Below are 144,179 nucleotides of genomic sequence, written 5' to 3'. Positions count from 1 at the left end.
GGCTAAGGGAATGTGAGTGTTATGTTTGTTTCGTGTTCAAGGTTGTTTTAATAGCTTTGACGTGTTCGCCTACAGTACATGGTTTGAGGCATCTATTCGCATGACCAAAAATGTTTTGTCACTTTCTAGAGTATTTCTGCTCACAGCAGTCCGTAAAGTACATAAAGTTTTAAATGGAATATATCTTCTGTTTTAAAACGTTTTCCCATATCCTGATTACATTCCAAACGCATTTGCTGCGAATAATGTTGGTCGCTTTTCGATATAGTGAAATTGTTGACTAGCTGCAACAGATTCCATCATGCAATCAGGTAAGATGTCGTCACGATTATGCGAACAAGATAGTGTTAATCACCTCGAACACCATGCAGTTTGTTCATTTACTTCTCTCAACGTGTCAGACTGCACCCAGATTTTCTACTAACTTTCTATTGACAGGAGTAAATACAAAGAAGTAACAGTCTACCAACTTTGTATTGACAAAGGTGCATAGAATGTAAAAATTATTTTCTAGTAACTTTCTATTGACAGCAGTACATACAAAGAAATAACTTCTACCAACATTGTATGAACAATTGTTGATAGAATGTAAAAGTTACTTCAAGGTTACTAGAGTCAATAGAATGTTAATACAAATTCTAAAGAAAGTTCATATCCATTTTTGTAAGGGTAGGCACTGCAGCACGTGCAGCCTTGACATCATCCCAAGTGTAACGAACACTGTCGACTATCAGGGAATCGTATTGCAACCTATAATTATCTGCTTTTTGGCGGATATCAACCGAGTTGTCCCAGAGAGCCTTCCTAATGTGCCGTACACGCGCAGAAAAGTCTTCACTAATGTGCGTATCAGATCCTTTTATTTTTCTGGCCTTTTTAAGGATGGAAAGCTTGGTTCTAAAGTCTAGCAGTTTAAAAATGACAGGTTTCGTCTTTTCAGTTGTTTGCGTGCCAAGCCTGTGACAGCGTTCAGTACCTTCACAATGGATTCCAAGCTTGGCATAGAGTAACTCCGATACAGCAGCTAATAGCCCCTCAGAAGTTTCATTTGATGGTACCTTCAAGCCATAGATGATTAAGTTATTCCTATGGGATCGGTTTTCCAGGTCATAATTTTTGCGGTCAAGTTTAGTAATGACATCTTTAAGGTTCTCAACAATTATCTCAAGATCATGAACACGCTGAAGAGCATCGTTAGCAGTTGAAGCCAACGCCTCTATGTGCGTAATACGCTGTTCAAAGGTAGCCATTCTAGAGTTGGGTGCGGAAAGCTGTGCGCTGATTCGTGCTTGTCCAGCTAGCAGCTCCGTTAGCATTTCCTCTGACTTTGGGCCTGGATTTGTCTTGACATCGCCGGACAGCTGCAACAAAATTCTTAACGAATGCAGTAGGCAAGAAAAAATACACGCAAAGTGCTAGGGTCTGGCAGCAGCAACAAGAAACGATTATCGCTGCTATAACATTTGAAAGCGTATTTGTGGCCTACATGCAAAATGAAGCACACGTGTTTTCCAGAACCGTGCGCCATGCCGCTGCCAGACCCACTGAAGAGGATTGGTCGGTGTGTCGCTTTTATATCCCGTCGGGTCCGTATCCACGACGTTAAGGGGTTGTGCCATGCGTGGTTGAGACAAGCAAGATCGACGGAAGATGAGGCCATGGTTGCATTGCCATCTATAGGTTGACGGCAGGAACTGAATGGAGGGTCCGTGAGCATGCATTTCCCATGAAGGAAGCTTGAAGAGGAAGCATTGCTCAGGAAGTATGGTCCAGCGATGCTTGCGGCTATCTGCAAAATGAAGCACACGTGTTTGCAACAACCGTTCGCCATGCCGCTGCCAGACCCATCATATGCAGGTCGATCCAAGCATGGCGCGTCAGCGGCAAGATACCGAACTTCCTCTTTTGCCCCCGCAACCCCAGAAAAAAGCAATTAAATTCTTACAAATTCTATTTACACAGGTTATTTAGACAGGCAGGTCGACCCGAGCATGGCGCGTCAGCGGCAAGATACTGAACTTCCTCTTTTTCCCCTGCAACCCCAGAAAAAAGCAATTAAATTCTTACGAATTCTATTTACACAGGTTATTTAGATAGGCAGGTCGACCCGATCATGGCGCGTCAGCGGCAAGATACTGAACTTCGTCGTTTTCCCCTGCAACCCCAGAAAAAACAGCTCAATTGTTACAGGTTCTATTTACAAAGGTTATTTACATAGGCAGGTCGACCCGAGCCTGGCGCGTCAGCGGCAAGATACCGAACTTCCTCTTTTTCCCCCGCAACCCCAGAAAAAAAAACAATTGTATTGTTACAGGTTCTATTTACAAAGGTTATTTAAAGAGGCAAGTCGACCCGAGCCTGGCGCGTCAGCGGCAAGATCTAGAACTTCCTCTTTTTCCCCCGAAAACCCAGAAAAAAACAAATGAATTGTTACAGGTTCTAGTTACAAAGGTTATTTACATAGGCAGGTTGACCCGAGCCTGGCGCGTCAGCGGCAAGATACCGAACTTCCTCTTTGTCCCCCGCAACCCCTAAAAAAACAATTAGATTTTTACAGGTTCTATTTACAAAGGTTATTTACACAGGCAGGTCGCCCAGAGCCTGGCGCGTCAGCGGCAAGATACCGAACTTCATCTTTTTCTTCGTTCGTGCGCAGTTCTTCGTTGTTCGGCAGGGCCCATGCGTAGTTCGTGACATTTCCCCGTTCGCAAACGAAGCCCTCTGGGCCAGTCAACCAATCTGGGTCCCGAGAGTGGAAGCCCTTTAGCCGTGCGACATGCACGACTTGGGGTTTCCTTGAGCGGTGTCCAGGCGTAGATTCTGGAGAGAGCACATAGTTCACGTCATTGAGGCAAGCAAGAAAGATGAACGGGCCTCTGTAGTGGGACAGCAGCTTTTGTGATAAACCACGCTAGCGTAGAGGCGTCCACAACCATACAACGTTACCGGGCAGGTAGCAGACATCCCTGCGCCGATGGTCATAACGCTCTTTAGAGCGATCCTGCGATGCCAAGGTGCGTATCCGGGCAATCCTACGGGCTTCTTGAGTGCGACATAGAGTGTTTGCAATAGTAGGCTCGGTGTCGAGAGAGAAAGGTAAGATGCTGTCGAGGCAGCTTCGAGGCGGACGGGCATAAAGAAGGAAGGACGGGCTGTAACCAGTTATTTCATGCCTCGACGTGTTATAGGCATATGTAATGAAGGGAGGCACGTCATACTATTTCTTATGGCGGGAATCGACATACATGGCAAGCATGTTCGTAAGTGTCCGATTGGTATGTTTAACCAGTCCATTCGTCTGGGGGTGGTACGGCGTCGAGTGGCTATAATGACATGAACAAAGACGCAGAAGCTCTTCCACAACGTCTGCCGTAAACTGGCGAGCACGGTCACTGAATGAATGAATGAAAACCTTTATTGTTAGAAGGGTTTTTTCTCTGAGCGTAGGTGGAGCTGAAAACAACTCGAGGAGGTCCATGCCAGAGGATGGCAGCATGAAGAAGAAATAGCGAGACTTCAGCAGCGGTGGCGCAAGTTCGGGCGGTGGTTTCACAGTAACGTGTGAGGTGATCAACGCACAAGAAATACCCAGCGCTTACCGTTGGACGAGCGCGGAAACGGGCCGAGAATATCGAGACCAACTTATTCATATGGTGTGCTTGGATGTCGCACATGATGCAGGCCTCCAGGCGGAGAAGTTGTGGAAAGCTTAACCGCTGACACTGCACGCAGGTGGCCACGTAGCGCTGAACCATGCGATGCATTTTTGTCCAGTAAAAACGTTCCTTGGTGCGGTTAAGGGTCTGGCAAACCCCAAGTGCCCAACAGTGACGTCATCGTGCATTGCGTGTAGAAGAGAGGAATACAGAGTAGCGGGAACGACGAGGAGAAAGCGTGGACCTCCAGGCGAGTAATGAGTTTTATAGAGCAAATCATCGCGAATGCAGAAAGTACTTGCGGATGTCGGGTAACGGGCCTCAGCAAAAAGTGGCACCAAGTGCTGATCCTTGAGTCGTTCGGCCTGGAAAGTGCCAAGATCCGGAAACTCTTGGGAACCGGTAGCGAAATAGTAGTCATAGTTTTCATCATCGGAAGTGTTAGCCGTGAGCTGTAGCCGCGAGAGATAATCTGCGTCGGCGTGTTGGCGGCCACTTTTGTAAGAATCTTTGAAGTTGAACTCTTGCAGGCGTAATGCCCAGCGGGCCAACCGACCCCGGGGGTCGCGTAGATTCACAAGCCAGCGCAGAGAATGATGGTCTGTAGCGACTGTAAAAGCACGTCCATAAAGGTACGAACGAAACCGTTGTACGCCGAAAACAACGGCGAGACACTCTTGCTCTGTTGCAGTGTAATTGCGTTACGACTTGCTTAGGGCGCGACTTGCATAAGCGACAACGTGTTGATTGCCCTCACGGCGTTGGATAAGCACAGCACACACGCCGATGCCGCTAGCGTCAGTGCGGAGTTGAGTGGGTGTTGTCGGGCAGAAATGACGCAATATTGGCCGCGAGATAAGGAGAAACTTGAGCTGGCGAAACTCGGAGTCGCATTCGGGAGTCCAGTGGAAAGGAGTGTCTTTCTGCAGGAAACTTTGGAGCGGGTAGGCTAAATTAGAAAATTTGGGAACGGAACGCCGAAAATATGAGCAAAGCCCTAGGAAACTCCTGAGCTCTTTCACTGATCTGGACTGTTTGACACTGCTTACAGCTTTAACCTTCTGCGGGTCGGGCCTGACGTCATCCTTGTCAACGAGATGACCAAGCACAGTAATTTGGCATTCACCGAAGCGACACTTCTTGGAGTTCAGCACGAGGCCCACTCTCTCTATGTAGTTTAGGGCAACGGCTAAGCGGCTGTCATGTTCGGCGAAGGTCCTTCCAAAAATAACAACATCGTCCAGATAACACATGCAAACTTGCCACTTCAGGCCACGTAAAAGCGTATCCATAAATCGTTCAAAAGTGGCACGAGCGTTACAAAGGCCGAATGACATAACATTAAATTCATACAACCCGTCAGGTGTCAAGAACGCCATCTTCGCTTTGTCTATCGGGTGCATCGGCATTTGCCAGTATCCGCACCGCAGATCCACCAAGGAAAAGTAGGAGACTGAGTGGAGGCAGTCAATGGCATCATCAACGCGTGAGAGCGGGTAAAGATTCTTCTTTGTGACAGCGTTAAGCCGGCGATAGTCGACACAAAATCGCCATGTGCCATCTTTCTTTTTGACGAGGATCACTGGAGCATCCCACAGGCTTGAAGATTCCTGAGTAATGCCGCGGCGTAACATGTCACGGACTTTTTCATAGGTTATCTGACGTTCAGAAGGGGAGACGCGGTATGGCTTCTGTCAAGTCGGTTGTGCAGACCCAGTATTGATCAGTATTCATTATCCAGTATTCATTTTGATTTTGAAGGCATCATAAGTATCATAGATCACATGAAATTATGCTCTTCCTGCGGTCCAGATAATATCAGCAGTAAAATTCTGAAAAAGACTAAAGTATATTCTGCCATAATACGGTCAAAATTATTTCAGCAATCCCTACAAGACGGTGAACTCCCTGATGACTGGAAATTAGGTAATTAGGAAATTAGGTTCCACTCCACAAATCAGGCGACAAACACCTTTCACTCAACTATCGACCAATATCATTAGCCAGCATTCCTTGCAAGATAATGGAGCACGTCATCCTGTCTCACCTAGCTAACTTTCTTGAGTCATCTTCGTTCTTCAACTGTGCACAACATGGTTTTAGAAAATACTCCTCTTGCGAAACACAATTAATAAGTCTTACAAGCAATATTAACTTCATACTTGATCATGACAACGAGGCTGACTGTATTTATTTAGACTTTCCCAAAGCATTTCACACAGTGTCGCACAACTTACATCTTTACAAACTAAGTAAACTTAACATTGACCATAACGTACTAAGATGGATTGAGTGCTTTTTGTCTAACCGATTGCAGTATGTACACGCTTATGGCTTTAACTCGTCATCAATTCCTGTGACCTCCGGCGTCCCACAAGGTTCTGTTGTAGGTCCTTTGCTGTTCCTTGTATATATTAATGACCTGCCTAACAATGTAACATCTTCAGTAGGACTCTTTGCGGACGATTGTGTCGTTTACCACGAAATAAAAAATATGAATGACGTTGAATTACTTCAGGCAGACCTAACCACTATCTCTAACTGGTGTTCACAATGGCAAATTACTCCTAATACAACTAAATGCAAAGTAATGCGCTTTCCCGGTCGCGAAAATTCCAGTCCCGTTGCCTACACTATTTATACTTCCTTGCTAATACCCGTGGAATCTTATAAATATCTCGACGTCATTCTAACATCAGATCTAACTTGGAAAGCACACGTCAGCTCTATCACGGCTTCCGCTAACCGCATGCTTGGATACCTTAAGCGCAATTTTTACTTAGCACCAACCCCTGTCAAGCTTTTTCTGTATAAGTCACTTGTGCGCTCAAAATTAGAATATGCTAAGTCTGTATGGGACCCTTTCACTAACACACTTATCGACGCCCTAGAAACTGTGCAGAATAGAGCAGCGCGTTTTATTGTGCGCAACTATGATCGTGCTTCTAGTGTCACAGAAATAAAAAAAAAAGTAGTTTATCGTTAACCCCTCTTGCTCTGCGCAGAAAAGTATCCCGTCTGTGTCTGTTTTTTTTTAAATTTACAGCATGGTTTGGTTTGGTTTATGGGGTTTAACGTCCCAAAGCGACTAAGGCTATGAGAGACGCCGTAGTGAAGGGCTCCGGAAATTTCGACCACCTGGGGTTCTTTAACGTGCACTGACATCGCACAGTACACAGGCCTCTAGAATTTCTCATCCAAATAAATTCTAGCCGCCGCTGCCGAGATCGAACCCGCGTCGTTTGGGTCAGAAGCCGAGCACCATAACCACTGAGCCACCGCGGCGGCAAATTTACAGCATGAACTCTACTCTTAAAGATGCATTGATCCCAACACCAACATATGTTTCATCCCGCATCGATCACTCACGGAAAGTTGGCGTTCCTCGTTGCCGGACAACATTTGCATAAATTCCTTTATTCCAAAAACATCGTCGGAGTGGAACCACCTACCACCACATATTGTAGCTTCAAAGGACGTTGATGAGTTTAGGACACTGTTGTCATTACAATATGGTTTACCATAGCCTCAATTGGTTCACTTCGTTTTGAAGATTGTGTATTTAGCTCTGTTCCTTTTTTTTCGTATGCACTTTGTTTCATTAATAGCCTTCTGCCAGCGTACCCGTACAATGTTTCTACGAATGGTGATGTTCTTGTTCATATCTTTGTGTTACTTGCAACGTTTTTCGACTGTTTTTGTGAATTTATTTGTTTCGGTGATGGTATTCCTAATTATTGTGTTCTTTCGCTTTTTTGAATCCTGTATTTTCTTGCAGCTAGTTTTCTTTTTTCCATCATGCGTATCATTTTTGTACGCATGTTTATGTATGCGTTACCCCCCTTTTTTGTAAGTTTCAATTTATATCTATGTACCGCTCCCCTCAATAATGCCCTGTGGGCCATGAGGGTATTGGAAATAAATTAATAAAAATAAATAAATAAAAATAAAGAAATGTGTTGGGTACGGGAAGCTGGAATCGGCGGTGGTTGGTCGCGACCGAAGTCAAACACGTACGCATGCTTCATAAAAACGGCCACTAGTACCTGGCGGTCGCTAGTGGGTAGGCATTTCTTGACCATGGCTAGGAATTGAGAGTCGCTGAGATCGCGGCGTCTAGTTGGACGAGACACGTTGTCAGTGATCACGGCAACTGGTACAGAAACACGTTCTTCAAAGCCGGCAAGTTTTAAACCACATGACAACACGGCGAGTTCGTTGGGATGATTAACAGTCAAAACAGTGGCATGGCCCTTGGTCACATGGACGAGGCCGCGGGGTACCAGCACACTTTATTTTGCGCAGTTAAGGGAACCAGGTTCCGCCACAGCATCAAAGGCATCAGAAACAGCGCTAGACGACACAACGGGAACGAATATGGCAGACATCGCTGGAACGACGGTATCTGCGGAGACGGAAAACGCTTTGGCAACCACCGGTGCATTTTCTATGAGAGCTGACCGAAGGCCAGGACTTAATGATATGCCGTCACTGCCGAAGTCGAGGGTAGCGCCTCACTGCTGCAGAAAGTCAATACTTAGGGTGATCTCCGTAGAACGAGGAAGCTCCATGAATTCAGTTAGGAACACGTGGCCAGAACAAATAGCAATCGGAAGCAGTGATTCTCCCCGTACACCACGGAATATGACAGTACTATACCAAGCGAACGTTATTTACGACCCAGGTGGTTTTTGAAAGCTGATGTACTTGACACTGCGAAAAATTCCGTCTCCTTGCGCAGTGATGATACTGCAAAGGAGCTTCAAAATGAGGTTGAAGATATGAAAAAATCTCTTGAGTTCATGAGCACGAAGTTTGAAACCATAAAGAATCGGAACGCCAGTCTTACTGCCGAGAACAAGAAACTACACGAGAGCAATGAGGCCCTAGTGCGCAGGGTTGCCCACCTGAAACAATATTCGCGTCTGAACAATCTAGAAATTAGAGGTGTCCCTGTGATTCAGGGCGAAGATTGCAACAAGATCGTTGAGGTTCTCGGCAGCGAGATTGACTACCCATAAATTCAGGATACAGTGCACAGGGTTTCAACACGAAACAAGAAAGAAAAAAACATAATTGTTCGTTTCCTCTCGCGAAATAAGAAGGCGGAATTCCTGGCAAAAGCTAGGAAAACACATCCTACAACGACATGCCTGGGTTTCCCTCAAACGCAAGAGGCTCCTGTTTATGTCAACGACCACATTTCACCTGACAACAAGGACCTTTTTTCGAAGGCTCACAAGCTTAAGAAAGATAACAAATGGGCCTTGTTGTGGACATCGAACTGTGTTATTCTAGCTAGGAAGGAGCAGAACAGCGCAGTCTTTCGTATAAATAATGTAGACGACCTTGAAATTTTCCGTGAATAGACATACGCGTGCGGACGTTCTACATCTTTCTAACCGCCATCATGGCATCATATTGCCCGGAAGATGCTCGTTCGATCTTATCCGAAGCTAAAGGTCTGTCTGCCATACACTTCAATGCTCGTAGCCTACGGAAGAATTACGATAACATAACCGCTTTGCTTACTTCCCTTCAGCATCAATTTTCCATCATCTCATTTTCTGAAACTTGGCTATCATCCCTTGATAAAGATTTGTATGCTTTTCCTGGCTATTCATGCGAATACGCACACCGTGTTGATAACCCCTATGGTGGTTCGGCTATCTACATTTCATAGCACATTGCTTACAAAAGACGTCTTGATTTGTGTTTGAATGTGAGTAAATGCGAATCGGTTTGGATAAAAATTGATTGCCGATCTACTGGTGGCACAGAGAAGGTTATATGTGGCGCTATATATAGATCTCCTTCAAATGATGCGTCTGAATTTTGCCGGGCTTTTGAACTAGCACTCCATAAACTATCACTCGAAAATAAAAACGTCTTCATTATGGGAGATTTTAATATCAATATGGTAGACATGACTAATTCCATCTGTGTCGACTACACGACCTGTTTATACAGCTATGGTTATGCAAATTTAATTAGCACGCCTACGGGTTGTACTGACCATGGCTCGCATTCATTACTTGATCATATTCTTTCGAATTTTCCCACTGCTCCTCCAGTTGGCGTGATAGAATGGGATGTCACTGATCATTTTCCGGTATTTCTTTGCGCACTATCATCTCGCTGTAGTAACAACATGTCCACAAGGAAGTCAGTTTTTGATAGCGGAAAATATTTTGAAGCCATGTCTAATACTGATCTTTCATATATATTGGGACTCTCGAACCCAGAAGTGGCTGTATTTGAGCTGTCGAAAATAATTGAAATCAGCAATCAATAAATGCGCATTGCTCCAATCATCCACGAGAAAATATGTTACCCCCATTTCCCCATGAATAACTACTGCTCTGTTAAACTCTGTGAAGAAAAAAGAAAACATGTATAAGAAAGCTAAACACCAGCCGGTCAATCTTCGTCTTAAATTGAGATATAAAAGGTATTCCAGTGTACTAACATCGCTTCTAAAGAAAGCTAAACGATGTTATTATGAAAAGAAGTTATCCAGGCATACTAACAATTCTAAACGAAAGTGGCAGCTGCTTGACGAATTTCTGAATATTCGTAAGTCACATAATGTAGTTAAATATATTTTCCACGGTGGTGTTACTTTATCTGATCCCGTGGAAATGGCGAATATATTTAGCAATCATTTTTTCAATTCAGCTAATTATCCTTTCTCTTCGTTATGCACACCTTCTCTTGAGCGTTGCCCTCACTCCTTTTTTCTTACCCCCACGTATCCAGACGAAGTTCTATCTGTAATTGCTAACTTAAAGACGAACGTCCCCGGCGTTGAAATATCCATGGAAAGCATGTGAAAAGTATCCGATCATTGCTTGCACCAGTCCTCAGCCACATCTGCAATCTAGTTTTTAAATCTGCAAGTTATCCCAAGCAGCTCAAGATAGCGAAAATAATACCGGTTTTCAAAAAAGGTGATCCAGCTTTGTCAAATAATTATCGACCGATTGCAATTCTTCCTTTTTTGACAAAATTTTAGAAAAAACTAATTGAAGTAAGGTTGTCTAGTTATATTGAAATATTTAACGTATTGACAGGTAGTCAACACGGCTTTCAGCGCGGACTATCTACAGATACTTCAATAGCGTCTCTCATAGATTACGTTAGGCTAACAATTGATAAAGGAATGTTCTCAGGAGCAGTTTACATAGATTTTAGAAAAGCATTTGATTCCATTGATCACTCCACCTTGTTTCACAAATTGGAATCTTATGGTATCACTGGACCTCCCCTAATGCTCTTGAAGAGCTTTTTCTGTGACCGAGAGCACATAGTCTCTATTAATGACCATACATCTAACATAGCTTTATTTAACAAGGGTGTTCCACAAGGCTCAATTCTTGGCCCTGTATTGTTTTTACTCTACATTAATGATTTACCATCCTGTTTAAAGAATTGCAATATTATACATACTATACGCAGATGACTCTACCATGCTACCCAGTTGAAAAATCCACCAGAATGGTTTGGTGTGTTCTGGTGTTAACACCAGGATTTCCTGGTGTGGCTGGTGTGGGCACCAGGCCAGCCTGGTGGTGTCTGGTGTGCACACCAGACCAGCCTGGTGGTGCTGGTGTGCACACCAGACTGGTGTGGTGGTGTCTGGTGTGCACACTAGACCGGTGTGGTGTTGTCTGATGTGCACACCAGACTGGTTTCATGTCGTCTGGTGTGTACACTAGACTGGTTTCATGTCGTCTGGTGTGCACACTAGACTGGTTTCGAGTCATCTGGCGTGTATGATCCAGCTCAAGCACACCAGACCTGTTGCTGTATTCATGTGCGGGAGCCGAGCGCCACCAAAAAGATCTGTTCGGTTCATTCTAGTTTGCATGCAAGATGTACCAGATACAATCTCAGGCACATGCCAGACATGTGGCCAAGGATTATTTCATGCACTGACCAACATGTAGGTTGGTTTGGTACTTACTGAGATTAATGAAAGATTTCTGTCCTGCTTAATTGCATAGTCCATTGTTGCAACTATGGGTGTTCATGTCTTCACACCACAGTCAAACCGTAAAAAAGTCAAAGGTAAATTGTGAGGTGCATTTGCATATCATACAGCATATAATTTAGTATTTATTACTATTACACTAAGGATGAATGGCAATCTGTTTATTATGTGGACAAAAAAGGCACACTTTTTTTAGCTTCCAGGTATAGTTAAATGCTCATATAAGCCAGGACAATAAAAAATTTGTATCTGGTGTGACTATGAAAACATAAAGGCATGACAGCAGGTTGAAAAGCTTGAAAGAAATTAAAACACGTTTATTCACAAAATTCAGCATAGAACTCCTTCGTTTCAGAGCTGCCGTAGTGCCTTCGCGAAATGGGCATTTGGGAAAGTGCCCCTGAAAGCATCACAAAAGAACACCATCAATTCATTCCCCTGAATTGTAGCAATGTGGGGCCTTTCATACAGCCAGGCAGCTTCCACAGTGCTTACCAGTGCCTTTCACAGTGATCAAGGCAATGAAATTACTGGAATCGGAATGGTGATAAGGAGGTGGGCTTTTGTGCAGACACAATACTTGACGGGCAGGTGGGAAAGTACTGAAGTGTTGCCAGCTGCATTAAGCACAACAGCAAATGCCAGCTGAGTTGATAACAAATTTTGCAAGGGCATTTGAAGACAACTTCACACAGCACTGTGCATTTGCTCATCGACGCAATGCCCGAAACCATAAGGAACAGCAAGACAGAAACAGGCATGGCTGAGTTGGCAACAGTGAAAAGTGCCACACGGCAAAACAGCCGAAAACATCCTAAGCTCCCTCTGTGCTATAGGTTCGGCCTGTAAGAGCTTAATTTTCTGACTGACATGAGAGTTGTACATTGTTAAGAGATGCAGAAGAGAATGTGAACTATCAAGTTTAAATGGCCGAGGATTATTTCGTGCACTGACCAAGCACCACCAATTGCATAGCTGCTAAAAGGAGCATTTTGCTACTATAGTTTACTTGTTTTAACACCGGCTAGGAGAGATGCCCCAGGCCACTTTTTCATCAACAGCCAAACAAGGTCTCAAGGTCAGCACATGTAGGTAAAAAAAAACAAGCAAAACACATTTTACATATCATTATATAAAGGGTCTTGAAAAACAATGCCCTTCCAAAGTTACATGCACTGAAAAAATTCCCCGCTGTACATTACCACTGAAGGCTATGGAAAGGTGCAAAGGAAGTGCAAATACACTGTAGACAACATCTTCAGCATGAGTTGCTGTTTTTCACGACAATGCCTACTTCGAAGCATGAAGGACAAGAAACCAAAACTCGTGCTCAGCAGCAGAGCAACAAATAATGCACAAGACAGAACACCGCAACTTGACATTACTTAATAAGGCACAATATTATATAAAAAGGACTCATATCACAGGATACAATGTCAGTCAGGTTATCAAGCTGAAGTAAGCAAAGAATAAAAATAAATGGGTGCAGTTTTCACTGGATATAAACGAATGCATGAGAACTGCTTCAAAGAACTGTTCATGTACTCGGAGCAGATTGAAAACACAGAGATAACAGTCCCTGATAAGTGTGTTCATTTAACACAAATGAACACTTACAAAAAGCTGGCTCATTCGGGTTGCTAAGTCATATATGTAGGGATATATCTTGCAGAGAAATCATCAGCTAAACTACATATACTGTGGGGCAAAGGATTCTCCGAATACTAAGTTCCGAACCTCATGTGAAACACGGCACTGCAGGAGCTTTGGTTGGTCTGTCCAGCGGGCTCAATTTTTAAGGCTACGTGTTCCCTTGATGGAGACAGTTGGCAAGTACGTATGTGAATTTTTTACTAAGCTGCCATTGAAGCATGTATGTGTTGACGTGTTGGCAAATGCAAAGAAAAACATGCCTATCGAAACATTTTCTTGCTGAACATGCACAAGACAGTGTACTGGATGCCACTGCCATGTGACAGTGAACATGCACAACAAACAAGACAGTGTGTTAATGATAATGCAACACGCTGCAACCTCGAACAACACTAACTAGGTACCTTGCAATGTGCTGTCAAGTTTCACGACAGTAAAACGCGATAGCAAGTTGGCCACATTCATAAATGGAGATCAGTGTAAAAGTGGATGAGTGAAACTGCTATGAGGAAGATGTGCAACAGAGTGGGCAAAGGGTATTTTGTCTTTGTCGAAAAGATCAGCATCATCATTTTTGCATTTTTCACAAAGCTGTATTCGTGTCTCACATGCTGCATACAGATCGTAAAACTGTGCTCAGAATGACATCGCTTTGAAGCAGTTATGACCACTGGTTTTAGTAGAAAAAAAGAGGAACAGAGCTGTAGCAATCACTTCATAAAAAGACCTCAAATATGGTAAATATCCATGCCGCATTCTTTTGGATGTATAAGACGACTTGCATGTACACTGAAACTTGCTTCAAGAAGTATTATGATGCAGTTCACCGATGAAAAAAGCTCGAAAGCTGAAGAAGTTTAAATTTTTGTTTCCCTGCAAAAGTGGGCCGTGTCGAACTGTACACCCGTGCTTGTAAAAACATAACACCAAGGAGGCCTAAAAGTTAAAAATATGCCGAATGATTTGTTTCATAGCTTGGTAGTATCCAGCATGCAAAAGTGTGGTGCACAGGGGCAGCATTTTCCCATTTGACAGCATTTGAAGCAAGTGGATACAAGTGTCTTACTTAAGAATATTTTCATGCTGTTCCCTCATGGTACTGAAAATGACTAATCACTTTCATGAAGATTAGGCATCTTCACTAAGAATGTGCTCTCCTGTTCCACAAGCACACAAGATGAAACAACGCTTTCTTCGCAAAGCATGCCGAGAGCGATGCCAAAGGGAGGGTGCTCGATTCTGAACAAAAAGGGCAGCTCAAACACTTCAGCAATCAATTCTTGACACAACAGCAAGATTTTACTGTCAGCAGCAAACACCTTGAGAATTTTAACAAGTTTGCCGTTATTTGCTTCCAGGTAGCATGAACATGTTCTTTCTGCTTGTTGATAATGGGCGTTGTGTACAGTGAACCCCTTGACACGAGCTCTAAGGTACTCACTTACACATGCCTCGGAACCAATGTTTTGCCTCAACAGTATTTGGATGGGTTCTTCATAGACACAAGGTAGCAATGCTGCACCTAAGACACTAGATCTGCGCTGTTTAGAAATTGTACCTGAAATTAGCTCCTGCTGCTTTTTCAAAAATGGAGGCATAGGTACCAGACGTTTCAAAGAATTTAGAACTCCATTCATAATGAATCTTTCTGGTATTTGCCGAGGAACCCCTTTCGCAGCAGACACAAGCTTCAAGATGTCCCCGTTGCCCCCTTCAAATGGGAAGGTTGACGTGGCCCACAGTAGACCTGTCATCCTAACAGATTTCGCCAGATGTAGAAGTTGATGAACATTGAACGTTTGCGCACCTTCATCATAAAATATTTTCACTTCCTCCACAAACTGTTTCAGCAACCTTTCTGCAATAAAAGTGTCACTGCGTTCAACACTTTCTCTCAGCAGCATAAAAATGCCTTCTGCCAGCAATGAAAAATGCCTAATATATCTATCTGGCAGAATGTTTTGAAGGCATGGCACACTGTAGTATAGAAACCAATACTTCCATTCTGTGGCTTTCCAGAATGCCCTCTCTGAAATTGGTCTTGGCAGTCTCGAGAAGCTTATTGGTGGCCGTGCTTTCAATATACTCTGATTTAGCTCGGCAATTCTGTTTCCTACATACCAAGGCTTCCCAGTTGCAGACAGCCAAAGCTCTGTCATTTGTGCAGTCACACCCTCCAGGACACAATGCATATAATCGGGAGGGAAGCCCCAGACCAAGTCCAATGTTCCTAGCTTCGTAACTGGAGATGGCCCCTTCACTCCATCGACAGAGCACTTTCGTGTAACTGCAAGGGACATGGCTGACAGCACAGTGTCGTGGGATCTTTCAACCATGGCACCGCCTTCAAACGTGTACTTTACTGTGCCTACAACAAAAACACAACGAATCATTAAAATCAAAATTCACTTCATGCCGCACAGATCAAAGCAGTAGTAAAGAACAAATGAAAATAATTAAAAACATGAATATAACACCGGCAAAGTATAAAACATCCAACTAGCCAAGTAGGCTGTTATTCCTTACTTTTACCGCTGGCAACCAATCTGCCATGTAAAACATATGCTGTATATCTGTGTCCTTCATAAGACTGAATGAAAGCAGGAGTCTCACCGTCAACTAAAGTTCCCTTGTTAAGACACCAAGTGCAGCCGTAGTACCCGTTGTACTGCTTTGCACTGAGCAAAGCAGCTCTGGCCGGTGAGTCCACACAGCAGCACACAATTCTGACTGCAGACTCCACACCTTCATCAGCAAAGGTCCACATCAGTCTGCCAACCTCTTGGAACTTGTCCACAAAGGTTTTCATAAAGAGATGTGCAGGTGGATGCTCCTTGCCGAACCAAACTGCTCCAACCAAAATATTCTTCCATCGCAGAGGAACGGGAAGCTCATTGAGGGCAACTTGTATTGCCCACACAGAACCTTTGCTTGACTTAAATACCGGTGCACCATCAGTATTAATCGTCAAAGTTAGGTCGCTCCATTTCATTTCATGGTCGCTGCGAACTTTCTTGTAGAGCAGGCCATCTGTGATATCGGTGAGAGCCTCTGGGCATGATGAAGCAAGCTGACGCAGGTTGCTTCCAACTATTTTGCCCATGCGTTTCAGGAGCTGTTGCAGTTGTCGCTTCAAGTTAAGAGTGATGAAAAAGCTCCCCTTCTTCAAAACCTCTCCTAGGCTTGCAACTTCTGAACAAATTCGGCAACGCCAGTGGCTGGTACATTGCCATCAATTAAGAACTGGCAAGTCGGGCAGAAGGCATGAATGCTCACCATTTTTGACTGCTGAAGCTTCCACAGTTTTCGAAAGCCATATTTGGTTGAAGGAAAAACCTCTTCAGCAAAGAGGGCGTTCAGAAGCTTGAGCAAGCTGTCAACTTGTGTCCATGGTAGCTTAGCTGCCACAGCAAATGATAATATCAGGAGCATGGCTTGCAGTCGGGTTGTGGACTGGCCAGGAAGAGTCGTCTTTGAGTTGGCTGCGATGAAATCAGAAATATCATCATCTGGGTCGTCAGCTTCCTCATACACATCAGGGTCTCCCTGCTCAGCATTCTGGTTAAAAGAGGCAGCACTTCCTGCTTGTTCAGAGAGCTGAGGTAGTGGCAGCAGACATTCTTCACTCAGTTTGTTCGTCTGTAACCTCAGCGTCCCCTCTTGGTATCTCATTTACTGCAGCTGACTGCAAAGAATAAACAAAAGAGGAATGTATTAGCTACATCAGACAGTGACGAAAGCCCGAGTGGCATGCTTTGAGAAATCTGGCCGATTAGTGGGTCAGCATCTTATCATAGCATGACGTGAGCCCAATTAATGCTGAATTGTTGCTCCATCCTCACACCGCTTGTTCTTTACCCAGACTGAGCATTTGGGACTACTCCAGCTGATGAAATGGGAATGGATGTGAGAGGGCAGCAGTTGTAATTGCGTCCACTGCACACAACTCTGCCATTGGCTGTGATAAGATGCTGACCAAGTGACCGGCTCCAGCTCTAACAGTGCTATAAAGTGAGCTTCACACACTGACATGAGAAGATTTGTCTGAACCGGTGTTCTGCTGGACAAAGAGAGAGACCTGAGAGATCCGCTATGTTGAGGGCTCAGTGTTTTTACTTTTTGTCATTCTTACTGGTATGCAGAGGAATTTTCCATAAAAAATATTCCGGGCTTTAAAAAGTATCAGTGCAATCCGTGCTGCTCACAGATGATGTCAGAGCAGAATTGCATGCATACTTCTCAGCATTTGTTGCATACTTAACCAAGTGTTGTCAGTAATCAGAGCTTTATTTCCTCGGATGTCTTTTACACCATCGCCTAGGATGGTGAGAAATGACAGGTGGTGGCTAATGTACGACACGTAAACTCATGTTTGCCACATCTACATATAGTATGCCGATGTAGTCGACACCTCTCACACATTTATAGTGTTCAGTTGGAGTTCGTGTTTGACTGCATTTATGTTGATGAACTCTTCTATACGCAGCATTTTTCATTGGCGCCTGTGCTCAAGTCCCCAAATGATGGCGGCTACATCCAATTTGGCTGCTATTTGGCTGTATTTCAGCCTGGCTATGTTACAAAAGGCCCTCACAACGCAATATTTCGATCCACATTTCACCTCACCAGTCTCCTTCTGCTTCTGTTTCTTGTTCCTCTTAATTCGATGCTGCGGAGTGCTTTTTTTCCTGATCATTGTACACCCGCGCTGCCTTGTTCTCTTCTGCCGCAATCTTTGATGCGACAAACTTGTTTGCCATGGTTTATGCCGCATGAATTCATCATTTCTGCTTCCTAGCCCTGTTTCTCATGCTGCGTTCTGCTATCAGCCGTCTGCATCCATCACAGACAATGTTTTGGACGTTGAAAAGCCATGTAAGCTCCGCTTTTTCAGGAACTCTCTTTAGATGCTTACCGCGCAGGCAAGAGCATGACCACTGCCTGCGGTGGGTGTAAGGACCCTAGGTTCTCGCTATTCCGCAAAAAAAAAAAATCTGACTTTAGCTTTCTCCCCCCACCACCCCTTTCACAAAGGAAAAAAAGTGGTGGGGGGGGGGGGGGGGAGTTGAAATACAGAATAAACGAACAGGTCGGTAATGCAAGCACATCGCACAGCAGCAGCCGCGCCGTCATGATCCGTGCCGCCGGTGCTCGGCGCTTCGAGCTGTCCAGCTCCAGCACCCGTTTGCCCTTCTTTGCTGTCCCTACTTCGCTCAACTTCTGCAATGCCTTTTATTTCGCAGCGACCCGTACCTCCTTTCCGCATCCACACCCACAAATATGCACTTGCTCGCCCCGCGTTTTGCTTCAAAAACTCACTGAAAAGCAGGCTTCTCCTCACGGCTCGCAAGCCTAATGGCAAAGGTCGCTTTTGCAACATTGCACAGCTCGGAAAAAAAAAACACTTGCGCATTCTTTATGAGTTCATGGAATGTAAAACTTTTCGCCGCAGAAAGTGAATGGGCCCTAGCATATGACGTAAACAAGTCGGTGAATTACCTGCGGTGCTTGAGACGTTGCAGCCGGCTCCATGTCGTCTGCTGCGGAATTTTCGGTGATAGCGCATTTGGCTCCAAATAGGCGCGGTAGCGTTTTTTGGGAGGTATGTTGGAGCACCTCCTTTGCACGCTTGTAACAGGCTTGTACAAGTAGATGAGGCGTTGGCTTGTATAAGGTGCAAGAACGACACTGAAGACAGATGGAATGCACAGCCAAGGAGGCGACGACAGACTGCGCGGGAAATTCCGCGCGCCCGCCTCTCCTTTGCTTTTTTTTTTATTTTATAGCGTGCTTCAAAGCGTGCCCGCCTCTCCCAGCAAGGCAAACGCTACAATCTAGCTAAAAAGAAAGTGGCGCTTACAAAGTTAACTACTATACATTTGGAACATATAACACAGATAATAACTCAATCTGTTTAGCAACGCGCTAAAGCTGTGTGCAGTCTCATCAGCATGCAATTTTTTGTTTGACAAGACTGCAGCGCCACACACACCATTACGTTGTCAAAACATCATGTAGAGAGTTTGTTCCAACCGTTCCAACATCCTTTTTGTTCTATACTGCGCGACATTGGTGACTTGCTCCCGAGTGTGCATCAGTACAATGGTGGTTTACGTATATGTAAAGTTTCTGCTTGACAACGTGAAAAAAGTCACTTCATCGGTTCTTGTGAAAGATTTCCACCCAAAGAGCACGGAAGGATTGGCGGCGGGAAATATCTATCAGGTTTATTGGGAGGGGGATGACAAAACAAAGGGCTGATACTACGACGCTGAAATCCTACAGATGACAGGTAAGAACACCTTTATTACTGTCTGAGTACTTTTGTAATTTCTACTTTGCGGCAGCTGTAGCTACCCTTGTATTTACGTAGGGCGTTGATTGATATTTAAACTTCATTCAGCCTCTATGTATGTACCGCCGTGAGCATGCTTAACACGGACGCTCGAGCGATTGTCTTTCACTGACGTTAGTGCCGCTGGGCGTCGGCCGCTGCGTCTGAGACAAAATTAAAGTGGAAGCAGGGCACGAGCTGTCTCCAACGTCCGCGAACATACCGTGCAGTATGGTCTTGGACTCTGCGCCCAGCGCTCAGAGGCTGTAATATCAGTGCAGGACGCGCAAGCGAGCGTTTCTGTTAAGCGTGCTGACGGCGGTACAGCACTCGAATTTGCTTGTCAGGGCTATAGGAATGTGTTCTTGAGCTTTTCTGCCTTTCGTAACGCGCACCGCTGTTGTGCAGTTCTCACGTTCAACTTGCAGGTTTGCGAATTCCGTCCTGTTTGCAGCATGTTGCATGTTGATGGATGTAACGAAATTAATCTGGCAGTGTCCGGTAGATGGTAGTGTCGCCCGGCTGAAATTCCCCCGGCACCTCCATCAACTGGGCCTCGTGAATACGTTTTTTTTTCTCACTGGCGCCCCTCCAGGCATTCTTCAGTTGTAGTAATGAACTGTCTTATGTACAAGTGATGAGTGGCTGGTCTTCCCAGGGTGAACCCGTTGCTTTTTTTTTTTTGGGGGGGGGGGTTGTGTGTATCACTTGGGACTAGTTCGGAAGCATAGAATATATACTTCACTGCTCTCGGTTACAGCTCAGTTGATGACCATGTCCTAGCTGCGTGTATTGAATATTAAACTGTGAAGGCCTCTGTAGCCGAGAAAGCTGCCAAATGTGACAGAGGTTCTCACGCCACACTAGGAAGGAAGTGTCGATTCTGGATTGTTTCTTGAAAACTTGACATGAATGCGAAATTTTAGAGGCCCCGTGTACTGTGCGGTCAGTGCACATTAAAGAACCCTAGGAGGTCGAAATTTCTGAAGCTGTTCACTGCGGTATCCCTCTTAGCCTGAGTTCCTTTGGGACGTTGAACCCCCATAAACAAAAAAACCTAAAACATGGGGCTGCAGTTTCATATAGCAATGTTTGTTACTGCTGCTGAACAGTGGCGAAAATGATTAATTCTAAAAAAAAGGACAGACTACTCAATTGAGCAGCCAGTCTGATGAGTGTTGAGGCAATTCTGGCTGATGGCCAGATAGGCACTGTCAATTAAATAATTTAGAATAGAAGCTGCTGCAAAAGGCTTGGTGCAGGAAACATTACCTTGCATTTTATCATTACAATCAATGTATGGAAAATTGTGCGAACATACCCCTAAAAGAGATTTCTTTTCTTCCCAGAATCCATAGAAGAAATGGACCAACATATTTCTGGTCAATGAGACCGTGGCGCAGTCGCGCGCCCCGCAAAACGCCCAAGAGACCTGGCACAGGATAAAGTATGTATACGCAATTGAAACCCGAACCTTGTAATAAAATGTGATGTTTAATAAGTTTTCAGTAACGTTGTGTCACATGCAAGCATTTCTGCAGTTTGCATCCAAAGAAATTTATTTTTTTTTATAATGTTAAAGACAATATGGGTGAATATGTGTTTTGACACTGTGTTAATTACTGCAGGTTCGAAACATCACAAAGTTGCGGATGATCGCGCAGCAGGCCGCAACGGACGACCTTATGGCCAGTGGCACGCAGACAGCAGCAGAGAAAGAGGTGCACAAGCTGAGAAAAGAAAACGAGGAGCTGCGCCAGCTGAACATCAAGCTGCAGCACCAGCTCTTGCGCTTCCTCTCAGCTGATGGTACACTCCTTATAATGAGTTTTTTTTCTGTATTTCCTGCTGTGCAAGCTTATTGATTTAATGTTTTCAGGTCACATAACCTGGGAAAAATTTTTGGGTGGTTTAAGAAGGAAGTGTGTGTGTGTTGGGGTGGGAGGGGGGGGAATAGCTTACGGCGCATATTGAAATCTGCGGACTGAAGAACAACTTGCTCTCACTTTGAAGGATTTAACCTAGCCATGACTGCCGACAAATCTTTTTGTGTTACTCTTTTACTCTCTTCCCTTGCTTTAAAACACCATACCAATAATTGTTGTACCTGCTTCGGTGGCTTTGTGGTCAGGGCACTTGGCTGCTTAGCCAGGACACCTGGGTTCAATCCTGGCCGTGGTAGCGGCGTTTTGAAGGAGGCAGAACACAAAAAGGGTCCGTGTACTCTGCAACGTCTGCATATTAAAAACCCCATGTGGTCAAAGTTATTCCGAAACCCTCCACTGCGGTGTCCCTCATAGCCTGTGTGTCGCTTCGGGACATGGGTTAATTGTAAATTGTGGTTAAGCCATAAATCACAATTTTTTATTTGTTCACAAAGTCAACACGCTAGTAGTTCACTCAGTCATGTTGGCTTGTTCAATAAGACCAAGCTTTCCATTAATGTCAGATCTTAAAATTCATTAGTTCAGGTGTTAGAAAAAAAATAATAAATACCTGACAAAGCCATATCTAAACATGCAGTTTCTTGTGGGACACGAACTGATAGATTTTTTGGCACAACAGTGAGCCATGCCGCAAAAAATCCCCAGCTATGGGAAGGAATAACGGTGGATAAGGTTGTAGTGGTGCTTATTTTGGAGGCACTTTTCGCACAGGTGCATGGCTGATTATGTTGGAATCAGTGTAACATCTACCACAAAACTGCGTCTAAACTTGAGTCGGGTATGAATCTGCAGTCGAATTGTCAACGAGCACATGCATGAGTGTGTATGAGGGCTGTTTGTGGAGTGCGAGGCGTTTACCATGGGAACAGGCACACAATATTATAAATATACGGGACATGTTCCTCGCGGCCCGCTCCTAACAAAGACTCAAGACTCGTCCTCTGTGGCTTCAAGATTTCTCTTTGAAGCACTGAGGCGACCAACTTGCAATGCATTCTTGCAAAGAGCAGTAAACACAGGAGAGGACGCTGCAGCCAGGCAAGGGTTGTACTGCTCCACTCCGCACCGCTGAGGAGCGTTCTTTCAGTGTTGTAGTTTAGAGGCCTTGCACTGGATTAAGCGGGAGTGCTCCATATTGTACTCTTGAGGGTAGCTTAAGTATTGTCTGTTTTCTGCCTCAATATATAAAAAAATTAAGCTGTGCTCAAATTTCGCATTACAAAAACCATGATCGTTGGTGAAGTTATTTTCATTGGTCTACATCTGTGCCACCCTTTGCAGCGCTGCCTGCTGCGTCTGCACCTTCCGCGGCCGTGGCGGCTGCATCTGCCAGTGCTGCACCTGCCCGTGCTGCTTTTGCCTCTGCTGCACCTGCCAATGCTGCATTTGCCTCTGCTGCATCTGCGCCTGTGGCGTCTGCTTCTGTTCCACCTGCGACATTGGCACCTGCAGCATTGGCACCTGCGGCATCGGCACCTGCGGCATCAGCAGATTCTTCACTGATGGCTGCTACATCGGCAGCTGCTACCTGGGCGCCTGGAACAGATGCCCCTTGGGCTGAAGTGTTATCAGCTCCCTCCTCTCCGCCTGTAGCCACCTCTGAGCCTCCACCGAGCCCCATTCCCGGAGCCCTGGCTCATGTGGTCTTCACAGAGGGCTTGGGTAGCCAGGAGGAAGGCCCCACCAGGGAAGGCACACAAGTGTGCACAGTAGCAGAGGATGGGAGGGTATGTTTAAAGATACAGCTTAATAATATTTAATATTAGTATTAACGTTACTACTTAGTTGTTTCACATAATAGCGAAGGCGAGACAATGAAACTCTTGTGTCTTGGGCCACAGGCACTGGCAAGGTGGCAGAAGCAGAGTACATTCACAAGCAACAAATTTGCCGGGCAATTACTATTTAGGCAGCTTCATTCCTTCAGTCACAGCCACAACATTAAAGGTCCCCTGACCATGTTCAGAGATTACAAACAAACAAGTACTCTGGATAAATTGGGCCGCTAGTGGCAACATCTGTACATCGTGTTTTGGTGTTTTCTAGGTGATAAAAGCTCACATTTTGAATGAGAGTGGTCTTTGAGAATATAACGGGATGCATGCCAACTCAAATTTATATTGTGTGTTCCTCTAAATGATAGTGTAGGAATGCAACAAAAAACACACCTGTACTTCCATATTTTCATGGCTTGCAGTATAAGTGTGCGTGCTTTGGTAATACTGCACTTTTCAGTTGCTGGAACCAAAACAGAAGGCAGCGAAATTTCTTGATTATGATAGCTATATCTCCAATATTAATTGGTCAATACAGAAAATTTTTTGTGGGAGGGCATTCTTTGAAACAGGCCGGAAACCATTGAAGCCAAACAAAAATCCAACCAGATGGTGGTCAGGTGCACTCGGGTGCGACAAGAGCAGTGTGGAATGAAGCACAACTCTTGGTTCGGAATATGCGAACTTAACAATATACTTGCATGGGACCTGGGTATTGATTTAGGCCAGATGTGTGGTATATAGCTGGTTGTCTGCGAGTGTGAAAGCTTCGACAGCTAGTGAGAGGATACATTCTGAAAATATTTGGGGCTGTGAATTCCTCAGGTTTGTTATTGGAAATCCGTGGGAGAGGCATTTGTGTTGCAGTGGACGTAACATGGCCAATTTTGATAACTGTTATTTCTTGGAAGTGCCTACCTTTTTCTTGTTTTGTTGTTTTATTACTTGGCCAGGGGCCGCACTATTGTCATGAGCTGAGGGCAGATACGAAAGTGACGTAACCTTTTTTTTGTGCTGCATTAACTGCTATATTCCAACCTACACTGAATACAGATTGCCTTGAAGCAGCTGTTTTTATGGGCTGTATGGCTGTGTGTGTTTTTTCACATTATGAAGTGGTGTTGAAAGTAGTTTTAGTTTGATTTCATGCTGGTTCACCTGGCCAATGGGGTACATCTGACCAAAGAGTTCTATGACCATTTGCTGACAGTGCCCAAGGACTCACACTTCGTGAAGCGAGCCGCGACTGCCATTTGGTCGACGGAAGTGCTGGCTAAGCGGAGTGTGACGGGCACACAGTCAAACCGGTTCGTCGCCCAAGGCGGAGAGAAGCCGCCTCAACAGCCCCTCACCCCCCACAAAGTTGATGCACTGAAAGGTGAATGCGGTCATCTTGCTCTCTGTTCTGTGATTTAACTGCAGTTTAACTCTCAAATTTATTAGTTCTGTAATTTAACTGCAGTTTAACTCTCAAATTTATTAGTAAGCAGACTAAAGTTTTCACTAATGTGCTCTGTGTCCGCAAAAATTGATTGCTGTTGGTGTTAAACATTCTCTGTGATTGATATTGTGCTTCCGCCTTCAGCCATGAAATTAAATATTTAGGTGTTTTTAAAAGAAAATAATGCCTGAAAGGTTTATTGTTCACAGTGGGAAAGCAATTGAGGAATTTTGATAGCAGATAATTTGACAGCTAGTGGAAGAAAGGACCATATGTTGTGGCATCATCACAACATCCCCACTGGATTGTGAGGAAACTGCCCATCATGGAAGGTAGCAGTGAAATTAATGATTGGTTGTGAGAGGTGGCGGTGAAATAAAGAAAACTGTGAGCCGCAGAGCTTAAATGTCCCCTCAAATTTTTTTTGTTTCTTTACAGCTGCATTCTAATGTACCGCAGCTAAATTAACTAGTGCGGAGATCCAAATGTGCGGCATTCTAACACTCATGGTGCATTTTCTTTTCTACGCAGTGTTTTTCACGCACTACGCATCAAGAAAGGGCTACGGAGAGGAGGACGTCGCCAAGGTCTCGAAGAGCATTCGAATGTGGTTATCACAAAAAGCCTGTGAGCTGCGGCGACAGAGGCCCCCGAAATAAACATCTTGCGTAAGCATAGAAAATTGCATGTTTCTTTATCCGAGAAGTGGCATGGGATTCTTTCCTATGCAACTTTCTCCATATAATGCACCATTACGTCTCACCATACATACCAAATGCAGCAGGGCACATGCCAGGCTCGTGATACGAGCCTGTATGTCTGCATGCATGGAAACGTCGTCTGGTGTCACGGCCTGGTGGATTTTTATGCCCATAAACATCAGCCCTGAAACACCAGCCCGGAGACACCAAACCGTATTTTCTGGTGTTAACACCAGGCACAACCTCGTGGGTTTCTCAGCCCCAAAAACACCAGCCCAGAAACACCAGCCCGGAAACACCAGCTCCGAAACACCAGCCCGGAAACACCAGCCCGGGAACACCAGCCCGGAAACACCAGCCCGAAAACACCAGAACCGTGTCTGAATTTCCACCCTGATGTTAACACCACATACGGCCTGGTGGAATTTTCGATTGGGTATCATCACACCCGGACAATAATCAGCTGATACTTAACCTACAGAATGATCTTAATTCTCTTGAGCGCTGGTGCCACATTAACCGCCTGTCCGTGAACGTCACTAAAACTTGTTTTCAGATTTGCCATCCCCCTCAGAAGCTATTGCCCATCACACCACTTCTATACCTCAATTCTGCTGATATTTCGCCGCAAGATCGAGTTTCTTTTCTGGGTATTATCATTGACCCTCACTTAAAATTCCATCATCATGTAGCTGAAACGTGCAAGAAAATTTCTTATGGGTTACGCGCACTAATTAAAGCCCGAAGCTATTTTCCAGTCCAAACTTTGTTCTCACTTTACTACGAATTCATCCACAGCCACTTAAACTACGGTATCTCATCTTGGGGTAACGCCTATCATATTCATCTCTGGTCTTCAATAAAACTGCAAAAGCAAGCCATGCGCATCATAACCAATACCCCTCGAAAGTCACTCTCCCGCATTTTGTTCATAGATTTAAACGTTCTACCTGTCTCGGCCCTTTATTTCTACAACATTGGTATCCTATTCTTTAAGATTCTTCATCATTATAACCCGCTAAGCATATTTTCTGCCGGCCCGATCATGAGCAACATCGTCACACGTTTTGCGCTGCGTAATAACTTTTTACTACCTAAGGTCAGAACTAACTACGGGAAACAATGCCTTCATTTTTCATCCTTATCATTTTGGAACTCTTTGAACATAGACGTCAAACAAACTAATACGCTTTCTTTATTCAAGGTCAAACTAAAGCTTTTTGTTCTTAATTTCTGATTTTTTTTGTTATTGATTCTATGTATCGCGGCATCTGTGAGTGTTTTATTGTACATTATCGTGCATTATATTGTTTGTATTTAAATATTTTCAGTAACTAATATTACACTATGTGCATATATTTATTCTGTTGCGTCGCTAATTAATGTGTTGTGTATTTTATATTATGTTGCATATTGAAATTTATTTTCATGGGAGGTCCCACCCGCGGTCTTGTACCATGGGACCTCTCGCTGTATACAGTTGCAACTTTTATTGTATTCCTCAATAAACTTTCAACAACTTTCAACTTTCAACTCATCACCGACACTGTGGCACCAGTGTCCACTAGGCCACGACACAAGTACCGTCCACTAAAACTTAAATGCGGTTCCTAACATAACAATTGCCAGAGGAATTGGCAATATCGATGACCGGGCGACCGCACCTGCATCGGCCGCGCACGTTAGTTTTCGGGTGACGATGGGGAACGACGTTGGAGAGAAGGCGAGCGGCGAGAGCGGTGCGGAGGTGGAGTGAGGCTACGGTGAGAGGCCTCGTTCTGTAGTGGCGCGTAGCTGCATGGGCGCTGAGATGACGTAAAGACACGGTCATGAACAGGCGCATTAGAACTGGGATGGGGGTGCGACCGTTGGCGCTGGTAGCGGGAAAACAGGGCCCAGTGACGGCACAATCTGGAGATGTGACCGATCAACCCCATCGGTAACAAACAGGTGGGTCACGGGGACACTCGAAATAACGCTCTTCGTATCCAGTGTCGAAGTGGCCATCGTACTCTGGCTGCCGCAGGTGGCGTTGCGGACGAACTGCCGCTCTGGGGTTGGGGCGAGTGATCCGGGGAGCGTCGCTGTAGTCGATGCAAGTGGCACTGGTAGTAGCTTGACTGGACAAACTCGAAGGGGATGAGCGGTAGGCCGGAGCAGCCTGCAGAGAACAGCTCTCACACGAAAAGTCACTGCGGCGCACAAGATGAAGAATGACGTCAGGAAGGGTCGCATCTTCACAGGCTCGTGGAAATCCACTCTGGCGAGAGTGGCGACGCTAGGCAGGCGGCCGAACTTGGGAGGAATTCGCCGCAGCTTAAGAGCTTCAAAGGTGCGACAGTCCTTGATGACATCCGTGGGGGAGTCTGTTTTCTTTACTAATAAGAAAACTGTAGACGTCCTCTGCGATGCCCTTGAGGAGATCGCTAACGCGATCTTCGTCGGACATACTGGGATTAACGACTTTGCACAGCTGCAATACCTCTTCTATGTACGTCTTCCAGGTCTATCCAGGCACTTGCGCTCTCTGAAGAAAAGACTACTCAACGCATTTTCGCTTCGCAACGGTGTCCCCGAAGCAGCTGTGGAGCTCTTCCACGAAGCGGCCCCAACTCGTTAAAGAGGCTTCGTTGTTTGCCAACCATGTTAAAGCGGTACCATCCAGAAAGAAAACGACATTGGCCAGCTGCAGAGTGGCATCCCAATGGTTGTATTTGCTCGACCGGGTAATTGGTGAGCCAATCCTCTACATCTTCGCCAGCCTTCCAGGGAAACGTCCACGGCTTACGGTAGTACTGCCAAGCGGGCGCTGCTGCTCCGGTCGGACGTGTGGCGCTCAGCCATGGCACCACCACTCCGCCAGCAGTGCCCATGTGAGGAGTGACGGGTAGCCCTTGCTGGTGTGCGCGCAGCCCGCCTCGCCACTGCGCCGACGGTGGAGCAGACGCCGCCCGCCTCGTCAGTTGTTCGCATGCTCGGAGTGACGTCAGTTGTTCACGTGCACGGAGTGACGTCGAAGCACGCAGCTGGAGTGCGCACCGCACGCTTACATTAAGCTAGCATTTCCAGCCTTCATCGTGGCGGCGCCGTGGCTGGTCACGTGTTACGGCGAAGATGCCGGCGGCGCGGTGTCACCCAGACTTCGCGCACTTTTACGTGGGAAGCTCCCACACACCCTTAGAGCGTGTGGGGGTAGCGGTCTCGGACTCGAAGGAGATGCCCTCGACTCAGCGTGGCAAGCTCAGCGGAGACCAGCTACCAAGTGACAAGAGGTTTTTGGGCGTTCGGTGCCCAGCTTTCGCCGGTCGCAAGCCAGAGAATGGGTCGGAGCCAAAGGTTCACAAAACAAAACAAGGTTTATATAGCAAAGAGGCGATACAGAGGATTACACAATCACTAGTACAAACACATACAAAGGGATTAATAAAACAATGCAACGCGTGCAAGTTAAACTCGAGAGAGAATACAATACAGAGGCAATATTGCACCTAAAGTGCACTAACACACGAGAGAGTTAAACAAACAAAACACAATTTGTTCACCGGGCACTGCGGCAGTTCGACGACCCGAGTTCCATGACGATGCCGTCCCGCAGACTGGCGACCGTTGCCTCGTTGGTCCGATGCTGGCCGAGTGGTGTTTTCCCCGGGAGTCGAACGGGCGCGCTTCGATAAAGCTTAAACGGCGGTCCGGACTGACTGATAGCGGTCAATGCCTTCTTTTATAGGCTCGCTTCCACGTCTGTTTGTTCAACGCGCCAGAGTAGGCGCGCACATACACGCAGCGTTTGCAGTGCTGTCTCCCTTCCGTTTTCTCACCGGCCGCGCGTCCCCATTGGTCAGAGGTCGGGGGTCGCAACTCGAAGTTTCGAGCGTGTTCTTGAGTGGCGCCGTCGCCGACGGGCGAGGGGGACGTGTCTTAGTGCACGCAAGGCTACGCCCTTTTCCTCCGGTCGGCAGAAGAACCGACTCGCATGTTCGAGAATCTTCGGCGTGGATGACTCATCCCCTCGGCACACGCCGTGGCGGTGGAGAAAGAGACACGCGCTCGGCGGGGCTTTCCCTCTCTCCCGTTGGGCTCGCGCCGGCGAGACGCCGTGCGCGCGGCGGTTTTTCTTTCTTTGTTTCTAAAATGCGCCGAATTTTGTGACACTGCCCCTTCCTTTAAGAATATTGTGTAACAATATTCACAAAACACAAAATTCGCGCGCACATGCATGCGCTCACAAAGTCAGTGGCGAATGCCAAAATACATACATCACTACCATGATGTTTTCACATACACAACACAGTGCAATGTTCACAATGCACATAAGTACACGCCGCGATTGGGCAGTACATTAACACAAGGCTACAAACATGGAGCACACAAATACAAGGCACACTTTCGCCTAAACTTCCAAGTTTGGCCTGCCCAATGGGTTCGGAGCAGGGTTGTTTCGCTCAAGGTTTCAGTCGCGCTTTTAGTTCTCTTACGCCCGCGACTCTGACCTTTCTTTCTGTCGCGAGCTCTGCTCTTCTTTCGCCTCATGCTGAGGCTTCTCTTCCGAACGCAGGTTTCGCTCCGCTTCCTGCTCGTACTCCTCTCTGGTTCTGCGGCCAGTCTTCGAGCCCTTCTTCTTTTCCTGTGGCCAGCGCGTCTGTTGCGAGCAAATTTAACGCCAGTTCGCTTACGACGGCTGCGCTTCAGGTGTTTGCTCTCTTTTCCGTGTGCGCTCTTCTGTTTCCGTTTGCGCCTCCACACTGAGTCCTTGCTATAGGCTGGGCTCGTTCCTCTGAGCTTCTTTCTGACTTTGCTGCGATGTTCGGGCAGCTCGCTTGCATTCGGCGCGGCTGTCTTCAGCTTGGTTCTGTCCCTTCCCATTTTCTTCCTGAATTTTCTCCAGGGCTTCTGCTTTTCGGTTTCACCTGCTTCTGTGGTGCCCGACTCAATTCTCTTTCTTTTTACTTTCTTCCAAGTTCTTCTTCGGGTCAACCCCGGTTCACTGTCAATTGCGTCATCCGCGGTGTTCTCTCGCGATGAAGCCACTGGTTCAGCTCTCTTTTGTTCTTCGAGGGCTGAACTTTCTTCTTCCAGATCCTTTTTCTTCTTTTGGAGCCTTCCTTGTGAGGGGCATTCTGAGCCTGGCTCATTAGCCGTTGATGACTCATTCTCCTCACTTTCGCTCAGTGTTGCTTCCTTAGCTTTCTCTGATACTTTCCTGAGCTCGTTAGTTTCAGTGCAGTGGTGCTCCATTCCTTGTACTGCGCTGTCTCCTTCCTCCGAGGCACAAATTTCCTCTCCTTCGTCATAGGCACCGATTTCCTCGCCTTCCACATCGTGAAAGCCCCCCTCGCTGCTCGAGGGTTCACTTGGAACGGCTTCCGGGTCTTCACTTAGTGCGCTTTCCTCAGGTATTTCTACGTCTGAGCTTTCACACTCAGTGCCATTTAACCACTCTTTCTCGTGGTCTTCCCTGCCGGACTCAGAGGTGTAGCACTCGGACTCCTCCATAGAGATCTCGACTGCTTCTTCGTCCTCAGGCGGCTGCTCTAGGGTCCCCTCGGACTGCAGCGTCAGGTCGGCCTTTACTTCGGTGCGTACTACCTCGGTAGTAGCTACACAATCAATTTCTAGAGGAAGCGGCACTCCGGTTTGTTCTTCACTCTCTGTGGTTTCAGCTGCAGGAACAGGCTGTTCCACAACCACACTCTCATTAGTGGAGCTAGTTACAACCTCTTCCGTGGTTGTCAACAAATTAGACTCGTTAGTCTTCCACTCGGCCTCTCCGGGGTTAAGCTCCACTGGATCCCCGACGTTCCTCGAACGCCGCATTTCAGCAAGCTTCCTCTGAAGGATTGCCATCTCTCTTTCAAAAGCCCTTTCGGCTTCTTCACGTTTCCTTTGTCTCTCTTTCTCTCTCTCTTATCGAGCTCTCTCTCTTTCCTGGTCCACCCATTTACGCAGTTCGGCTCGGGTCATCCCCATCTGGAGACCGGCCTCTACTAGCTCCTTTAGCTCCTTAAAGCTCATATTTGGAGACCGAACTCTACATTCAAGGCAATGAATACCTCTCCACGGTGAACCTCACTAACCGCTTCAGCGCGGCACCTCACGATATCGCTCTGCTGATAACACTCGTTTATGACATCTTCGTAAAATCCTTCAGACTCTTTCTCCGTTCTCTGTGCTTACAAACACCAAATGTCCTGTCGCGGACGCCAGAATATATTGTCACCCAGACTTCGCGCACTTTTACGTGGGAAGCTCCCACACACCCTTAGAGCGTGTGGGGGTAGCGGTCTCGGACTCGAAGGAGATGCCCTCGACTCAGCGTGGCAAGCTCAGCGGAGACCAGCTACCAAGTGACAAGAGGTTTTTGGGCCTTCGGTGCCCAGCTTTCGCCGGTCGCAAGCCAGAGAATGGGTCGGAGCCAAAGGTTCACAAAACAAAACAAGGTTTATATAGCAAAGAGGCGATACAGAGGATTACACAATCACTAGTACAAACACATACAAAGTGATTAATAAAACAATGCAACGCGTGCAAGTTAGACTCGAGAGAGAATACAATACAGAGGCAATATTGCACCTAAAGTGCACTAACACACGAGAGAGTTAAACAAAACACAATTTGTTCACCGGGCACTGCGGCAGTTCGACGACCCGAGTTCCACGACGATGCCGTCCCGCAGACTGGCGACCGTTGCCTCGTTGGTCCGATGCTGGCCGAGTGGTGTTTTCCCCGGGAGTCGAACGGGCGCGCTTCGATGAAGCTTAAACGGCGGTCCAGACTGACTGATATGTGTTGTTGTTGTGACTGAGAGAAGGATGAAGAGGAAATTGCACGGGCCTGCTACTGGCTCTAGCCAAGCCACCACCGCTGCCACGTGCATATAGAGGAGAGTTAAAAGATCAGAGGAAAGAGAAAAAGGAAAGAAAAGACGCGCGTCGCAGCAACAACTGCGTCCGCCGGAGCGGACGCTGCTCAAAAAGAAGCGGCCGAAGCCGCGCTCGCCGAAGCGAGAACAGATACTCCTCGTGGCCTAGACTGACTGATAGCGGTTAATGCCTTCTTTTATAGGCTCGCTTCCACGTCTGTTTGTTCAACGCGCCAGAGTAGGCGCGCACATACACGCAGCGTTTGCAGTGCTGTCTCCCTTCCCTCTTCTCACCGGCCGCGCGTCCCCATTGGTCAGAGGTCGGGGGTCGCATCTCGAAGTTTCGAGCGTGTTCTTGAGTGGCGCCGTCGCCGACGGGCGAGGGGGACGTGTCTTAGTGCACGCAAGGCTACGCCCTTTTCCTCCGGTCAGCAGAAGAACCGACTCGCATGTTCGAGAATCTTCGGCGTGGATGACTCATCCCCTCGGCACACGCCGTGGCGGTGGAGAGAGAGACACGCGCTCGGCGGGGCTTTCCCTCTCTCCCGTTGGGCTCGGGCCGGCGAGACGCCGTGCGCGCGGCGGTTTTTCTTTCTTTGTTTCTAAAATGCGCCGAATTTTGTGACACGCGGCACTGCGGCGAAATTGAGAGGGGGAGGAGTGGTAAAGGGGAGAGAGAGAGAGAGCGAATCCACGCTCAGGGACGAAGATAAAGAAGGAACGCCCACAGAAACGGAGCGGCGAAAGACTGGCTTTGCAACTCGACTCAGCGAGCTACACTCACCCAGCTGTACATATCGCATCACTCCAGGTTTAACATAAGTTAAGCCACAGGAAATTTTTGATGTAACTATTTCTAAGTTATTCTGAAGTGTTTAAGGCACGAAAACAGTCGAATTGCGAAATACTGCTCCCGATTACTTAATATGGTATTATTTCACGACTACCGAAATCTAACCGAATGGTAATGTTTTCATCGAATCTGCAACGATATGCAGCTGCCGTTTTGAACTGGATATGCAACTGCGCGATAAGTGGGGAAATGTCACTGCCCTTAGTCGCTGTTTTTGAGTTAATTGCAAGCAAATGTGGCAAGGTAGTCTGTGGCTGGTGCACCAGACCGTTAGATGCTTTTTGACGAAACGGCATAACAGTGAACAAATTTTGTCAAGCCTCGCCAATTGATAATGAACGGGTGTTACGCGGCGCGTGCCTAGTACGATCCGCAAAGACTTACGTCCCCCCCCCCCCATATAAATGAAGTGACTAAGAGACCGGGGCTGGAGTGACATCGTGGATAGAAACGCCATTCTTGGCCTCACCACGTGTCGTGTACGTGACCTACAAGTGTATCACACGCGTTCCACTCTCGTCTTCACGCGCTTATCTCGTGCCTTTCCTCTCATAATTACAGAGGCCTCAGGTTGTGCTATGTAACTTACTTCAGTGTCCGAATGTTTCTGCTGCGAACGCGTTCACACTTGCGCTGGGGACGTACGCCGTAAGAAGTCTGCTTTGGCTCTGAGTGCGCGGAAAAAAAAGGGTGCCATTGCAATAGCACTACCTCCGATTAAACAACAGAGAGAAAGTACTGGCGCCCGCCCAGTCCCATTAGTGTGGGTTTTCGTCTGCTTTGGGAGGTTTACAGGTTTAGGACTGGTCTGACTCATGGCCGTTACTTATGGTATGCCAATGGACAATCTTCGAAAACTGAACATTGGTTAGGAGGAAAGGAAATGGAGCAGTAACTGCCTCACGTATCTCGATGGAGACCCGTGCTGCGCTGTAAGGGAAGGGGTAAAGGAGGAAGTTAAAGAAGAAAGGAAAAGAGAGTTACGTATTCGAGGGCTCCGCATTAATTACGACCCCTTGGGCATGATTAATGGACAAATTTTCTTTTCTTCAATTTTGCTTCGTTCGAGACCATATAATTCCTGAATATTTCTTTTTAACTCGTCAGCGTCTTATCCAGGTTGAAAGCAGCCCACTTACGTCTCAGATAACAACGGGACCACCCGTGCTCTTTGTTTCCAAAGTATTGTTTTCATTGTTTCTAAGCTGCCTCGACGATGATTTACAACCCCCTGTTTCTCCCTCCCTTCGTCGCGGGAGGCTGCAAGCGTGAATTTCACCTAGCGACTCCCTTTTTTTGTGGGAGAGGAGATGCAGGACCACCTCGTTCGGGGTTCGTACCGCAACTCTTGGTACTCCCCTTCACGCACAACCGAAGGCTGGCGGCAGCGGTGCGGATTGTCGCGAGACGTACGGGGCCTCCACCTCACCTCCCTGCGACCGCGCCATGCTGGGTGTGCCGGCCGATACGAACAATGCGGCCGGAAGAGACACGGCAGCTGCTTGTGCAAGGTGTGCGCGATGCCACCGAAAGTAGCTATCGGAGAGGAGAGGATAGAGAAAGCTGCTGCCGGTCATAGCAAGAAGGGACTGCATAGTGAGGCAAAACTATCGATAGTACTATCCATACTATCGATTGTTGAGTCACTGTCAAAGTATCGATGGTAAAAAAAGTCTATCGATAGTACTATCGATAGCGCGCTATCGATAGTTATTTTGATAGTATATCGATAGTTCTATTGATAGTACTACCCTATTGTAAGTATTGAGCGTGGATTCTGCGTGCCTATCTTTGCGTGTTTATTGCCACGCAAAATGCGACGATTGAGCGAGGTCGCAGAACGCGAGACATATTTCACATAATTTGCGCAAGCCGAGCAAGCTCGCAAACCTGAGACATCACTCACAGAAAGTGCGCAAGCCGCGTCAGGCTCGTACAGCAGGAGACATCCTCGCCTAATATGCACAAGCCGGGTGAGGCTTCCAGAATGTCCGAGAGCCAAGGGTGAGCCCCAAATGTGCAAAGCCGAGTCTGGCTCACAGAGCACTAGACAGTGTCAAATGGAGTTACCATCATGATACCGATAAAACCTTGCATTGCTGCAAGGCTCCTACATCACTGCTCAACACGTTACGCCAATGCCCTAACTTAAGGCCTCCTCATCTGTCCGTCACTGCCTCATTCAGCACGCATGTTGTGAGCTAACAAGCTTTGCAGAAATGGTGCTTCGTGGGATGGCTCTCATGTGTGTAGCATGCTTGCAAAAAGACAGATAAGGTCACCTTAACTGGCTTTATTAATGCCACATCCCTCATGACGGGTGCCACAAAGTGGCTAAACAATTTCTTCAGTTTCTCCAAGTCCTGTAGGTTGGCGTCTTGATACAGGTTCTCACTATGCAGCACCTGCAAAAACGCAGCAGTATATGCAAAAAAATTCAGTTAATCTGTTTTCTGGAAATTCCAGAAAAGGGCACAAGTAGTTCCTCCATTAATGAACTAATGATGATTTCGAAAACTTTCAGGTTTGAAATACAGACATTGGAAAATCCGACTCAAGCACGCAGGCTGCTCAGCATCAAACCTGCACAAAATCTAATAACCGTGTCACACAGGCATTTTGAAGGCTTTCAAATGACTATGAACTCAGTGGCACTTGAATGCAGCTAAATGGGGATTTCCAATAGCCACAGAGTCCCTAGAACAGTGTGGACATCTATCAAGGTTTTGAAGGCTTTTCAGTGGTAGAAATTTGCACTCCGACATGGAGCACTCGCAACTATACACTAAGGAATAAAATCAAAGTAATTTAATCGCTGAACGAATACTCAACATGAAATGTACAACTTATTTCACTGAAAAAAAAGAAGGCTGGCCACAAAACACTGCAGCAAGCATATTGTTACGTGCTTAGCACGCACGGGGGGTTATTCACATATGGGATCGGTCGGAGCAGGATGGAAGCAGGAAGCCTACCAGCGTCCTTCAGCTCTTTCTCTTCCTTTCTCTCTGCTGGTCCTTCATCTTCTGCTTCTTCCGTCGAGGTTCTATGGAAGCACGTGACATTTCCCTCCTCGCAGACGAAGCCCGTCGGGCGAGTTACATAGACCGTCTGGGATGGAATCGCTTGAGGCGGGCTACATGCACCACCTGAGTCTGGCGTGACCGTCGACCACTAGCAGTTAGTCGTGATATAACGTAATTAACGTCACTAATGCACTCCAACACAACAAACGGTCCAGTGTAGTGGGATAGCAGTTTCTGACACAGACCACGCTTGCGTAGAGGGGTCCACAACCACACAATGTCACCAGGAACATAAGAAACTTCTTGCTGTTGGATGTCGTAGCGTTTCTTGGAACGCTCTTGCGAAGATAAAATTCGAACGCGGGCAAGCTGGCGAGCTTCTTTAGCTCTGCAGAGTGTGGTCGCAAGAGAAGGTTCGTCGTGGATGAAAAATGGTAGAATGATGTCAAGGCCACAGCGAGGCGAGCGAGCATAGAGCAGGTAAAAGGGGCTGTAGCCAGTTGTCTCATGTTGGGCTGTGTTGTATGCATGAGTAATGAACGGGAGGACGCCATCCCAGTCCTTATGATCTGCAGTGACGTACATAGCAAGCATGGTGGTGAGCGTCCGATTAGTGCGTTCTACCACACCGTTCGTTTGGGGATGATATGGCGTGGAGTGGCGAAAACTGCAGCTCCTGAGGCGGAGAAGTTCTTGAACAACGTCCGCTGTAAATTGGCGTCCACGGTCGCTAATGAGAACTGCAGGAGGGCCGTGCCGAAGAATGACAAAACGAAGTAAGAAGTTAGATACTTCAGACGCAGTAGCAGCTGGTATCGCGGCTGTCTCACAATAACGGGTTAAGTGGTCTACGCACCCAAGAATCCATCGATTTCCTTTCGAGGACCGTGGGAAAGGTCCAAGGAGGTCAATGCCAACTTGCTCAAACGGGGCTGTTGGAGGTGTGATTGGCCGCAGTTTGCCAGGTGGACTTGAAGTCGGCAGCTTAAAGCGCTGGCATTGCACACAGCTGGCTACATAGTGCTGGATGGTTGAACGCATGTTAGGCCAGTAAAATCGTTGCTGTGTGCGGTGGAGTGTGCGTGTCACTCCCAAGTGCCCAGACGTGGCGCCGTGGTGCATCATTTCAAGAACTGTGATGCGTAGGTTTTCGGGTACGACAAGAAGCATGCGTGCTCCTCCAGAAGCGAAATTCTTCTTATAAAGCAAACCGTCGCGAATGCAAAAAGTATTCTTTACAGAATCTTGAGCGGCATCAAACATAGAGGTTAATGTTTGGTCTTTGCGTTGCTCAGTTCGGAAAACTTGAAGATCGGGGAAGGCTTGTGAAAGTGACGCCAAGTATTCATCAAAGTTGTCTGCGTCGTCATCAGTCGTTTGAAGCGGCAAACGGGAAAGACAATCGGCATCTGAGTGTTTACGGCCGCTTTTATGCACCACAGTGAAATTAAATTCTTGTAGGCGCCAAGCCCATCGAGCAAGCCGGCCACAGGGGTCGCGAAGACTCACTAGCCAGCAAAGCGAGTGGTGGGAAGCCTGCGAGTCTACGGCTCCTTCGGTAGATGGAATGCTCCGTGGTCGATACCCTGCACCTCTCACCAAACTGTTACGAGCTTAGCACGCACGGGGGGTTATTCACATAGGGGATCGGTCGGAGCAGGATGGAAGCAGGAAGCCTACCAGCGTCCTTCAGCTCTTTCTCTTCCTTTCTCTCTGCTGGTCCTTCATCTTCTGCTTCTTCCGTCGAGGTTCTATGGAAGCACGTGACAATATTATCACTGTTGCCAATAGCACAAAAACAATAAATACCACCTTTTCAAAACTGCGTGAGTGCTACAACAGCTTCCCGGCTAAATTATCAACTGTGACAGTGGCGCCACAACAGCTTAGTGCGAGATGATGAAATACCTCTACGGCGATCAAGTATTCTGTGTAGCAGCGGCATAACTCCAGAGTTGAAGTGTAAATCTCAAAGCTCAATCTCCCACCTTAACTGTTATCTTTAAATACATATTTAAATTCATTGGAGCGTGCTGCAGAAGTAGGTGGTCAGATCATTCGAGAGGATACCTGAAAGCTATCTCAGGAGACGAAAGATCTGATGAAGAAACGCCAACGCATGAGGACGTCTAACTTCAGAGATAGAATAGAACTAGGAGAGCTATCGAAGTAATTTATAAGTGCAAGGTAGCCAACATAAGAAAGTTTAACATGGAGAAAACCCAGCATGCTCTAAAGCATGGAGGTAGCCTAAAATCAGTGAAGAGAAAACTAATCACAGGTAAAAACCAGATCTATGCACTAAAAGACAAAGAGGGCAATGTCATAAGCAATATGGATAAGATAGTTAAAGTAGCCGAAGAGTTCTACACAAATCTCTACAGCAGTGAATGTAATCAGAACGTTACAGAGAGAGGCAGTAGAGCCCAGCAATGGGACATCCCGCCAGTAACGAGGGAGGAAGTAAAGAGAGCCTCAGGAGCAATGCAGAGGGGTAAAGCAGCTGGTGAGGATCAGGTAACAGCAGATTTGTTGAAGGATGGAGGAGATATTATGCTAGAGAAACTAGCCACCCTGTATACGCTTGCCTCGTGATCACGAGCGTATCAGGAGCTTGGAAGAATGCGAACATTATTTTAATTCATGAGAAAGAAGATGTCAAGGACTTGAAGATTTACTAACCGATCAGATTACTATCCATTGTCTCCAAGGTATTTACTAAGGTAATCACTCATAGACTCAGGACAACCTTCGAATTCAATCAACCAAATGATCAAGCAGGCTTTCGTAAAGGATACTCAAGAAGAGACCACATTCATGCAATCAATCAGGTGATAGAGAAATGGGCAGAATATAACGAACCCCAATATATAGCCTTCATTGACTACCAGACAGCAATTGACTCGATGGAACCACAGCTGTCATGCAGGCATTGTGGAATCAGGGTGTAGAAGAGTGTTATGTGAAAATATTGGAAGATATTCATAACGACTGCACAGCTACCATAGTTCTCCATAAGGACAGCAGTAAAATTCCAATAAGGCAAGGTGTCAGGCAGGGAGACACGATTTCACCAATGCTATTCACCGCCTGTTTACACGAGGTGTTCCGGGGCCTGAAATGGGAACAGTTGGGGACAAGAGTTACTGGAGAATACCTAAGTAATTTGCGATTCCCTGATGACATTGACTGGCTAAGCCACTCAGGATATGAACTGCAAAGCATGATGAATGAGTTAGACAGGCAGAGCAGAATTGTAGGGCTAGAAATGAACATGCAGAAAACCAACGTAATACTCAACAGTCTAGCAAGGGAACAACAGTTCACAATTGGTAGCGAGGTGCTAGAAGTAGTAAGAGGATATGTATACTTAGGGCAGGTAGTGACCGCTGATCCGGATCACGAGAGGGAAATAACTAGAAAAATAACAACGGGGTGGAGCGCATATGGCAGGTTCTCTCAGATCGTGAAAGGCAGTTTGCCAATATCCCCCAAGAGAAAAGTCTAACACAGCTGTATCTTACTGGTACTCACCTATGGGGCAGAAATGTGGAGGCTAACATTGAGGGTTCAGCTTAATTCAAGGACAACGCAGCGAGCTATGGAAACAAAAATGATAGGTGTAACGTTAAGAGACCGGAAGCGGGCGGAGTGGATGAGGGAAAAAAATAGGTTAATGACATCCTATTTGAAATCAAGAGGAAGAAATGGGCTCGGGCAGGGAATGTAAGGCGAAGGCAAGATAACCGCTGGTCCTTGGGGGTAACAGAGTGGATTCCATGAGAAGATTAATGTAGCAGGGGGCGGCAGAAAATTAGGTGGGCGGATGAGATTAAGAAGTTTGCGGGGATACGGTGGCCACAATTGGCACAGGACAGGGTTAATTGGAGAGACATGAGAGAGGCCTTTGCTCTGCAGTGGGTGTAGTTAGGCTGATGACGATGAATTTTAACTAATGTATACAGCACTCTATGCATTACAGTTTTATGTGTCTGGCCTGCTACAGCCTAGAAATCTTCCATTACAAAATAGGGAAGTGGATAGACAACTACAGCACTACAGTGGCTATGAAAACAGATACGGCACATCTGCAGATAGTAGTCCTGGAAAGTGCATGTTTCTCAGTCAGAGCCAATAAAACACTAAATTCATAGATGCCATCTCTCGTGTATGTCAACAGGCTATGACAGAAGCTCAGACCAGGAAGACTATCAAGAAGGAATAGCACCCAGAGATGAGGGGCAAAGGAAGTACACAGCATGAGCAATGACTCACAACTGAATTTACTGCCAGAAACCTCATTGTAATCGTAATTACAATTGTAATCATGTAGGAAGGTTGATGCTTGCATTGCGCATGACACTGTTTTTAGCTGAGCGGTCCGGAGCTTGGCAGTCCCCTGCATCTGCTAGACATGGTGCCGAAAAACAAAGGCAGCATTGGAAAAATTCCCCTGTCCAGATGGACAAGTTACAATGACCGACAAGATTGTGGAGATGAGGCAGCTCGGTATGCAAGTTCTACTCCCTTAATATTGGGTTGATGCAACAGCCTGCCTGGACAAAGTACACCTGCCTTCAAACCGTAATGTGCGAAATTTATTGGTGCACTATATAATTTGCACAATCTCTAAATTAGGCTACGAAATCAAAAATTTTCACTAATACTGCCTTCCATTTACTTTCATTTACTTTGATAGCACCTTTATCTTCAATCATGTAGCAAAGAAATGAGAAAAAACACAACCGAGAACAATTTACATTTGTTAAGCTGTGCTTGACATTGTGCTTTTTTCACTTACTAATGCCTGTCTTCCATTAGTCAATGAGTGGGCAAAGGTGCTCAAGCTTATTAGGGGCCAAAAGGCCCTCACAACCTTGCACCTGGCTCCAGCATTCTTCAAAGAATGAGATAACTGGTGTATGTACGGAATGATCGCAATCCTATGTCACTTTTCTTCCAATGGACGCATTTCCTGATAGCTATTTTTGGCAAGGCTTTTGCTACAGAGGTTAAAACAGATGCCAAAACACCAGCACCTTGAAGGCCTGCTACAAGTCACAAAAACCTTTCATTTACAAAATATATGCACGAAGGCAACAGAGCTGCAGAGGCAAGACATGTTATCCTAGCAGTAGCTGCAGTACAAGCACCACTGTCAAAAATCTAAAAAAGTTGTACTGCTGTTTTTGCCCACCTGTCTCACTGTTGCATTCGTGAGTATATTTGGCAGGACAAAATTTCTGGCGGTTATCAGCCAGGCTTCATTTTTTTGTATGTTCTAACATTTTCGAGCACGAGCTTTGTAAAAAAATGTAATGGACAAAGAAATGTGATCACGGTTAAAGAATACAGTGCGAAAAGACAAAAACAAACGAAGAAATGGACACCCGCCAGTCCTGTCAACTTTTTCATTTGTCCTTGTTTTTTCACACTGCATTCTTTAACCATGATCACTGACCAACAAGTCCAAACAGCCACTTTAGTTGAAAAGAAATGTGGCCTTTCAATTGTGGTCCTTCCATACTTACACAAGTTATATTATTCTGTAAGAACTCTACTGCTATACACGAGGTCGAAGTGCCTTTCTGATGCCTACTCAGCTTATTGAGCACTTTTGGCCACTTTTTAACAAATGAAAGATGGGAGCATGTAAGCGAAACGAGTGCAATATCGAGCACGCTGCGACTTGTCTAGATAGTGCTATTGGTGCTCTGTATCTAACTTGTTCTCGAAGGTGTATAACCAGAACAGCTGCTGCATCAGCCAGACATGAAAGGTGTACGAACTTAGTTCGTGGAACACTGGCCTCACGTGTCGCTACTGATTGTAAGACATTCCTCTGTATTCCGAGTTTTCAAACACCACCATCATTTTTTGGCACCGTGACCATATCATACAAGAATATGAGACCTACTGCATACCTAAAGAAAATATGTATGTAAGCCAAGCATCAGCCGTTCTATGCAATAAGAAGTCTAAGTGAAAAAGATTCGATGTAAATTAGATTTAAAGCCTTGCCATTTTTGTACCTCTGCTTCTACGACTGCTTGCTGGATTTTTTTCTTTGGTTGGAAGCATTCTTCCACCCCTTATCTCTATACACTATTCCTCTGCCAAATGACTGAGTAACCCAAATAGCAATTCCTAAGTAGGGAGGGGGCCTTCCACAGTGACCACACAGGCGCCTTCAAGTTCTTGCAGCAATCAAAACATCCCTTTGTAGCATTGGCCCTGAATGCACCACTATACTTTTGTGGCAGGCCAAATACTTATACAATTTATGTTTCAAAACCACACAGAAGTCCACAACTGCCGTTATGAAAACAACCTAGTAATGTAACCATAAGCGTACCTGGCCAGCATGATCAGTATGAAACGGCGCACAGCGTGTGTGCAGCTCCTAAAATGAAAGCAAATTCGCATGATCAATTGCAATTTCCACAAAGACATTCTTGAAAAATCATGTTTTTGCACCACTCAGCCTCAAGCCTGCCTTATTGCTCCTGCAGCAATGAGGCAAATCTGAGCACAGCTTGGGGTGAGCTGGTGGTATCACATTACGCACCTGACACTACGTGCATCAATCCATTTGTATGAATGAATTTCAGAATGGCGACGAAGACACACACACAGGAAAAAATGGTGGGTGGATGAGATTAAGAAGTTTGTGGGGATGCAGTGGCCGCAACTCTCAAAGGACAGGGTTAATTCGAGAGACATGGGAGAGGCTTTGCCCTGCAGTGGGTGTAGTCAGGCTGCTGCTGCTGCTGATGATGATGATGATGACAGCCTGAGCACACCTACAAAGTAAAACTGTGAACTCGACCCAGCAACACTTTACTGCGTTGAAAGAGAACAGGTACAATTGAATTGCTGCATTACCTTGTTATTATCATTAAAAAGTAGAGGGCTCTAAGGACTTTCTAATTTACATGGAAACGAATGGGTTACAGAGAAGCTAAAGGCAGAGAAGCTTTCAGTGTGGGTCATGTGTGCTGTGGCGGGAACAGATGCACAGGATCACCTGCTACCATTCAAGTCCTCTGTGTACACAAATGCAGGTGCAATAGAAAACCCACATCACAAATTTGGCTAGTCTGGTCGGCCAAGCATGGGCCAGCTGATAGCACGAAGCAGCAAGCGCGACACGTACCATCATCATCAGCCTGACTACGCCCACTGCAGGGCAAAGGACTCACCCATGTCTCCACATTAACCCTGTCCTTTGCTAGGTGTGGCCACCATATCCCCGCAAACTTCGTAATCTCATCCGCCCATCTAACTTTCTGCCACCCCCTGCTATGCTTGCATTCTTTTAGAATCCACTCCGTTACCCTTAAGGACCAACGGTTATCTTGTCTTCGCATTACAAGCCCCGCCCAAGCCCGTTTCTTCCTCTTAATTTCAAGTAGCATGTCATTAACCCGCGTTTGTTCCCTCACCCACTCCGCCCCCTTTTTGTCTCCTAATGTTGGACTTATCATTTTTCTTTCCATACCTCACTTTGCTGCCCTTATCGTTTGGCACGTGTTTTTTTCTTTGTAATAAGGCATAAAGTCGGCATACACGGAGTCGACGATGGGGCGCAGCGGAACGCCAGGTTTATGGATTTTTGGCAGTCCGTAAAAGGCCAGTGCTGAGTCGTTCCAGCAGGTCAAGCGTAAGTAGAGATGTTTTGATTCCGGGTGGTGCTTAAAGATGGATGCTAGAAGTTTGTTCATTCTGGTCTGAAGTTGCGAAGTTGGGCCCTTTCTTCGCAACATCACAACCTCACCTCTTAAGGCATTCTCAGCCTACCTCCACCGTGTCCTATCGCCCCTAACAAGCAAAACATCAACGCACGTGCGAAACTCCAGCCACTTCGTCGCGCGTCTGTCCCACGTTCAACTCGAAGCGGACGAGTGCATGATTTCGTTCGACGTGGTCTCGCTCTTCACCAGCGTTCCTATGCCCTTTGCTGTTTCTGCAGTGAAGGAAGCCCTCGAAGCGGACGCTGGCCTAGCCACAAGGACGAGCCTGAGCCCGGAGGAACTTTGCCAGCTTTTGGAGTTTTCCCTAAGGAGCACAGCTTTTTCCTTCAAAGGAGAATTTTACAAGCAGACCAGCGGCACTGCCATGGGCGCCGCGATCTCGGTGACCGCTGCCAGCCTGACGATGGAGGCCATCGAAGAGGAGGCACTCAAGACCTTTCAAGGAAAACCAAAGGTTTTCATTCGTTACATTGACGACTGCTTCTGCATTCTGAAGACGTCGCGGGTCTAAAATTTCCTGGCACACCTGAACTCAGTCGAACCTTCAATTCAGTTTACAATGGAACGAGAAGTGAACGACACATTGCCATTCCTGGACGTCTTCATAAGAAGAGAAGGGGCAGATCCAAAGTTCGGTCTCTATAGGAAGCCAACCCACACCGGCCGCTACCTAAATTTTAATTCCAACCACCCTACTAGCCTCAAGGAATCCGTGGTCTCCTCTCTTCCGAGAAGGTCAAAGGCAATCTGCTCCTCGGAAGCAGAAAAAACTGCAGAAGAGGCCACCGTTCCCGCCGACCTACAAAGGAATGGCTACACACGCGGCTTCATTCAACGAGTTGGTCGCCGTCAGGCTCAGAGGACAGGGGGAACAACAGCCAGAAATGAAACAACGAAACGCGCGCGCATGGTGCTTCCCTACGTGAGGAGAACCAGCGAAGCACTTGCACGCATTCCGGGAAAATATGGAATCTACGTTGCTCACAAACCTGTTTCAACAATAAGCCGCTTCTCGCCACGACCGAAAGACCGCGTCCCCAAAGAAAAACAACCTGGTGTCATTTACAAAATCCCGTGCTCCAGGAGTCCGGCTTCATACGTCGGCGAGACGAAAAAACTGCCCCAAAGAATAAGGCAACACAAGAATGACGTCCGGCTAATGAATTCGGAAGCCAACCCCCTCGCCGAACACTGCGAGCGCGCCGACCATCCAATAGCCTTCGAGGAGGTGAGCGTCTTCGCCGTGGAGCCAAACCTGTTCAAGAGACGACATGTGGAGTCATAGCACATCCGGCTCACAAAGGCGGCGATGAATAGAACTCCAGGAACGCCCCCCTCTGCGTACGTTAGTGGACTCTGCCACGTGCTAACAAAGGGAGAGCGAAGGCAACACCCCGCTGCTGCTGGCACACTTTAGTCACCCCTGAAGAAGGGACCGAGTTGGTCCCGAAACGTTGGGCTAAATTAAAATATTGGTTGGCGTCAGTTTTTTCTCTCAATCACGTTTCTTTCTCCTGCTGTAGTTGTTTCGGTTTCAACAGCTGAATGATGGCTGTGACGTCAAAGCGAGGTTATTGGTCGCGTGAGGCATGAAAAACTGCAATAAAAATGGTACTTCTGGCTCTTAAGGAATGCTGGCGTCAGCGCTGTAGCGAATTAAAATGATGAATCAGTGATTATAAGTGCAGTTTTTCCACGCCTCACGTGACCTATAACCTCTGTTTGATGTCGTAGCCATAGTCAAATTGTTCACCGAAGCAGGACGGCAGAAAAATTTGATTATAAATTATTTAGCGGTTGCACGCGAATACCAGATGGTGATTCATGCATAGTAGTGTCTTCCGCATCATTATAGAGAAGAAAACATGCCACCAAGATTAGGTGTCTATACTCTTTTAAGCTGAACTCTTTTTCATTAGCGCCGCCGCGGTGGCTCAGTGGCTATGGTGCTCGGCTGCTGGCCCGAAAGACGCGGGTTCGATCCCGGCCGCGGCGGCTGAATTTCTTTGGAGGAGAAATTCGAGGCCCGTGTACTGTGCGATGTCAGTGCACGTTAAAGAACCCCAGGTGGCCGAAATTTCTGGAGCCCTCCACTACAGCGTCTCTCATAGCCTTAGTCGCTTTGGGACGTTAAACCCCACAAACCATAAACCATTTTTTCATTAGCCTCCACGTTTCTCTCCCAAAAGTGAGAAACATGCAGGCTAAAGAAAAGAAGATTTCACCTTAAGTACCAAAGTGTCTCTAATCACACGATGAAGCGGAAAAACTCTCGACACTTGAACAGAGAACAAATAGGAATTCCAACCAAATTTTAGATTCTTGTAAGGCTATCAAGCATTTCTGAATATTGTAAACTGCACTTTCACACATGCAGTGCGCATGTATGCCAAGTTCACATTCAGTAGCCCTGTTTTCCGGCTGTAATTATCATGGTCTGAGCTCAGTTACAGATTTAAAACCAGCCAAAAGCTGCAACACAGGAAACGAGAAGAAAACAGGTTGGACTATCAATTAACTTTTTGTGAAGGAAAGTAGGCCCGCATGAAGATGCGCACACAAATGACCCACAAAAGCGAAAGGCAGGTCAACAAATAACTGTCACTGATATACAAGCACGTCATCTAAAAGAGAAAAGTCTTTCCGGTGAAGATTGACTAATGGCTTCGCTACTCATGCAGCTGTTGCCTTGGAGATATGCATCATATACCTTACAGATTTGTTTACCACTTCCATACACCACTGAAGTGTCACAGAAATCAGGCGTGCACACTGATGGGTCATCTTATGATTTACACTCACGACATTGGCGCTGTAGTGCCAGATTAAAAGCTGCCTTCCCCCTAATCAGTTAATGCTCAATCAGGAACACATTAAAGACACCTGCACATATCCCTGAAGTAATTTCTTGCACAAGCTAGCGGAATGTGATAAACCACTTCTTGCAAGTCCTGAACCTAGTTTTATGGGATACCATAATGCTATCCCGGCTTTTAACAGCAGCGCAAAGGCCACCAACACAATGCTTGGCGCAAAAATTACATTTAAAAATTTTCCCCCCACTCGATTTGAACTCATGAAGTCTACACAAAGGACTTCGTGATAAGCGTTCTGAGGTGAATGGCAGTTCAGCCTAGCCTCTGGAATCTGTGCCAAAAAAAAAACGGAGTCAACGCATCGCAATTGACTTCCGAAATCAGCCGGTGCTGATGACAATTGTATTTTTTTGCTTTCTCTGGCTTATAAAGCTCCACTTTCAGAAAAAGTGACGTCTTTGTGGTTAGAATGCGGAACTCCATCATCACAGGTCAACTTCAGTTTGCCATCAGTGTCCCTTTAATGCCTCAAAGTTGAACATTAGCTCCATCCATAGAGGAGGGCTGTGCATAAATTTCGACCACCAAAGATTCATTAACATGCCCTGACATTGCATGACACACGAGCAAATATGCATTTCCCCTTGTCGAAACGAAGCCACCGCAATTCAATCCCGCGTCTTTGGGCTCAGCAGCCGAACACCAATGCAGTAGGCCACAGCAGCAGGTGAAAAACAAGAGAGAGCCCTTAATTGGCAACCTAACTTGCCAAAATCAACATAACGAGGGGTCACATAAGTAGCAGTGGACTAGGGAAATAAAACCTACTTGTGTCGGAAGATGTCTTCAGTGCTTACCTCAAAAGCCTGCTTGCTTGCTGGGCATCCTAGCACCAAGTGAAAGGCTGGCACAGCCATACTGGAGAGCTTGGAAGAGGCATTGCTGGTAAAGCTATGTGGAGCTTGCTGCAAGGTAAAAAAGACAAATTTAACAGCAGCACAGTGCAAAAAATGGACTAGAATCAAGCATGTAAGGCAACATGCAAGGCACAAAAAGGAGCCGGTCGCAGAATGAAACACGACTGTTTAACCACATTTCGAAGTGGGCCTGGCAACAAGAAATTCATAACCACGGCAGTCATTCACAAGCTAGCCTCAGACGAGACATCGCTTGCATATAGATATCCAGCATCGTTTCTACAATACATGCCACCATTAAAAAGAATAGACAACCACAGAACGATATTTTCAGTAGAAGTCTGGTTTGCTTCAATTTCTGCATGCATCCCTCAATTTGAAATCTGCATGATTAGCACTGATTTCCCACTCTTCACAGGTGTGATGAATTAATAGTGCCAATTGCAGAAAAAGCACACTTTTTCCTTTAACATCAAATAAAGTATTGGAGAGGTACCTCAGCATATTTAAGTCAAAGTCAGATTTATTTGCGCCACTGGTTATAATCACGAAATAATCAAGTTTATTCTTCGTACATATTAAAGGCTCAATTATCCTTTAATTTCACTGCAACTTCGGGATTTAGGGAAAATGGAGCTAGGGCACCCGTGTGCATTTTGCAGTTGTTTGTACCATTTCAGCTCCGAGCCAAAGTATGAAAAAGCGAATGCCAAAATAGAGGCGAAAAACTTCAGAGCAATTTGTTTTTATCTCACCTTTCTGCTATTCAAGGCTCGACTACACTGGCTCGGCCATAAGTACGAACGCAGCTGGATCATACAGAGCTTCATACCTTAAATACACAATTTATAAAAGTACAAGTGAAATACAAGTGAAACAGGAGGAAGCTCAATCCTAACGCATACAGCTGAATCGCAGTCTACGTGGTTAAACTGCTCGAGGGCAGTTACTTCAATTACAGCGTAACATGCGGCGAGAATGTAAAGCCCGGGCCGAAGATGTATTCGCGGGCACATATTCCATTCTCGGCGAGAGATGAATGGCAGTACGGCGGCAGTACGGCGCCGATATCGTGCGCCCCGCGATCGGATCAGCTGTGCATATTTGCATGGCATACTGACCATGACCGTGTGACCACTGACACTACACGCGCATTCATGCCCGTGTGCCGCCAGCAAAGAACCTTTCAGCGCTGCGTGCTGCCGCGATAGGCACTGCGTCTTCGCGTCTCTGTACTAGCTGTGTTGACGTGGCCAGTTGTGCGCAAAGCTAGAAGAGTGCGGTGAGGGGCTAGTTGGTATGACATTATGAGAACAAACAATAACTGCGCAAAAGGATGGGACAAGAGAAAGAGAACCACACAGGACAAACGCAGACTGACAACTGATTTATTCCACCAACTCCTCTTTCCTTCAGCAGCAAAGCGCATGCGCACCAACCCCAAAAACAAAAACAAAAGCCACACTCATCTCGTGGAATCAAGGAACTCGAACTCCGTGCGGTACAGGTGTACTGAAGCATCGCTAACACACTTGTCAGGCCCTAATCTCGAGATTTCCAAGGCCTCGATTATTTCCCGTTCTTTCTTAACCCTCGAGCGTCCGATAATCTTAGTCATATCGAAAAGTAGATTACAATTTTTTTCATCATGCTTGCAAGTGTGACAATGGTTAGGCAGATGCTGCCCCCTCGAATCATCTAAGGAATTTGCATGCTCTAATAATCTAATGTTGACGCAGCGGCCAGTTTGCCCTATGTAGAACCTACCACAACTCAGGGGAATCTGATAAATTACATTGCAAGTACACTGTACGAACTTATTCCTGTGGTTAATGCCACACACAACCTTCTTGTGCTTATCTTTTCTCGCCAAATTGCACAAACGCGACAACTTGCAAGGTGCAGAAAAAATGACCTCAACGCCGAATTTTCCGGCGACCCTCTTCCCTGTGAACGTAGGGCACAACTTCATACGTCCGCCTCTCCTGTGCATCCGCCCCCCGAGGTTTTGAGTTTGGGCGGAAGGACTTCAACAGGGACTCAGCGACAGCCTGGAGAAGGGCCAGCGGAAAACCAGCAGACCTAAGGCGATCAACCTGAGCCTCAAAGCTAACCTGAACCTTATGTGGACAGGACTTGGCTAATGAAGCCCTGAGGCAAGTTGATACAATGCCCCTCTTGACCAGCTTCGAATGGCACGAGTTAAACGGCACGAGTGCCTTTTTCGACCTAGGCATGTACGCCCAGCAGAGGAGGTCGGGATCGTTAAAAAATAATTTTAAATCTAAGAATTGCAAACAAGAGTTTTCAGGAAGTTCAATGGTAAAATTAAAACTCGGAAAGGCACACTTAAAAGATTCTAAAACCTCCATCGCCACCAGGGCCAAGTCGTCGTTTTGGTCAATATTTAAAAGGATTAAAAAGTCGTCCACGTATCGGAACACTCGCACGATACGGTCGTCAGATAGTACTCGCGATAGCGTGCGGTCAATTTCAGCTAAAAGAATTTCCGATAAAACTGGCGCTACACATGACCCGATGCAAATGCCGCGTTTCTGCACGTAAAATTTTTCCTGAAAACTCACAATCGTTGAAGTAAGATAAACCTTTAGAATTGCTAAACCTTTAGAACGTTTTTAGAATTGATTTGCAAACTGCACGGCGCAAAACAAGAGTTGCATTGTTGAGTCGAGTTCACCAGATGGCGCCAGCGGTAAAAAACTTTCGTGCCACATTTCGTAGACGGCGCTGTTGCAGTTCAGCGTGTTCATGTTTGTGCAGTTCATGCACAAAAATAGGTGGGCGCGCAGAGTCTCTGACTATGTAAGTCAAAACTGCCTGCGGACTACATGGGTGAAGCGGTTCCAACACCTTCGTCGCAAGTTCGGCTTCTTCAGAAATGAAGTACAAACCCACAACGCGAGGAAATGGGCCAAGGCAGTTGATGCCCAAGGGCGTGCGCAGGATATAGGATAGGAAAACTTTTAATGTCCGACAGAGGGTAGCCAGCGGGCTACCCGCCTAGACGACGGCCGAAAGGTCTTGGCTCTCGGCGGCGGCTTCGGCCAGTCGGACGAGTTGTAACTGAGTCGCCGCGTCGGAGCTCAGTAGTAAGGTCTCCCATTGATCTTTTTTGTTTATACCTCGTCCTTCCCGGGGGGCATGAGGACATTCCCACAGTATGTGGTCCAAGGTGGCCCTAAATTCGCAGTTTGCGCATTTGTCTGAAAATTGCCCTGGGTACTTATATAAGACTCCGAAGGGCCGGGTTAGGAAAGGTGTAAGTTTGTAACCGGCGCCAGTTGATGGCTTGGTATCTGGTCAAGGATCTATCCGCTGGAGGAAGTCTAGCTCGTTGCAGACGATAGTGCTGTGTAATTTCTCTGTAGGTCACCATGCGATCCCTGTCTGTAAAGACCACCTCACTCGGGTCCGCCCGGAAGGAAAAGCCTCGGGCGAACTCGTGGGCTCTCTCATTACCAGGCAGGGATACATGTGCTGGTGTCCAAACTAGTGTAATTTTCCTGTCTATTACCTGACGGCTTAGAATTGTATTCGTAGAGGGGAGACCCGGCCCTTGCTGAAATTTAGAATGGCAACTTTGGAGTCACTGATGATGTACCTCGCTTTTGTGCCTACACAAGCCAGTGCTATGGCAGCTTCCTCTGCAGTCTCTCGGTTACCCGAGAGTATGGAGGCACTTATTTTGAGGAGTTGTTTATTATTGACGACCGCGACGGTCATCGTGTTCTTACCATACTCAGCGGCATCCACGTAGACCACGTCCTCGTCTTTGTAGGAGCGGAAGCGTTTCTCTAGCGCCTCTGCCCGTTTGGCCCGGCGCACTGAGTGATGAATGGGATGCATATTTCTGGGTAATGGGGGTACAACTATATTGTCCCAAATTTCTCCGAGCATGTCAACTTTGGCGGTTGTTCTGTTATCTCGGCTCAGATTGAGTTTTTCTAGAATGGCCCTGCCGGTTGTGGTCCCGGCTAAGCGTTCGATTTGGGACGTTCTCACTGCTTTCGTAATTTCTTCCAGGGTATTATGCATGCCTAGCTCTAGGAGGCGGTGAGTGGATGTACGGATGGGCAGTCCTAGAGCTTGTTTCGTGCACCACCTGATAATTCCATTTATTTTTTCCTTTTATGAAACTGAGATCAAGGAAGGGGGCAGCATACGAGATACGGCTAACTACGAACGCCTGTACCAGCCGTAGGAGATTCTGCTCTTTCATGCCGTGTCTCCTGTTGGCAGTCCGCTGTATGAGTCGCATCATTTGTTGCGCGCAGTTTTCCATCTTAGTTATTGCATCACCGTTATGCCGGTTGCTTTGTATAATCATTCCTAAAATTCTGATTTTTTCAACATGAGGAATCTCCGCCCCTTGAGTTTGTAATTTGATGTTAGGGATGGTTCTAGTTTGTCTTTGATGCAAAGGTCGATAAAAAAGAAGTTCAGACTTCTGCGGCGAGCATTGCAAGCCCCTACGGCTGACATAGTTTTCTACCTCATTTATGGCCTTCTGTAGCCTACTTTCGATGTGCGCGTCGTGTCAACGGGTCATCCACATGGTGATGTCGTCCGCATACATGCAGAAATTCAAGCCATCCAGCCTCTTCGGGTGCCGTATCATGGCCACGTTGAAGAGAAGAGAGGAAAGTACCGAACCCTGGGGGGTGCCTATGCTGCCCAATTGTATGTCTTGAGAATGACTCTCACAAAAGTGGATGCGCGCTATCCTGCCCGAAAGGAAATTGACAATGTAGTTGTATGTTCGCTTCCCGACGTTTAAAAGAGCCAGGTTTTCTAGTATCGCCTCGTGTTTTACATTATCGAAAGCTTTAGTGAGGTCAAGTCCCACTATTACTTTCGCATCGAGCGACTTAGTGTCTAATATGTCATGTTTGAGCTCTATCATGACATCTTGCGTGGACAAATGCGATCTAAAACCTATCATCGAATGAAGGTATAAGTCGTTGTCTTCCATGAAATTGTTTAGTCACGTTTGTATGACATGTTCCATCAGTTTTCCTACGCAAGATGTGAGGGATATAGGCCTTAGATTTTCTAGATTGAGCGGTTTCCCTGGCTTAGGTATGAAAATTACCTTAGCGGTTTTCCACTGGTTGGGAATCTCACCCTTCTCCCAGCATTCTTGCATGAAATTGGTCAGGGCTGTTATGGATTTATCATCTAGTTTTCTAAGCATTTTGTTGGTTACACCATCGGGTCCGGGGGCTGATTTGGTTTTCAGTTTTAGTATTTCTGCTCGAACCTCGAATTCGTGAATAGGGGCGTCTAGTTCGCTGTTGGATTTACCCTCGTAGCGCGGTAAGGAAGTTTCGGTGGCGGAGCCTATATATCGACAACAAATTGCATCGAGGAGTTCCTGCTCGGAACCTTCAAATTTATAACCTAATTTGTGTAAATTTTGTCGCTGTGTTAATTTACTTCCTTCTGGATCGAGGAGGTGCCGAAGGAGGTCCCATGTTTTGGCGAGGCCGATATTGCCCTCAAGCTGATTGCACATTGTTTCCTAGTTCTGATCGCAGAGTCTAAGTGCATATGCCTCAATCGCTTTGTTGTGGCGCGCTAGGCGTCTTCTGAGATTGCGATTCCACTTTTGTCTCTCTAATCGCTTTTCCATATTAGCTTTGGCCCCCCACATATGAAGAAGGCGGCTGTCTAGTACTTCAAGTTCCGCGTTGTCGTCGAGCGTTTTAGTCGCATTCTTAGCATCCCTGCGGAGTTCCTCCGCCCATTGTTCTATGTTTGTGATTTCTGCCTTTCTCCCGTCCTGGGGCGCTATGCCGGAAGGCCCGAGTTTGGCGCTCGCCCGAGTTTCATCCGAGTTTGCGATGACGGCGGTCAGTGAACGAAGATAGCGCGGAACGTGCGCAGGCAGCGGACAATAAAATGTAGAGATAAAGCCACGTAGAGGCGATACAAGCGCACCCTGCGCGCCTGTTTCACACTTCAAACACAATACACTGCGCAATACCAGGCCGCAACGCTACCTGAAGTTATCAGCGCGATGTCAGCAATCGCGAAATCGTGACTTCTCTCCTATCTATCTGCACCCCACCGCTAGCTGTTTGACACGCCTTTTCGGGCTGGTCAAAGGCGTGTCTTCGCTTTCAGGCTCTATCTGTCTCTCCATTTCCGAAGACGAACAGTGCGCACTAGTTGCACTCTTGTATCAACCCTTTCTCTTCTCTCGAATACGTTAAAAGGCAACAGATAATATTACAAACATTTTGTTCATTTCCAAATTTATTTTAAAATCTGAATCCAATGGAGCGTTGTTGAAATGTATAGCTTTAGGAAATTAACAAAGATTTGACACTTTCTGCTGCTAGTGGCGATACTGAGACCATTGCTTGCAGCGTGGCTTGCATACGAACTAGAGCGGCAGCCCACCGTGCCCAAAACGAGAGCTCCTGCGCTGACACGCCGCCGGTAGCGCTGCCATCGACTGGAAAGACTGGACAACTACTACACGCTGAATCTGACTTATTTTTCGGCCATTGCGATAATATATTTTATTGTGTCGTATATCAAAATATAACAGTCATGCATCTTCTGGCTTGCATAATACACACAGCAAAAACTGAACTGCATTGCACCCCCCGCGTCACTGCTGCTCTCTGCAGTGACCTCAGGTGGAGTTCTCCGCTGCTACGGCCGCTGCCGCACCCCCCTATGGCCAACCGTTGCTTTTAGTACGCTCTTGGCGAATCTCAGCGGTAGAAATTGGCCGTGCGAGCGGCTGTGATGCGGTGTGAGAAAAAAATTGATGTTTGGCTGTATTCAATGATTCATTACGTATGCCTGTTGTGTGTGAGGACTCTTTAGTGTTCTGCGGATGCGAAGAGCGTGCTACCCAGCGACACAACTCATCCTATGTCATCAGACGCTGACTAAAAGCTGTGAAGGTGGTGGCGCGCTTATCTGCGTAGTATTTGTTTACATCGTGCACTTCAAGGTTTTGCGGACTGGTTTTGTAACTAACGTCGATCGTCGTTGTATACCGCAGTGACATCGCAATAATATCGTTCGGGCAGATGAGGGATCCTGTTTGTAATAATGGAATCGGACTTATAACAGAGAAAGGTGTTACGGTTGCGAAGTACACAGTGCTTGCGTGCTGGAAATTACAAACTCTTTATTGCACTGGGTCTAGAACAGCGACCGTTTGTCGATCCCGGATGTGTTTGACACATGGATGCTGAGCTTTATCACCGATGAAAGCACGGCCAAGCCAAACACCTGTGGTGCCATGTTGTTGGAGTAGGACGTGCTCCAAGCACCGCTTCGTCATCGTGGTCCGTGTTTGACGCCTTGCAAGCAGGTTTGACGCGCCGTCAGCGTTGTGCTGTGTCTTACGTGGTTGCAACAGGCTGTAGTGTTGTACAATCTTGGTATGCGAGCGAAGAAATCGGCGGCTGTCGCCACGTTGCGTGTCCTTCGCAGAGGTGCTTAGATTAATCTGCGATGACGTCCGTTTTGCCTGTTATATTTCGATGGTCAACATCGTCGATGTCTGTCAGCGATCAGCAAAGCCGCGCAGCATACCTGTAGCCTGCAGGGATGTTGGGAGTGGCCCACCCATAGCGCGTACGCTTATAATTTATGTACGGCACGCCGGGGGCGTGAACAATGGTTTTGATTGACAGGTGAACTCGGAGCTAAACTCGTGAACGGTGAAGTGCCCCGAATTCATCTCGGGACTGTCATGGCGGCAGCAGCAGCAGCCTGGGTCATCGCTTCCTCTGACGGCAAATGTCAGTACGGCCGGCTGGACCCGTTTACTGCCATGGCCGACGACGAGTTCCAGTGACATTTTCGCCTCTCCAAAACGTCGGTACGATGGTTGCGTAAAGAGTTAGGCGGCGACCCACGCCTGCGGAGAGTGCGTACCGGGCCTCATTCGCTTTCGGTCGAAGAGCAAGTCCTCTGCGCCCTCAGGTTGTTCGCGACCGGGAGCTTCCAGGGGAGCGTCGGCGCAAACCGTTTTATTGGACACCACCAAAGCACTGTGAGCCGCTGTGTGAAGGACGTCTCCGACGCGCTTATCGACGCGGCTGTGTAGAAGCGGTGTCTTGCTTTCCCCGCGACTGCGGCCGAGCGTGCGTACGTTAAGGAGCGTTTCCTTCTGCGCGGCGCATTACAGACGTCGTGGGATGCGTCGATGGGACCTACATTGGCGTAAAGACCCCTTCGAAGTCCAGCCCTGACGTGTGAAGGCCTACTATTTCACGAGGAAGGCACATTATGTATTGAACACAATGGTTGTAAGAATGCTCTGTTTTTGCTTTCATGCATGTCACGGTTAATGGAATGTTCTCCTATTTATTAGTGATAGTGGTCCGTGTACTGTGCAGTGTCAGTGGATGTTAAGGAACCCCATATGGTTGAAGTTATTGGCAGCCCTTCACTATGGCATGCCTCATCGCTTGAGTTACTTTGGGGAATTAAACCTCAAAAACCGCTTCCGTTTATCAGTAACTGAGCAGTTTTACACACAGTGTAGATAATTTTTTGTTTTACCTCATGTTTGCGCACGTAATAGGTGCATGGATTTTTCCAGCTATTTCATGCATGCATTTTAATGGGTTTTTAAACGGTAGCATTTGTGCCACTTGGCAGATTGCATTCTTATGCAATATTCATAATCGTAAGTCGTAATAAATGTTTCACTTTGGCTGAAGTGGAAAAGCTCCTGCCGGAAGCACTGGCGTCTGTAAGCCAGGAAAACTGGCAAAACTGTTGTGTTCATGTGGAGCATGTTGAGGCTGATGCATGGAAACGCGATATGCTTGTTGACGCTGAAATTGAACCGGTTGTCTTCAGCATTTCTGACTCGTGCAACTCCTCCTATGATGAGTCGAGCACCGATTCCAGTGATGAAGATTTCAGTGGCATGGAGGAACTTGTCTGCCTTCGAATTGATGTGCAATACATATGCTACCGGGGAAAGAGAGAGGACTCATCGGCTTGCTGTGATCACCTTTGTGCGTGTGTGGGTGGAAATGTGAAATATGTGTGTATGTGGGTGTGTGTGTCGATCAGTCTACCGAGGAAATTGTAACATTTCCATCAAATCATTGCATCATTGCAGTTCACTGCATCAAATTGTATCGGGCAGTAACGTGTAGTGTAGGTGTTGAGGTGGTCGTGTTAATAGTGTCTGTAAAGAAGTAGAATTTGTAAGGGAGTGCAAATAGTACTTTTCCAATGAGAATACGTATACTGGTACACGTCGTCAATATTTGCAGTTTTTGGAAGATTAATTGCAGAAAAATACGGTGAAGCTTAATGAAGCGTTGTGTCAATTATTCGGAAAGTATATGAAAATTTGAGAGGAAATTGGATTCATATAAAATAATTTTGAACACATACTGTTTGATTCGGTCTTCTAACTGAACAGAAATTTATTCAATTATGCTGTCCAAAAAGGTCGAACATTCACAAACCCCTAGCCATTGACCTCATTTTGTGTGTGAGGGTTGGGAATGGTATGTATGGGTGTCTGATCGTCATGTCCTGAAAAGGTATTCCTAGTTTGGTGCTGTCTTGCATTACTGTCAATCTCTGGTCGTTTTGACATGTTATGCAGTGCCAGTGTTGAGGTAGCCAGTACTGTATGTTTTGTCCTTAATTTTTCGGAGGTGTGAATGATTTCAAGCGTGCTCTTGCTGAGTTGAGTGTGAATTTGTTTCGAGTCACGTCTTTGTTAGTACATTGGTCAGGTTTTCGTTTTATCAAATAGTGTTGTTCGATGGCTCCACATTTTTGTTTTCAGTTTTGGAGCACTTGACTGATTGTGGGTTGGTGTACATCCGCTGCATGTGTCCTCTAATTTGTGTGCACTGTGATCCATGCCACTGGCTGTTTCCAGAATAAACCATTTCTCGCAAACACTGCGGGGTCAGCATTCTTTATTGTCCTGTCTCATTTATTGTTTGCTCTTTCGAAATATTTTTTCCTAGCGTTGTACAACTTTTTCTGCATTCTTAATTGACGCTCCCACAGCTTGGAACTCTTTGTACCTGGCTGCATGAAAATCCTGCCTAAGCACCTTCTGCTCTTCTAGGAGAGCAGGGAAATCGTGCCAAGCTGACTCTTGAGGCAGTACTATTTTCTGTCACTGTGGGAATCAATACTATGTTCAAAATTTAACACTGAACACGGGAAAACAGGACATATCGAGGTGGTGTTTGCATGGTGTATGGTGTATGCGGTATGCATCAAATGAACAGATGCATGCTGTTCCTTTAAGAACACGGAATCATATTCAAGCGATTCTGAACAAAACGAGTTTTCTCATTCAAGTCAGGCGAAATTCAACTTGCGATGAAAAAAAAATGTGGGAAAAAGAAGTTTAACTACACCGGATTTGAACCCACGCACTCCCATTGCCTGTCGACCCTTCGGAGCGACGCGTTAGACCACACGGCCACAAAACAGCGCAGAGCGATACACCTCTATTTATTTTCATTTGCGGACAACTTCCGTAGCCTTCACAGCGTTGCGCATGATGTAGCGTTGGTAGCGTTCCCTCGCGGTACAAAGGAAAATTTAATAATGCATGAATCACTCTAACGCGCTTTAAATCCAAATCTTGCACACTATAAAATGCTTATAAAGGTTTACTAAGTGCATTATAAAATTCAACAAGCCTCGTTTGTCGAATTGCACACGCAATGCACTTGGTGGAGCGACAGACAAATGAAAAGCGCACCGGCGGTTGGCTCACGTGACCCGTTCTTTGTAGACCACCCAAGAAGCCCATGAGGCGGAGCCGATGTGATGATAAAGCACGGAATATATCCAGATAACCCAATGAAGCTGGAGGCGTGACGAGGGTGGGATTTTGTCTTGCTACCATTAGTTCACTCATCTGAGGGCGTCGCCAGAACTCGGGAAGATTCCGAGTTTCAGCAAACTCGGGCCTTCCAGCATAGCGCCCCTGGTTACGAACGTTGCGGAAAGCGTCCCATTCGATAATATGTGGGGAGCGCGTTTGGCGCTTGGCAGGGCCAACGTCAGTTTCCGTGACAAGTATGTAATGGTCACTAGAGTATGAGTTGGTCATTGGAGTCGGACCAATTAGCTGTACCCGCATTCTCCACCAGAGTGAGGTCTGGGGACCTGTCAGCGCACAGGCTGTTACCCATTCTTGTGGGGGTGAGAGGATCCGTGAGCACGGTGAAGCCCATTTGCTGTATGTCTAGCCAAAGCTCTCTCCCCTTCGTACAGGGCCGCGGGTAGCCTCACGCAGGGTGGTGCGCATTGAAGTCACCTAGAATAACCAGTACGTGCTTGTCGCCGATACGCATCACTTTTCTGAAGAGGGAGTCGAATTTAACTTTCTTTTGACTAGGAGTGCTATAAATATTCAGAATGAAAGACTGCGTTGGGTCTTTTTGGCCGGAATAAGTTCCACAAGGGCGTGCCCATGTGGCGTATGCCCGTGTCATGCTCAATGGCCGTAATGTTCCTTCTAACGAATGTGGGAACATTAGGTTTGTCGGCCGCGGCGTTAAAAGCTTGATAACCAATTAATTTTGACGCGCCTCTAGTCTCCTGGAGGGCGATAACCTCTGGGTGGACCTTCAGAGAGGCGCAGGAGCGAGAGGCGTGGAGGGCTGCCATGGAGGGGAAGTCGACGCTGGAAGTGTACCGGTCAGCCAAGCAGGACATCTGCGTGGAGAGCTTCTACGACAACAGTGTAGGCAGCCGCCTGTTGTTCGAGGCACGCGTGGGTGCCATGCCAACGATTGTGTATCGCAAGCGCTTCGACACTACAGTCGAATACACCCAGTGCAGAGCCTGCCGAGAGCACGACGAAGCAACGGAACACATCGTCCTACTCTGCGAGAAGCTGCCAACGCCACCGCACGAGAGCGCTACGCTTCCGCAGGCGCTGGGTTTCCGTTCTTCGAACGAGGCCTGCACAACGGATGCAGCAAACCGTGCGGCAGTTGCAGCGACGAAGCGCCGATTGACAGAGTGGTGGACGCTGGTGCGACATTAGACGAGTACTGTTTCGTCAGTGTTTGCGTGTGTGTTTGCCGCTTCGCGTTTGATAGTGCGGTTTTTATGTGTGTGTTTATCCAGCCAGGGCACCTTTGGTTGGCGCCCGCCCGTTACAAAGGGAAGGCTACATCATCATCATCATCGTGTGTGTGTTGTGCTCTGTGTCCGCGCGCCGTCGTCGTTGTGCGGATATTTCCCCGTGCCTTTGAGCGCACGTCTTGGTCAAGGTAAACTTACTTGGCCACCAGTCAGTCTAGCCTCGCTATCGTGAACGCGGGCGTGGTGTGTGTGAACAAGCGCGCCGCTAACCTTCCTGACTAGCAGATGGAGCCCTGCAAGAAACGGAAAAGGCTTACCCTGGACAATAAAGCGGACATAATTCGTGCTCTGACAAGTGGACAGAAGAAATGTGACGTGGGTGCAGCACATGGCATTCCAGCGAGTACTCTCTGTTCAATATTGAAAGAGAAAGATGACATCCTCCGCGCCACTTCGTCGGGGAATCTCTCGCGCAAAAAAACGCTGAAGACTACTCCTGAAAGCAAAATCGAAGAGGCCCTCTTCGCATGGTTTATAGATTTGCGGGCGAAGAATATTCCCGTGAGTAACAAAAAGCTCGCTCTTTCGCGTGCTTGCGGGGCGACAACCAATTCAAGGCAAGTCCCGGCTGGCTGTCGCGCTTCAAAGAACGACACGGCAGCATTGGAAAAGTGCTCAGCGGCGAAGCGAGCAGCGTAAGCATGGCTGTAGTCGGCGACTGGCAGTCTGAACACGTGCCCGACATTCTGGGAAATTATGCCCCCAGCGACGCCTACAACGCCGATGAGAGCGGTCTCTTCTACCAAATGTTGCCTAAAAAAACGTCCTGAAGGGGCAGGCGTACGACGGCGACAAACCCAGCAAACAATAGCTCACTCTTTTGATGTGCGTCAACATGGACGGTACCGACAAACGATACTCGCTTGTCATCGGAAAGAGTGCGAGGCCGCGACGTTTTAAAGCCACCAAAAAGCTTCCTGTGAAGTACGTCTGAACTTCCCCGAGAACAGCTTGATTTTGGATTTCATTCATTGTGGCACCTAACCTTTCAAGATTTTCCATGCTTTTCTCCCTAGCCTAAAGAGGGTCGTTCTCTTGAAGTTTGCGTTTCACCAGTGGCGGGACGGACGCCTCTGTGACCATCTTATCGTCTCCAGGAGGCTGTTGACGTGCCGTTGGGGACATCGTTTGTCTGATGGGTTGTTGTGGAGGAAGGACTCTCTGCTTTTCTAGTTTCTTTAAGTCTTGGATTTCGGACCTTTGCGATTCGACAATCCTCATTAATTTTTCGATCAATTCCTTTAATTTCTCATTTTTCTCGTCCCGTTTATCTCTGTGATTACATTCCTGGGAGACGTTCCCCACATTACTCACACCCTTAAGCCCCACCTTGATGGACACTTCCGAAGCGTACCCGCGAAGCGCCTGCGCGCCCAGCACACGCCGCGATGGGCGTCGAAAAGTGACATGCACCTCCATGCTCCTGCTGCTGGCTCGCTCCCCCTCGCGAGCCGGCTTGTTTGTGTGTCAATTTTTAATGTATCTGTGAATCCTTTTCCCCTAAGAAAGGGAGTATGTTGTATTGTGGTTCATGTGTTTTCTGTACTTGTTTAAGTTTTGTTTCGATTCTGTGGAATGTATTGGATTCTGTGTTGTGACGTCATCTCATGTATATATAGACTGTGTCCGTCCAATAAAGCTGCTCCACTCGCTATGGTGAAAGAACACGTGCATTCTATTTTCCTTCGTCACTGAATGTGTTGTCGTCAAGCGCATTTTCTGTTAGTACAAATTATAAACTAAAAAAACTATTGCGTTCATCTGCTTTCATCTGACCTTTAACTTCGTTTTTTTGGTATAATGTACCGCCTGTTTTGACTCGTCGCTCCTTTCATGGTCATATTCCTGGACTTTCGTCGCCTACATTGCCTGATATACATTTGTTGTTGATGTAGTTTAGTGGATTCAACGTTTTTTCCAGTTAACTGTGAAGTGTGATGTGTTTGAACGTTTTTTAAGGCGAAAGCCTTTAATGTCTCATCGTTGTAAGCAGCAGTTGTCGGCAGAATTGTCACGCTTTTCAGTTGGTCGAAACGGTCGTGATGTCACAGTGCGCCAATTTCAAACGGGGCCAATTGTACTTTGGCTAGTAACCATGCAACCAAATGAAGGGATCATATAGTGATGCTCCAAGTAAGTGGGACTGAGCTTAGTTAATTGCTTAATTACCCAAATAGCCTAATTAACTTTTCTAGTCAGGCCATATAAATAAATAAAACCGAGTAAGAAATTGGTCGAGCTCGGGAATCGAACCCCGGTCTTCGGAGTGCGAGACGAGCATGCTATCCACTCTGCCATGCCAACTTTTTTTTTCTTTATTGCCTGTCTTTGGCTCATGACATTGCACAACAAAAATACACATAACGCTATATACATACGACAGTGTCGTGGTCAGCCAGCACGAGACTGGCTTCGTCAGCTTAAAATTCCCGCAACATACACAACGGCTCTAGTCTTGAGAGCCACTCGGGAGGCTCCGCGGCTGCTTTTTGGATTGCAAGAAACCAGTCCATGCTTTCCCGAAAATAAATTCGGGCCGGTCGTGCGTCTTTGTCACAATAGTAGCCTGCCATTCTGGAGCGCCATATACAGTAGAGGCCCAAGAGCATTATGAGATCAAAAGGTGCCCCATCCTCATTATTAGTGCTTAAATAGCGAATTCCGTGCGTGTCAAGTGGTAGCTCTTTCTTTATGGTCCTTTGTAACACGTCCCAAAAATAAACCCCTTCCCAGCAATGCAAAAAAACATGGTCTATTGTTTCAGGCTGTTTACAAATTAAGCAGTTCGATCCCCACGGTAAAAAGAAATCCTTTCCCTCTAGAAACTTTTTAACTGGTAACGTCCCGGTGTGTAACTTAAAAAAGAAAGTCTTTACTCCTGGTGGCACCTGCATTTTCTTCACCCTTTTTAAAACATCCCCTCCCGGGCCTCCACTGTACAAGGCCCTGTACATGGGCTCTGGGAAAACAATATCACAAAGATCATTGTACAACTTTTTCCTTTTGCTTTTCCACAAATAATCGGTGGAAAAACGTGCCGAAAGAAACCGAACGCTTGCTACAATCTCTTTGTAGTAACCAAAAGTTCCACCAGAGAGCTCTTTTGTGGATACCACAAACTCCGGCAGCAATCGCCGCAGCTTCACTTGGCACACGGTGCGCAAGAACGGGTCTGTGACGTCGCGAAAAAACAAAAAACGGTTCACCAGCTGCCTTAAAAAGAGGTGCCCTAGCCCTAGCCCCCCGTCTTTTACCTGCCGGAACAGGTTCGTTCTGCTACAACGTTCCCATTCGGACGCCCATATGAAAACTGCAAAAATCCTGTGTAGCTTCTGAACGTTCACACGCGAGCAATGCAAAACCTGCATCACATACCAGAGTTTGCTAATAAAAAAAAGATAGCAGACTGTAGCTCTGGCGAAAATTGAAAGGCTGGTGCCTTTCCATTTCCCAGCTCGGTCACGTGCGTCTTTAGTTTGCTCTTTCCAATAGTGCTCGCTATCGCGATAAGCATCGAGCGGAACGCCCAAATACTTGCCCGGGGTCGTCGCCCACGGTACGTTGACGAAATGGTCCGGGTGGGATGGCCACCGTCCATGCCAGAGCCCAAGGCACTTGGACCAGTTAACCCCGCTACCTGTGACTTCGCTGAACGCGCGTACACACCCGACAGCTTCACTTATGCTCCCCTGATCAACCGTAAATACTGCAACGTCATCTGCATAGGCCAGCAGCTTAACTTCAGCTGCTTGTAACCTAAAGCCATCAATACTATTGTTTTCTATGATTTTCATGCACAGCGTTTCGATGTAAATACAAAACAAGAGAGGGCTGAGGGGGCAGCCCTGACGCACCGAACGCTGCACGCTAATGGGGGCCCCCAAAGTCTTGTTAACAATCAGCCTCGTCGTGCAGTTTCGATACGCCAGGGCTACACCCTTACGGATAACTGAACCGACGTTCACATGGTCTAAAACGGTAAACAAAATTTCATGAGAAACACAATCAAATGCCTTTTCAAGATCAATCTGAAGCATCGCTACTCGCCCATTGATGTCGTCACTGCTTTCAAGCACACTGCGCGCTTTGTGAATGTTGGAAAAAATTGAGCGCCCTTTGATTCCACATGTCTGGTGGGGTCCAACAATATCCGATATCACTGTCTGCAGTCTACGCGCCAATACCTTCATAAAAATTTTGTAGTCCACATTAGTGAGTGCTATCGGTCGATACGCTGTAACCAATTGTAATTTCTCTATATAATCCGTTTTAGGTATGAGAACTGTATGGGAGATCCCAAAAGACGGAGGCAATACATTTATTTTATAGGCTTCATTGAAAATTGTACACAGCACTGGGGCAATTTCGTGCTTAAATTCTTTATAAAATGCCGCACTGAATCCATCTGGTCCTGGTGATTTTCCTAGGTTTAACTGATCTATCGCGTGCTCTACCTCGCTGTGAGTTATTGTTAGTTCCATTTTCTTTTTGCTTTCTTCGTCAAGCCGTGGCATTGCACCAAGAAACTGATGCGTAAAGGCTACTGCGTCTACAGGAGTCGATGAAAAAAGCCTCTGGTAGTATTCATTAAAGGCTTCTTTGATGTGGTCAGTGTCTGCCGATAAGATACCCCCCATTCTATTTTATCGATGTGATTTCTTTCAGCGCGCGCTTTTTCTAGACCAAGAGCACGTTTCGATGGCGCTTCGCCAGCAGCTGTGTCTTCCGCCTTTGCCCTCACTAGCGCTCCGCGATAACGCCGTTCTTCCATAAGCTCTATCTTTTGTTTTGTTTTCCTGACATCTTCTATCCATTTCCCAGGCTCTTTGCATTCCTGCTTCATCAGCGTTTGAAGCAGTGCCCTTAGCTCAGCTTCGTCTTGTTTTTCCTTATAACGGATACATGTCGCCCATTCTATTGCTTTGATTTTTAAAGATTCCTTACTTAGCTCCCACTGTTGCCAAATCTTCAGGTTCTTGCGCGGGTTTATTTTACCTATTTCATCCTTTACTGCTCTGCAGTAGATTTCGTCTTGAAGAAGCGTGTTGTTTAGCTTCCACATTTCCCACGAAAATGCCTTGCTTCGGTTCACACTTCCCAGGCAGCACTCAACTAAACAGTGGTCTGAGAAGGAGACTCCCACAACTTCATAATGGTTGCAAACAGGGGCAAGGTCGACTGATGCGTAAATGCGGTCCAGCCGTGCGTGGCTTGAGCCCTGGAAATGAGTGAACTGCACTGTCCGCGCACCCTCAATAAGTTCAGCCACATCCTCAAGGTTTCCGTTCTCGATCATTCGCATCAACACTTCAGTGCTCCTGTCTCGAAATCCCCGGATGCTTGACCTATCTCGCGCGTTAAGAACACAATTGAAGTCGCCTAATACAATGAGCCGCCTCTCCGTACAAAGGCGCTCTTGGAGGCTTTGGAAAAAGCAACCCTTTCCTCAACCACATTTGGCGCGTACACAGTAACAATGCGCCACTCATTGCCGTTCAGACAAAAATCAAGCACAATACACCGGCCATACACACACGAGAAATAAGCCTGCACCTCTAGCCCCGGCATCTTCTTTACAAAAAGCACGCAGCCAGCCGATGTTCCCACTGCTTGACTGACGACAGCATAAAATCTAGTCGTGAAACGTCGCACCATGCTGTCGGTTCCTTCGTTGCCGTCCACTTTCGTCTCCTGCACGGCCAATATATCTATCTCGCGCTCCGTAAGAAGTCGGTACACCTGACCTTGTTTTTTCCTTGCCGCCAGGCCCCTCACATTCAATGTAGCGACTCTAAAGGCGGAGGCGGGAGCCATTTTTACACAAGAGGAAGGAACCAACAGCATGGTGCTTACCTTCCACGTCTAGCGCGCCGCTAGACGCCACTGTTGCCGCCGGTATCATCCGGCGCAAGAACATCAGTCTGCTCGAGTAGTACCTTGCCTGCGGAGGAGTACCGTTTGTCAGCCGCATGGTTTGGGCGTGGCCGCAACGACGAACGCCGGCCTTGAGTCGTCTTTGCAGGGTGCTCCTCGACGCCGGGTGCTACCACTTTATCCCCTTCAGGGCTGGCCTGGTCATGGGAACGCTTCGCCGGGGTGTTAAGGGGGGGTGTGACGCTTGTTGTGCGGGCGCCGGTATTCTCGTGGTGGTCCTCGTTCAGGTCCTTTCCCTCGACGACTACGGGCTCTGATGGGCACGCCGCGTTCTCTGGCGTCTCGTTAGAGACGCCGAGGGAGCCTCCCGTCGGCTGTTGGCTCTCTGGTTCGTCGGCCGCTTTGGTGTCGTCACTGGGAGTCCCTGGCGTCGCAAGTGTGGAAGCCGACTTGCCCTCCTCGTCCGTACCAGTGGCTGCTTCCTCCGCCTCGGCGATGTCCATGAGTTCCGCAGTGTCGTTCGCCTTTCCGAGCCCGGTAGCTGACGCGTAGGTACGGACGCAGTCCGCGTCCATGTGTCCGTAGCGCCTGCACAGGGAACACCTTGGCACCTTGCAGTCGCGGCGAACGTGACCCGTGCCGTGGCAACGCAGGCACTGCATCGGTCGCCCAGGGACAACAACGAGGGCCAGCTCACCGGCTACTCGGACCTGGTGTGGCAAATCATCCACCTTAATTCCCGGCTTCAACTTCAGTAGTGCGGTCCTGCTGGTCGAGCCTTTCTCCTTCAAGCCTTCGACACGCCAACGCTCCCGCGTCACCTCCCTCACGTTGCCGAACGCCGCGAAAGCAGTCCGGATGTCGTCGTCCGCCACACCGTGCAGCATCAAATGCAGGCGCAGCTTTACCTGCTGATCTTCAGGGTCGAATACAATGCACCGGCGCCCTTTCACTTGTAGCTCTTTGCAGGCAGCAAGTGTCTTCGCAGCTTCTGAGGTGCTCATCGTCACCGCCCAAACGTGGTTAATCTGATACGCCCCCAACGCCACGACGTCGGGGAGCGCACCAGCGTTGGCCAGGGCGTCCCGAAAATCTTCCACCCTGTAGGGCCTCGCTCTCACGTCTCCGTGAAGAAACACCGTGTTAAGAACAACACGTCCTGTAGGCAAGGTAGGCAAAACAATTTCGTATTCCTGATCTGCGTCGCCAGCTAACCTGTTTCCGCGGCCAGCAAGTGCCGCTATCGCCGCTCCGCCAGAGCTCATGATCCTGCGTCCGTCACGCTCGGTGGCCGGAAGATCTCACTCTGCCATGCCAACTCGATGGTTTGGAATGAACAAAGGCGCGTCTAGTGAATACGGTGTCTTCGCTCACTGCCATCCTCCTCTCTTCCCTTCCGGTGAGGTTTAGCTGTCCACCGAGATATGAGAGAGAAATACATTTCCTTTCCTCAAAAACCAATTTACCGACGAGCGAGGCGTAGAACCGAATGGGCGATGGCGCTCTATGGACTCCCTGGCAGCGTTGCAAGACGCTCTCGCGTTCCACTCTTGGAGGCGAAGCTTAACATCTTAGCCACACATCAGTGACCGCACTTTAGGTCAAAAAATTGCACCCCCCACCCCCTGAATTTTGACGGGTGTCCACCGAGATATGTGAGACAGTTACTGCGTAATTTTCTTTCCTCAAATACAACTTTCATTTTCTTCACTACGGGCCATCTTTCTTTTTCTTCTTTCACTCCCACTTCCTCCCTTCCTCTACGGTGCGGTTCAGGTGTCCACCGAGATGATAGAGAATTACTGCACCATTTCCTTTCCTCAAAAACCGTTGCGTTCAAACGGCAAGGCATCGTGCCGAACGGGTGGTGGCGTTCCGTGGACTGCCTGGTAGCGCTACAACACGCTGTCGCGTTCCACTCCTAAAGGCGAAGCTTAAGCGTCATTAATTAGCAGTTAATTAGTATTCAGGTATTAATCAGTAATTAACCATTAATTAGTGATTTGTCATCACTTAGTAATTAGTACTCAATTACATGTGACGCCACCAGTGCCACAAAAGCAGTGAAAGTGGTGCGTAAAACGGTTTCACCTCTACGCACTTTAGACAGTCAAAGTGCCCCCTGAATTTTTTTTGCTGTTCCTATTTTTCTGTTGCCTTTTGCTAATCTTATTTTGTAAAGCGTCGCACGCGACTTGCCGCTACCTGCCAGGCGCTGCCATACAAGCCCAATGAGGCTTCGGCAGGCCTGAATCTGTAAAATGCATTTGCAGTGCAGAATAAACTGATTGATTGATTGATTGGTCTAGTTCTTGGTCATGGAGGCGGCGGCACGGACTCGACTCTTCTTACTAAGACGGCACACACCACATTGGCAACGAGGGTTGCGAGAAAATTTTTGGGGAAGCTGAAAGAGCTTCGAGCCACGAAGAAAAGAGTCCCCGAGAGCCCCGCGGTTCTCCCATTGTTGTCAACCGCACCCCGCTTCCGACGTGCGCGCTAGCGCCCATACGCAGGCGCCTACATCTGACATGCACAGATATCTGCGCCCTGCTCGCGCCTGCTCGCGCGTCGCGCCTCGCGCATGCGCAGAGAGGCTCAAGTGTACGCCCGTGCGCGTAGGCGCTTCGCCGGTACGCCTCGGAAGTATCCGGCGAGGTGGGGCTTTACGCTCCTTGCTCCTTCCGCGTCTCCGTGGGTTGGCAGGATCCTTAGAGCTCGAGGGCCCCTTGGAGTGGCACCTGGCACGGGAATCGGAGCGCACTCTTGGCGGCGGCGGTGGTCTGACTTCATTCGTGTCCAAATTAGGGAAAGAGTCCTCCCGGTTCCGAAGTCTTCTCTCACTTTGGGTTGGCGTTGTCGACTCTGATGTAGCTCACCAGTCGTCGCTGCTTGCTCCATCTTTTCCCATTCGCGATTCTTTACTTCGTAGCGAATGCGGAAAAGTTCACGACACTTGGGGTCTTCTAGTGCGTGGCCTTTGCCACACTGCAGGCATTTCAGCTCGCATTTCTGTTCACGTTACGGGTTCCCGAGGCCGCAGCCACGGCACTGGATGTTTTTCGGATCCGGGCACACGTCATCGCAATGCCAGAGTCGGCAACAGGCGACGCACACTTCGTATTTTTTGCGGTGCAGTTGGCACGTGTGCGCCGCACCATTGAGATAAATCCATCTTGGCACTTATTTCTCCTCAAAAAGAGAATGAAGATCGACTTGGAATCTTTGTTCCGCCTGCGGACGCCTCGAATCTCAGGGTTATCCTTGCGGTCTAGGCGGCCAAAATTTCTTCAATAGAGTATTCGGGCGGAACCTCTCGGATGACTTGTGGTGTGTACACTCTCCTTGTCCCTCTTCTTGTGTGACTGTTTTTTTTTCGTTTACACCCTGACCAAGTTTCAAAGAGAAGGGCACTGCCTCTCGAGTTATCATAGAAAAATTCTTTCCTGATCCGCCTTTTCCACTCACAATATAGTTCTACATTATGCTTCTTTTTCACAGAATTATTCCAATTTTTAACTTCCGCGTTTTTAACCTGGCGTTTAATGCTCTTTCTTTCTCCTTCCTCATGACCGGCATACCTACTGGTTATTTTTCTAGTTTTTTCCGGCACTGTGAGTCAACGCTCTATCTGTATAAGTATTTAAATAACTTCGCTCCCCACCTGTTATTGTCCAATTTCCTCACGCGTTCTTCATATAGTCTCTTATTCCTAGCTTCCCGTGCTTCAAAAGATGCCCAGCCCATATCCCCTTGTACTGCCTTGGGCACCTAGTGCTAATCTTCGAACAGCTCTCTTATTTACGTCTAATCTCCACTGAACTTGTGCCCTTAAGCACAGAACCGCATTTCCGAATGTAAGCCCCGGAACCATTATTCCTTTCCCAATACCTCTCAGTACTTCATCTTTTTTGTACCCTCGCAATGCCCTGTGTTTCATGATCCCGGCGTCTCTTGGTCCTTTGGCCTCAGAGACTGTTCATGCTTTTCCATGTATATTTGCCCTTCGTTTAGCCATATCCCGAGGTATGGTCTCGACGTAAATATTAAAAAGACATCAAGCGCCACCTGCTAGAGGCAGTAAGAAGCTAAATACTAGTACGCCTTCTTTCACATGGATGGAGCCACTTTTCAGTAATTGGATGGCGACGGGTTCGTAGGAGCGCACTAATGTAGTGCGCGCCGTCGTGATTGGACGAGAGAGCTCTACCTTTCTTAGTTCTGCAAACATCTTGTGAGACGGAGTATAGGCGCCTTTCTGAATATCCGTCCACTGAGCATGCGTTGAGCCCGCGACGCGCGCGCTCTCTCGCTCGCGTACGTCGAGACCGGCCGTGTCCGAACAAAGGTTAAGCCGACCGCGTGCGGCTATGCCAGGAAGGAAAGGGGAAAATAAAAGAGAGAGGAGGAGTTCAGGCGGTGCGGGCAGTGCACTTTTTTTCTTATTTCTTTTTTTTAAGCCCAAAATAATATCTGGCAGTTTGCCGAACTAAACAGCCATGTCCCGGAAAGCGGGGCTTTCCTTCTTGCGTTGCCTAAAGGCCATTTCATTGATTTAAAGCCACGGACCGTTTCATTCTGCTAAATTCCTCTCGCTGGCGAGTTGGTAAATGGGCATATTCGTTTTTGAGGAGAGGAAATGGCACAGTATCTGCCTCACATATCTCGGTGGACACCTGCACCACGCCGTAAGGGAAAAGAAAAAGGTGGGAGTGAAAGAAGAAAGAGACCAAGGGGGGCCGTAGTGGAGGTCTCCGGGATAATTTCTACAACCTGGGAATGTTTCACGTGCTCTGACATCACGCAAAACACGGGCGCCTTAGCGTTCCGCCTCCATCGAAACGCGTCCGCCGCGGTCCGGTTCGAACCCGGGTACTCCGGTTCAGCAGCCGAGCGCCCTAACCACTGAGCCCCCGTGGCGGGTCTGGCGAGTTCCTTTTTTCGAGTTTGGCGTGTTGCTGTGCAGTTATTGTAGGGAGAGTTTCTTATGTTCATCTAGTGCGACAGCACTATTTCGATGAGTCAATCCGTAGCCAGATCTTAGGATGTTTGTATGCTGACAGTGTATGCGGGCTTTATGCCAAGTGAGAGTAATAAATGAAACTGAAATCGAAACACTTGCCGTCGACTGGGATGCGAACCCGTGCGGCGCGAGCAGATCAGCTTCGCAGGCCGCTCCGTGTGAGCCCTAGACTACAGCCACAGCCGAACATGCTTTGTGTTAAACTGCAACGCACTCTTGAGCTGCGCACTGCAAGTCTTCTTCGACCACAAATACTGCTGTCAAACTAATATTCGCGCTTCGAGCTATACGTCGGTTCTGAAAGTGAGATGTGCGCTGCATGCGTTGTCGTGGACAATGTTCGTGCACAAACACGGCACTGGAGCAACACAGCACTGCCGCAGAAAGGCGGCACTGAAGCACAGGCCACTGGCGTACATGAGGTAAATGGCATTTACAGTGCAAAAATTGAAGGAACGCATAACTGGTTCCCTGGGTCAGTGGAAATCTCAATCGTGCTTTCAGGTACGTGGCGGGGGCGTCCAGCTGCAAAAAAACTGTGCTTTCACATTTTATTTCGTGCTTAGCAATGCTAAACTGCTAGCATTTTTTGAACTTCACTGCGGCATCTCGTGCTACGGTCGACAGGTGCCTAGTTTTGTCTTTCAACTATGTTAAAGGCCAAACCATGAAAAAGAGAAAACGAAATTCAATCAACATCCATGACTGCGAGTCCATCCCGCGGCCGCGCGAAAAGACCTCCTTTAAAGAGATACTGAAGCAAAATCTGAAAATTGAGCAAAAACGCTGAAAATAGATTCTCGAAATGTGATTGCACCGAGATCTAGTCGTTACTGCGCATATTTTTCAGCGGATGGTTTTATTTTCGATGTTTCATGAGCGCGCGCCAAGCCCTCCCGGCCGGCGCGAATGGATTGATGGATGGAAAAAACTTTATTGTTAATAAATTTCAAGTGTTCTTGGCCCTTACGGGTCACTGGGCGCCGTGGTCGATCCTTGGTCCAGGATGCTGCACTTGGGTGAAGAGCGTGACGCCATGGCACTCTCCCGCGGCGACAAATATGGCGGTGCCCTTCAATGCATGAAACCTCGCTTCGGACTGGTTTCGTCGTTTTTACTGACTTCTTCAGCGCGTTCACTGGCCATAAAGGGGCCACCGGTCTTTCGCTTCGTCTGTTGTCACCCATAAATAAGCTTATGAGTAATAATTTGCTTAATATTTTTATTTAGAGTGCCGATTCTGCCCCCTTTAGGATAAGAGGGCTGTCGATTTGTTGACAACAATGTGAAGGAAGACGAAGTGTCCCTGCTACGGTGGCTGCACATCGCTCCAGTGAAAAATCTCGCCATCCGCGTAAATACGTTCCCTATACCAAGAGAACTGACTTCATACCATCTGAAGAAGCTCCCGAAGCTCATGCGCCGTCTGGCTGTGTGGCATTGACAGAATGTCCCACAGTCATCCCTGCAACTGGACTGTGCTCCGAGACTAGGCCTAGGGCCTCCGGTGACGCGCTGGCGGAGGTAACTCCGCCGGTGTCGCTCGTCGCCACGGCTTCAGCAGCACCTCTTCTGACAACTGAGCCTGGGTCCCAGCTACTGGTTCCTGCTCCCGGTCCATCAGCGGCAGCGCACATCCCGCCTTCTCCAAATGTTTCTCAGCCCGTGAGCGACCTGCCCTCTGGGCGGAACACGGCATGGCTACCCAGCCTCCACTTTTGGACGGGGCCTCAACCGCGCTGCGTGAGGAGGAGAGCTCTCCAATGGACATGACTTCAGCACCTGCACCCGTGACTCCGGCTTCTCGCGGTTCTCAAAAGCGTCCATCAGGGGACACTGCACAGGATTCATCTTCGGCCAACAACAGCTCACAAGGCAAGCGTTCCTGCCTAGCAAATGCCAGCCACGTTGTGTCGACGTCTGGATCGGCATCGTATAAAGTGGCCATTAAAGCTCTGGCAAATACAAGCCTCACAGACATCCCGAACAGGATCCTTGAGGCAAACCTGGACGCTTGTCTTGGAACCAAAGGTTTTCGTGGCTTCACGGCTAGAACGAAATCCAATATCATCGCTGTGTGGCTCCCGACTCTGGCTGCCGTCGAGCGTCTGCAAACGCTCAAGTGTATATCGATTACAAGCGAGATTTCGGTGCCTGTCCAGGTGTACCTTGTAGAAGGTTCGGACCTACAACGGTGTGTTGTGTACAACGTCGACGTCGCCGAAGACCAGGCAACCCTACACCGTGAGCTATACTGCCCTTCGCACCGTGTTATCCAAGCGCGGTATATGGGCAAAGGGCGCTCCTGCATCGTCACACTGCAAGGCCCACCAACTCCTCCAGAACGCCTTTACTATTATGGCTGTATTCTGCGACCTCGGCTATACAAACCGAGCGCTGTCTACTGCTACAGTTGCTTCAGATCTGGCCACATGCGAAGATCATGCCCTTTTACAACTCAAGAAAAGGCTACGCCACAAGGCACACCGTCTTACCGTTGCGGACTTTGCAAGACCGACGACCATGAGATCACCTCTCCAACCTGCCCAACAAAACAAAAGGCAACTGACAAGGATCGGCGTAGGATAAATAAACTCGTGCCTCCACCTGAAAATGCAGCCCCGATACAGACATCCAACAGGTTTGCGGCCCTCCAGTGGGATGACGACGACTGGCCAGAGCTTTCCGAGTCCAATCCGCCTGCAGCCCCTGTTCAACTGTCTTAAAGAGATAAAGTGCGCTAGGATCGCCGTCGCCTTCAGGCTACAAACAATACCAGCATGCTGGAGGCACTGCCTGAGGACATGGCAGCAGTTGACGACCAAATCGCAGGCCTTTTAGCCGAGGTGTCTAAGCTACGACAGCGCCGTGAGCTGCTTGCTCGTCGAAGATCAAAAGCGGAATCCAACCCCGCGCCACTGAGTGCTGCCGCACCGTCGATTACGTCTAGCCCTCAAGCGTTGTTTCCTGACTCTACCAGGTCTTCTGCTGCACTGCGGGATAATTCTACGACATCCCTCCTCCGATTTATGGTAACCCAGTTATCTAACCTGACATCCGTTCTTTTACAATGCTTGGACGCTTAATCGAAAATGGCGAGTACACGTTGTTGTTGCGTGCTCCAGTGGAACTGCAGAGGCCTCTCCACAAAGCTGGGAGAGCTCAAATATCGACTTCGCATGAACAAGCTCCAGGTGTGGGCCCTGCTACTGCAGGAGACCAATGCCTTGCCATCCATCTCGGGCTTTAATGGATACATGTCTCCATCAATGACCGACCGTCGTGTGCACACTGCAGCCCCTACAGGAAAGGCGGCGGTATATGTTGATACGCGCTTTCCTCAAGTTCGCCTCTCCCTAGACAAATGGTGCACCTCATATCAGGAGGTAGTTGCAGTGGCCGTGAAGTTTCCCAAGGCAACTGTTGTAGTCGTGTCATGCTATGTAAGGCCCGCCGGTGGAGCTTCCTCCCGCATTAATCTGGGGTGGTTATTAACTCTGCGACGACAACACCCAGGGTGCCCTATTTTAGTCGGTGGTGACTTTAACGCCCCTCACCCAGACTGGGGATACCCCACTTCTAGCCCCCGTGGTAGGCGTGTACGGGACGCCTTCGCGGATGCGTTGCTTGTATTACTCAACCATCCCGATTCCGAAACGCGGGCTGTGTGCCATGCTCGCAGTCCAACGTATGCTCCGGACCTTACGTGGTGGTCCGGTCCCGGCACTCCCTCGTGGCACCTGGAGCCTGACTGCTGGGGTAGTGACCACCACCCTATCATCATCGGTCTTCATCCATTACGAGCCCGCCGATTACGCCGTAGGTGTTCTGTGGTCAACTGGGACACCTTTCGCACCACGCTCGAAGATCTCTCTGTGCAGTCATCTACACTACGTATGGACTGCATACAAATTGCGCTCAACAAGGCTACAACTGTCACCTGGACAGACGTCAATCGTCCGGCGCCGGATGTGCGTCTGCTTAACTTGTGGGCTGCTCGCCGACAAGCGGAGATGGCAGCTTCCCGAGACTCGACTTCTGCACAAGCACGCACAAGGCTGAATTACCTTACTGCCAAGGCTCGCAGATATGAACGTGATCTATCGCGAAGGCAGTGGCATGCGTGGTGTGACCAGTTTTCGACACAGTCATCGAATGCTTCTTTATGGCGAACATTTCGCGCTATGGAACATGGTTCTCGTCGTCCTGACGCAGCGGCCACAGCATGCTTCGCTGCTAACTTAGCTCCGGATGATTTCGCAAGAGAAGCAGCGCGGAAGTTTTTTCCCAAGTATGACGTGTTACCTCCAAGGACCGCAGGAGCCTCCTTGGCTGGCATTCCGGCATATGTCGACAGGCTACCATCTACAGCCGACGCCGAGGGTATCGCAAGGCCATTTTCCATGCCTGAATTGCTTGCAGCAATAGATGAGGCCCGTCGGAAGACTGCACCCGGCCCGGACTCCATTCCGTACGAGGTGTACAAGAACATGAGTTCCGCTCTACTGCCTCAACTCCTCGCCACCATCAACAAGGTATGGATAGAAGGCGTCGTACCAGAAACTTGGAAATCGGCTATTGTGATCCCCATCCCAAAGCCAGGGAAGCCGCCGACAGACCTTGGTAATTTCCGGCCTATATCGCTTACGCCCACTTTGTGCAAGCTTACTGAAAATATGCTTGCCACACGCCTGTCATGGTGGCTTGAGCACCCCGGTTTCTATCATCCCGCCCAAATCGGCTTTCGAACGTCCATAGGTACAGAAGATGGATTGGCTGTCTTGGCGTCATCAGTTCTAGCATCAACACGCAGCCACAATGTGCGTACCGTACTGGCCATGGACGTTGAAAAGGCGTACGACAATATCAGTCATGCTGCTATCCTGAAATCACTTCACATGCTGCATTTCCCCGTTAGAGAGCGCAATTTTGTAAAATCCTTTTTGGAAGGCCGACACTTTGCCATAGGCCTCAGTGGTGAGGCCGTCGGATCCTTTGTGCCTCTTCGCGGGGTGCCCCAGGGATCGGTACTATCCCCCACATTATTTAATATTACTTTTATCCCCCTTGCTTGGCGCTTAGATGAAGTGACTGATATTAAGTTTTTATTGTACGCGGATGACATCACTGTGTGGAGAACCCACCACGACCTGTTGACTGAAGCCTCCGCCCTACAGTCAGCCCTAGATATAACGTCTACTTATGCCTCTTCAATTGGTCTTCAGCTTTCAGTGAGCAAAACTACGTATGTGTCTGTTGCCAACCGCTGGGGACGCCGTAAACTCGCTGCGACACCAATTCGTCTCCGTCTATCCGGAACTCCACTTCAAGAAAGTTCGATAGTCAAAATATTGGGCTTGACGATTCACGAGTGAGGAACAGGGACTGCTTGGCTTTCTCGAGCTAAAAAGCAAGCGATTCAGGCGTTAGGTCTGATTAGACGAATTGCTCCTAAAACAGGCGGCGCCCGCTCTCATGTTGCACGGCAGTTGGTGCGGGCGGTTGTGCAACCGCGCCTCGTGTACCAAGCCCAATTCCAGCATTTGACGAGGGCTCAGTGGGATCGCCTTGAAGCCGTTAATCGAGAGGCAATGAGGGTCATCACTTGCTTTCCCCGCATCACCCCGATCGTGGCGCTCCAAGAACATGCGCAGCTGAATACTCTAGATGAGCTGGTGCAGCAAAGACGTGATGCTTGCCGGCTAAAGTCTAACCTTACACACGCAACGTGTGCACTCAGGGCGTATACTTCCTCGCACTCCATTCGACAGCCGCCTCCGCCAGTTCTCCCTCCCTGGCATTTTGTGCAGCTGAGCGATAACAAACCAACTGATCTACGTCGGCCATCATATACCCTCGCGGCGGCGTCGTTTCGCGAACTAATTACACAAGAAGACGCCCATCTGCTGCATGGCTCCATCGTTCTATACGTTGACGCAGGCATCCAGGCTTGCGAAACCACGACTGCAATTTACTGCCCTTGCAAGCGTGCCCTCAACAAAACGTCCAGGTTTCGCTTTCCAGAACCTCCTTCCTCCTTCTGTGCGGAGATGCTTGCCGTTCAAGAGGCACTATGCTCAGTGGCCGGCGTTCCCCTACTACCTACGGCTCGCATTGTCATCCGCACCGACGCTCTTCAAGTCATACGCCTACTACGACGCGTCAGTCGCACCCCAGGCATTTGCCAGGACATCCATCGTCTCGCGGCACGCATCCCGCAGCCAATCCGAATTCAGTGGGTCCCACGGGACCTCCTGAGTTCGCAAAGCCGTGCAGATTCTGCGACCCACCTTGTGACCCCAACTTCGTCTTGGCCTCGAGTCCTAACACTGGATGACACCACCCTCCTTTTAACAAAAAAGGAACACCTCCGGCGCCGCACACGTGCTCTAATCCCTCCGTGTGCGGTAACCCTCCCTCGTGGTCTTACCCGTGCAGAGGAGGTTGCGCTTCGGAGGATCCGGGTCGGGGTTGCCCTAACTCCGGCCGTTACAGGAAAGTTGCCGCAATTCGAAGGTGTATTTCCCCGCCCCGGGTGTCCAGTCTGCAAGAACAGAAATCTTGAGGCCGACATTCACCACCTGCTGTGGGTTTGCCCGGCGTTGAAGCCGACAAGAATTCGGCAGCTGACGGCAGCGGGTCTTTCGCCCGATAATAGTGCTTCATACACCGCTTGGACACAAGGACCTCATCATCGTTCACTGCTCGATTTCATTAGATCAGCGAACCTTTACTCATTTATTTAGGCATCCTCATTTATCATTACATGCCGTTTTATGCCCTGAGGGAATCAACTTCGCATTAAAAAAAAACAATGTTTCCCCTCCTAAACACCAGATGGCATCACTAGTCTGAGCATCATCGGGCTTCTGTTTTAAAAGTGAGAATGTTAGAAATGGCATAAGGTCCGGAAAAAGTACCTGCATTTAGCGGACGTAAGCGTGCATACGGTTATGGTATGTAGACAGCAGCGATTAATATCCTAACATATCTGTGTACGCCGTGAACAGACGACAGACATGGAAAAGCCGCGAGTAGCGATGGCAATCGTACTTTTGCGGGAACGGTGGGCGCGCGGGTGTTACGACGTCTAGTCGCAGCTTCCACAGGCGGCCGCCAGGTGCAATGATACGGCAATAAATCGCGAAAAAAACGTGTTATCCGCCTTTTTCGCTAAAATGCATGTCGGCTTTGTCAATTTTAGCGTTCAAGCTCTTGATTACATGTAAAAGAGCAGCCCCAAAAGTTTGGTGCAGTATCCCATTAAGGGCCACTCAGCGAGACTGCTGTCTATTGTCGCATTTTTTTTAGCGTAAGCTAAACTACGCGGCTTGGAAAAAGCTTCGCGTGCCCTCTGTGCCGACCGGTGCTGCCAACCTCCAGAGCCGTCTCTCCGCTAGTTTGCAACCAAAAATTTCCTAGATTTCTCTAGATACGAAAAGTAGTGTTCAATTGTGAAAAAAATGTATATTTATGCGTAGTTCAGTGGCAAGTTTTGTCAGGCAGCTACCCTATTATCAGAAGAATTTGAATAGAAGGATCTAAAATGCAGAACTTCTAAATGAAGCTACAGATAAACAGTAGCGCTCTTTGGAAATAAAAAATAAAGGCTCCATATCATGTATGTGTTCGTTTCTTTTTCACTGTACGCAAGATATTAGTAAACATGCATCGGCATGTGAAGTTAACTGAATTTTTTCCCCTCATGTTGTGTCGGTTTGGACTTCAGCCGAAGGATATTACGTACAAAATGTCTGGAGGTCGCTTGAGGAGTGTTCGGAAACTGCGATATAAAAGCTGCTTGTTTATTTGCTGCGATTGCTCTAGAGGATGGCTGACGTAACAGTTTGAGTCAAATAAAACAATGAAGCAGTGATTGTTACAGCATTTGTATGCTTCATGTGACCTCAACTCGCTTTTCTCGTCTTGGTGGAACTGGGAATTATCGGTTATGATTTCGGAGGTCCTAGCGTCCCAAAGCGACCCAGGCTATGAGGGATGAAATAGTGAAGGGTTCCGGAAATATCGACCACCTGGTGTTCTTTAACGTGCCGAGCGCCATAACCACTGAGCCACCGCGGCGGGTTAACTGCGAATTGTGAGTTGTTCCCCTAGTTAGACTAGCTAAGATTTCCAACGCGGGGCTCCTTTATCAAAAAATGGCGCCCTTGTTCATTCCAGCTTATCAAAATCAACATGCAGATATGCTTAATAAATATTAATTGCACGTCGTGTTGCGAGCTCCAAACACAGCATGAGGAAGGGCGCGCGTGTTGAGATAGGGCGGTGGCGCGCCAGATCACAGCAGCGGGTGCCACTGGCCACGTTAGGGATCATACACGTCCGACTACGTCCGTGTAAAGGCCGGTTCACATGCATGCAAGCGACTGAAAATTGAGCAGAGCAGTGCTGCGAAAAATTTTTAACTTGTTGGAACATCGCCGCTCTGAGTACAGGAGCTGCCGGCAAACCTATTGATGAGGAGAACCTTCGCCCCATCTCCCTCACGTCTTGTGTGGGCAAGCTGATGGAGACGATGGTGCGCGACAGACTCTCCGATTTTCTCGAAACACAGCCCACTTTCGCGGACACCATGTTCGGTTTTCGCCCTCACAAGTCTGCACAGGATATACTTCTGCAGCTTCACCACGCCATCTTAGATCCTGTCGAATGTCCCCACAACGACATTCACAAAATGAACAAGGGAGGGGAAAACCTCAGGTTGCTAGAGCCAACGTTTCGACAAGGGGACTTGTTGCCCAGACGAAGACAAGTCCCCTTGTCGAAACGTTGGCTCTAGCAACCTGAGGTTTTCCCCTCCCTTGTTCATTTTGTGATTGCCAAGGACCATCTACCGCACCCTCTCTCTACCACCCACAACGACAAGGTGGTCCTGGCCTTGGATCTTAAAGGCGCATTCGACAACGTCAAACACGAAGTAATCCTGGACCACCTCAGTAACACCAACTGTGGCCACAAAACATTCAACTACATAAAACAATTTCTTACAGACCGTCAAGCCTACATACGCATACAAGATGCGGAACACGGGCCATACACCATCGGCTCGAGGGGAACACCTCAAGGCGCGGTCCTGTCTCCCCTCCTCTTCAATTTGGCAATGCTTCATCTTCCCTCCAAATTGTCCTCTTTGCCCGGGATACGTCACGCTCTTTATGCGGATGACATTAGAATCTGGGCCACGCAAGGTAACCGGGGCCACATGGAATCCTGCCTGCAAGCAGCGGCGACCCTAGTCGACGACTACGCGGCCTACTGCGGACTCCAGTGCGCCCCGTCTAAATCAGAATTTGTGCACATACGTCCCTCCCCTCGGGACACAACTCCGCTTTGCATCAGTCTCCCCTCGGGACCGATCCGGGAGTCCAAGGAGATCCGCGTCCTTGGTCTCTTCATACACCACCAACGCAGAGTCGACACCACCCTAGCCAAACTTCGCATGGTGGGAGACCAGGTGGGCCGCATGGTCCGCCGGGTCTCCAACAAGCGGGGCGGATTACGAAGCAAGGATACACGGCGGCTTGCCCATGCTTTCGTAACGAGTAGAATCCTCTACTCAACCCCCTACTTGCACCTGCGCAAACATGATGATGACCAACTGGAGGTCATCCACCGGAAAGTCATCAAGCGGGCTCTCGACCTCCCGGTCACCACGTCCAACCAGCGACTTCTGGGCTTGGGCGTGGTAAACACATTCCGGGAGCTACGAGAAGCCCACTCAGTCAACCAATACACGCGTCTTGCGCAGACCACGTCCGGTCGCCGCCTCTTGGACCGGCTACACATCAAACATGACTACCATATTGAGGAAAGGGAGAGAGTGCCAGAACCCTGGAGACGCGCCCTCCGGGTCCGACCCCTTCCCCGCAACATGTCCAGAGAAGACCATAGCGGTCGTCGCCAGGCGCGCGCGGAAGCTTTGGCGCGATACTATGGTAACCAACAACATGTGCATTACGTGGACGTTGCCGGCCCACACCACGGGGTGTGGTACACGGCCGCAGTCGTACACAACACAAACACAGTCAACGGGCTCACTTTCAAAGCCTACAGCGCAACACACGCGGAGGAGATTGCCATTGCTCTTGCTCTCACTACTCCCAAGTCGAAACACATCATCACCGACTCGCGAGGGGCCTGTCGGAACTACGAGTTGGGCTGGGCTCCCCCGCTTGCCTGGCGCATACTGGAATATAGTTGTCGATCTGAAGATCCAACTCCACGCAACCTGATTTGGGCCCCCGGTTACCAGGGACTCCAGGGAAACGAACTGGCCGATCAGGCCGCCCGCGCACTCTCTCCCCGGGCTATCTCCCTGTCCTTGTGAGGGTACTCCCAATCAGACAATCTGGCCATTACTTTCAAACAAATCACCGATTACTACAAGGAGGAGTACCGGAGCTACCCGGCCCCTTGTAAGGGTCTGGATCGCGCTGACGAGCGCCTCCTCATCAGAATTCTTACTAACACTGTACTGTGCCCGGCGGTGCTTAAACATTTCAATACATCCTTTGATGGCGCGTGCCAGTTCTGTGGGGAGGTGGCTGACACCTTCCACATGGTTTGGGCGTGTCAGTCAAACCCATCTATCCCCCCCAACCCCAACCCCACCAGAGAGGACTGGAAGGCGGCCCTGCTCGGCTGTCAGGACCTAAATACCCAAAAGGCCTTGGTTCACCGGACGCGGGCGGCGTTGCTTGCCAATGGGGCCCCGGAATAGGGGCTCCACCTAGTATTGTTAGGGGAAAGGGCCAATAGGGCCTACGCCAATCACCTCTCTGTAAATATTTATTGCATTATAAATGTTTTTCACCACCACCACCACCGCGATGGCTTTAAACAGCTTTTGAGCCTCGGCAACAACACGTTTTCAGTTTCATGTGAAAGAGGCTTTACTCGAGCGTGCGGCGGCGTTGTAAGGGCCTTCGTCAGTTGTAGCGAAAAAAGAATAAAAACCTTGTTCTGTCTTCCCACTTTGAGAGAGAGAAAAAAAGAACTCTCTAAGCAAATGAAATTGCCTTAGATTATACAAAAAATCCCGTTTCCCCTAAACGACGCCCAAATTCCGTAGATGTAGGGAAAAAACCGTAGGGTTGGCAGCACTGGCGCCGACCATACTGCGCATGCGCGGCAGCCCCGTTACGTCTCGAGAGGCGCATCTGCATCGCCCTCGCCGCCGCCGGCTTCCTCTCCGACGCTCCACCGGTCGGCGCATTCCAGAGGCGTGACGTCACAGTCTCGGCAGACGCGCCGGAACAGCGTGCGCCCGCCGCTGTGTTTACGACTGCCGCGCACTACTGCGCATGCGCGAAGAGGGCTCACCTTGCGTGTAAAATGTGCGGGACATGCGGTTGATATAGTGCGCTCTACATGGAGGTTAAAGAGAGCCGGGTCGCTGCCTGTCGGCGGAGAAGAGTGGAAAATCTCAATTCCTGACACCCCGAGGTTGTTGCTTGGCAGTTAGCCACTTACGGTACGGATATCCTGGCATAGCAAAGCTAAGCTACTGCCGTTTTTTTTGCTTTATTGCATTTAAATAGTGCCGGAAAGAAAACTCAAAGCATGCTTACGCCACAAAACACCAGGCCACCACACCCACGCATGACCCGACACTCCAAAACATCAAAATTCTGGGAGGTACACACATACATCCAGACAGAGGAGCCAGCTAGGCGGTTGTCAGTCCAGTTCTTCATCCAGTCGTCCTGAGTGCGCCTCGTCTTTTCGCTGTGGTCCGTCATTTGACTGTTTTTGTTCATCAGTATGTACCAACTGACCCATATTTCAACTCTACAGCTAGGAGGCTTATGCACGCAGCATGTGCAGAGGGTAAAATGCTTGCCTAGAACACGTTCTGGGTGTGTTTCTGTCTGAGCACGCAATTTCTAGCAATACCTTTCGGCTAAAAACGGCCTGGCTTTGCGCATGTGCAGCTAAACTCATAGGGTTTCATCTTCATTTCTTGCTTTCCTGGTCGCGGCGGCTGTGGGATTTGCGAAACGCACAGTTTGGTCGTTCTAGACATGCGTTTTTCCCTCAGTACTCCCCGCACCGAAGTGCAGTGTTCATGGAACGAACATTTCATTGACTGTGGTGATTCAGCAGCCAACACGCCTCGTGTTAAAGTGCACCCCACTCTCGCGCCTTCTATTGAAGAGCGCCGTCTTCAACTTTCATACCGTCCGTCCCGCGGCACTGCCTGCTCATCGTTGTCTTCTGCGCAGCGCAAATCCATGCTTTCGCTCCGATTCCAATGTGGTAAACATGCTCTCTAGATTTTTTTTCTTCTATGCGCCTCTCGCGCTCCTAGCTCCCAGCTCGTGCCCCAGCCGCGCGAGTAGAAGATGGCGACGATGGAATACGCACGGCTGTCCCTGCTCGTCCTACTGCTGCCGCTTCTGGGCACCGCCAAGACGAATCCGAAGTGCCGACCGCCGTACAGTAGTATGAAGAACCACACGCTCTGCTCCGAGGAGTACGACAAAAACTGCGGACTCGCTCGTCTCGAAACAAGTAAGTGGACCGAGGAAATCCTCTGGCAGCACAACCGCTACCGCAGCCACCTGGCAGTGGGACATCTGGCGGACTTTCCAGCGGCGGGCAACATGCTCGAAATGCGGTGGGAGGACGAGCTGGCCGAGGTGGCCGAGGCGCTGGTAGAACGCTGCGCCACTAAAGAACATGCCGTGTTTCACGACAAGCCCGAGCACCGCGCCACTGTGAATTTTTCTGAGGTCGGCCAGAACTTGCTCTGCGACTGGGTGAACCCGCAAGTGTGGGCCACGTGGAACTTCGTTATTCGGGACTGGTTTGACGAGAACATCCTGTACCCTTCGGCCAAAGTGGAGAAGTACAGTGCGGTGGAGGCAGCCACAAATTTTACCCAGATCGCCTGGGCACGCTCCTACGCCGTCGGCTGCAGCTACGGAGTTCCCCACATAAATCTGAAACAATTACAAATGTATGTTTGCAACTACGCGCCGGCCGGCAACGTGGCTGGCCAGGAGTTGTACCGGCCCGGGCCGCCCTGCTCTCTCTGCCCGGAAGGAACGGAGTGCGTCGAGACAACGGGCCTCTGCAGGGTCACCGGTAAGAGGCCTGGCAAAGACGCCAGGAAAACGACAACAACGACGATGGCGCCGCCCACGGAACCTGATCGTGACGCGCCAGTGGTGCCACGGAGCGGTTCGGCGCCGGGTGCTGTCGCTGTGAGGCCTGCCCTCGCAGCTGTCCTCACAGCTGTCGGTGCATCGCTGCACGGCCTGGCCTGACTGTTTCTGCCGGTTGACTTCACGCCTTTCGTCTTTTTTTTTTTACTCTACCGGCTCTCCGCAACGTCATGTCGGATGTGCCAAAATGCCCGCGATTGCTAAATGTGGTGGGGACAGTTTTTGGACCGTCCTGACGAACGGCGAAAATAAAGACGAAGGAAGCCTTTAGTTTACGCTTGGCACAATTATCTGCGTGCATCGTAACATTCCTTGCGCTGTTTACGCAAAGTTCTTATTCTGTATCGCTGCCTTCTTAGGTAAACCTTTAAAGTGAAGAAATGTTGCCTTCTGGGTTCTCTGGAAGGCGCGCTAAATGCCCGCTGTGGAAACGGCAGCTTTCTGTAGGCAGCAAATCGCAGCAGCATGACGACAAGAAGTCAAGCCCTCCATACAGCGAAAGTTTGCATTCAGAATAGTCTAGGCAGTGTCTCGAAAAGTATGGACGGTCAACTGCCTCGTCCATTGGACTTTAAGCGGCTCTGCGTCCTTACTGAAACCTTTGGTGCTCACTGTTTATACGCAAAGCGTGGGCTATTCTTACGCCTCATCAATCAGAGATAGCCAAAATCATAATTCTATTCAAGTACAGCTTTTAATGGCTGTTTAGGCTTTATTGCTCGGTTGGCAGTGCAAGACACCGTTCCACAATGTTTCCTCTTGGCACATCACTAAGTTCGCTCCGCATTTCTTCTGCGTATAGTGCTACGGCTCATAGCAGCAGTTCTCGTTCCCACCGGACGCCACCAGCCTGAAAATGTAAAATTCGAGCAAGTATCGGGGGAAAGGCATGAACGCGTCGATGTTACAAGCGTGGCCAACATGCATTTGCTAACCTAGCATGCGGAGCATTGAAGCAGAACGTGCAAGATGTCATCTACCAGTGATTAACAAGCATTCCTCCATTCCCTCTAGAAGCTACAAGTCCGATTTCACGGCCAACAGTGCCTTTTGCTCGACAAATGTCTGGGACCGTGCCGGCTACAACACGGGCTGCCAACAAGTTGCTCACAGTGTGTTAGGAGCAGGGAGAAGAGAAGCTCAGGTGCAATGAATGCCTTTAAAAGCGTAGAAGACACTTTTTGGGCCACAAGCTGCTTTGAAGTGTTAATTCACAAACGCGACTCGTGTTTGCAACTCGTTTCCCGAGACCTAGCCCGAGACGAGACGAGAATTGGCAGGGAGGAGAGACACCTCTCGCGCGCCCTCATCCCGTCAGTTTTCACATGAAGTACGTGTGAGCGAAAGAAGACCATGCTTAAGAGTAATGCGGCTTTAATGCCCAGAAAGCTGTAATGCACCAGCGATAAAGCCCGCGGTGCCTGTGAATGTGCCCATGCTTGCGGTGGCGGTAAGCTGCCAGCCACGCGAGCGTCTGCATGCCACTCGCCGTGAGCGCGACGAGTGGCGCCACCGAAGGTCAGTGTCCTCTTGTCTGCTGTGACGTGAGCGTCTCGCCATATAACGTACCGTATCCACTACCACATGCGAAAAAAGGCTAAGGGCACATATACGCGGCGCCTAACGACGTACGCGCATAGTGAGAGTAGCCTGCATGATCGCGAAAAAGCTGGAAAATTACTCGCACTATTTGTCCTGCTATCACAAAGGCACCATGTATGCATACGCACGCATGTCCTGCTGCCTGCATAAATGATCAAGGTGACTCCCATATCAAGTTTCTATGTTTGAGTTTGATAGCGGCGCATGCTGCTTATCATAAGATCAGAAATATATATATATATATATATATATATATTACGATGAAAAAACTTGCTCGACTGCTGATAACATAAGGAAAGAGTTGAAGTACACTTCTTAGAGAAACATTTATTTACCGACGGTTTCGGACGGTGGACCGTCCTTCATCAGGGTAAGGTTGTTTGTGAACAAAAACGGTCCACTTGCTCACGGCACCGCACACAGATGGAGAGGGAAAGACGCTCTCCTTTGAGGAAACAAAACAAAACACGAAAAGCAAGACAGTGGCGGACAAGGGTGTTCCTGCCGATTAAGGGGAAAATGAGGGCTGCAAAGCGAGCAGACAAAAAAGAAAAGAGCGAATTCAAGAAAGGGGAAAAGAGGGGGTGGGGGGAATGGAAGGAGGCAAAAGGTTGTAGCGGAAGTGGAGAGGGGTGAGCTGTCTGCGAGGAAAAACCGTTGAGAAGAAATATTGTGGGCGGAGGCTTCCTTCGGAGGGAGCGGGACGTTCGAACACGCGGGAAGAAAACATTATCGCGCCCGTTGCATCACAGTGCCAACCGCCCGACAGAAGTGTGGTTACTGACTGTTTGAATGTGAGTTACGGCGGCGGCGCGATCACATAGACGGAGAGTTAACCGGCCAGACGCCGGACGGAAACCTGATCCCATGGCTGTGCCCCGCGGAGACCCAGCGCCAGCCCCCGGCCGCCACTCGTCAGCCGCGCGCCCCCTCGCAAAGACACTGCGCAGCCGACGAGGTGCCCTTTCCAAGGAGCGAAGTGGGGCGCAGAGCAACGAAACGAGAGAAAGAGGGGGCGTACGCAGAGCAGGAAAAATAAAAAGAAGAAAAAAGAAGAAAACAAAAAAAGGAAAAAAGAGGAAAGAAAAGTCAGGCATTAGAACTTGCAAAAAAGTGAAAAAGGGGGGGGGGAGGGGGGAAGGGGGGGGAAAGGTGGCTTGCTAAGTACCTCCCTCATCTACCTCACCTTTTTGAAAAACACGAGGCAGCCCAAATGCACTTACGGCCCCTTGTTAGCGCCCTGCGCCCTCGTAAGGCAGGCAAGTAGATAATTGGGCTATCTAGCTGGATGACCGACGAACGGGATTCACAGTGATCCACAACCATATCAGTGTATAGCAACACTCCTAATCCTCGTTCGCAAACCAATGTAATGTATTGAGTATCATTCTTTTCGTTTTACTTGAAATGGCATTTAAAAAAGGGGGGGGGGGTGGAAGGCCCCCTTATGGTTTACTGCAGAAGTCGTTTCAGCAGCAATGTTTGGGCATAAGAAAGAAAAGAAAGGTTGGGGTAGGAGACAGGCGGCATGTAGACGCAAACACTCAAAATGGTGTGACCTCAGGCGATTCAGTCGAGGAGGCGGTGAATCTCACTGGGCCTCTGATTTCTGAAGTGCGGAGAGAGCTCCGGGGTTCTCATTTATACCGGCCTGCACCGTATTAAATTTGAAAATAAAGTATGACTCCCGTTGTTCCCGCTCACGGGTATTTTTGAAACCGCTTTGTAGCAGAGTGACTTTAATTTTGTCGAAATCATGATTTTCTTGACGGACGTGTTTCGACAGGGGGAGGAGAGGAAGTGATTTGGCATGCGCGCGGTGATTATTGAATCGAATTCGGAAGGGATTCTCGGTCTGGCCAATGTATTGCATTTGACAGTTGCCGCACTCGAGCATGTAGAGTACGTTACTACTGTCACAATTCAAGTTCTCTCGAATGGAGTGTTTGAAATTAGAGTGTGTGCTCTGAGCCAACGTCGTTTTCTGCATGTGCTTGCAAACTTGACACCGATTCTTCCCGCAAGGCACGCAACCTACAGGCTCTTGTTTACTTATAGTAGAGTGAACCACATAATTTTGCAAATTTTTTGGTCGTCGGTAGGTGACCCGTGGAGCCGTTGGGAAAATCTTTGAGAGTCGGTCGCTTTGTTCGATGATGTTAAAATGTTTTCTTAGAATTTTGTTTACATTCGGAAGGTTGTTCGCAAAGGTTAAGACTAGATTAGAGCGGTGTTCATTGGGGGCTGCTGACGCGGGATCCCCAAACAGTTCGTTACGATTTCTCTCTTCCGCTTTTCTAATTGCATCGTCGACAATAGAGAGCGGATAGTGCTGATGATTCAAAACCTCCCGCATACGATTAGAATTATCCTTAAAATCTTCTGAGCGTGAGCACACTCGTTTGAATCTGATGGCCTGAGAGTATGGAATAGAGGTTTTGCAGTGGCGTGGGTGGCAGCTCTTGTAATGGAGGTACTGTTGTCTATCAGTGGGCTTCCTGTAGACACTGGTGATTAAGATGCCCTGTTCTATTCGAATCAAGACGTCCAAAAAGTTAATTTGATTGGTCGAATAGGTGTGCGTAAAAGAGAGGTTTGGATGTATGTTGTTAAATGATGAGATAAACTGCATGAGTTGGTCCTCAGTGCCGGTCCATACCATGAATATATCGTCCAGGAAGCGTCTGTAGAAAGCCGGTTTTGTTGGATATGACCGAAGAAAGCCCGATTCAATGCTGTTCATGAATATGTTGGCATAGTTTGGCGCCATCTTTGTGCCCATAGCGGTGCCACTCGTTTGTAGGTAGAAAGAGTTGTTGAATTCGAAGGAGTTGAGTTTGAGAACCAGATTAGTCAGTTCTGCGAGGGTACTTTTGCTGGGAGAATCCAGGCTTTTGTATTTCTCATACGATGTGATCAGAGCCCGGATGCCGTCATCATGCGGTATATTAGTGTACAGGGATACCACGTCCAGGGTTACCAGAAAAGCTCCTTCTGGAGCAGTAAATTGACTTAATTCTTTTAGAAAATGAGTAGTGTCACGAATGTAAGATGTGTGTTTAGGAGGGATATGTCTGATCAGAGAATCAATGTAGCTAGAGATCGGTTCCGTGAGTGTGCCAATGCCGGAAACGATCGGTCGACCCGGATGATTCTCTTTATGTATTTTTGGGAGCATGTAAAAGCGCCCTGGAGACGCATTTAATGGCGTCAGCGCCTTACTTACTCGTGGCGGTAATTCACCTTCATCGGTGAGTTGTTTCAAGGTTTTTTCTATAATTTTGCGGTGCTCAGTGGTGGGGTCTGATGAAAGCAAGCGATAGAAATTGGAGTTATTGAGTTGGCGGTATCCCTCCTGGATATACTTTTCTTTATCTAAAATTACTATGCCGCCTCCTTTGTCAGCGGGTTTAATAACAATGTCTGTTCGCTTGCTGAGTGATTCCAAGGCGTCACGCTCTTCCCTGGAAAGATTCGGTGGTCCCGGTTTGTGTGCCTCGAAGGCGTGAATGATGTCTCGTTGAATCGCTTTTAGATACATGTCCAGATGTTTATCCCTACCGGATCTGGGTGTCCACTGTTCCTGAGAGGGAGGGAATGAGTTACAATTTTGGTTCGGCTTATCAGAAAAGTACTCCTGGAGTCTCAGATTTCGAGAAAAATTGTCGAGATCCTTTAGTAATTTGTATTCGTCATATCGGCCAGTATTTGGACAGAATTTCAGTCCACGTGACAATACCGATTTTTCCTCTTTGCTAAGGGGTGCGTTTGAGAGATTAATAATGTTCTCCTGTACATCCGAACCCTCCAATGTTTGAATAAATGGGGTTGCATGATCGCTTGCCGGCATGCGGGTGTATATAGGTTGTAATTTGTCCTCGCCTTGTTGCGATGCCACGGCGCTCTCTCTTCCTTCCTCAAGCTGGATGTTATCTCGCGAGAATTTTCTGCATTTGTTATTCCAGATTTGCTTGGTCTTGCTCGACTGAAAGAACTCAAGCTCTTGATTCTCCATATCCGAAAGTACTACGTTTTGACGAGCTCGCCTCTCCTCACGGCTCAGTGATGCCAACATCTCTTTGCAATGGTCTATAGTTACTTTCAGAAGGTTTAGGGATGCGTTAAGCAGAACTTGGCTCCAAGCTAGGCTATTGCTTTTCGAGAGATTGTTCATCGACGGCGTTAAAGACACGGAAAGGCCCTTGGGCACCGTATTTGTTTTTAGGTATATTTTAAGGGACTTTATGTGGAGCTCGTGCCTGATCCTTTTGTCTATTATTTTTCTTAATTTTAAAAAATTTTTAGAGTGTGTAGCAGCAGCTGAGGGGGGAGTGGGCGGCTGACAAAGGAGGCGGCATAGTAATTTTAGATAAAGAAAAGTATATCCAGGAGGGATACCGCCAACTCAATAACTCCAATTTCTATCGCTTGCTTTCATCAGACCCCACCACTGAGCACCGCAAAATTATAGAAAAAACCTTGAAACAACTCACCGATGAAGGTGAATTACCGCCACGAGTAAGTAAGGCGCTGACGCCATTAAATGCGTCTCCAGGGCGCTTTTACATGCTCCCAAAAATACATAAAGAGAATCATCCGGGTCGACCGATCGTTTCCGGCATTGGCACACTCACGGAACCGATCTCTAGCTACATTGATTCTCTGATCAGACATATCCCTCCTAAACACACATCTTACATTCGTGACACTACTCATTTTCTAAAAGAATTAAGTCAATTTACTGCTCCAGAAGGAGCTTTTCTGGTAACCCTGGACGTGGTATCCCTGTACACTAATATACCGCATGATGACGGCATCCGGGCTCTGATCACATCGTATGAGAAATACAAAAGCCTGGATTCTCCCAGCAAAAGTACCCTCGCAGAACTGACTAATCTGGTTCTCAAACTCAACTCCTTCGAATTCAACAACTCTTTCTACCTACAAACGAGTGGCACCGCTATGGGCACAAAGATGGCGCCAAACTATGCCAACATATTCATGAACAGCATTGAATCGGGCTTTCTTCGGTCATATCCAACAAAACCGGCTTTCTACAGACGCTTCCTGGACGATATATTCATGGTATGGACCGGCACTGAGGACCAACTCATGCAGTTTATCTCATCATTTAACAACATACATCCAAACCTCTCTTTTACGCACACCTATTCGACCAATCAAATTAACTTTTTGGACGTCTTGATTCGAATAGAACAGGGCATCTTAATCACCAGTGTCTACAGGAAGCCCACTGATAGACAACAGTACCTCCATTACAAGAGCTGCCACCCACGCCACTGCAAAACCTCTATTCCATACTCTCAGGCCATCAGATTCAAACGAGTGTGCTCACGCTCAGAAGATTTTAAGGATAATTCTAATCGTATGCGGGAGGTTTTGAATCATCAGCGCTATCCGCTCTCTATTGTCGACGATGCAATTAGAAAAGCGGAAGAGAGAAATCGTAACGAACTGTTTGGGGATCCCGCGTCAGCAGCCCCCAATGAACACCGCTCTAATCTAGTCTTAACCTTTGCGAACAACCTTCCGAATGTAAACAAAATTCTAAGAAAACATTTTAACATCATCGAACAAAGCGACCGACTCTCAAAGATTTTCCCAACGGCTCCACGGGTCACCTACCGACGACCAAAAAATTTGCAAAATTATGTGGTTCACTCTACTATAAGTAAACAAGAGCCTGTAGGTTGCGTGCCTTGCGGGAAGAATCGGTGTCAAGTTTGCAAGCACATGCAGAAAACGACGTTGGCTCAGAGCACACACTCTAATTTCAAACACTCCATTCGAGAGAACTTGAATTGTGACAGTAGTAACGTACTCTACATGCTCGAGTGCGGCAACTGTCAAATGCAATACATTGGCCAGACCGAGAATCCCTTCCGAATTCGATTCAATAATCACCGCGCGCATGCCAAATCACTTCCTCTCCTCCCCCTGTCGAAACACGTCCGTCAAGAAAATCATGATTTCGACAAAATTAAAGTCACTCTGCTACAAAGCGGTTTCAAAAATACCCGTGAGCGGGAACAACGGGAGTCATACTTTATTTTCAAATTTAATACGGTGCAGGCCGGTATAAATGAGAACCCCGGAGCTCTCTCCGCACTTCAGAAATCAGAGGCCCAGTGAGATTCACCGCCTCCTCGACTGAATCGCCTGAGGTCATACCATTTTGAGTGTTTGCGTCTACATGCCGCCTGTCTCCTACCCCAACCTTTCTTTTCTTTCTTATGCCCAAACATTGCTGCTGAAACGACTTCTGCAGTAAACCATAAGGGGGCCTTCCACCCCCCCCCCCCTTTTTTTAAATGCCATTTCAAGTAAAACGAAAAGAATGATACTCAATACATTACATTGGTTTGCGAACGAGGATTAGGAGTGTTGCTATACACTGATATGGTTGTGGATCACTGTGAATCCCGTTCGTCGGTCATCCAGCTAGATAGCCCAATTATCTACTTGCCTGCCTTACGAGGGCGCAGGGCGCTAACAAGGGGCCGTAAGTGCATTTGGGCTGCCTCGTGTTTTTCAAAAAGGTGAGGTAGATGAGGGAGGTACTTAGCAAGCCACCTTCCCCCCCCCCCTTCCCCCCTCCCCCCCCCCCTTTTTCACTTTTTTGCAAGTTCTAATGCCTCCTTTTCTTTCCTCTTTTTTCCTTTTTTTGTTTTCTTCTTTTTTCTTCTTTTTATTTTTCCTGCTCTGCGTACGCCCCCTCTTTCTCTCGTTTCGTTGCTCTGCGCCCCACTTCGCTCCTTGGAAAGGGCACCTCGTCGGCGGCGCAGTGTCTTTGCGAGGGGGCGCGCGGCTGACGAGTGGCGGCCGGGGGCTGGCGCTGGGTCTCCGCGGGGCACAGCCATGGGATCAGGTTTCCGTCCGGCGTCTGGCCGGTTAACTCTCCGTCTATGTGATCGCGCCGCCGCCGTAACTCACATTCAAACAGTCAGTAACCACACTTCTGTCGGGCGGTTGGCACTGTGATGCAACGGGCGCGATAATGTTTTCTTCCCGCGTGTTCGAACGTCCCGCTCCCTCCGAAGGAAGCCTCCGCCCACAATATTTCTTCTCAACGGTTTTTCCTCGCAGACAGCTCACCCCTCTCCACTTCCGCTACAACCTTTTGCCTCCTTCCATTCCCCCCACCCCCTCTTTTCCCCTTTCTTGAATTCGCTCTTTTCTTTTTTGTCTGCTCGCTTTGCAGCCCTCATTTTCCCCTTAATCGGCAGGAACACCCTTGTCCGCCACTGTCTTGCTTTTCGTGTTTTGTTTTGTTTCCTCAAAGGAGAGCGTCTTTCCCTCTCCATCTGTGTGCGGTGCCGTGAGCAAGTGGACCGTTTTTGTTCACAAACAACCTTACCCTGATGAAGGACGGTCCACCGTCCGAAACCGTCGGTAAATAAATGTTTCTCTAAGAAGTGTACTTCAACTCTTTCCTTATATATATATATATATATTTACGGCTTCGTTCATTGCCTCTGCAGAAAATTTCAGGACAGTGACACAACCATCTCGCTAAATATAGACAACAGTGTAAATATCCTAAGTCCCAGTACAGCCGTCAGTGTATCTGAACACCGACACCTAGAAAGGGCGCGCGCGTGGGCTGTTCCCTCGCGCCTTCACTGTAATTTCCCGGCGGAGCAAGAACCCGGATATTTGTCTGCTTGCGTGGCGTTATATCCCGCGACGCCAAGGATTGGGTGACGAGTTCTGCGACATGAAGCCGTGCCGCAAGGATTCGGTCACTGAGTGACTTCCAGGATGTACTTTCTCGGGGCTTCTCCTCCGTGACCAGGGGGCTGAATTAACTCACGCGAACTCTTGGACTCGGGGCTTCAAACGGGCATTGAATGCCCATTCACACTCGCAAGTAGCCAAGAGCATGCGACCAGCAGTCGCTTGCGATGCTATTTTGCTATTGCTATTATGCTATTTTGTAATAGCACACAATTTTTCTGTTTATATATTCCTTGTCATTTTGCAGAAATATGTTTTAACCCTGCCCTCAAGACCCTACACTACAAGATTTAAGAAAAATGGCCACTGTTCTCTCCTTAACGCAGTAGATATTCTGACTTAGACTTGATGAATGCTTCTACTCTCTATGTGCAATCATAAAAGCAGCAGCGTGCAGCACCAATTTCCTATGCACTGTGCTAGCACTATAACCGTGTATTATATTCTAGCAAGGAGTTGAAGGCAATGGTCAGAACTTCCAAATTTTCCTCTTTATTGATATGCTCAAAATTTGTACTCATCCAGGGCATTTGCAAAGGCAGCGACTTTTGGAGACAAAGAATACTGTTTCTTTGATGTTCGTCATGCCTTTGTGCTTCTCTCTGGGTTGATTCCCGCAATTGCCCTTAAAGAAACGAAAGAGGCAAGATTAGTATACTGTCACGTTGTAGTGACGGCAGTCGAGAGGTCAGGAAGACACCAACCAGTCTTGGAAACGAAGTTCTTTATTTCGGCTCACTTGCGCCCGCAAAAGAACTGAATCACTCGGCGGCGGCGTAAGCAACAAACGTGCTCGTCGGTCGTCGAACTACGAATGCCCGCTGCTCGCGGCATCGTTCAATTTAAAGCCGCCAAGGAAACTTCGAGATAACAGGTCGAGATCATCTAGAGTAATCTGGAAACACGTAGATGCAGCTCAGCATGGCTGCGATCAAGCGAGATCAGTCCGGTCGCTTCTAGCATCACGAACACAAAGGATAACACCCCTTTCCTGCGGCCTTGCGCGAACGAACGGACACTACAATGATACGTGGCATTACCCCCCTCTCAAAGAAGCATCGCCTCCATGCTTTACAATGAAAATAAACACGGAGGATGCTAACTTAGAGTCCTTTAGCGTTCATAATAAGGTTTGAGGGCAGCGGTAAAAGCTTAAAATCTGGCCGTGTCGTCGTCGTCGTAGGGGCCGTCGTCGGTTAGGGGGCCATCGTCGTACGGGTCGTCGTCGTACGGGTCGTCGTCGTAGGGTCGTCGTCGTAGGGTCGTCGTCGCAGGGTCGTCGTCGTAGGGTCGTCGTCGTCGTAAGGGTCGTCATAGTTGAGGCATAGTCTTGTGTTTTCTTCGATGGAAGATTTTAGTTCTTGCGCTATGATGCAACCTCGCCTCCAGAGGCTGCTTTATTCAGTTTAACCTTCGGGGGCTGGGGGTGCGTCCACGCGCTGCGAAGCCTCGGCTAGGGGATACAAAGCGCGGTGACGATGGCGACGGGGAACGTGACAGGCGGCTCGACGATGAGTATTCTTCCCGCCGCAAGACCTCCTCAATTTCGGCTGGTCGCTGGCCGGGTCGGGGTCGTGGGGCGTCGTAAGAAAACCCTCGGATGGCCATTCTGCTGTATGGGCAGTACCGGAGAATGTGACCGGCTTCGCCACAGTGGAAGCATAGTGGGCGGCGCTGGTAGGGAGTACTCCACTCGTCGCATTTCCTTGGCTGTGTGCGACGCTCGTAGGACGGGCGGGTTGGGGCGAGAGGGCGGAGGTCCAGCGCAGCTGGATGAGGGCGATAGGGGCTTGGGTCTCGTCGTCGAGGTGCAGGACGGCGGACTGGTGCGGCGTAAGTCATGGCTGGAGGCTCCAGAGGCTGCGTGGTGGTCGGTGTCACACCCAAGGCCTGTTGCACCTCGTCCCGGATGACGTCGGTGAGCGAAGTGAGCTGCGGCTGCGTTCCTGTTGGCAGCAATCGTCGGAGCTCTTCTCGCACAATTTCACGTATAACCTCGCGCAGGTCATCGTTGTTAGCGTTGTCCATGCAGCTTGCTGACAAAAAGCGCTGCTGGCGGTCATACTGGCGGGCTCTGGCATCAAGGGTTTTTTCCATGGTGGATGCCTCTTCGACGAATTCCGCGACGGTTTGGGTGGGTTCCGTACGAGGCCCGCAAAGAGATGCTCTTTAACTCCTCGCATAAGCAGCTTCACCTTTTCATCCTCCTTCATGTTCGAGTCGGCACGCCGGAAGAGACGCTTCATCTCCTCAGTGTACATTGAAACGGTCTCGTTTGGATGTTCTATGCGACACTGTAGCAGCTGCTGGGCTCTCTCTTTTCGCTCGACGTTCGTGAAGATCTTCAGAAGCTGCTCCTTGAAGGTTTCCCAGTTCGTGAGGCTAGCTTCCTCATTCTCAAACCAGATTCTTGCTGGTCCCTCCAAGGCGAAGAAGACGTACCTAAGTTTTGTAGCATCATCCCAGTTGTTAAAGACGGCCACACGATCGAACTGTTCCAGCCGTTCTTCGGGGTCGGCGCCAGGCGAAGCGTCGAAGGTTGGTGGCACCCGGGGCTGCTGAAGAATGATTGGAGTCGTCGCCTGGGGCAGGCTCATGGTGGACTTTGCTACTGGTTTTCGCTTCCGAGTAGGGTCCGGCAGAGTCCCAAACTCAGGTGCGTCCCCTAGCAGACGTTGGCTTCCGCGATGGACTGGAGTCACGTCCTCCGGTGAATGGCTCAAAGGGCTGGCGTCACGATTTGCAGGGGGTGACCGGTACATGGAAGGCTACCCCGCACCTCCACCAGATGTCACGTTAAAGTGGCGGCAGTCGAGTGGTCAGGAAGATACCAACCAGTCTTGGAAACGAAGTTCTTTATTTCGGCTGACTTGCGCCCGCAAAAGAACTAAGTCACTCGGCGGCGGCGTAAGCAACAAACGTGCTCGTCGGTCGTCGAACTACGAATGCCCGCTGCTCGCGACATCGTTCAATTTAAAGCCGCCAAGGAAACTTCGAGATAACAGGTCGAGATCATCTAGAGTAATCTGGAAACACGTAGATGCAGCTCAGCATGGCTGTAATCAAGCGAGACCAGTCCGGTCGCTTCTAGCGTCACGAACACAAAGGATAACACCCCTTTCCTGCGGCTATACCAAGAATGCCACCAGGCTAACTACGTGGAATCCTGAAACGTTTATGCTGTGTGAAGCATTGACTAAAAATCAAGGAAAACGCTGAAAATATGCCTGGATACATTGTTAAAATAAAAGGAAAAGCCACAAGCCATTGCATTTTTCATGAGTGCACGAAGTTGCATATGAACGGCTTGTGTCAGTACATGTACGAAAGAACCCGCTAGTCACTGAAACCAAGGACAGCATAACAAATGTTGCCTCCCCCTGTGGCCCTCTTTGTCGGTTAAAAAGACTGCTCGCTTCTTTTGTCTGTTTCAACAATAAAAGCGAGCATCTGAATGCAAAAATTGTGGGGTCACTCAAGTCCCACCTTTAAAAGGGTAAAACACGACTGACTAATTGGCTCCACTCTGCCGGCTCCCCTTCCAGATACTTGTTTGCGCACATGCACTCCACACACACTCATCGGAATACAGTCTATACTGCCACATTAGGTGAAAGACCTGCCCAAGAAAAATGTGGGGGACACTTCAGCTGTGCCTTTGACAGGACAGCGTTAAAGGGTCCCATCGGCCGGCTCCTTTTGTGGATGCTCAGTTACGGATCCTCTGTAGATTGTAAATTTGCACCTCTTATCTCACACATACCCATTAGATTGCAGTCACAAGCTACCACATAATGTGAAAGACCACCCGATGCATGTGTGGAGCCCAGCTTCAACCAAGTCGTACGATCGTGCTTGCATTGGGGTAGCGTGTCCAACTCAGAATGAAAGGGTCCTGGAGGGCTCAATTCTACCTCACCCACCCACTTTAAGGGATAAGCCCGAGTTGGCAGCTACTGCCAATGCATCCATAGATATAAAGCCCCACTTAAACAAGCCTTACAAACATGCCTGCGTGGCCTCGAGATACCCCGAGTTCAAATCTCACGCTTTCAGCTCAAATAAGAAGCTCAAGTTGCAGCCCGTAACAATACGGCCATTTCAGTTGGTCTCGTGAGGTCGCACAATCCTACGGCAATAGCGGCTACCAGTCACGCCTGTGATTTTTCGTTGACTTACAAGCTCACACCCCTCTGTAAAAACAACCGCCACAAGAATTCAGAAACGAAAAACTGCATGCTGTGCTATGAACAGAATATCTTGTCCGTACGGTTTATTTCAGTAAATCCAAAGTAAATTTTCTTCAATATTTCCATGAATGTTCCTTTGAGTGGAGTGAGCAGGGCACAAAACCGAGTGGTGAATACAGGTGAAAGAAACAAAGAAGTAGTAGATAAGCCTGCAAAGTTTTTGTCTCGAAGTTATAAGAGGTGAAATGTACCACATTTTGTATATTATGGATTTTTTGTGGTTTTTTACCTCCATATTCAAGGATTTCAAACTTGTAGTTTTTCGAAATTTCACGTTTAAGATTTTTCTTATTTAATATATAACATTTAAGCATTTCAATACTCATTTCTGAAAATGAATTATAAAGGTCCATTCTGATATCTGCTATCGGGAGATAGTGCAATAACTTGATTAAAAATATTCTCAGCGCTTCTCAGAATTCTCTGTTTTTTTTTGCGTTCCCTAAAAAGTTTAAAATCACTAGCATCCTCATTTTTGAAAAGTTTTTCTCCACCTTCTGCAAAGGCTCAAAAGCAGAAATTTTTAAACAGTCTATCAGCAATATTCCTATAAAATATGTGCAACTGTGAGAAAAGCAACTGGTAAATTTAAACCTATAGCTGAAGAAAAAGAGATACGAGACCTTACCTCTGCACAAACTCCAATGTCGAAGCCACTTCACGTGGATACTGGATGTTTAAAACGAAGTATAAGAGAAACATGAATTTGAAAGCTGCAGCCCGCTGGGTAGTTATTACAGCAACACCATCCACGCAAACAGTGAACGTTTCAGCCTCAAAGAGACCTGGCCCTAGAAGAATGAGAATAAAAGAATATTAGTGCATAATGAGATGTTCAATGATTCCAAAACTAACCTTTTATACATATCATGGGCGTCAGTGGCATGTCGCCCAAGTCATCATCATGGGCGGTCTCCTGCAAAATGAGAAAAGCAATACAGAGGGAAGGTATTGAAAAACTGATACCAATAGCCAGAACAGTTCTTAAGAAAACTGACTGTCATCAGCTGCATAATTGTATTACCGCACAAAATTAGGTGGAGAACAAAGTCTTTAAACCATAGAGATATGTTTCATGGCTGCAGGCACAAACTGTTTGTTACTAACGTAAATTAGAGAGAATTTTTTCGCATAAAGTATATCACCACAGATATTTGGTGGACACATTAGCTGTGCCCTAAAGGGTATAGTGCGAATGCATTAGCGCCATCTCAATGAAGTTAGCCAAGTTGGTTGGTCCTGCCAACTCGGTAACGTCATGCCGGCTTGAGACGTCACAGAACCCACTGACGAACCAGTGTCCTGCCATGTACCCTACCAAAGCCCAGGCTCATGATTTTTCGCTGACAAAGCTGACACCTGATATCATGCAAGGCAATGCTTTTAACGATACTATGTAATTAGTTTTTAACTATTTTTATACACTAGTGCCATTCTACTAAAGCATTTGTCCTCATACCTACTCTCAGAGTATCTTTTAGTCCACCATAGCATGCATAAGCATAAAATGTACAAAGCTCAAAATGACTTAAAAATTAATAACAGAAGTTTACTAACAGCAGTTATTAACAGCACCGCTTTTAATAACAGCACCGACTATAATGTATACAATTACCATTAAAATAATGTAGTTGTGGAGGGTGGAATTTTTTATACCCATATGCAATGCACATCTGAATTCTGCATGCACAAACACTTTTCTGCCAGACAGCAGCAGAGGATAAAATTATAAGCTTGCCTCAGCAGACTTGTAGATGAGCTCTTCATCCTCTCCAAACAGTGCAAGGAGGAGAACAGGTGCACCTTCATGCTCTGGTGTCACACTCCTGAGGTGGTTCTTTGCTCGTTCAATTTCTTCGAGACATTTCTTGACCTTGGGCCGCTTAATGTGACTATAAGCATAACGATATATACGACGCCCAACGCTTTCCATGCTAGCCTCAATTCTTCGGAAAACATCACTACCAAGTAGCTCTTTGGAATGCTCAAGACGACAGTCCTCACTAAACAAAAATGGCCGGTTTTTTTTTTACCTCTGCCACACTCCTCGAGTGATTTATCGTCAGTCTTTACGATGAGTACGTCTCAGTCATGAAACGAATGACAAGCTGCTTGTTCGGATGTACTTGAGCATACTCATAAAGGAGCTGCTGCTGCTGCTTTTCACGCTGTGCCAGCAAACTTTCACCACTCGGTAACTCTGGCTGCCATGATATACAACCATACGAGTCACGGGTAGATCTTTGGCGCGGCTGGAATGAGTCTGGGTCATCAACAATTACTGCAGGCAGCACATGTGCAATTGGTCTCTTCTTGTTATTGATACAGTTCTCGAGCTTCCACATCAACGTCTCAATTCCTGTGCCAACAATTGTACCCTCTAGCAAATCCTGAAACGATGAGCGGTACACCGGCACAACTTTTGCTCCAATTATTCTCAGGTTTCGTCTGCCAGGCGCTCGATGCTTGTCCAGGATAAGAGAACTTAGCATCCTCACCATCTGGTTCAGATCAACTTTTGTAGGCCTTTCTTTTGCTTTGCATGATTGAAGTAAGCCTGGTGGAAGCATTTCCCAAGGAATGAAAAATTTTTCAGCCCATTCATCTAGCTGTGAGTTGGCATTTGAAGTCACCTTATCACAACTACCACTCTTCCCAGGAAGGACAGGAGCAGCACTGACGGTTTGAAACTTCTCAAGCAGGATGCGCCTTTGCACAGGGGCTAAGAAGTCCAAGTCTGATTCCTGCAGATACCTGAAGTGTTCCACACATTTTACTCCCAAGTCCTGGAGTTTATGCCCAATGGTAGCGACGTCCTCCTCACTGAGTGCTGGAAGCCACTCCTGAACACACGACATGAAGTCCTCTGGGCTGAAAAAAATAAATTCAGTAATGATCTAAAACTGCATGCCTCAGTGCAATGACTGTCACTTTTGAATGGCCAACATCATATAAATGAAGTGGATAGTAATCCAAAAGGTCCTGAATAGAAATGCATTTTAGTGTCCCAGATTCTGGACCTAGCAAGTGGTATATCATCATCATAGGTTTCAAAACAGAACAAGTGACACGAACAAGAAAATAGACCATGTTGTCTTGCAATAAAATGAAAATAATTCGGCCGAACACGAGCCTGCTTTCCTCACGATCCAAAACCACAACCATATCTTTGCTGTACTTGATGCGCCTGTATTAAACTTGGTAAGCGCAATACACTTCTTTTCCTTGTGCTCCACAAGTCTTGATGGCTTCCTGAACTTCCATACTGAACAAACTAGGGCAAAAATGAAATGTAGAGTCAATCACTAAGGCTTTTTCAAAGGGCAGCTACTCCCTCTGAATGCCTGAAGAAGCTGGTATTTTTCAGCAAGTGTTAACGTGATGTTTTTGAAGTTCTGGGCACTTCTTATGCACTTGCGGAAATAACCATGCTTGCTTTCACAACGCATAGTCCATAACCTAATAAGTGGCCCAAACTGAGTAATGAGGTAAGGGTAGTGAACCAGGTAATGGTGCTTGGGTTTCAGAGGTGCACCAGGAAAAAGCTCAATTCTTCGGTCAATGTAATCTTCTGTCAAATCTTTCAGCCTCATTACCATGGGCATATTTATTGCCGGTGCGCACACCAACTGAACAAGTTCAGTGAGCATCAATGCTAACTCCCATACAGGGTCTTTTCTGCATACCTTGTCATGAAGAAAGACGGGTAAAAACCGAAGCATAATCCAGTTCTGGACTGCATGTCCACTAAGCTTTTTGAATGTTTTGATTTCAGCTGGCTGGTCATTCACATCTATTCCTTTGAACTTGAATGAGAGTATCCTTTCAGTCAGTTCTTCACGTGATAACCATCGCTGCTTGGTGATGAAGTATTGTAGCATCAACGCAAGATCGTACGATACCACACCTTCAAACAGGCCATGTGCTAAACATGGAGGAAGCCCAGGAGCGCAGACATGGAAGTATTTTAGGCCATTAAACAAAGCATCAAATTTAATGCCTTGGCATGAAAGAAGAGAACTGTCATCCTGTAGGTTCTTCACTGCCTCTTTGTAGATTACTTTGTTTCTTAGATCACTGGTGTCAGATATGTTTTTCTCAAACATATGTTCACGCTTCACTAAACAAAACGTGCAGATGTATTCAGCTGTGCTGAAATTTTCCATGAATCCACCAATACTGTGGCTGCCTAGGTTGTCGCCCAGAATTGTCACCACCGTGCCATATGCCGGAATGCTGTCCGCCAACAGGCAGCCAACTTCCAACTTTTTGATATCATCAATCAATTAAGAAAACACCTTGTCTTGTCCGAAGAGCAAAATGTCACTTTCTTTACAAAGCAGCACTAGCTGAATTGAACAGATACGACTTCTATTCCAAGAACGTAGGTTTCCAAGCATCATATACACAGCTAAAAGTTTGTGCTTGTTCTTTGCCGAACCTAAAGTATTTGCCACTTGAAAAGCATCTTGAAAAAGCATCAAGCGTAAAGCAGTGCGGTGATCCTGAAACAGTGGTACTGACTTAAAAACATTCCCGTCAGTGAAATCCTTAAAGACACCTGGTTCATAAACTTCCAGATTCAAACACTGATCTTGAACTGAGCTATCTCTCAACAATGATTTTATTGTTTCAATTATTGGAACATAACGAAAATGAGCCTCTTGATTGTTTTTGTTTTTTTCCAAGACGCACAGCTACTGGCTCCACATAGCAGAATTTCCTCTGAAAGTAGTCTCTTCGAGAGTAAGTGCTCCGAAAAACTCCAGTCTTCCTGTGCAGGCTGACGATAATCACTTTGAAGCATACTGTTGACTGCCTGCTGAATGAAATCCTCATTCAAGCCAGCATCTCTAATCTTTGTCCTTAATGCACTAGCTATGTGGTCAAGATTGTTGCTCTGGAGGTCACAAATTGCCTCAGAAATGACTTGAACTGTTCTTGAGGGCACCAAACACTCCGAATGGAGACGCAGTTTATGGTTTATGGTTTATGGGGTTTAACGTCCCAAAGCGACTAAGGCTATGAGAGACGCCGTAGTGGAGGGCTCCGGAAACTTCGACTACCTGGGGTTCTTTAACGTGCACTGACATCGCACAGTACACGGGCCTCTAGAATTTCTCCTCCAAATAAATTCTAGCCGCCGCAGCCGGGATCGAACCCGCGTCTTTTGGGTCAGCAGCCGAGCACCATAACCGCTGAGCCACCGCGGCGGCGAATGGAGACGCAGGTAAAAACGTCCGAAAGCATCTGTAATATCAGTACAGAGAGAATCTTCGTGCATGACACCTTCAGCCACCTCTTTGCTTCCATCAGCCTCTGAGTGGCAGTCCTTAGTACATTGTTACTGAGATGCACAAGTCTCCAAGCCAGCAGTATGAATTTCAGTTTCAAGATTAATTTGTGCTTCCTTGCACCTTTCTGCAGAGGTGCCCTCTAAATAAGACTCACATAGACCTGGTTGAAAAGCATGCCTGTGGCATCGAGAAATACGGGAGGAAAATGTCGACTTGTTCGTAAACATTCGTGAACAAGCAAAAAACTGGAAAGAAACTTTCTTCCCTTCAGTGATGTGCCCCTTTAGATGATTCAACAAGGATTTGACATCTCGACATGTCTGTATACATGTATCGATGGTGCAGACCAGTGAGACGCTCCTGCAAGTTATTACAGCAGCCGGATTACCATCACGCTTGTGAGATCTAAAGATATGGCTCTTCAAAGAGCTGACTTTTCGAAATACTCTGCAGCAGTCAGTAGAAGGACAGCGAATGTGAAGGTTGCTTTCATTTTTATGTAGTGATGCATGCGTCAAGAACTGAGGCAAAGTTTTCGCAACTGCTTGGCATATTCTGCACTTGTATGCCATTGTGCATGTATCAGGGCACGGGGCCTGGACTCAACCTCTGCAACAGCAACAAAGTGAAAATGCAACCGAAATGAGCATCGAACTTTGAGCCATGGGAAATGTTTCATATCGTGACTCATAGAGAGTGCTGCATTTTCTGCAGTTTATTATACCTCTCTGACTGCTGCTGACATATGGTGGGCAGCTTGGTAAAAAAAGAATATCTGCATACACATATCTGCTTTTTTGGTTTCCTGAAGCAGAGCTGGTTTACTGCAATACTGTTACACCTTACATAACTTGCCACTCATTTGCACACAACAAGACTAAGCGCTGAAAGAAGCACTGAAGGTACAACTCTCATCAAGTTTACAATATTGCAGCCAATCACAATAGGAATAGACTTGCAATGTCGGCAACTAAAAGTGAGCGAAAAAATATTTCGAAGCTAGCATCGCAGCTTTATTAAATTCCTACTCAAAGCTGGATGCTCTGAGAAAAAGTGCTTTAAATCCTGACTGTTGACGTATTAGCCCATTCAGTTCAAAAGTACTTTGAATCCAGACTGTTTATATGTATTATTTGATGAACGAAAAACATTCGCATGCATCTAAGCAAAGCTAGGGATAGAATGTTTAAAACAGAGCTCACCTGGTTTGTGAGGTCATTGCAACGAGTTTCTGTTAGCTGGGAGCACCATACAGTTATGTTCAACTGGTTGCAAAACAAAAACAAATCTCTGTCGTGGCCACTAAGTGTGCATGTGTAGCAGCCCTGGATAAGGTTCCCACTGCACAAAAAAAGAAAACATCAACACAGAACCGACGCATCTAATATTTAAACGTAATAAATTTTGCATGTGACGGCAGTGCCACACAGTCCTTAACAAAGGCAAGGGCCTATAGGATAGTGAGTAAACTTTAGTAATTCAGAAAACAAATTTTTATAACATTAGAAGATGTTCTGTATGCTCACTTGATTGGGCTGTAGTAGAGTGCACACTTAAATGGTCAGATGACCCAATAATTACTGTAATGTACAACTGTAAAGTTGAACCCACAAAATTCCAAAACAAGGTCTTTTAAGGACCGAATACCGGGCGTATGCACTCATATCTAACTTAAAATCTGGTTCCACATGCGGAATAAACGGATACACCACTAGCCGAGCACTTGGTAATTAGATACGTACAGGCTAGGATGCAACCACAATACTGCGGAGGGGGCTGCCTGTTTACAAAGCCCACACAGTTGCAGTGCGGCCTACTGCTTTTGCTATACATGCAACTGGATGTCATACTTGCTACTGCTGGTGCATGACAAGCCAAATCTTCTGTGGCTGCAGATTCAAGCGACGAGACAAGCGACACATGCAAAACGTTTCACCTGCAAACAGGCTGCCGTTGCCTTTATTGAGGGTCATTCGATTGCAGTCCCAGCATTGTGCTCAGCCATCTCCGATTTGTTAAAAAAAATTAATGAAAGCAATTTCAGTGTATGTAATCGAAGCCTAAAATAATTTTGCCAGACAAAGTCACTGGTGAGGTGAGCACAGTGTGAACTTTTCGAAAAGGTGAGAAACCAGACGCTGCCCAATAATAATAAAAATATAAATATTGAAGAGACAGCCAATTAACTTTACCATGACATTTGCATAAAATCTGGCATTGGATGCGATTCGGAGCCGCGCATTTTAGTACGGCTCAAATATATTTATACATTTAAAGAGACTGTTAAAGTGTACTATTTTTGTCATGTAAAAAAATGTTAACTTGCTCTCGAGAAATTTAATATAGCCATTTTGCTTCCATAGATGCCTGAAACATAAAAAATGTTACAGAAGATGAAAGTCTGCAAAAAATAATACTCATGTTGGCAAAAAGTAAATTTTGAGCCGTAAACATCGCTTAATTTCGCCCTTAGGAGCAAGAAATAAAATACAAACAATACCGGTTTAAATAGAACCATCTACTGCCTTTCATTTCTGACATTTTAATCGAGGTAATGTTTGTTTAAAGCGAGAAAAGATTTTTTGAAGTTGAGCTATCGCGCGCTGCAAGTTGCGTCGTCTCTTAATGCCATTTCACCGCAAAGCACGACCCCGTAGACACTGTAGCCAGATGAAATGCAGAAAGAGGGGCTCGGTTCACCCATGTGATTAAAACTGCACATCCGTCTTCAACAGAGACACGACCGCAACTGTAAAGAGGCTGAGCCCCTATGCAGGCGAAGCCCGTTCATGCGAGCGAGACACCTCCTCGCGAGCGGGCAGCACGCCGCGCTCACCGCCAGCGTGTCACCCGTCACCCGCCGCCGCGGCATGCGCGCTCGGGCTCTCAGCAATCATATTCGGACATAAAGTACTTGTGTTGCGCCTGCCATGCCGGCTGGTCGTTCGATCCTCGTGGTTCACGCGGCACAGCATGGTGAATACCTTCGTTTTTCTGCTCTTGGCTGCCTGGCACCAAAGCGGGTCCGTTCGAACTTCGAAAGCGAAACGATTCCACTTTCAACATTACCACCCGCCGAATTTCATGCAATGTCTACTTTAACTCAACCCTTAAAAATGCACGACAGCGGGCGATGACAAATTGAAGTGGTGATCTGGCCACAAATGTCGCGCCATGCCAGGTGCCGTGTTCAGCGGTGATTGAAATTAAGAGACGACGCAACTTTCGGAGCTTTTTTCCTCGTGGGTGTTGCATAATCCTCCTCGCTGCTCCGGCCCCTCCTCCCCCGCTTCCCTCTTGTTCTTATATTCTCCTCCTTCTTTTACTTTCTTTCACGCCTGTTCTTTCAATTCGTCTGATGGGAGCCCTCCGGCGCGGGTCATCTGACACAGTTTTCCCGGCTTTTTCTCCCCTTTTGGCGGCGTGTCCGCGGCGGCGCGCGGGACCGTGCGACACACTTTTACCGCCTTTTTCCTCTTTGAGCGGCTTCTATCGCGTAATAACATGGGTAAAATTTTTAATAAGTCGTGTGTCTTACCCTCTCTGCACGCGACTTTGTAGTTTCGTGCAAAGAAAGCTATTGTGCAAGTATTTAGAAACACGGCGTCTTACTGTTTCACGATATTTGTCTCAAACGTTAAAAGTGCGCAAAAAGCGAGGACATAGGCAACGAGTAACAGACAGAACACCACGGGCGCAGTTTTTTTTTTGCTCCATCTTCTTTGGATTCCGGGGAACAGAAAACAGAGACCGGAGTAGAAGAGATGTGCTTTAGTGGACGTCCTTGCGGGCTAGTTTGTTCATAGCTCCAGAAGTGTTAAAACTGTGCAAAATACATGTGTTGTCTGTATCCTCTAACTCCGCAGTTATAACATTTCTAGAGCAATAAACCAACTAGCCCGCAAGAACGTCCTAATGAAATCAACTTGTTCACCCGCCATAACACGAACTAATCGTGCTCCGTCGCGTCATTTCTGGTCATCGAGTCCACGTATTTCTCCACGCCGCACTTCCGCGGTTTTTTTACCGAGCAATAAACACGCGCAAACCACGAACTAGTCGTATTAGGAAGGAGAAAAAGGCGGGAAAACTGTCACATGACTCGATGCCGGCTCTCCTCAGACGAATAGAGAGAAGAGGTGTGAAAGAAAATAAGAGGAGAAGGAGGGACCTGAGCAGCGAGGAAGATTATGCAGCATCAACGAGAAGAAAGCCACTTGCGGAGCGAGAGCTCAACTTCAAAATTCGTTTGTCGCCGTAAACAAAAATTACCTCAATGAAAATTTCAGAAATGAAAGGCAATAAACCGCTCCATTTAACCCGCCATTTTTTGTTTTTGCTAGGACCACCTCAAGGGGAAATTAACGTGTTAATGGCTCAAAATTCACTTTTTGCAAATTTCGTATTTTTTTTTACTTTCCTTTAGACAGTGTTGAACTCCTGTTACATTTTTTATAGGCAATATACATCTAGAGAGGCACAACAGCTATTTTCAAATTCCGGAGAGAAATTTATTTTTAAAATATGACAAAACTATACATTTTCAAAATCTAATTTTTTAAGAAATGTGCCCGATAAAACTGCGTAGTCTGAATCACATCGAAAGCCAGGCTGTCTCGCAAATGTCAGCGAAAGATTTCTGAGATATTTTGTAAACATACGGAGTTTTTATTAATTATTTATCAGTGCCTGGTGTCTTCAATTTTCAAAATGCGCTCACTTAACGAATACATTTTTTTTTCGGCAAAAATATTTTATGCATTGATTACGCACACTGAGATAAGTTTCCACGAATTTTTTCGAAAAAATCCAGATTGTTGAGTGCGACGTCTGGGACGTTGAGTTTTGACCCTTGAGTTTTCGCGTGCATGTATCTAATAGACTCAATTACGGAACTACATAAGTCCTCGTTCTTCCTTTACTGCCCTTCCTTGCCTTTCAGCGAGAACAGGCGACGAGCTACCGTCAGTTCAAACACAGCGCAATTTCTAATACAAGTCTGTTACATACGACAACTCCAAAAATGAAGACCTAACTCATGACCGCATCCACTTGGAGCAGGCAGGCTGCTTTCAAAGAGGCCTCACAACGATCTGCGACACAAGGAATGATTCTGGAACTATACTCACGTCATTTTTTCCTTCGCACTACACCAGCCGCGCTTCACAGCCATTCAGTGAGTACAGAAGGCTCTGCAGCTATCGTCAGTCCAAACATAGCACTATTGAGGCCCTCAGGCCGAGCTCCGAAAAAGGCCGAACTCATGACAGCACGTGACATCAGGAAGGCTTCGTTCAATGTGGCCGTACAACGAGTTGCAGTATTTAGAGGAGTGGCAGCGACCAAAGCATCTGCGCACATTACCCGCTACACAAGACAAGGAACTACCATTTGCGAGCTAACAGAGCTCGGTCCTGGCCGTAAGCTGAATGAAGCAAGAAATGAAATGCTACCCTTGCTTACCTTCTTTCAGCGTGGACGAGCGCGGTGCCGTCTCGTTTATGGGCGCTCCAGATTTCACTCAGAAGCAACACTATCACGTCGGAAAAAAAGTCGAAGACGCGATGCCGCAAGGACGAACAAAACGAATGTCAAAACATACGATTACCGTTAACGGCCAGCTCGCGATAAACTCGTCACGATAAAGCTGCTGATGCAACTGACCCGCAAATTGCGAAGTGCGCTAAGCGGCCAAAGTTGAGCTTCTGCTCTGCATCGTAGAGTTCTGCATGGCTTCCGCCAAAGAAGAGTGTGTCACTCCGCGGCCTCCGCAAAATAGTTCGGTTACGGTTTCGGCTTGTTTCGGTTTTAAGCATGAAATGATTTTAGCTCCCGTTGTCGGCATTGTGGTGACGTCACGCCGAGACCGAGAGCCAAAATCCGGGCACTGAATTCCACTCATCCGGGCACTGAATTCCACTCATCCGGGCACTGAATTCCACACATCCGGGAGCTGAAACGAGAGCATCCGGGCACCGTACGAGATTTAACGAGATTTAATGAGACTCTCTAAGCCCTCCTACAGGACCGGCATACAAGCGCCGGTAGCTTCGCGCCGAACGGGTGGTGGCGTTCCTCCCTACCTTTAGGGTGCGGTTCGGGTGTCCACCGAGATGTCAGAGAATTACTGCGTAATTTCCTTTCCTCAAAAAGCGTCGCGTTCAAAGGGCAAGGCTGGTTGGTTGGTTTGGTTTATGGGGTTTAACGTCCCAAAGCGACTAAGGCTATGAGAGACGCCGTAGTGGAGGGCTCCGGAAATTTCGACCACCTGGGGTTCTTTCACGTGCACTGACATCGCACAGTACACGGGCCTCTAGAATTTCTCCTCCAAAGAAATTCCAGCCGCCGCGGCCGGGATCGAACCCGCGTCTTTTGGGTCAGCAGCCGAGCACCATAGCCACTGAGCCACCGCGGCGGCCAAAGGGCAAGGCATCGCGCCGAACGGCTGGTGGCGTTCCGTGGACTGCCTGGTAGCGCTACAACACAGTCGCGTTCCTCTCCTAAAGGCGAAGCCTAAGCGTCATTAATTAGCAGGTAATTAGTATTTAGTCATTAATCAGTAATTAGTCACTAATTACTAATTTGTCATTACTTCGTCATCAATTATGTGTGATGTAATCCAGTGGTGACGTCACCAGTGTCACATAGGCAAAGTGGTACAAATAACCGAGGAATGAAAACAACGATTACAAAGATGAAAGGCAAACAGAAACCGGATACAGCTGACGAGGCAGAGCGGAAGAGATTCCCCAGACACACACAGGAAACGATTGCGTCCACATGGACCAGTGCACAGTATGTGTGGTGTGGTGTGTTGAACACTGGACCCATTTCAAGATTTTCATTAGTACCATCTACAACCAATGTGTTATGCCCGTAAACATTTCATTCTTACTCTACTCTCGGTTACGGGAGAGGCAGAGATTTTTTGTTTTGCATTTTTCTCAATCTCCGTAACCAACCGGTCTAATTGGGTTTGCACAACGCCTGCACTTTATGAAGATTATTCTTGGTGCACTGCACCGTCGCGAGATTGCCGTAGTCGCTAGGCACTCTTTTCTTGATGCCGCACGATGCCATGCGTCGCCGGGGTCATTATTTAAACGAGAACAAACGTCCGCTCGTGGAGGGGTGGAAAGAAGACTTCCTTAATTCTGTATTAGGACGGCGAGTTAGGCGTGGAATACGTTCATTCTGAACGGGTCACAGCACGCACGGGGGCACAACCCCAGCGCTTGGGTTGTGTACTACTTTGTGTGTAGTCCCCGTGTGGGCTGTCACCGTTCAGAATGTCCCTTTATTCCGCTTCTTCAGGTATACATAGGAGGAGACGGGGGGGGGGGGGGGGGGGCGGAGGCTCCTACAGACAATTCATGATCACGTGGCGCCCTGTGGCCGCCGATCGGCTTCATTCTAACGCTGCAAGTATGATGAGGTTCCCAGCACAGTAATACGAAACAGGCTGCACCGCCGAAGACATTTATTTGGCTCCCTGAGAATGAGGGTACACCTTCGACCAAAAAATGTTGCTTGAAGTCTCTTTCTGATATTGCATAATACTGCCTATGCGTGCAACATATATAGCACATGCAACCGAGAACTCACGGTGACAGATACAATGACGTGGCGCTTCACGTACGCGCCGCCAATCGTGCTTCCGTTCACCCTCAGTCTCTGCACGCCTTGTAAGATGGAACTCTGGCATATTTCACATGCGCATTGCAGCTACAGTGCTGCGTATACATCGGATACGTCGGTTATGTGCTGTAACGGGTGCGCTCCGAATAGGCCGAATAACGGGACAGTCGCATCCGCCTATATATCCCCCGCTTTGAAGGCGAATGCAATGAGTGTTTTAAATCAAATGAAGGCTTATTTCTTCGAAAACTGTTACAGCGTGTGAGTTACGCAGGCGAGGTTCTTATAGTACAAAAGACTGTAAACGGACCCTTGACGCAGCCCGAATATCTCGAGGGTCATAGGCAAAGTCTTGTCTCTTCGAACCCAATCTCGATAGAGCGCGCCGCACGTGATTGCAGTGTCACGCCAGCTCCATAGGGCTTGAGTTGCGTCCCGCACGAGACGACAGCTTCCACATTTGTACTGCTCTCATCTGTTCAGGAACAGACATTGCAAGGTTAGAAGGGAGTGGTTTGGTTGGTTAGTTTATACAGGGTGTCCCATCTAACTTGGACCAAGATTTATAAAGAAACCAAGCGTTCTTCAGAACTGAAATCGCGTGGATGTTTTTAAGGTTTATCGAAAGTTACAGTAAGATTTTTTCGCTTCTCCTATTTGAATAATTAGCCGAGATAAATAAATTAACTCTTTAAATATAGCTTGAAACGTTCAGGCGTCAATAGGACAGTTGCGGAGCTCCACAAATACCGTCCAACCCAGGCACTTCCAACGAGATAGACTTAGCGTGACCGTTTTTATTCGGGAAAAAAGAAAGCCGGCGGAGTTTAAAAAATACCACGTGACAGCGCGCTCCGTGCGCCCGGATGCGCCGCGACTACAGCGCTCTCATCCGTGCTTTGTAAGAAACATCACCCGCTTCGGGACTTTCGTGCTGCCCAAGACAGGGCTTCGAGTTTTGCTTGGTTGCAAGATAAGCGCCAGGGGGTTCGGGCGGCAATTGAAAGAAAGAGCTGCTCCTGTTTTTTCGGCGATAATTGCGCTGTCACGTCAGCAGAATGCATGCGGAGGAACGACGACAATCTCATGAGTTTGAATTTGGAAGCAAGATCCCAACAAGGAATGAAGCATGTAACAAGCCTGATAACGTCGTGTGAATTACGCTGAAAAGCAGGAGCCGCGCTTTCTTTCAACTGCCGCCCAAACCCACTGGCACTTATCTTGGAACCAAGCACATACCGAATCCCTGTCTTAGGCAGCACGAAAGACTCGAAGCGGGTGATGTTTCTTACAAAGCACGGATGCGAGCGCTGTAATCGCGGCGCATCCGGGCGCAGGGAGCGCGCTGTCACGTGGTATTTTTTAAACTCCGCGGGCTTTCGTTTTTCCCGTATAAAAACGGCCACGCTAAGTCTATCTCGTTGGAAGTGCCTGGGTTGGACGATATTTGTGGAGCTCCACAACTTTCCTATTGACGCCTGAACGTTTCAAGCTATATTTAAAAAAGTTAATTTATTTATCTCGACTAATTATTCAAATAGGAGAAGCGAAAAAATCGTACTGTAACTTTAGATAAACCTTAACAACATCTACGCGATTTCAGTTCTGAAGAACGCTTGGTTTTTTTATAAATCTTGGTCCAAGTTAGCTGGGACACCCTGTATATACGGTTTAACGTCCTAAAGCGCCATCGGTTATGATGGATGGCGTATAGTGGCAGTCTCCGGAATAATTTCGACCACTTGGCGTTCTTCACAGTGCACTGACATCGCACAGCACACGGGCGGCTTGCATTTTGCCTCCCTCGAAGCACAGCTGCCTCGACCGGGATTGAACCCGCATCCTCGGGCTCAGCAGACGAGCGCCCTAGCTACTGAGCCGCCGTAGGGGGCATAAGTGGATGGCTTGCGGATGAAAATTCATGACCGGGATCATGAAGCTTGGAAAATGCGCTTGATTGCTGACGACGCTTTATGCGTCAACCCTCGGCACTTGTTGGCTTAGCAGCTGTCGCATTCGGTTTGAACCCAAACACGCGGACTCGAATCCTGGCTGCACTGGCCACGAAGTGCAGACCCGCCCATAGGCTGTCCGTTGTCCGTGCAGAGTTAAAGAGCCCCATTTGCTGAAATTAATATCAAATTCGCTCGGTGCGTACACCGTATATCAAAATGTATCGTTCCATGCCATCTCTATGCCGGCTCTCCTCAGGTCAGCGAATACGTGTCTTGTTGCCATAGTCACGTGTCGATCCGCATCATCTTCAGCGGTATTCGTGAAATGATTAATGAAGGCAAAACAATTTAAATAAAGGATAACATTGAAGTATCCGCAACATCCGGAATTTCTATTAAATTCAACATCAGCTATGTTTCTTGCGTAAACATTTCCTGTTAAAGAAAAAGTGCACATATAGAGCTAACTGAAAAAACTGGTCTTCTAAAGAAACTAATTTCTGTTTTTTTTTACTTGAAGAAAATTTTAGTAACCAAAAGAGAAAATCTTCCTATTTGTTGTGTTATTTAACAGATGTTTTTTACAGTGCAGGTGAACAAATTAGCGCACATGTATGCATGGAATATCGGCTGCGTTGCGGCGGTTCTTAAGCTCTTCCTCGACACCATCATCACCGTTCGGGCGGACCCGAGAATATCTTTATTTCACTACGAGACATAGCTCACAATAAAACGTACTTACGGTGAAAAGAGTGGCACCTCAGCGCTAGCCAGTATCGAAGCGCTCTCAGCTCCGTCATTGAAGTGAAACCGGCTAGGCTTAGCTACGAATACGGCAGCCAGGGAGCAGGCCGAAGCTCGTCGCTCGGCGCGCTCGCGAGCAGCGTCATTGCTGAAAGCTCGGCTCGCTCACAGATTGGCTCAGCAACTTGCGAATTGTACTCGCAAGGCTGGCAAATCGGGCAGCTAGCGGCTGGCCTGCGACAGAACGCAAGTTCGCAGTACAGGTAAACAATTTTTAGCGCACAAATGCTTGGGATACCGGCTGCGTTGAGGCCACGTTAAGGCTTTTCTTGAGCTCGTCCTCGACGCTATCGTCCCCGTACAGCCGGCCAAAACTTAAGCTGGCGTGCGCGACGGCCGCTTTTTCGGCGCTCCTGCGCTTTGTGACGAAGTAAACTTGAGGAACGCTCAATATTAAGCAGGGGTTTAGTATGCTTCTGCTTAAATTTCATATCTTAGCAAGTTTGCGCCGTCATAAGCTTCAGGGGCACGGAAAACGCGGCCGTTACGCACGCCAGCTAAAGATTTGGCCGGCTGTACGTGACACACAGGCTGACAACTTGAATTCCAGTACGTGCTAAAGTAAGGTGCTCGTATTTCTCGGAACAATCTCATCTCGAAAACACAGTTGCTTCTGTCGGCTTCCATGTGGTCTCTTGCTAGTGAAAGTACGTACACTCGAACAGGATGCGGCGAGCGCGGGCCGCTGTTGCATATGAGCTAAAGCGTGATGCAAGTATCGTCGTAGTTCCGTAACGCAGTTGATATCAAAGTAATCCACTTGTACGGGTCACATTTAAGCTCTCAGTTTCATGTAGATCTCCGTCGAGCATGCCAGTGTCGCGTAAAGTAATGCATCGCAGCTGCTCTCTGTCCTACCGCTCGCGTCGAAAATATCCTTGATATGGACCAGTTTGCGATACGGAGCATTTCTTTGCCTTTTTTGTGGCAATTAAGAGATTTTACCTGCTGTCAATCGAAAATGTGTTCCGTCAACAGCGCCGTCTGCGCCGTCGTCTGCTAGGACATCCGGGTCTGGGTGATGGGATCACAGGATAGCAGCTTCTACAAACGGCATGCCAGCAAAAGTAACTAAAAGCGCTTTGGTATTCGAAATTAATACAAAAATAACATGAAAAAATTTAATTTCATTTCGTTGCGAACACAATTCAAATATTAATAATAAAAAAGTGCATTTGTGGTTTTTTCAACGACGCAAAACTAGAGAAACCAAGGGCAAAACTGCAGCCATCGGCGCCATGTTTAGCGCCACGGCAGTGCGAGCGACGGGTCACGTTTGTATTATTTCGGTTTTCGTAGCATTGTTTGAGTGCTCGCGCTGCGGACATGTACGAAGAACACAAGTGTGTTTTGGAAACGAACGACGAGAATTTACGCCCTGTCAACTTTGGTGAGTTTGAACGGGTAAAGCCATGAAGAAAGGCAGCGCTACGACTTCTAGCCATCTGGAGAGGCAACAAAGAAGAATGCGCGGTTTTGCTAAGCCTAGATGAGCCGCATGATCGGTGAGTCCCGTCTACGTTTCTTTACTACTGATCTCTATTCACACGCGTTATTAGTGTGCGCCTATATTGTTATGGCAGTGGAGGCAGTCTGCGTGCGGTTGTCTCAGCTATAATGCGTTACCATAAAAGAACTGGCGTATAGCCTGCATGGCAACTGTCGCTCCATAGTCTCCCTCTGCGTTTAGTACTCGGGTGCCGTGGTAAATAGGAATTCCACCAGATATCACAACGGAGTTATGCGGTCGCTAAATAGCGCTGCGAAAAATTACAGATATGTTTGCTACATTCCAATAGCATATATTTGTGCTACGTAGGAGGCGACGATAAGCGAGCAGTGCTACGTTAGGGTGCTCTCGCTAGGCCAGCCAGCTGCGGACAGACAAGGGAACCGACAACGGTCGAGTTTACTCGCAGCTGGTGCCCATCGGATTGATTTGTGCTACTTAGAAGATGACGATGAGCGGCAGTGCCGTGCGACGGAGCGCTAGGCCAGCTGCGAACAGAGTGCTCGGTGTTGGTACTCATCGCGTGTGAAAGGCTGGGGCCTAGTCATTTGTAAATTTTTATCTGTGCTTCACCATGGAACAGAATTTGAGGGAGTATTATGTCAAACTTATATCTTTCTTGCGTCTGCCCTGAGGTGTAGGTGTCGATGCTTCCTCGCCTTCAGAGCTTTGAGAACTGTTTGAGATACAACTGCGCACTTATTTAGGATTTCAAGCTTTTTGCTATACCCTCGTTTGTGCGGCCCGCTTTCAAAAACTTATTCAAACTAGACCAAAATGCGCACATTTTTAGTCGTAAACGAAAATTGTATTTCCCTCGTACATTTCCTGGTCTTCGGCGTCGGCAGACTGACGTAGGACTTCGCGAAAAACTTGTAGCTCCGTACCTGGTGGCGTTCGGAAAGGGTTTTGGACGTGTAATAAGTGTCTGCGAAGTCACTTCGAAACTTGGGCAGCAGGGACAGGTCGACTGACCATTCAGTCATGTTTACAGGCTCAAGTGAGATGAAATAAGACTTTCGAGCCAGTACAGCCGTAAGGAAGCTATCGCAGGGCGCGCCTAAATCCAGAGAGCAGAGGCGAAACGAGCTTCAGTCATCCTCCAACATGGCTGCTTTCCACAGGTTCTTCTTTTCTCCGACAGGTGGCAGTAATTTTCCATAAGGTCTATAGACCAAAATGTCACTCAGTATTGTAACCTGAAGCGGGAACTGAGTTTGTTCAATGTTTTAGGGGTCCTAAAACATTCGACCATTACAGTTCCCACTCGAGTTATTGATCACTTCACTCTCGCCCTACCATATGCTTGCCGTCCAGGTTGGACAAATTGGTAGAGCGACTACTCCCGTGAAGCGGTGGTACTGGGTTCGAACCCCGGACCAGGACGAATCTTTAACTACGAAGTTTCTGTGAAAGCTGTATAGCTTTCCTTTGTAGCCATTTGGCTGTGCTCGAGTGAATGTCAATGAGTAATTACTCCTTATTACAGATCTTTTGTCAACGTCAGACTGATTCAGTAGCAACAAATAGTAAAAGGGACAGTATGCTGCTCCCAAAAGCTCGTTAAGCATGTTATAAAATGTACGCTGTATTGTTTTAACAGCTGCAAAGAAATAACGGTGATGTTAAATTCCCAGCCCCTATTAGGTAAACATAGCTCGCAATTAACACAGTGGATGGAAAAGATATATGGACTTCAACCCTCACGATGACCCTCATGCCAGTAAAACAAAAAGTGCCAGTGTTGCCATACTTGAGAGCTTTACTCCTAAAAGTGCAGTAGAATGCCGCTCAAAGTTGACGAAAAATGCGTCTCATTTTCCGCATGTGCGTTCCACAGTGCTGGTGCCATTTTCACTGGCCATTGACATTCAGTCGCATGATATGCACCCCGCTCCTCGAGTTGATTTTGTTTGTCTTGTGAACCTGCTGTCAAAATCGGTGCAGGAAAATGCTTTCCCAGTTGATCTGCAGTTAACCTTGTCCTTTGCCAGCTGCTGTCACCCTTTCTCCACAGATGTCCTAATCTCATTTAGCCCTCGGACTGCCACCTACTGATGCATTCATCTTCTTTTGGAATGCACCCAGTTTTTTAGTGTGGTATTGGTTATCTCTCTTCTGTTCATCTCTTCTCAGCCTAACCAGATGTGGTCTTGCTGTTGTTTAAAGGCTTAGAGGCACAAAATTTAAACACTAGGAATTTTAATTTCTTTACCGGCCTTAAGCAGATACATTCTAGCAAGTTTCCGTCATCGGTGCTGAGCGGAACATATGATTTTAAATACTGGCCTAGGAGCCGATTCAACCCTTCTGGGTTGGAACATCATCGAAATCACCTGTTAACACTCACTGTTTGCTGACAATGTGAATAGGAACTGGTGGAATAGTTGGCTGAACATGTTTGCATTGCACCAGTCTGTCACGCTTGGAAACCCTCTGTGGTCAATCTAGACTTAGTAAAGCAGCACTAACGATGGCCAAGTGTTCAGTGGTGTGAAAGGCTTTCTAACGATAGACACCAACGAGACTTTGGGCAGTTGACCAGCAAGGTCTTGGCAGATGGCTGGCAAGCGAAGACTTGTCCCCGATGAGACAACAAGCTGAGTAGCCTCACTGTGCTCTATCTGTATGTCGAGCAGAGAGAGTAATGTACCGCACTGCATGTGTTCACGAGCCGACACTGATGAGTAGAGGCCGGATTTTAGGCACTAAAAAGCACGTTTTCGGCGCCATAAATAGACGTCTAAAATTGCATTTTAGGTACCTAACGGTGAAAAATAGGCACTATAAACTTTATCAAAAGTGCACACAGTTCCGCACATCAGCGCGCATTATCTGCCGTAAAATAAAACAAAAACACTGCAGGAATGATTTGGGACCTTAAGCAAGGCGCGATTAGAAGCCGTTTTTTTTAAGGCTGTCGCGCAACTTTTTGTACAATACACATGCTTCAGCAGAGCAAAAGGGACGGTTACCAACCCTTTTAAAACACTTTGGTATACCTCGAAACAAACAATTCGCTTGTCGTGTACAAAAGTAGAAACAATTGAACACCTTAACAGGAGGCCATGTATTTAGAAATTAATAGAAACATTCTCAATTCAAAGCATCTGACAAATGAGTTCAGTTTTCGTTCACACAGGAATTGAACTTATTTATTGCAGGCATACACGATGCTTCAACATTAATAAATATGTTGTCATTTGTGTAAACAGTGTTTTATAGTGTGTGACTTCACGTGTCTGGAGCCACGCGACTATCAAATGGTGCTTGCCATTATCAGGGTCAGGAAACCATAAATACGAGATGCTAGAAAATGCTACACAGAGTGCTGCTTGATGCGGAATATGCCGAAAAGAATCATAGTTCTGCACGGGCCTACGTACATCCACGAGGATCCATGGTAAAATAAACATCATCCTTCTAGAAATCACTTTTAAAGCTATGGAAGCAGTAGCAGACAAGCACCATCTGGGGCAGAAGGAACGAAAATAAGGCACGTTACCCAGGTGGAAATTTTAATAACTTAAACTTTGTCCAGCAGGTTTACGGAACATTTTACAGTTGGTTGCAATTGGAACAAACGAATTATTTGGGCGAACCTATAACTTACTCCGTATACTTTCCGAAATGTGGTGTCATATGTTCAACTACCACTTTAACAGCTAAAGTCATCGAAAAGCTGCCACTATAAAATGGCAGAAAATAGGAAAAAGTTTGCTTTGATATTTTCGGCTGACGTGGTTGGTAAAGCGTACGTTAAGTTTATGGATATACTGACCCAACTATACCACAAGAGTTTCCCGTCAAGAACACGCAAAAAAAGTAAAAGAACACGCAAACCATGGCTTACACCTGAATTACGGAGTGAAATGAAAACGAGGGACAAGCTATATCAACATTTCCTTCATACGCGATCAGCAGATGATCTTGTCCAATTTAAAAAGTATCGTAATAAGCTAACAAAGAAGTTGCGAAATACACGAGCAGCATATTATTCATCTTTGTTGGATATTGAGTGCCGTCAAAACAGTCTGTTATGGTCGAGGTTGAACACCATCCTTAACCGTGGTCACTCGCATAAGCCTTCATTGAAATTACAAGTTGATGGAAAAGAATTATCCGGTGCACAATTAGCTGATGCTTTTAACAATTTTTTCACTAGTATCGCTTCTGCTTCCTCTATATCCTCTCATGCTAGCAAATATGTTTCCACTTATATTAACAACACAATATACCTTCAGCCCGTAACAGTGGATGAAATCATGTCCGTTATACAAGCCTTAAAGAACTCTAGCAGTTGTGACATCGATGGTTTTCAAGTACGCCCAATCAAACATGTAGTTGATATTATTGCCCCCATCCTCACCCACATTTTTAACATGTGTTTAGAATCAGCAACTTTCCCAGCGAGAATGCAGTGCGCAAAAGTTACTGTTCTGTACAAAAAAGGAGATTGTAATGAGCTGGGAAATTACAGGCCGATATCTATTTTACCGATCTTTTCAAAGCTGTTTGAAAAACTCTTGTATTCGAGGATGGCAAATTTTATTGAAAAACATAATCTGCTAACACCACACCAGTTTGGTTTCCGTAAAAACAAATCAGTTGAATTACCGTTGCTAGAGCAGAAAGAATATATATTAACGGCGTTTGAAAACAAAGCAATAGTTGTTGGCATTTTCGTGGACTTTTCTAAAGCCTTCGATTTAGTTATCCATAACATTTTGCTGGAAACATTAAGTCACTATGGAATACGAGGACAGGCACTAGCTCTTATGAAATCCTACCTATCCAATAGAACCCAAGTTGTGAAAATAGGTGCCTTTACATCGAAAGCTAAAGCTGTTAATTGTGGGGTGCCGCAGGGAAGTATTTTACGACCTTTACTTTTCAATCTGTATCTGAATGATATCGTCACTATTAACCCTCAAGCAAAATATATTATCTATGCAGATGACACTAGTATTTTTTTTTGCTGGCAATGATATTAATCTTCTTGTTGAACAATGTAACAGTGCAATGAAATTCTTAGAGGAATGGTCGAGAGTAAATGCAATGAAGGTAAATGAAAGCAAAACAAAAGCGATTATATTCAGGCCGAAGAACAAGCACATACCTCCGCATCAAGATATTATAATAAACTCACGATGCATCGCTTTAGTCGAGAATTTCAAATGTCTAGGTGTCACCTTTTCCGCAAATATGTCCTGGGATAATCACGTAAAGAATGTTCTAATCAAAATAAGTCAAATAACTGGTGTAATAGGTCGTTTAAGGTATATCCTTCCCACACGCATCAAACGTTTGCTTTATCATTCACTCTTTCAGTCACACTTGAACTATTGTCAATTAGTATGGGGAAACACAACATACACTAATATTGAACACATCCACCTGTTACAGAAAAAATATCTCCGACACACGTATAATGCTTCTTATACTGCTTCCACCTCAACTTTCTTTAGCAACTCTGGTGTAATTCCAGCTCACAATTTATATAGATATCGCTTAAGCCATGTATATAAACAAGAAATCCACAGGAATATCAACAATATACGTAACCTATCCCAATTACAGGACAGAACTCCAAGTTACCTTACAAGACACTTCGAGGATTGATCAGTACCAATGTCACGTTCAAGTTACGGGAAACAGTGCCTTAAGTACACAATACCAACGCTTTTGAATTATTATAATTCTGTCCGTTTTGACCTTTTCACGCCAACCTACAAGGACCTCCGGCAGATGTATTTGGTTTCTGTGTAATGTTATCTAGCCTTGCTGTTGTTTTCGTTTGGATTTGTAGAAGTGAGTTCCACTGTTGTTTTCTGTTCTTTTTGTTGTTTTCTGTTGTTTTCGTTTACGAGTACTAAGTCTGTATCATATTAAAAATGTATGTATATGTTTGCATATCAAGAATATGTTATGTGATGCCGCCACTCTGCCAAAATAAGGGATTGTGGACCCGTCAAGCTGTCCAAGGACAGCTTTTTTTCCACAACCCCCCCTCTGTATTTGATGGCAAATAAAGATTTCATTTCATTTCATTGTGTACACAGCCGGCGTAGGTGCAGTGTTCACCACAGCCAACTGACGAGGTCATTTAATGTTGCCACTTTTGTGTTCTACTTAAAACCGAAATGGATTTGAAAGCAAACAGTATCTGAAAGCAAAAACACACCGTATTTCAGGCCCCTTTTCTGTAAAATAGGGCTTTTTTGGCACCAATGTCGGAAATAGGCATTTATAGGCACTGACACCCAAAATAGGCATTTATAGGCACTATAAATAGAGTATTAAACATACATTCAACACCTAATTCGTGCTCATATGTAAAAATGGTGCGCCTACGAAGCGTTGAAAAAATAGGCATTTGCCTAAAATCCGGTCTCTACTGATGAGGGATAAACACCACATCCTTAAAGTGCAGCCATTGCCAGTCTCCTTCCGTGACGAGAAGGCTTAGTGAGTATGTCCGTGATGATGATTGCAAAAAGCGAATTCTTATATCCTAGCGTATGAATCTAGCCACAAGGGCAGTTTTGGCAGCAGTGGCCTGAAATGAATGGTTGTTTATTTGCAGAACGCACCTAAGGTGAATGGGACGTGATGATGCTAGATGAGGTGACCCCCTTTGTCTGGCAGTAGTTTGATTTGCGAAACGCAGACTTCTGATGCTTAGTCCTTTTGATTTCGTGTTATTGATTCCCATAGCAAAGCGGTGAGGAATTGTAGTTCATGATTGAGGACATAAATACTTAGTGACGAAATGAAGAAAGCTAAAGGAATGTTCACCAATCTCAAAAAGGAAGATTTTATGATAGGCAGTGAGGTACTGGAAGTGATAACGGAGTACATCTGAGCCAGGTCATGCACAAGTATAGAGCATCTGAGAGAAATGGTTGAGAGAATAAGAATGGGGTGTTATACTATAGGACAGCATGCAGAAGTTATGAGCAGCACCTTGCAGTATGCTCAAAAATAAAATTTTTAAACTTCTTTGCCTCTGCAAAGCTGTCAGGCAAAGTGTTGTACACTATAAAAGGCTTAAAATTCAGAACAAGGCAGTGAACCACTGAAAGAAAAATCATATGGTTAATGGTAAGAGATGGGGAGACAACTTCAGGGGTTGGTAAAAAATGCGAATTAAAATCTCGGCTGAAAACATGATAGACATGGGCAGGGCATGCTTTTTTAAAAGCTAACTGTCCTTTTTGGGTAGGGGAGTGGTCACTGACAGCAGGCTCTTGCCTAATTTATGAACATATTGCTTTGTTTTAGGTTCCTTAGCCTGTCATAAGCAGCATATACTTTTAATGAATTTTTAAATCTCATTAGATGGCATTATAGACTAGACAAAACTCTAAATCCTTCTTATCAAAGCACACTCTCTCTGAAGTGAACTTTGTCGACCCCGTTAGTCGCCACTTTGATGCATGTCAAAACTAATGGGCGCCGTCGTGGTGGCTGAGTGGTTGTGGTGCTCGACTACTGACCCCAAAGATACAGGATCGATTCCAGCCATGATTGTCGCATTACGATAGAGATGAAATGCTAGAGGCCCAGGTAATGTGCGATGGCAGCACACCTACCTCGGGGTGAAGTTATCAAGAGTCCTTCAGTAAGGCGTCCCGCATAGCCTGCGCTGCTTTCTGATGTTAAACGCCATAAAACCAAGAAAAATTAATAGCTACATTATTTCTGAAAATATGTGTAAATTTACAACGATTTTCTAAACGTTAAAATTTTTCGTGCCTCTTTCCTTTCGACTTTCCATCTTTTGTTCTTGCCCATGCTGAGTAGCTGGTCAATGTTTTTAAATTCCAGCATAATGTTGTTCTTCATTTCATTGCAGATCTTTCTCTTTATTGCTTTGCTAGTTGTGTCTGCCGTATAGTATTATGCACAAATATTTGAATCTCTGAGAGCTATGGCCTGGTTAGTAAGTTCTGTATTCAACTACTCTGACATTATTTATTGCCATATCTATGCAGACTTCTTGTAACCTGCAGTGGTAAATATCTTTAAAGGCAAACTTCTCTGTTATGTGCATATATTGGCAAGCTCATGTACATGCGACGCTCATAAGCGTGCATTTGTTTCAAGCATGCATTTGTTTCAATAACCTTCTGTATGAGGCACTGATTTACTGGAATACTCTGCAAATCTTCACTGCAATTACTTTTGCCTAATATATTAAGATACTAATGTAGTTAAGTTTGGCTTGAGCTAAAATTACTGCGCTCAAATGAGTTCCTGGCAGCCTGTCTTTACCATTCTGAAGACATAAAACTACGCAGGAGACAGGACACAGAAAAGATGCAGACAGGATGAGCGTAGACAACTGATTTATTGAACAAAGCGACCTTCCTTCAAGAGCAACGCATGCGCAACCAAACTTAACGGCAAAAGCAAAAGTACCCTATATTATCAATCCAAAAAGTCATGTTCTTTCTGATACAGGTGAATTCATGCTTCCCTAACACATTTTTCCTCATCGTATTTAGCAGTTTGCTGGCTTCAGAAATCATGCGTGCCTTCCTGTCCTTCGTGCAGCCTATAATCTTCGTTTGCTTGAAAAGCGGTGTACAGAATATTTTTTCTTCTTGTCATTCATCTTACAAGACTGGCAGTGCCTTGCTAAATGCTGCCGACCGTGCTGGCTCAAAGAGTTGTGCTCCTGAAGGCGTTTATTTATGCAGCGCCCCGTCTTCCCTACATATACAGAACCACAGCTGAATGGGATCTCGTAGATAACTCCCATCTTACCGGCTACAAACTTAGGTCTGTGGTTGACTGTGCACCCTACTTTCTTTGGCAGGTTATTGTTTGTTAATCGGCATAAACGAGACAGTTTACATGGGCCGGAAAAGAACACTTTGATACCAAATTTCCCTCCCACCTGCTTCAAACCGTGCGAGGTCTTGTCTGCATCTTTGCTCTGTCCTGTCGCCTGCGTAGTTTGTCTTCAGAATGCCTTACCAACTATCCTCTCATCACGCACTTCTAGTTGTCGTTATCAAGCAAAGTACTCGTAGGTTTCTGGATTTTGTTAGCTGGCAAATATAAAGCAAGGATGGCCGGGTTTTGTAATGTCCATGCGGCATTCTTGCAAAGTTCAGTGTGCATGTAATTTCTTTCTTTTCATGCAACATAAAAAGTCTTTCCTTAGCACTCATGTTCGAGACAAAATGCTGAGCACTTCACCACTTTAAATATGAAGTCCATTTTTCTGCTGCGCTAAATGATAGGTGGCTGGAGCTGTCGTGGCATAGCAAATTCCCTAGCTAATATTTACACCTATTCATGATGCTTCAAGCCTCTTGCATGTCATACAAACCTCTTGAAAGTACAGAATCCAGCTGTTTCTCCCTAGAGGTGTAGTTCTAAAGCGAAAGTAATACAAGCAACAGCCGATGATCTGCTAGGGCAACAGGATTCCAAGAGTTTTTGAAGGGCAGTGGGAGTCCGAGCCAGGTGGAGTTGAAAAATTTGACTAGTAGTGGACAGGGATCCTGGGGTTTGCGGAGGACACAGGCAAATTGGAGACTTATGGAAGAATTTTTTTACCAGATAAAAAAGACGCACACACAAGAGAGAACCACACAGGACCCGGACTGGTAAAAACCGTAGTCCTCTGTGGTTCTCTCTTGTGTATGCGTGTTCTTTGCTGGTAAAAAAATTCCTCCGTAAGTCTCCAATTTGCCGGTGTCCTCCCCCAACGGCAGGATCCCTGTCTGCTAGTAGTCAAAATTCACTACTCCACCTGGATTGGACTCCCACTGCCCTTCTCAAGCTCTTGGAATCCTGTTGCCCTAGCAGATCATCAGCTGTCGGTTGTGTTACTTTCGCTTCAGTAAAATTTGACAAGTAGCGGACAGGGATCCTAGAATTTGTGGAGTACACAGGCAAACTGGATAATTATATCATTTCTTTACCAGCCAAGGAAGACGCGTACACAAGAAAGAACCCACAGGACTACGGCTTTTACCTGCCCTTGTCCTGTGTGGTTCGGTCTTGTGTATGTGTCTTTGGCTGGTAAAAAAAATCATTAGCATGCCATACCATCAGGCCCACCATTCAGCCTTATTTATGGAAGAGGCCGCAGTCTTATTTAAGTGCACTGCAGAGGGCTTGGGACGCATTGTATACGGCTGTTTATTTTTCGGTAAAACCTGGTTTCTCCGAATTGTTGCACCACGAAAAGATTCTTAAAAATCAGCTCAACTTCTGCATGCAAATGTGCCTGAAATGAAGTGTAGTTAGCTGGTGCACAAAGGTCATAAACCACTGGAGAGTAGTGGATGTCTCGTATTTCCTCTGAGGTATATTTTAAACAAATGCTGGTTATTTTAATTTCTGTGTAGTGCTTTTTGTTGTTCGTCGAGTTGCATATAATTTTAGATTTGGAACTACATGTGCTGACTGGTATTTCATTGCAATAATTAGACCAATAGTTAGGCAGTCTTGTTTGAAAGTATGGCTACGCATTTTGTATGGGTGCTTTGCAGTCAGAATTGTGGATGAATCTTCTGTGAGTTTTCTTCAGTGGAACGAAGGCAACTGGAGTGACTCTTCATGTGTCACTCAGCCAATACTTCTCCCACAGGACCAGCAAGCTACTGAGTATCTTTGGCTCAATTATCGGAGCTGCAAATTGCCCTCCGAGGCTGCCTGCGTTGACCTGTGCAAGGCTAGTGGCTCGGAGCTAACAAGCATTTGACACCATAGATCTATACACAGTAGTTCAGGCGCCGTGAGCAAATAATTGTTAATGACGTATTGGTAAATGATGTTTGCTGTAGAAATCTAGTGTGAAATGAGGCTAATTGTGCTTGCTGAAAATGCTGTTTTTTTAATCATTGAAACAATGCAATGCTTATGAAATTTGTTACCTCTCACTGATTCCTCAATTTTTTTTCAGTTGCAAGAGACCAAGAGTTGCGTGGAAGTCGAGCAAGCCAGCAAGTTGTGTGCGATTTGGGCGAGAAACCATGAGCAGGCTGCGAATATTTCAAATCACCAGTGGTTACTTTGACTAAATAAAGCAAGCTTTTACTGTAAGTACAGTGTTTTTGGCACTGCATTGCTTTGGGATGCATGTATTGAGCTGACTCCTAGCTCTGCAGCTACCCATGTGTATGCAGCAAAATTTTTTCAAGAACAATTATGGGGTACAGCAAACATGACACAAGATGGACGAAAGGACAGACTACAGGACAACAAGACAGACAACAGATACGACATGCCAAAAACATGACAGACATCACAACAGACTACAGCACGACAGGACAGACTACAGCACAACAGGACAGACTACAGCACAGCACGACAGACTACAGCACAACAGGACAGACTACAGCACAACAGGACAGACTACAGCACAACAGGACAGACTACAACACAACAGGACAGACTACAGCACAACAGGACCGACTACAGCACTACAAGACAGACAGCAGATAAGACATGCCAAAAACATGACAGACAACACAACAGAAATTTTCTCTTGTAATCCTGTTTTGTTTTTTGACTGGGATCACATGGCCAGAATTGGCGGAGTTGGTGAGAACCTTTCAAATGAGAGTCTTAGCATCAGGAGGACAAGAACAGCCATTCTGACTAAAGTTGGATCGAAACCAAATAGCGGTCCCACGCAAAAAGCGGAGGTCTACAGGGAAGTCAGACGAAATCTGATGGCCCCCCCTTTCTCCCATGCCAAAAAACGTGCACCCGGAATATAACATGAGGTGGCATATAATGACGCGGCGGGAGGTGGTGGTGGTTTTACGGTGGCAACGGTCGTCAGCGACAGGGGCAATTCCTTGACAGCTGCCATAGGGCAAGGTCTCACCCTTATCGGCCCGAATGCTAGCCCAGAGAAAGTTGGATAGGAAAATTCTAATAATTTGTACTCCGGCGAACGAAGCCGTACCCGTCAACAAGACGGCTCTCGAGCTGCCTCGAGATCTACCGCCGTACCACTACAAGGTCCCTCGATGACCGAGGGAGCGGAGAACACATGCTAAAATATAGAGAAATCACGCAGCACTATAGATTGGAGCGTAAACTGCTACCCCCTCCAGACCCGAAATTAGACAACAGACAAGAAGTCACGTGGAGGCGACTGCAAACTTATACGCATCCGCACCCGGTTATGGCTAGCCACTTGTTGCCAGATGCCAAGAGTGATAAATGTAATCTCTGTGGCGCGAGAGGGAACCTCGACCCCATCATATGGCAATGCCCATACTCTCCCGGGGGACGCACAATATAGACAGTAGAGACACCTGGTAGACCCTGATGCGGAGCTCCAACCCTGAGCTCCAACTCTTGATCGTCCACCTGGCTGAAGCAGCTGCTGGGACCTGAAACCTACCAACCTGCATCTGAGGCTGCGTCATCTGCCCCCTGACCTGCGTGTCGGGGCGTAGGTAGATCAGCGTATCCATGGTAGTTGAAGTTTATTCTCTGTCTCTCTCACGTAAATTTATTTCCGCATTTTGTCCTTGTAATGCCTTCTTGCTATGTCCGGCAGCTGCTTTCTCTTTCCTATCCTCTCCGGTACCTGCTCTCGGTGACATGCCGGACACCTTGCTCAAGCAGCCGCCGTGTCCCTTACGGCCGCACTGTTCGTATCGGCCGGCACACCCAAAATGACGCGGTCGCAGGGGAGAGAAGTGGAGGCCCCCGCACACCTCGCGACAATCGGCGCCGCTGCCGCCAGCCGTCGGTTGCGTGTGAAGGGGAGTACCAAGTGTTGCGGCACGAACCCCGAACGAGGTGGTCCTGCATCTCCTCTCCCACTGAAAAAGGGAGTGGCTGTGTGATACTCACGCTTTCAGGCTCCCGAGACGAAGAGAGAGAGAAACAGGGGGTTGTAAATCATCGTCGCGGCAACTGAGAAACAATGAAAAAAATACGTCGGAAACAAAAAGCGCGGGTGGTCCCGTTGTTATTTGAGACGTAAGTGGGCTGTTTTGCAACCTGGGTAAGACGCTGACGAGTTAAAAAAAATATTGAGGAATTCTATGGTCTCCAATGGAGCAAAAGTGAAGAAAAGAAAAATTGTCGATTAATGATCCCCAAGGGGTCGTAATTAATGCGGAGCCCCGGTCTCTTAGTCACTTCGTTTATATGGAGGGGGGGACGTGCGTCTTTGCGGATCGTACAGGGCACACGCCGCATAACACCCGTTCATTATCAATTGGAGAGGCTTGACAAAATTTGTTCACTGTTATGCCGCTTCGTCGAAAAGCATCTAACGGTCTGGTGTACCAGCCGCAGACTAAATTGCCGCATTTGCTTGCAATTAATTCAAAAGCAGCGACTAAGGGCAGTTACGCTCCCCCACTTATCGCGCAGTTGCATATCCAGTTCAAAACGGCAGCTGCATATCGTTGCAGATTCGATGAAAACAATACCATTCGGTTACATTTCGGTAGTCGTGAAATAATACTAAATCAAGTAATTCAACTTCAAATTCTTTATTTCTGCCTTCTAAAGATACAGACAGTATGGCGACAGTATTTCGCAATTCGACTATTTGCGTGCGTTAACAACTTCAAAGTAACTTCGAAATAGTTACATAAAAAATTAGCTGTGGCTTAACTAATGTTAAACCTGGAGTGATGCGATATCTGCAGCTGGGTGAGTCTAACTCACTAATTCGAGTTGCAAGGCCAGTCTTTCGCCGCTCTGTTTCTCTGGGCGTTGTTTCTTTATCTTCGACCCTGGGCGTGCATTCGCTCTCTCCCTCTCTCCGCTTTAACACTCCTCCCCCACTCCATTTCGCCGCAGTGCCGCGCCGCCGGAATCTGCTCCGCAACACGCGACCAGCAATGGTGCCGCCATGGTGAAGGCTCGAAATGCTAGCGTAATGCAAGCGCGTGGTGTGCACTCCAGCTGCGTGCTCTAACGTCACTCCGCGCATGCGCACAACAGACGAGGCGGGCGGCGTCTGCTCCACCGTCGGTGCAGTGGCGAGGCGTGCTGCGCGCACACCAGCCAGGGCTATGACGTCACTCCGCGCATGGGAACTGCTGGCGGAGTGGTGGTGTCTTGGCTGAGCGCCCAGCCACGCTGACTTCGCGTAGCGGCTGGTGTAGTGCTGCTATCCCTACAAAATTAATTTTTATGCCAAGCATATTACTGGAGCTACACTACAGCCCGTCGGGCGCGGCGGTGGAGCTACCACCGTTACCACGTGACACCACGTGACCATGTGACACCACGTGACAACATGACATCACAGCAGAGGAAAGATGGGCTGCCGGCTCGCGCGGTCGGCCGCGGTGGTGGAGGCTCCACATCAGAGGCGCGGCGGCTGACCACGTGACAACATGACGTCACAGCAGAAGAGAGATGGGCTGCCGGCTCGCGCGGTCGGCCGCGGCAGTGGAGGCTCCACATCTGAGGCACTGCCTGCTGCTGCGGAAGGTACATCAATACAGCCTATAGGGAATGGTGGCGGTGGTGAAATAACTAAGGGTGTTTCCAATGTACTTTCCATGGGTGCCAAGAATGCTGTTGTAGTTGGTGCTGGGGCGGTGGTTGTACACTCTGCATTCTATTCACTGATGATCCTGTATATAGCTGCCAGGGCAATCCTTGCTACACTTCTAGTGGTTGTATTAAAATGACCAAGTATTCAACCAAGGAAAGCCATGTATTACCAAGCCTAGCCATCAATATGCTTCGCATCGGACTAGGCTTAACCTTAGCTAAGCCTCAGCCATTTTTTGACCTCACCGAGGACATAGTTGCCTGAACATCATCTTCTATGCCGGACATTGGAGGTTAAAACTGCTCTTACGCCAGGTACCCACCAATTTTGCAACGGGTGCAAGCTTTCCCCTTGAATGATGCTCTGACTAACTGGTGTATATGTTTGGGAAATGGTATGTGACCCCACTTCACACATATCAAGAACGAGCTAGCTATGGTGCAATTTGTACAAGCTCCTCCTCCCAAGCAGCACATGGCACTGGTCCAATGTAGGAATTGAGTTGGCAAACTATGGTCCTATGAAGGCCCCGCGTTGCCAATGTTCTCCCCACCTTGGCTCAGCTATTTTTAGAAGTTGGCAGCATTGGACCAGTTTTTCGGGCGTTTTCTCTGTCTTGGCTCAGCCATTTTTAGAAGTTGACAGTATTGGACACGTTTCTCGGGCGTGTTCCCTGTCTTGGCTCAGATATTTTTAGGAGTTGGCAGTATTGAATCAGTTTTTCGGGCGTTTTCCCTGCATTGGCTCAGCCATTTTTAGAAGTTGGCAGTAATGGACCATTTTTTCGGGCGTTTTCCCTGCGTTGGCTCAGCCATTTTTAGAAGTTGGCAGTATTGGACCAGTTATTCGGGCGTTTTCCTTTCCTTGGCTCAGCCATTTTTAGAAGTTGGCAGTATTGGACCAGTTATTCGGGCGCTTTCCCTGCCTTGGCTCAGCCATTTTTATAAGTTGACAGTATTAGACATGTTTCTCGGGCGTTTTCCCTGTCTTGGCTCAGCCATTTTTAGAAGTTGACAGTATTGGACAAGTTTTTCGGGCGTTTTCCCTGCGTTGGCTCAGCCATTTCTAGAATTTGGCAGTATTGGACCAGTTTTTCGGCCGCTTTCCCTGCTTTGGCTCAGCCATTTTTAGAAGTTGGCAGTATTGGACCAGTCTCTCGGGAATTTTCCCTGCCTTGGCTCAGCCATTTTTAGAAGTTGGCAGAATTGCACCAGTTTTTCGGGCGTTTTCCCTGCCTTGGCTCAGCCATTTTTAGAAGTTGGCAGTATTGGACCAGTTTTTCGGGCGTTTTCTCTAACCATGCACTTATTTCGTCCCCTAGTTTGCTCATCTCCTACTCGGGAGCGAGTGTTCAAGGCCGGGTGACCGGGCCACAAACCACGAACGGGGCTTAGGGTGAGATGACCGGGCCTACTCCGCCGTTACTCCACAACATCGCCGAAGCCGCATGGACGCTTCGAGGTCGTACTATGCCCCCATCCTCGGTGTCGTACTATGCCCCCCATCCTCGGGCAAATGCCATAACAGCCCTGCGGCCGGCCCTGAGGCCGCTTCCCCGAGGCGTCATTTCAGAGCATGGCTGCTATAAACCCCCGCGCGGACTGGGTTTCTCCGTAACCAGAAGCCGGCGCGTCGGTAGCCAGACTTGCACGCCCCCGCGTGCGGAGGGAAGTAGCATGTATTTGAAACTTTTCGCTCTTTGGACATGCCTTCCGGACCAGATTTCATGGGTTCAACCTGAGTATAAACCCAGGCCTGCCTCCGCTCAGGCATTGGACCTCACGAGCGCGACTGGCCCTCGCAGTTGCCTGGGAGTCGCTGCCACTCCCATGGGGTTTTGCATCCCCAGAGGATGGGTCCCGGCCGTCCCATGCGCACTGCTGCCGTTGCACCGGAACAAAGCCTAGTAGCCGAAGCTACACCGACCCGTATCCGGTGGCATGGGGGACCACGAGCAGGCCGCACAGTCAGGTTTTTCCCCATACTTGTACTACAGCGGACACTTCGCCTCCTCCTGTCATTGCTGGCCTGCAGCTTCCGGATTAAGGCCTTCTTCCAGCGGATGATGAACCTGGTTCCGCAGACGAGCCGCTTCAGAAGCGCCGTGCGTCCTGCGTTTCCGAACCGAGTGACGATGAGCATCCGGTGCGCAGCAGGCATCCCCGTCGGCGTCGAGGCACAAGAAGTGCCGACGTACGCAGTCAAGGAGGCCTGGCGGTGGTTCTCAGGCGGCTTCGCCGTCTACCGAGAGGCACAGGGCACTCTACGCATAATTTGCTAGTGTCTCCATGGCTGTTTCCGCAGAGTTAGTATTCGCAATACCGAATGTACGTGGCGTTAGGTCTCTCCAGAGGCAGGCGCAACTCCGCCGACTCTTTTCTAGCAGGCACACCTTGATGTTATCGGCGTCCAGGAGGCGAAAACTGAAAATGAGGAGGATACCGAGGGGGCCCTGCAGACCTTTTTATCAGAATATAATGTCCTCATAACGCATGCTGTGGGCTTGTCGGCAGGCTGCTGGTTGTTTCTGCGCAACTCTCCCCTGGTCGGGATTGACCTATAATGTCGATAATGAGGGCTGGTTGATATGGTGCGATTTTGTGCTCTATGGAAAGCCATGGCGACTAATTAATGTCTATGCGTTTAATACTGTACCACAGCGCATTAGTCTTTTTGAATGCATAGCCAGCTTACTGGACTGTGACCGGCACGTTGTGCTAATGGGTGACTAATTGTGTGTTCGACCCAGTTGATCGTGCCGGTACTGATGCAAACAGGAATAGGAGCGGTGAATTTTTGTCTCTTGTTACGGAAGATGCTGGGCCCCGGCCAGAAATGGCTTGTGGATCGGGCTTTACGTGAAGCACAAGCCTGTCGACTCCTGGACCAGTACGGGACCACCCTGGAAGATTTTTTTTCTAATAAAGTTGTTTCCATCCATCCATACCGGAATTTCATGCCCTGGTTCCCGCTTATTCACACGCAATCAGGGTCATTCTCACGCTCGCCTAGATCGAATTTATGCATCTTTCGCACTTGTCTCCTGAGGATTGGTCTGCAACACGGTACCAGTTTCATTCCCTGATCACTGTATGGTGGTTGCCCGCCTCGGAAGCAGTGCTTGTTCAAAATTTAGGCCGAAATGAGTGCTTTGGAAGTTGAACTCATCAGTATTTAATGATGAAGAGTTTGCCATTCGTGTCCGGTCGCAACTGGAATCCTGTTTCTCGAGCAAGAGCCGTTGTTCGCCGCTTGGGAAATCGGACTTCCGTACCTACAACCTAACAAAGGTGAAAAGGACAAAATGGAAGCATGCATCAGAAAGGCGCATAAGCAAGCCTTAGGCGTCATGTCCTGCGCCTCAACAGAAAAGCTACTGAACATGGGTGCGTACGGCACCTATGAGGAGCACAGCGAAACCATGCTCAGATTTCAACTCGGAAGACTTAAAAGAACAGCCGCTGGCCGCGCACTACTGCTAAAGCTATGATACCCGGCAGAAGGCGAGGGCGAAGACAACACAGACATTGACAGCCAAATTAGGAGCACTTTCTTGGTTAAACCAGTGCCCAGAAACATGGACCCGAAGAACCACGAAGGAAGACGGGCGCGAGATCCTTGGAGTTGGACAGGTTCCTAAAGAGCAAACAGATGGTTCTCTATGTTGACGCGTCCAAGTACAGAACGAAGGAAAACGCTAGGGCGGTAGCAGTAGTGAACGCCAATGGGAAGATAATTACTGGTGCATTAGTGCGCACAAGGACAACACAAGCAGCGGTAGAGATCGCCATAGCTCTGGCCCTGACTGAAGCCCATCGGCAGGGACTGAGTTATTGGATAGCTACGGATTCTCAGGCTGCAGCGAGGGCATACAGAGATGGAAGGATCGGCTGAGAAGCCGCGAGGATTCTCTTCGAACAAAACCAACACAGACATGGACCAAACAACACAAACATTCAACACACCATCATTTGGGTCCCTGACACTGGGGTTGAGGGAAATCTCATGGTAGACACCGTTGTCCGAGGGTTCACGAACCGGAGGGCGGGTTTGCCGGTCGAACCCTTCAGCATGCCAGAATCTTACGGGGAGGCAATGAAGGCGTTGTTGGGAGTGCGCAAGAAGTACTCGGCTCTGGCGGATATCCTCAACAGAGAGCAGGCCACCACGCTCAGACGACTACAAACAGACACCTACCCAAGCAGAGCCATGTATAATAAAATGTGGCCGAACAGATACGCGAAAGAGTGCGTGTGGTGTGGGGGCTACGCCACAACGTACCACGCCACCTGGGGCTGTGAAAAAAGCCCTTTACTACCAAAGGTAAATAGCCCTAGTCTAGAGCAGTGGGAGGCCCTCCTGGCTGACTCCGACCCGAGCACACAGCTTATGCTGGTGACGAGGGCCAAGGCAGCGGCGGAGGCCAACGGGATCCTGGACTAGGGAAGACCGACGACTGAAGTTCCACATCTATCTATCCCCAACCCCCTACTCCCGAACTCTTCCTTTTGTTACAATAAATCTTTTTAGTACTACTGCTACTTAAGTAGGACGTGCGCGCTACCGCTATAGAAATTGGTTCCGTGAGGTTGAGCCCTTTATCAGAAGATGATTGTTCTTTTATTAGCGGCTGTTTCACGCTGGAAGAGGTGGAACATGCAATTAATCAGTTACCTGTCTCAAAAACGCCTGGTCCTGATGGCATTTCAAGCAAATTTTACAAGGCTTTTAAATCTATTCTCACTCCTGTCCTGCTGCGGGCCTTCGCGATGGGGCTCGATATAGGAGCCCTTCCTCAGTCTTTTACAAAATGCCACACATTGCTAATTCCGAAAACTACTGATGAACGAAAACTGCGCTTCGTAGAAGGTTACAGGCACATACATTGGCAAATGTGGATTACAAAATTTTTGCTAAAGTCTTGTCAAATCGCCTGCAGTTCGCACTGTCGGTACTGATTGGACTTCACAAGGCGTGTGGTTTGAGAGGCCACCCAATTGAAAGAAATGTTCACACTGCGCGGACAATTTTCGAATATTCTTCCAGCTATCATGAGCAGATTGCTCTGCTTCAGATTGACCTTCCGAAAGCATTTAACCGCGTTCGCCATTCATTTCTGTTTTCACATCTATAGCGAGCAAACGTTGGTTGTACTGTACTTAAGGGGGTGCAACTTTGCTACAGCAACTGTTTAACATGATTAATCATTAATGGTCAGCTCTCGAAACCTGTTCCAACCGCTCTTCCCTGAAGCAAGGCTGTCCGATGTCTCCTCTGCTTTTTGGTCCTTACCTGGAACCGCATTGTTTGAGTGTTTTGTGTAACAGTAACATCCACGGGTTCCCTATTTTGGGTAATGAAGTGAAATTGCTAGCATATGCTCCCGATCTTGCATTTTTCTGCATTGACAAGCCCAGCATTGATGATGTGTTGTCCACGATAGATCGGTTTGGCATCGTTTATTGTGCTCAAATGAACCTCCCCAATAGTTATGGCCTATCGTTTGGTTCATGGGGTACAACTCCGCCCCTGTACGCTGGCATAGAATGGTCTTATGTGCCTCCTAAATACCTTGGTGTTCCACTTCATGCCTACAAATCAAGCACGCATTAATGAAGGGAGCGAGTTCCGACCGTTCAGCGTTATGCTCTGACGTTTGTACCGCATCGCCTTTCAATTTTTGGTCGAGCCCAGGCTTACAACACCTTTCGGGCAACAAGAATCTATTACGTACTCCAGGTCCTTCACGGCGCCAGATATTATATACAGCTTTTCCAGCGTATATTTTCGACGTTTATTTGCTCCTCCAAATTTGAGCCCATGCGGCGTGATAGCCTTTTCAGGCCTGTTTGTGCCTCGAGCACCTGTATGTGAGACAGTCGGTCGCCCGTTTCTTCTTTTTCGGGACTGTACCCATGCGATTATTAGAGCATTCTTGCCGGTTAACTCCATGTCAATACTTCTGAACTTAGTAGTTTCTTCCAATTCTACTAAACGCCCCCGTTTACTAGGCTTTATGCAGGAAGTTTATGCCTCCGTCCGTTTTTTGAGAGTTCGGTTTTCTAATGAGTACTTATATTCTGATTCGCTCTAAAATCTGTAAAGGGATTTGATATCGACGCTCTTCCCTCCCCCAGTGTATCGTTCTGTCTACTTTGGCCTCATGTGTCTTGATGTTTTAAAGCGAGTGCGTAAAATGCCCATTTCTCCTTGCACCAAAACATTTCTCTATAAATTACACACCGAAACTCTACCTGCCAACACGTGGCTCGATAGGAAAAACATTTTTGTGTCTTCTGTAAACTGTCGCTGGTGTAATGTGCCTGAAACAATTGAACATTGTTTTCTAGACTGCAAAGACGCGATTTTGTTTTGGAATGTGTTGCAGATTACGCTACAGAAACATTTTCTCCAAAATTCTTACAGTGTGCACTACTTTGTTGTTTCCCAACCTGACTCGAGCCCCTATGATATCATTCTACTGATTGTACTTCATTGCCTTTGGATGACGCGCATGCAAGACCGCAGCTTTGAACCTGTTGTTCCGCCCAGATATCATTTTAGCCGAACGTTTCTGCAGGTAACGAACATTTACAAAGAATTGGACTTTTTCCCGGATTGGTTTCCTCTCTTGTTGCGCTGTATATCCTTACCGGCCTTTTAGTTAATATGTTCACTATTATGTTTCTGCCAAGTAGCGCCTACCTAGGTGCTCTGTAAATAGTTGTTTTTGTGTGTGTGTGTGTATACACACACACATATGTATATATATGCTTTCTGTACAAAACCATCCGCCGTGGTGGCTCAGTGGTTATGGTGCTCGGCTGCTGACCCGAAAGACGCGGGTTCGATCCCGGCCGCGGAGGTCGAATTTCTTTGGAGGAGAAATTCTAGAGACCCGTGTACTGTGCGATGTCATTGCACGTTAAAGAACCCCTGGTGGTCGAAATTTCCGGAGCCCTCCACTACGGCGTCTCTCATAGTTTTAGTCGCTTTGGGACGTTAAACCCTGCAAACCAACCAACTAACCATGTAAATAAATACCATGAAAGAAAGAAAAAAATACCCAGGCTTAGCTTGGTTAAGCCAAGAATGCGTTGCATATTGCGCGGTCCTTTTGCGTGAGATATTGCTTGGCGGCACTCGATTTTCGCAGCAGTTTTTCCTCCGTGACGTATGGATGGATGGATGGAAGGGTAGGAGCGCCCCCTTTGAAACGGGGCGGTTGCAATCGCCACCATGCTCAGCCGTCCTTTTTTTCTTCTTTAAATTTTTTTATTTTCTTTTTGTTTTCATTTTTTTCTCCCCTTTCTTCTTTTTTGACGTGGTTTGGTGACGTCACGTGACGTCACGTCACGTGGTTTGGTGGCTGCCCTGCCGCGCCCAAGGGCTGAACTGACTGATTGCAATATGCTACGCATGAAAAGCAGGAAATAGCGTAGCCATTAGCATGCTCGGCTGCAAAACGCAAGGATGGTGGTTCGAATCCCATCGGGCACAGAGGTTTTATTCTGGTCTGACTACAAAGAGCGCTGCTGACAACCTTCTGTCGACAACGATGAGGCATTAAAGGCTTTCGCCTTAATAGACTCGTGGTCGAAGGACGCGAAGGTAATCCTAGGATTAGATCTTGCGAACGCATTTCATAATGTCAAGCATGAGGCTATCATGGAGGGCCTTATCAGCCTAAACGTCGGAAATAAGACTTTCGGGTACGTCAGGGACTTCCTCTCTAACGGCACACCTCCAATAAAATTTGTTGTTGTTGTTGTTGTGACTGAGAGAAGAATGAAAAGGAAATTGCACTGGCCTGCCAACTGGCTCCAGCAGAGCCACCGCCGCCGCCACGTGCAGATGAGAGTTAAAAGATCGGAGGAAAGAGAAAAAGAAAAAAGAAAAAAAAAAGATGCGCGGCGCAGCAACAACCGCGTCACCCGAAGCGGACGCTAGCTGAAAAAAAAAACAGATAAGCCGCCGCAGCCGCGATTCGTCTCAGTCTGCGGAATCCTCAACCATTGAACCAGGCAGCAATGGTGCCCCGCAAGGGGTTGGTGCTATGACCATTCTTGTTTAACGCAGCCCTGCTGACACTCCGGGCGAAATTCTCAAAAGCTGAGGGGCTTAAAGGTGCACTGAAGAGCAATCTGAACTCGTATTTTGAAGCGAAAATCTTCACTACCGGCACCACAGCCGCGCTTCGCGTGAGCCAAGTTTTTCCACAGCTGCGTATGCGCGAAGCACAGACGTCACACGCGGCACAAATAAAAGAAATAAATAAATGGAAAACAGTCCGCCAGGAAACTCTCCTCTCTCCGGGGACACACGAACCGCGCTGTAAGGGAAGGAAGAACCGTGAAATTTATCATGTACGCGGATGACACCAGCATATTATTACCGGTAAAACTAGTGACGACCTTGTTGATGCTGCTAATTTAACATTAATAAAACTAGACGAATGGACACGTAAAACCAGCCTGACGATTAATGCAAACAAAACAAAAGCCGTATTCTTTCGAAGTAAAAACAAAAACATAACAATACAAAAGTCTATCTACTTAAATGCCACTCCTCTCAAAATAACTTCCAGTATTAAGACATTAGGTGTCATTTTTGAGCAGAATATGTCATGTGATGTCCACGTGGACAGCATGCTAATTAAGCTGGCACACGTAATTGGGCTAGTATACCGCAATCGTAATTTACTACCATCAAAAATCTTGCTGTTAATTTAAAATACCCTATTCCCCTGCCGACTCAATTATTGTCACTTAGTTTGGTCTACGACAACTTACGGAAATTTGCAGAAGCTTCACAAGTTGCAGAAAAGGTTTGTAAGTGTAATAGAAAATCTGCCGTTTTATTCACATACGTATCATCTATTTCCCAAATACAACGTAATTCCTATTACCAAGCTGTTTGATTATATCCTTTGCAAGGCAATTAAGACTGAAAACGCCAGCAACAGTTCATTTCTACATTATCTAGCCAGGTTACAACAAAACACTACTGCACGCCAGACACGTTACACGGAGCTCTGGAAAGTAAGGACGTTTCGCACAACATACGGCCTACAAACACTACAGAATAAACTACCCCGGTTACTAAATGATTTAAATCATAAACATACCCAACTTGAAAAGGTGACGTTCAATACACTCCGCCGGTATTTCAACATGTACTAGGACACTTCGCTTGCCATTCCTGTTCACTCTGTCACATTGTTGTTTACCTTGACTGCACCGCTTGTCTGTATTCACTTTGATTTGAATTTTATTTGAAGCAAAAATGTGCCTAATTTATCTGTTACTTTCGCTAAACTCATGGCCATCGCACATGAATGTTCCATTGTTTTTGTAAGTGCTTTCTAGCTTCATTCTAACACATTTTCTGTATAATTTTATGTAGTTCTTATGAGTGATTGTAATTGCAGATGTTTTCATGTTTTGTTCTATTTTCTTTTTGGATGAGACATGCCGTTTCATTGCGCCTATGATGCTGTCAAGTGTATAGGGGGGCCTCGGGCTTTGTCAAGCTGTCGCTTGTGACAGCTTTTACTGCGGGTCTCCCGCGCCATGTATTCATTAGGCGCAAATAAAACCATTATTATTTCCATTATGTTTTCATTATTATAGATGAAAACAAAATTGGTTTTAAGGAAAGGAAACGACGCCTGTCTCTCTCATATCTGGGTGGATACACGAACCGCGCCGTAAAGTGCGTAAGGAAAACGAAATTAAATGAAAATTGGTTTTAAGAAAAGGAAATGCCTGTCCGTCATATCTTGGAGTACACCCGAAAGGAATGGACACCACAGGACATGTCTCTAAAGCAACTTTCTAAGACAGCACTGTATACAGTACACGCGTGTCTCCTCCTCCGCCTCCGTACAGGAAGTGTGTGGACGGCCGGACGCCTCACCGTTATCATGGTGCTCCCAGTGTATTGTGCGCCAACTGCGACAGCCATGACGTCAAACCATGCAAAACTGCAGCATTTCGCTTGTATATCCACTGCCTATTTTTTTACCGCTGGAAATCGATCTACATGTTCCGAGCGTTCATGAAAACTTCGAATTATTGCCCTGCGCGGCCGATTTCCCTAATTGAAATCGAATTAACGTCAGGCTCCCGCCTTTTTGTTTTTGAATTCCCGGAAACGTTGGGAGGAGTGAACCAACTTTTCACCGAGACCCGTGGTGGCTTGCCGCTCTGCCATCCGCGGAGTGATATGTAGAGATCGGCGAAAGCAGAGTCCATGGTTGTTTTTATTTCCGTGGGCCTAATGTGCAGCTATGTAGTCTCTGACTAGACCTATTTATTTCCGAAAACCTAAAGAAAACAACAAAAAAGTGAAAGCAAAGCCGCCATGCGACTCCCTCAAAGGCACTTCCTGCGCTGGTCGACTCGTACCACCGTATGCGGGGAATTAAAAAAAAAAGTGTAGGAGCCGGTTATTAATTCGATTTCATTAGGGAACTCGGCCACTCAGGGCAATGAATCGGAAATTCTAAGAATGCTGGGAACGTGTACAGCGAGTTCCCGCGGCAAGAAGAGGAGTTCAGATTCCTGTTCAGTGCACCTTTAACTTCAGCCTATATGCTTAAGATATCACGCTGTGGATCAATCGCGGCAGTGACTCGCGAATCGAAGCCAAACTACGAAACGCAACTGATGTAATAGTCAAATATTCGGCGAAAGGGGGACTCGCCTGCCCCCCAAATAAGTCAAATTTTCGTATGCAATCCAAAAAGGCTCAGATGCAAGACGCAACTAGATATTCGAGGTAAGGGTCCTCGGCCTGGCGCTACAGACTCACGGCTTCAATAGGCAAACTATCAAACAGCTAGACCGCCATGCGGTGCAGACGTTGAATGTCAACAAAACAATAGCCAGCAAAGGGCGAGGGCTGAAAGAAAGGAACCTGATGAGGCTAGTGCAGGCATTTGTATTCAGTAGGATCGTATACGCGATACCGTATTTCGACATAAAGATTGCTGAACAAGCCAAGTAGATGCGCTGATACGTAGGTGCATAAAGGGAACCCTAGGACTACGTGGGTGTATGTCCACCGAGAGACTCTTGTCGCTCGGTGTGCAGAACACTTGGTCAGAAATGGCAGAAATGGCAGAAACGGTGCGTGTAGCTCAGATAGAAAGGCTCCGCAGCACAAAAACTGGTCGGACGCTTCCAGCGGGAGATCTACCCCGAAGGTATAGTCGGACAGAAACGTCAGGGAGAAGTTGGTAATACCTCCGTTACCGAGGAACATGCACCTTGAGCACAATGCAGCTAGGAGGGGAAAAATTGCGGAGGCCATTGGCCGACGCTACAGCTACATGCAGCACATATTGGTGGCGTACACCGACAGAAGTATATAACAGCTGTATCCTACCGGTACTCACCTATGGGGCAGAAACGTGGAGGCTGACAAATGGGGTTCAGCTTAAGTTAAGAACATCGCAGCGAGCTATGGAAAGGAAAATGATAGGTGTAACGTTAAGAGATCGGAAGAGGGCGGAGTGGGTGAGGGAACAAACGCGGGTTAATGACATCCTAGTTGAAATCAAGAGGAAGAAGTGGGCTTGGGCAGGGCATGTAATGCGAAGGCAAGATAACCGCTGGTCCTTAAGGGTAAAGGAGTGGAATCCAAGAGAAAGAAAACGTAGCAGGGGAAGGCCGAAAGTTAGGTGGGCGGATGAGATTAAGAAGTTTGCGGGGATCAATGGCGGTAACTAGCCAAGGACAGGGTTAATTGGAGAGACATGGGAGAGCCCTTTGCCCTGCAGTGGATGTAGTCAGGCTGATGATGATGATGATGATGACACCGACAGCGCGTGCGGGCGAGACCATAAGGCGGTCGCCGTCTTACTGGACCGGCAAGGGGAACCCCGTTACGGTCGCAGCGATCAGAACCATAGCGGCCGAGGCGGCGGAAGAAGTTGCAATAGCGCTGGCTTGCGTGAGCACGGAAGCAACATTCATAATCAGCGATAGCAAAAACGCCATCCTAAATTTTGGTAAGGGCATGATTTTGCCCTCTGCGGCGAGAATTTCATCACAACTGAATATTGCGAGAGAAATCAGGTTAATCTGGATGCCGGCACATGCCTCCGTCCCTGGCAACGAGGCGGCACACGAGCTAGCCTGAGGTATTTATCGCCGGACTGGTTCGGGACCGCTCGACCAAGGGAGCGAGAATGCATGGTAAAATTTGGAGAGATTGCACAACACTACAGACAAGACCGCAGGCTGGCGCCATGGTAGACGCGTGGTCAGATAATAAACAGGCTTTAGCCTCGAGGCGACTCCAAGCCTATACATACCCGAAGCCAGTACTCGTGAACACAATGTTCCCCGAATTAAGACCGGCTCAGTTTCAACAGTGCGGCAAGAGGGGGTGCCTCGACCACACAGGGAAGGGCACTGAATATCGATAGTGAATTAGCCTGGAAAGCCCTGCAGCAGAGCTCGGACCCCGAGACCCAGCGGAAACTCGTCCGACTGCCTGATAAGCGCCGTAATGACGACGCTGCTAGACGAGCTTGCTTAGCCTCCGACAGTGAATCCGCGACGGAGGAAGGCGGCTCTCGCTAGCTGCCAGGTTTAACCAGAGCTAAACCACAGCCACTTTTTAGGCACGATTTGTGAAATTCTGACGCAATACTTTTCAAAGACAGTGTTGATACAGCTAATCATTCAGATCCGCCTAAAGTTTCGAAGCTCATTAGTCGGACTAATTTTTTTGTTACTCGATGCACGATGTAACATAGTTCGTCGCTATCGCCGCTCCAATCTTTGTGGCGAGAGTGGAGACTGTGTCTGTCTATGACTGGCTAGGTGCAGAAAGGATGCCTTTCAACTTGAGATTATTTCTGCAACTGTATTGCTGAAGATCGGTTAGTTCCATTCTAGTAGTCTGTAGCCGTATAGAAAGGCCACTGTTTTCCTTCTTTAGACACTTGTGCTCTACTTCAAGCTCGCGTACCTCCCCGCGGCTTTCCGCAAGTTCTTTTTTAAATTATGGAAAAACTTTATTCATAAATTTGACCGATTCCAGCAGAGTGCCAAGTTCATGGTTGTAGTTATTTTCTAAGGCTTCCACCTTGGTATTAAACATTACAAAAAAATATTGCAACCTCTTTCGCAGTATTTGGAGCCTTACTGAATAGTCTTCCATCCTTTTCTTTCGTATAAGACGTGGTGCCACACTCATAATCATCACCCATTTCTGTTGACGGCCCAGGCGCAAACTCTGAGTTTAAATAAATGGAAGCAAACAGTCTTACATACCTGTAATACGAGAAGCGTGGCGAATGTTGTGCCAACGTGTCCGTGCCTACATCGTCCTCAGCAATGGTTCACCCAGGGCTGGTGGCTCAGCTTTTATACGTCCCATCGCATCAGTGCACCACAACCCGAGGACGGGAACATGCGCACATTCGCCGACGCAGCGGCCGCTGGGCCCAATGGGATCAGGTCAGAAGAAGCCAGCAGGTTGCTTTGGCAATCTTTGGCACGTGTTGCTGAACCGGGAAGCCAGGACAATGGTCCAGAGAGACAGGTGCAGCTGTAAGACGAGAAGTATGATGGGCGTTGTGCCGATGTGTGCGTGCCTGAATCGTCCTCGATGTGTGCGGGGCTGACAGGGATAGAAGATGAGTCCGTTTATAGCAGACATATGATCACTTTAAGGGGGTGAGGAAACGAACGCGAATTATTCACATCCTAGTCGAAATAACGAGGACAAAATGGGCTTGGGCAGGCCATGCAATCCGAAGGGAAGACAACCATCGGTCCTTAACGGAAACAGTGGGTTCCAAGAGAAGGCAAACGTAGCACGGGGCGCCAGAAGGTTAGGTGGTTTGGTTTGGTTTATTCAGGTTTAACGTCCCGAAGAGAATAAGGCTATGAGGAACGCTATAGAGAACGCCTCCGGAAATTTCGTCCACCAGGGGTCCTTTAACCTGAACTGACATCGCACAGTAGACGGACATCTAGAATATCGGCTTCATCGAAATTCGACCGCCGCGGCCTGGATCGAACCCGCGTCTTTCGGGTCACCAGCCGAGCGCCATAACCACTGAGCCACCCCGGTTGTGAAAGGAAGGGTAGGGGGGGGGGGGTTGAGATTTAGAAGTTTGCACGGATACGGTGGCCGCAGCTAGAAAAAGGCATAGTTAATTGCAGAGGCATGGGGATGCATCTTCTCTGCATGGGGCGTAGCTAAGCTGATGATGTTGGTGATTTAAGATCATTAAAAACAGCTATTGCAGCGAAGGCTAGATCGAGGAATCTCATTTTTTACGAGATTGGGAATGTTCGTGGCCTTTTTCGCGATTACAAGACACACGTTATTTTTGAGGAGAAACTCTTCAATTATATGGCCCTTCGAGTTACAGCGTTCGCTCCCGGATAAAGGATAATATGATAATGCGCATTAAAATCCCCACCAACCAGCAGATGTGGCTCTGGTAGCTCATCGATTATGTCTTCTGCATCTTGATCTGTTAATGCGAGATGTGGAAGCCTACAGAACATGTCATTGTATTGTAGCTGGCTGCAACAGCTTCTAGTTTTGTTTTAAAATGGATTTCTTGAGCAGGGACGCCGCTTTAAGTGACGACTTCGACGCTTCATGAGAGTCTATTTCTCTGCTCGCGATTGCGTCGGAAAGTTTTATAATATTGTTACGTGCTTAGCACGCAAGGGGGTTTATTTACAGAGGGGATCGCTCGAAGCAGGACGGCAACAAAGCCTACAGGCGTCCTTCAGCTCTTTCTCTTCCTTTCTCTCTAACGGTCAGTCCTTCATCTTCATCTTCTGCTTCTTCTGTCGATGTTCTGTCGAAGCATGTGACATTTCCCTCCTCGCAGACGAAGCCCGTCGGGCGAGTTAAATA

General features: G+C 47.4%; 3 protein-coding genes across 3 annotated transcripts; 1 reads left to right on the top strand and 2 right to left on the bottom strand.

The window, feature by feature from the left end:
* Nucleotides 1-47,631: 47,631 nt before the first annotated feature.
* Nucleotides 47,632-67,023, bottom strand: LOC149361493 (uncharacterized). The gene is made up of 2 exons (XM_089568095.1): nt 65,808-67,023; nt 47,632-47,772 (listed from the first exon to the last, which is right to left on the bottom strand). The coding sequence occupies exons 1-2, from the start codon at nt 67,008-67,010 to the stop codon at nt 47,632-47,634; spliced, it is 1,344 nt and encodes a 447-aa protein (XP_089424221.1). The 5' UTR covers nt 67,011-67,023.
* Nucleotides 67,024-83,133: 16,110 nt separating this feature from the next.
* On the top strand, nt 83,134-84,060 carry LOC149361492 (venom allergen 5-like). Its single transcript, XM_089568094.1, has one exon. It carries the CDS (start codon nt 83,134-83,136, stop codon nt 84,058-84,060), a length of 927 nt encoding a protein of 308 aa, XP_089424220.1.
* A 9,840-nt stretch (nt 84,061-93,900) lies between these two features.
* On the bottom strand, nt 93,901-99,516 carry LOC149361491 (uncharacterized). The gene is made up of 4 exons (XM_089568093.1): nt 99,307-99,516; nt 98,424-98,484; nt 98,197-98,359; nt 93,901-93,943 (listed from the first exon to the last, which is right to left on the bottom strand). Exons 1-4 carry the CDS (start codon nt 99,499-99,501, stop codon nt 93,901-93,903), a joined length of 462 nt encoding a protein of 153 aa, XP_089424219.1. The 5' UTR covers nt 99,502-99,516.
* Between the last annotated feature and the right edge of the window lie 44,663 nt (nt 99,517-144,179).

The sequence above is a fragment of the Amblyomma mixtum genome, chromosome 2 (assembly GCF_055824585.1).
Source record: "Amblyomma mixtum isolate Tamu chromosome 2, ASM5582458v1, whole genome shotgun sequence".
In the NCBI taxonomy this organism is placed as follows: domain Eukaryota; kingdom Metazoa; phylum Arthropoda; class Arachnida; order Ixodida; family Ixodidae; genus Amblyomma; species Amblyomma mixtum.
This window is presented reverse-complemented; position numbering and strand designations above follow the sequence as displayed.

Coding starts and splice junctions, on each gene's coding strand:
- LOC149361493 (XM_089568095.1), bottom strand. CDS start 67,010: ATGAGCTCTGGCGGAGCGGCGATAGCGGCACTTGCTGGCCGCGGAAAC. Junction 47,773..65,807: donor GGTACTCCTCCGCAGGCAAG/GTACTACTCGAG, acceptor TTTACCTTGCAG/CAAGCTCCACATAGCTTTAC.
- LOC149361492 (XM_089568094.1), top strand. CDS start 83,134: ATGGCGACGATGGAATACGCACGGCTGTCCCTGCTCGTCCTACTGCTG.
- LOC149361491 (XM_089568093.1), bottom strand. CDS start 99,501: ATGGAAAGCGTTGGGCGTCGTATATATCGTTATGCTTATAGTCACATT. Junction 98,360..98,423: donor GCCCATGATATGTATAAAAG/GTTAGTTTTGGA, acceptor TCATTCTTCTAG/GGCCAGGTCTCTTTGAGGCT. Junction 93,944..98,196: donor ACATTGGAGTTTGTGCAGAG/GTAAGGTCTCGT, acceptor CGTTTCTTTAAG/GGCAATTGCGGGAATCAACC.